The 121,691-nt window shown below is 39.1% G+C and overlaps 5 protein-coding genes across 7 annotated transcripts; 3 read left to right on the top strand and 2 right to left on the bottom strand.

Moving 5' to 3' along the window:
* Positions 1-3,170: 3,170 nt before the first annotated feature.
* vps54 (VPS54 subunit of GARP complex) lies at positions 3,171-32,209 on the top strand. 2 transcript variants are annotated; one of them, XM_044342058.1, is made up of 24 exons: positions 3,171-3,349; positions 6,335-6,509; positions 6,837-7,078; positions 11,467-11,551; positions 12,087-12,121; positions 13,295-13,426; positions 13,891-14,276; positions 15,182-15,308; positions 16,913-16,942; positions 18,197-18,304; positions 18,635-18,690; positions 18,925-19,021; positions 19,118-19,449; positions 19,763-19,892; positions 20,742-20,923; positions 21,023-21,135; positions 22,325-22,388; positions 22,526-22,631; positions 24,090-24,177; positions 24,417-24,538; positions 27,464-27,544; positions 29,021-29,128; positions 29,308-29,402; positions 29,690-32,209. In XM_044342058.1, exons 2-24 carry the CDS (start codon positions 6,365-6,367, stop codon positions 29,793-29,795), a joined length of 2,970 nt encoding a protein of 989 aa, XP_044197993.1. In that variant the 5' UTR covers positions 3,171-3,349; positions 6,335-6,364; the 3' UTR covers positions 29,796-32,209. The 2 variants fall into 2 exon arrangements, with proteins under 2 accessions (XP_044197993.1, XP_044198001.1); XM_044342066.1 differs by lacking the exon at positions 16,913-16,942.
* A 3,143-nt stretch (positions 32,210-35,352) lies between these two features.
* Positions 35,353-63,619, bottom strand: LOC122974160 (UTP--glucose-1-phosphate uridylyltransferase-like). 2 transcript variants are annotated; one of them, XM_044342115.1, is made up of 10 exons: positions 63,401-63,619; positions 57,855-57,982; positions 53,584-53,691; positions 47,916-48,101; positions 47,676-47,809; positions 38,922-39,219; positions 38,644-38,841; positions 37,411-37,653; positions 37,134-37,238; positions 35,353-35,719 (listed from the first exon to the last, which is right to left on the bottom strand). In XM_044342115.1, the coding sequence occupies exons 2-10, from the start codon at positions 57,951-57,953 to the stop codon at positions 35,612-35,614; spliced, it is 1,479 nt and encodes a 492-aa protein (XP_044198050.1). In that variant the 5' UTR covers positions 57,954-57,982; positions 63,401-63,619; the 3' UTR covers positions 35,353-35,611. The 2 variants fall into 2 exon arrangements, with proteins under 2 accessions (XP_044198050.1, XP_044198040.1); XM_044342105.1 differs by lacking the exon at positions 63,401-63,619 and adding an exon at positions 59,011-59,219.
* Positions 41,118-43,337, top strand: LOC122974146 (E3 ubiquitin-protein ligase TRIM21-like). Its single transcript, XM_044342079.1, has one exon. It carries the CDS (start codon positions 41,303-41,305, stop codon positions 43,001-43,003), a length of 1,701 nt encoding a protein of 566 aa, XP_044198014.1. The 5' UTR covers positions 41,118-41,302; the 3' UTR covers positions 43,004-43,337.
* Positions 45,597-47,759, top strand: LOC122974153 (E3 ubiquitin-protein ligase TRIM21-like). Its single transcript, XM_044342092.1, has one exon. It carries the CDS (start codon positions 45,597-45,599, stop codon positions 47,235-47,237), a length of 1,641 nt encoding a protein of 546 aa, XP_044198027.1. The 3' UTR covers positions 47,238-47,759.
* Positions 63,620-67,206: 3,587 nt separating the features above from the next.
* Positions 67,207-80,247, bottom strand: LOC122974127 (malate dehydrogenase, cytoplasmic-like). Its single transcript, XM_044342044.1, has 9 exons — positions 80,116-80,247; positions 78,081-78,179; positions 77,145-77,241; positions 73,864-74,039; positions 71,710-71,832; positions 70,467-70,643; positions 70,223-70,336; positions 67,973-68,062; positions 67,207-67,682 (listed from the first exon to the last, which is right to left on the bottom strand). The coding sequence occupies exons 1-9, from the start codon at positions 80,116-80,118 to the stop codon at positions 67,560-67,562; spliced, it is 1,002 nt and encodes a 333-aa protein (XP_044197979.1). The 5' UTR covers positions 80,119-80,247; the 3' UTR covers positions 67,207-67,559.
* Positions 80,248-121,691: the final 41,444 nt, after the last annotated feature.

The following is a 121,691-nucleotide window of genomic DNA, read 5'->3' as shown; positions in this document are numbered from 1 at the left end:
AGGAATAATCTCTGTCCTGTTAGATGATAGATGTTCTGCCAAAAGTGCTCTTAAAGGAATATTTCTCTCCTGCTCATGTCAGTTTAAAGTTCATTAAAGATCACAGAAGCGCACAGAAAGACTCAGGAAACCCTGGAAAAGCATTATTCATATTGCATTATTGATACAGAGAGGATTGAAATAAAGTAAAATTCATTGAAGACGCCTCCGTCAGCCTTGCAACAAATTCCTTAAAGTAACAGGACATTTTTTTTTAAAGCCACAAAAAATGTCCACCAGTCTTCGACAAATAGTTTGTATAATATTTTACATCCAGGTGATCGCACTGCGGCTCCAATATTTACCGTGTATCCTCTTCTTCTTCTTCTGTAACATTTACACTGTTCTGTATTTATCTTACTGATTTTTTTTTTTTTTTTTACTTTTCGCTGTCAGTGAGGAAAATATGGAAGATAAATGGTGGCGGGACAATGTGTTAATTGTTGCTGAAACAATTTAATTAATTAGTGAATCAACAGAAAGTTAATCAACAACAATTTTGATCATCCAGTTTTCAAACATAAAGAAATAAAAACATTGTCAAGTTCCAGCTTGTCAAATGTAAAGATTGGCTGTTTTTTTTTTTTTCTCTGTTTGATTATAATAAAACATTAAAGGTCTGTAGGCTGTCGGACGGACAAAACAATCAATGTGAAGACATCGTTAAGGGCTCTGGGAAATTTTTCACTATTGTCAAGCATTTTATAAACTAAACGATGAACTTTTGTAGCCTTAATTTTAATTATTTTAACATATGAAGCCCACATCGCAACTTTTACAATATACTGATACATTAAAACACAATTACATAAAAATATCACAAGTCATTAGAAGTATTCTTATTCTGTAACACTTTATAATAATAAATGATAAATGTAGTTATTAGTTATTTTACTGTTTGTTAATGGTTACTAATTGGTTACAAAGTATTATAATCATCAGTTGTAACTTAACAACATCCAGATAATGTTTATAGACGGTTTACAAACCAATTATTAACCATTAACAAACTGTAAGATAACTATTAATTGTCAATATACCATTTATTAATGATGTTTATTATAAAGTGTTACCACTTACTCCAACATACAGTAAATGGTAATGTCTCTTAGTGATTATGGGTCATTTTTAAGAACATTTAAACAACAAATTTATAAAAAACGTACAAACATCCTATAAAAAGGAAACCTCAAAATGATTTCCAATAACTTTCTGACCTTTCCTCTGGCGCCACCATCAGGCCGAACCTTCTACCTAAAATCTAATTGGCAGTTTTCAACGATCACATGCCTGCTCCCCGGAGGATGAACCATATTGATTTTAATGACCTGATGACCTTTCCTGCAGCGCCACACTCAGGGTTCACCGACTCTTATTTAACTTTTTTTGGAGCTGAAGACTCACACTGTGTGTTTGTATCCTACAGGTGTGAATTATTCTGCTGTCAAAGCATTAAAGTTACTCTCAGTATAAGTGACGGTAGACGCATCAGATTAAACCTGCAGGAGTTTTAAATCAATGGAAACTAATGCTGAACTACACTGACTCACTTCATATCGTCTCCAGTTTGTTAATCGTGTATCGTCTTCACAGCTGATCACTGACTGTTTTTGTAATATCTGTAAACAATAAAAACATCCTGCTGATATTTGTGTTGTTGTCTCTGTTTTTTGCTGATTAAGAACTGCAACTCCAGACTCCTGTGTTGTTGTTGTTTTTTTTTAATATGAATCACTTATTTTTTTGTTGAAATTATTAAATATTGTCCTACCAGCATCCTTCAAAGAAAACATTTAGTTCTAGAAAATTATCTTAGTGCACTTACAAGCTTTTCTCTCAATCTTTCAACCATATGTCATGGTCTTCATCAGCAGATGTAGTCAGTGAGTGGATCCTAAAGATTATTTTGACAATTTTGCTCTCATTCCCGCGTTCAACATTAAGTTAATTTTAGTGTCTTAAATCAAGGTTCAAGGTTCATTTTCATTATCATCATATAATACATGAATGAACAGTTGTAGCTACACACAGATATTAAACTATTTTAAATTAGAAAAGAATAAAACAATAAAAATAGAAGAAAGTATAAAAAGTAGCACCAAACAAAGAAATACAAAAGGAAAAAACTTTATTATGTTTACAAGGGACATGTAGTTACATATAAACATATAAGTACATATTTTATTTATTTATTCCAACCTTTAATAGTACCAGTAAACATTAGTAATTTAGATGTAACTGTTGTGTCCTTTGATCAAAAAACCTACTGTTTGCTTTGTTTGCATTTGGATCATATATTAGGCCTTTAAATGTTTATTTATTTACCAAAAACTCATGGCACCTTGATGACAGATTTGTTTATGTTGACCATGAAGTGCAACACCATCAGTCCAGATGAGCTGCTTTGCTGCATGTCATTCATTTCCTGTCAACTCTCTAATATGCCACAAAAAAGGGCAGGTTCACAATTTTTTCAAGTCTTAAAGCAACAGTCAGGTGTCCATATGAGCAGTGAAAGAGGTTTTCCTCGCTGTAATCATTCCTCCTGTTTATACTGGATATTAAAAAGATCCTTCAAATGTGTTTTCAATGGAAGTGATGGAGGACAAAATCCACAGTCCTGTTCAAAAATGCATTTAAAAGTTGATGTGAAGCTTCTATTCAGCTTCAGCAGTCTGAGTTAGTCATATCAAGTGGATATCTGACACATTTACAGTCTTTTTAGCATCAAATTCCCTCTTTGTGTTTCCTCGGACAGTGTTTCCCTGTTGAGCTGCAGGTGGAAGAATAGTAACAAAAAGAGGAACTTTGGCACTAAAAAGACTGTAACATTGAAAGATATCTACTTGATTTGACTCATTTGGATGCTGAAGCTTCATATTAGCTTCAGATAAACTTTTAAATACATTTTTACACAGAAGGAGGACCGTGGACTTGTTAATTTCTATTTCTATTTCTTCTTCTTCTTCTTCTTCTTCTTCTTCTTCTTCTTCTTCTTCTTCTTCTTCTTCTTCTTCTTCTTCTTCTTCTTCTTCTTCTTCTTCTTCTTCTTCTTCTTCTTCTTCTTCTTCTCGTCTACCACTGATGTAAGCGGCAGTTATGGCCGGCAGGTGGCGGCAGAGCTTCGTGTCCACTGACCAGAAAAACGGCCCGAACAAACCGCCGCTGCCCCGCCTCCTCCTGCGGTGCATGATGGTCGGTGTACCGGGTGTATCTGCTGCCGTGGACTCTGTTGTTTTCCTCCCGGTTCCTCCGTTGTTTCTGTGATGGTGAAGAGGAGAAACAACGGCCGCTGTGCTTCAGACGACAGGTACGGAGGCAGCCGAGGCCCCGCTCTCTCTGACCGGCCCGGCGGGTGTAGTTGCGCCGGGCTCCTCTCGCCTGTCAGCGGGTCGGTCTGCGTGTAACCGCCGCTGGACGCAACGGTAGCTTAGCATTAGCTTAGCATTAGCTGTGGCAAAACAGGCCGCGGATATCCAGAGCTTCATCAGCGCTGTCATCCAAAGTAAAACTGGTTATCAGCGTCTTGTGTCACTAGTTAGTGTTGGCTTCAGTGTCAGCTCGGTGGATGTAAATGCTAATAACTGCAGGCAGTGAATGCACCGCAGCTAAGCTAAAGCTAATGCAGCTATCTGACATTTCAATCCAACGATAAGATAACTGTGTGAGGCGAATAATTTAACCCAAAACATAGTCATATTAATATTGAGCTGACATATGCGTGATCCATTTTGACGTTGCACGGGGTGAAACTACTTATTTTGATCTTAAACAGACTGAAAGACAACATTTACTTATCAGCAGCTGCACTAACTTTAAAAGAAGGGTTCACAATTATTCAACTCTGTCTTAAAACAACAGTCAGGAGCCCAAATGAACATTGAGACATGTTTTTCTTGCTGTAATCATTCCTCCTGTTCATATTGATCCCTTCATAATGCACTTATAATGGAAGTGATGACAAAATCCACAGTCCTCCTTCTGTGCAAAAAATGTATTTAAAAGTTTATCTGAAGCTGATATGAAGCTTCAGAAGTGAGTATATGTAGCTGTTAGCTCTGCAATCAATGATTATTTCCATTATCTGTTGATTATTTTCTCGATAATTAGATCAGTTGTTTGGTCTTGAAAGTGTCAGAAAATGTCTTTCAGTGTTACCAAAGTAACCTAAAATATCTTGTTTTGTCCACAGTCCAAATATATTCAGTTTACTGTCATAGCTTGAACTAGAGAAACAACTAATTGATTATCAAAATAATTAGCTATTAATGTACTGTTGATCTACAAATCGTTGCAGCTCTACTTTGATTTGCTTGTTTCGTCCAACAGTGCAGATATTCATCTGAAAGCAGCAAGAAAAAGCAGCAAATTCTCACTAAACCAGAGAGTTTTAAGGTATTTTTGCTTGCAAAATGATCAACTAATTGCTGCAGCTTTAAATTTAAATCAAGTGTGACAGCAGAACAGCTCAACTTTTAGGAAGTAAAACCTGCATCTCAGCCTTTCATTGATGGTTTCCTGTCATATTTTTGTGATGAGTGTATTTAGTATATTATGTGTGCAGAGAAGAGCTCCGATTCACCTGTGAAATGTCACTTTGGGGCTCCAATGTAGGACGAGTCGGGGAACTTTTTTATATGTGTATTTTCTTATAATCCGTCCATGAACCTAACAACACATTTCACACACAACTCTGAGTCCACTGGTCAAACAGCAACCTGTGAATAGTTGTATCATGTCTGCGGCTTTCGTCAAGTCTGAGGAACTGACCCCAATGATGTCATAATGATGTCAGCAGGGTTTTCACAGATGGGACTCGAGACATCTTGTAAATGTATGTAACATTTATCTTCTAAGTGTTTATATTCACTGAGAAAAGAAACAGATGCAAAGATCCAGAAGAACTGAAACATCACTTGTTAAATCCAGTTCTTTATAAGAAGCTCAGCAAGATTTAAGCATCACAAATTAAACTATTCACTAAAGTGTAGAAACCTACATGGACGCAGGGATGTCACTCAGGTTTACTGATGGATTATTTCAGTGCAGTCGCTGCTGTTTTGTTTTTCCTGTAATCCGCCTCACATTTACTGATGAATTATTGTTTTTCATTACGTTAAAATAATAATTTGTTGTCTTGCCAAACTAAATGAATCAGAGGAAGGAAGTGCTTTGTGCGGAAGTATTATTCTAGAAATATTGGACATTTGTTGATGGAGACACAGAATGATAAAGTGCTGGTTATTCTTCATCCGTCTGTTGTCAGCTGATGTGCCCGCAGGCATAAAATAAGTCAAACAGCACCTGTGATAATCCTCTAAACTTCTCTTCAAAAACAGAAAAAAATCGTCCAATTATTTCTATTTTTACTCTCAGAGGTCTCAGAGAGCAGCCGGTCACAGCTGCCAGCTGACGAGTCTGAAGTTTTACACTTTGAGGAAAAAAAGATGTTTTTTAAACCAAAGGAGCTAAAAACAGCAACAACAGCGGCGGCGGTGGCGGTGGTGGTGTTGGTGGTAGTAACAGTGAGGCTGCAGACGTTTCCTGTAATCCTCTCATCAGTGTGATGGGATTATCAACAGAGGGTCCTACAACACTCACAGTCTGAGCAGTCAGATTAGAACTGACAGTCAGCACAAAAACACATCGGCTTCACACGCGGAGCCGCTCAGTACGACGTTCATTTAACACGTCGGTCCGCACAGGAAGCTGATTCTCTGCAAACGTTCTTTAATGCTTATTGAAGAGGAGGAATCAGAGGATATGAGTGTTTGTATCTAAGTTATCGTTCTAAACAAAGCTTTTTTACATTTTGACATTAAAGACTTGAAAGGTTGTTTACATGTAAAAGAAGCAACGCAACTTTATTTGTGTAACAAATCTCTTTAGCAACACAACACATAGTATTGAGGAGTATTTATTTGATTTAATCGTGGAGCTTGTTCAGGTGTTGAGGACGTGTCACAGAGTTTGAACGGCGGTTTGAACTTTGGTATCGGTGCTCTGAACCTGCCGCACATAAAAAACCGTCACAATCTCACAGTTAACTTTCAGTTCTGCAGCTGCAACCTGAAGTTCAAACTCACTCTGAGCAGGTGTCACTTCCTGTACTAAAGATAAAACAAGGAATTGATCTATTAACAAGTCCTGTGTTGGTATTTAAAGCCTGTATGGACTCGGCAAGCGTCAGATTCACTGGGTTGAAACAGCTTCTCACTTGAATTTCCAATGAAAGTACTATATCACAGTAATAATTGATATCTAATGCCTGCTGTGTGTGTGTGTGTGTGTCCAGCTAGCCTCCTGGGAGGCGAGTCCCAATGCCATGGCCTCCAGCCACAGCTCCTCCCCAGTGCCTCGTCCCAGTGGTGGAGGCCGAGGTGGGATCTACCACAAGGAGCGGGAACCCTCCCCCCCTCGCTGCCGGCCTGTTCGCTCCCTGCCTGACGTCTGCCCCAAGGAGCCCACCGGTGGGGAAAAAACTGCTCTTTTATTAACGTCTCAGCCTTCGTAAACGTCACTTTTAAGGCTCAAACACACCGATTGATCTGTTTATTTCTTTTTCCATCAATTTGAAATGTATGAAATGACCGTAAAGTCCAAGGTGACGTCGTCAAACTGCTTCTTTTGTCCCGCAATAGTCCAAAAAAGATATTCAATGATATAAAACTAGAAATTTTGCTTGTTAAATGACTTGAACTGACTTAATTGATTTATAAAAAATTGTTGCAGATTAATTTTCTGTCAATGGATGAATGTGACATCCCTGACTCTCTGTTTTCCACGCCGTCCTGCAGGTGAGGGGCGGGGCCTGTGCGACGGGCCGTCGGTGGTGGCGGAGCACGACAGGTGGACGGTGTACAGCTCGAAGGTCAACCTCCCCGCTGCGTTAAACGACCCGCGCCTCGCCAAACGGGAGTCCGACTTTTTTACCAAAACATGGGGCCTGGACTTCGCAGAGACGGAGGTGATGCCCTCGTTCTACCTCCCCAACATCACCAGGGAACACTTCGGGCCCTACCTGCAGGAGACCGCTCAGGTAACACCCCCGCCGTACCTTATTCACAGCGTCTTTTTTAAAAGGCGGGAGGACGGATTCGCTCAGTGTCAGTGTGGATTAAAATCTTTCTGCTGCTGAAGGAGGAATTTATGTTTCATGTTTACTTTACTTTCAGCTTCACCCGGCTGTGGGTGTGTCGAAAATCCTGTTGTACCTGTAAGTTGATGTGGCAACTTTTAAAATCTCAGCCAACTCATCCACATGTTTTAATGGCCTGATAGAGACGAACAACAACAACAAAAAAAAAACAGATGAAAAGTTGTGATACTTTGCAAGAGTAGATTGTTGTAATATGAGCTACAGGTGAGATTTCTATTCAGCCAACAGTCTTACATGCAAGCAAGATAAATCTGAGGGGTCATAAGTGAACAATACAGCAGAAGATTACTGAAGTTACTCTATAATTTTACATATTAAAGCTATAATATATAATTATTCCACATTAAAATGTCTAAAAACAACTAGACCTGTGTTATATATGTTGTTGAGTTGTGTACTTACATTATCCCAAATGTTTCCAACAAGTTTCAAACTCAGAGAAATCTGTAATTTAATCAAAGTAACGGTTTCATTTGGTCGCCTGTCAATGGCGTCATACCTCCTCTACCAAAGAGTAAACACGTACAAGATACATACGGCGGCGCTGTGTTTGTCCGCTACAATGGCGTCTACCAAAGAGTAACTTACACACATACAAGATAGTACATCGGTGTTGTGGTTGTTCCACACAAACTGTTATAAATTGACTTTTATTCAGTTTTAAGCCACATTTTCATGATAAATTTAGGTGGTTTTTAACTATATCTTTTAGCTGGAAGAAGGATTTTAGTCGTTGTACGTCTGGATCTTAAGTTATCAGAGAAATAAACTGGACAAACGTTAGCAGCAGCTCGGCTAACAGCCCCTCCAGGAAGTCCGGTGGTCACCAAACATCATCGGAGAAATATTGATTTTTTTTTAGATGAAACAGCTTTAATTAGTATTTTAACGATTTTAATCTGCGGGTCCGTTTGTTCTGGAGAGGAGGAGACCTGAATGATGAACACTGGAGTAATCCTATCCCGGTGAAGCTGGTTATTTAACAACGAAGACAACAACTCCCATGATCCCTTGCTACTTCACACTGTCATCACACTCCGTCTTTTGTTATTGTTTTGATTGAGACGCCTAGCAGCTGAAATTACATATTGTGCGTTTAAAGCCCTTAAAACCTTTAGAAAATAACTCTTTGTTTGATTTGAACCACCGAGCAACATTCACAACCTGTGATCCTTTATTTTAATGTGTCACAAGGAAAATAAAAGACGAAAGGTTCACGTTTTTTCAGGCTGATTAAAAATTCTGTAAATTTTGTGGTTTTTGTAGGTTTTTTTGTGGATTTTATAGATTTTGTAGATTTTGTCCTTCATCACTTACATTCAGTTTAAATGCTCGTTAGTAACCGGGTTATCCAGAGAAACCAGGTTATGTGGTGAACCAGTGAACATGTTTACGTGCTCTGTACTATCTGGTGTATTCATGCAGCATATCAGGAACCAGATTTCTCTGCTACTCCCAAATTTATTTTAGTTATTGATTTTTAACTGTATAATGATGGAAGACGCTGCTGATCAGACTGATGTGATCTGTAACCTCATGCAGGAAGAGTTTCATCACAGCCGGTATGTACAGGAGTGCAAACACAGCCACTGCAAACACTTAGGGTCAGTTTATGGTGGATGAGAACTGGTTTGTACAACGTGTCGTCCAACCACATTGGAAATCAAAAATTTGCACAGTTGTTCCAAATGGCTACACTCAAAGATGGAGTGAACAGTCAGAGTGAAATAGAGAGAGGAGAGACATGATATTGGTTAAATACCAGGGATAATGGTGCATATTTTCAGACAGTCTCTCTTGGAAGGTATTCACAGTGTTACACTTGATTGTTCACATGACGAGTGACAGAAATAGTTGTGTCAAGAATGAAAAACTGGTTCTTTTGGATGTTTCATTTGGATGCAAGTATTGTGTTTAGGTCTGAAACTAACATTTATTAGTTGTTTTAGAATAATGGAAAACGATTAGATTTATTTAAATACCTTTTTGTTCAACAAACAATCCAAAACCCAAACAGATGCAGTTTATTTAATGTTTATTTAGGGACACATACTGTACATAGAATGAACTTGTGCTACATTCCAGTTCATTTATTCATTTATCACAAATAAAACCAGCAACTCTTCACATCTGAGAAGCAAACTTTGGCATTTTTACTTGAAAAAATGACGACCGACTAATCAATACAGACACAAAAAAAACGACGCGAGTCTAGTTTTTTAGACCAGTTGAATCCCATTTGAATGGATTTAATATTACTTTTTAACTGGTAAAATACTGGTGAAACCTTTTTTTTTTTTTCCTCGATCAAACCGCTCTTTAGCAACATCTCTCTTGCAGCTGTTTCTTCCTCTCGTGTCATCACTTTCCAGCCTTCTAGTTCTGATATTAAGATGTTTGTTGTGGGTATTTTTAATACTGTAGCGGTTCACCACAGACGGATCTGTTGAGTGGAAACGCTGCACCTACTTCACCCACAGTCGAACATGAAGGAAAAGCCACAAACACCGAAACTGTTTTGTTTTTTTTTCCCTGCTCTACTGAACATTTCAGCGCTGTAACATCCTGACTGCTTCACTGATAAGATCATTAGAAAACAGTCAAATACTCGGCATGAAAATGTTTTTGGGGGATTTTTTCAGACGTATTTTTATCTTGAACTGAGTCACACAGCAGCATCTACATGAAACATTGTTTGTTGTGCTATTTTTACTCTGAATCTGTGACCTTTTGCAAAGTTTTAAAGTATCTTAATGTTAGTTTTTCTCCTCATAATGTCGAGTTTCTTTGTGCCTCATCTGCACTTGAGTAGAATCTTTCATCTGCATATTTTATCAGCTTTCTATTTAGTATTTTTTAAGCAGATTTGTGTTTAGTAGAAAAAGTCCCCTCAACATCCTCAAAAAAAACCCACTTTGATGCTCAGACCGACGTCTTTGTTCCTGTTCGAGTCGTCTAGTTTTCAGAAATGTCACAGATTGAGTGTCGTTTGCTTCTCAGAGCGGCGTTCTCTTCATTTCCTGCTTCAGGTTTCATAATGATGATTTCTTGCTGACGAGGAAATAACAGCCAAGACTGAGGAGCAGCTGTCAGACATTCCTCTGATGCTTCCTTATTCCTGCTGTCCAAAGAGGAACTGGGAACTCTGGAAACAGTGGGGGGGGTTTTTTTTAGCGCCACTCTCAGGCTGATTAGACACATGAATCTTTGGGGAATCTCATGATTTAGATTCAGATTCTTTGTTCTTGATTCAATAAATAGAAAAGGAGGGCGTTGTCTCTCGCTCCAGTTCACTGAACTGTAATATGAAACATAACTGACAGTGAAGCTAACTGGTGATGATGAAGGTCCCAGTCTGACCAGCAGAAATAAGAAAAACGTGAGAGTACGCAGCTTTTTTTTTATTGAAGAAAGTGACCAGCATCCGGTCTTAAAGTCTGTCGTCTTAAATAACAGCTACACTTCAGTGTTTGCAGTAAAAACAGAAGTCTGTGTGTGTTTGATGGAGTAAAAAGGGAAACAAACAGAAGCTTCTCTGCTGAAACACTAAGACCAGGGAAAGACTTCATTACCCAGAATTCACAAAATCCTTCACCTGCATCTCACAAAGTTAATTATTAAGTAAAATTCGCCCATTTATTTGCCTTTTTTGAAGGTGAACTATGAGACTCCTGCCTTTTTTCTTCTGTCAACATGTTATTAATTAACATTATTACATTAAATATTTCCTCTATCCTGCTACAGACAGTAATGTTAGTTATTAAATGTGATTTTTTTTAGTCAAACCTGGCTGATTCTATTGTTCCAGACCTTTGAGCTTCAATGTTTAATCCGGCTGATCAACATCCAGATCGTGATTAATGAGTCATTAATTATATTATTAGGAATGATTGTTATATACAAACAGGAAGTATCCTTTATCATCGCTAATTGTTTTTATTGATCTTTGATACTTTGACTGTGAAACGAGTATTAAATTACTTTCTATGTGATGTTAAAAATGTCTTTAAAAGTCTGAAATGTAACTCAGTGAAGCTGCAGGAAACTTGCTCAGAGAGACAGGATGTGAATTATCTTCTACACTGGTTCCACTGGTTTTTAATGGATCTGCTGGTCGTCTGTGTAACGCTGATAATGGATTATGTGACTCAGTGGAATAAAGTGCTGTTGTGTTATGAGCTGCTGCTGTTGATAGACTTTTAGTTTTAAATCCTGAATCTTTTTCTGTTTTTTTTATTTATTTATTTATTTATTTATTTTATTCTCAGAGGGAAAGAATTCACGAACGCTGCAAGACGATCTGCCCCAACAAAGACGACGTGGACGCCGTCTCCAGTATCACCACCAACCACGGTATGAATTATTAACCAGCTGCTGCTGCTGCTGCTGGGGGACTCTCCCCGCCCGCCTCCAGTCCATTAAACCACCAGTGGAAACACACACGTCACCACAGACGGGCCCACAGATTCTTCTTCTTCTTCTTGTTTTTTGAACGCAAACATAAATTTAAACACCAAATACATGTTAATTTACTTGAAAAACACCTGAAACCTCCAGGAAATTGTTTATTTGTTCCTGGATTTTGATGTAAATAATAAAACAGTAGTTTGACTCTGACAGTTGACACTGTCATACATTTAGGACGCTTGTTTATTTATGTATATTTGTTTTAAATAAAGGAAAATAGAAATAGAAATGCTTCACTCAAGGCTTCAAAAACAGGTTTCATTTATCTGATTTCTGTTTCTTTTACTCACATTCAACACATGTTGGACAGAAATAAAAGTAGAAATATATAAAAATGTGCGACCCATCATCCAACTTAGTCATTTAGAAAGTAAAAGTATTGATGTGTGACTGATTTAGAGCTTTTCTTGTTTCCTTTCAGATAAATCCAGAGCTGAGCTGGAACAAGTCCCGAAGGTAAAAACATTTCCTCCACTTTATTCTCTCGTTTCTGTCGGGGGAGAATGAAAGAAAAAGCTTTAACGCTTGTTATTTTAACCTCTTTAACTCTTTGTTTTTTTTCTCTAAAACTTCCTGTTAGCGTTTTTTTTTTTTTTTTTTTTGTTATGATTGTTTCACGTCTGTTTGCTTCCATTGTTTCCTGCAGGTTTCCAACTAAAATTGATAATAGTCACATACAGGAGCCAAAAATACAATAAATTGTGAAACTTCCTGTTTCATCTGTTTCATCTTCCATTAAAGCCTGATCAGCGTGTTGATGATGGTCGATATAATACCCTGTGTTTGGACTATATTACTGTAATAACCGTACAAACATGCATTCTGCAAGAAAACAACAAGTTTCCTCAAAAAAGTGCATTTTTCAGATCGGAGGTTTTGCTCTTCGGCCATCGATATATTGGTTTCAGTATATATGTAGCAGCAGGATGTGTGTGTGTGGATGAGAACAGCTGCATCATGTGTTGGTATATTCAGCCTTTCTTGGACTTTTATTGTGAAGGAGACTCTGCTTTAGTGTCTCTGTAACTGTGATCTTTATGGTTTCCAGTATGGATCTTTTTTTTAAAGGCACCGTCAGCGTCTACTCAGTGGAAAAGACGAGGAAGACGAGGGTTAAAAATACTGATGAAAACAGACAATTTCTCCTTTTCGTCTTTAATATTAGATACACCAATTAAACCTCTGTGTTTGTTTGTTTGTAGTGTGTACATTTCAGTTTCTCTGTTAAATTTAAAATCGGCCAATCAGATTTTTTCTTTAACTCTTTAAAACATTGATGCCATTAAATCCATTAAATATGTGGCTTTACTGTGTGTTGTCTGTGTGCAGATGAAATAAAGTTTTTGATTTTGCCGTGTAGGTTTAAACATGACTGTTTCCAGCTTCTCTGAGCTGAAAAACAACATAATCAACATTTTTAAGCTACTTATGAAACTAGACACATTACAGAGAGTCAATTCATCCAAAATCAGGTTAATTGATTCGTATTCGTCAGTCGGTTTAGTATCTTAATTGTTACGTCCATGAATTTTGCGTTAATCTTAAAAGATAAAACACAACTCAGATCTATATTTTTCCGTCTCCATGACGACCTCGCGTCACACGGTGTCTCTTGATTTGTGTTTTCAGATCTTCATGAAGCCTGAGTTCGCTCTGGAGGATCCGGCCACATTCAACGCCGTGCTGCCCTGGTCGCACTTCAACAGCGCTGGAGGGAAGAGCAGCAGAGATGTGGCTTCCTCCAAACTGCTGCAGGAGAAGGTGAACGCACACACACACACACACACACACACACACACACACACACACACACACACACACACACACACACACACACACACACACACACACACACAGAAGCTTCACAGCTGAGGCCTTTAGGATGCAGGAAGACTCGGCGGGAGGAACTGAAACCTCTGATCCTGATTGGTGTTTGACGCTGCAGCTTCTAAAATATGAAATTGAAGCTTTCTTTTCTCGTACATGATAATAAACTGAATACCTTTTTGGATTTTGAACTATTGATCAGACAAAACAAGACATTTGACGACATCATCATTTATAAACGAGACCATGATCACAATAACTGATGCCATAAATCGCCCAGTTTTAAGCCTTTCTTCTAAAATTTAAAACACGTCTGGATCTTTCAGGAATTAGCTGCCAGACAAACATTTTATTCATGTGAAGATATTAATCTGTTCTGTGTCTCTGCGTCGCTGCAGCTGAGTCACTACCTGGACGTGGTGGAGGTCAGCATCGCCCGGCAGATCTCGCTGCGCTCCGAGGCGTTTTTTCACGCCATGTCGTCCCAGCACGAGCTGCAGGACCGTCTGCAGGAGACGCAGCGGGCCGTGGCCGTCCTGCGGGGCCGGACCGCCGCCATAGACCGGGTCATGTGTCAGGGGCCTTTACGGGCCCTCCGCACCGCCCTGACGCGCAACAACTGCGTGAAGCTGCACAACAAGCTGAAGCTGATGGCGGCGGTGCACCAGACGCAGCCCACCGTGCAGCTGCTGCTCTCCACCTCAGAGTTCGTCGGAGCGCTGGAGCTCATCGCCACCACCAAGGAGGTGCTGCAGCAGGAGCTGCAGGGGATCCACAGCTTCAGGTGAGGAAGCAGGAAGTCAACTTTTTATTGTTGTCAAAGCAAATACGACTACAGTTTGTTTGTAGAGAATAACAGACTGACAGCTGATGTTCCAGATGTTTGTTTGTTGTGTATTTGATGCATCTTTGCCTCAGCTGAAGCAGCTTTGAGTGAACTTGTTTCCTGTTGCCACACATTTAGTCACTTTGTGTTCAGGCTGAAACAACTTTTATCACCTGATCAAACCACAAAAAGGCCAAATTCATTCACCAGTTCTTCCAGTTCTTTCAAACTGGTGCTGGATATTTGGTGACATAGTGACGTAATATTCTGCTGGTGGCAAAATGGACGTGAAGAGAGAAGCTTTGCTGCTTCTTATTCAGCAGAGCAGAGTCGTAAAAACAGTTCATATGATATCAACGGCTGCAACTAACGATTATTGTCATTATCAATCTGCTGATTATTCTCTTGATTAGTCGCTTTGTCTTTAAAATGTTGGAAACTAGTGAAAACGGCTGATGTTTGTCGTCACGTATGACTCTGCAGCTCTGATGACTTGATGGTTAGTAATGAGTCAATGTCTGCAATTAAAGTTAAAACTGAAGAATCGGCATGAATATGAATCCAAACTGACATAAAAAAGCTGAAAATGTTTCACATTGATGTTGTCAGTTATCCAGAGACGTCTGATTATCATTAAAGATGTTTTGGAGTCATTTTTATCTCACAGTTTATCAGTTGAAGCTCATTTAGTTCAGACAAAAACACATCTAACCACAGACGACATCAAATCATTTAATGTGACCTTTGAAGTCTCAACAGGAAGTGTAGCTGCTGTTTTCAGGATGTCAGAGTGAAATCTCTCAGACTGCAGCTGCACCAGTGAAACACTGCTGACATCTGTCCGTCCTGTTCGTCCCCTTCAGACATCTGGGCTCCCAGCTGTGCGAGCTGGAGAAGCTGATCGATAAGATGATGGTGGAGGACTTCAGCATGTACGCGCGGAGCGACCTGAACCGCAGCCTGAAGGACGAGCCGCAGGTCCTGGAGAAGGTCTGACAAAGCCATGACATTACAAAACTGTGAAAACTGTATTTAACGTTCATTTATTCATCCCTCACATGTCACCTGATGTCCCAAAAACAAAAAAAAACCTCCTCAAACTCCTGATTATTCCAGAAGAGAATTATAAATGTGCAGCTTGTGTTCGGTGTAATAATCCAACTAAACAGGTTTCACTCATTTAATCCACACACAGATGAATTATGAATCATTTCAACATGAATAGATGTAGTACTAAACAATGTTGTACATCTCTTAAGTGTCTTTATTAAATATAAAATCAGACAATTAAATTAGTATTCAAAACACCCCCGTTGTTAACACAATTTTGAACTCGCCCAACCTAACGGAGACTGCTGGGTCTAACTGTTCTCAACGGTTACTGAACGTTTACTGAATCTGTGTTTCTCCATAATGACACAACGAGAACTCCCGCCATGGCCAAAAAATATTTCTTTATATTTGATATCCGAATGAATATCCATTCATCGAATATCCATTTGTCGAAAATCGACAGCGTTTGGGAGTCTCTGAGCAGCGCTGTTCCGGTACGTGAGTCAACCTCTGTGTCGTTGCCTGGGAAACCACTGGTCGCGCGGCTCCGTTAAGGAGTATGTTTGCGTAGCGAGCGGGAAAGAGCGAGGGACAGAGAAGTGACGGTGGATGCGAGCGGAGCAGAGGTAAAGGTTAGTAGTAAGTTGTCAGTCTGGCAGTAAATGTACAGTGCAGACTATGGTGTGCCAGTTAATAAATGCTAAAAAGTCACGTCTGTTGTTTCCCCAAATGCTGGAAAAGTAAAGGAGGTTAGCTCCAAAGTTAGCAACAATGGGTTAGCATAACCTGAAGACACAAAACAGAGAAATACAGAACAGAGAAATGTGTGGCTGCCGAGTTTACTGTGCTCTCTGTCTTGTCTCATTACGGTATTAAAACCAACTAAATGACACTGAGTCTTGTCCAACACGTTATTAATCACAGTGTTTAACTTTATCCATTTTGTCAAACTGCAGTTTTGAGCAGTGAATGTTTCTTCAGTCCTTTATTATGTTCACAGACTGTTTGCAGCTGCGTCACAACGTGTCAATAATGTAACTCTGACGGTAAACAGGCGGCTCGTCGTCCGCTGTGTTGCTTTATTATTTATCGACAGAAAGCTTAAAAGTTGTTTTCACAGGAATGAAATGAAACCAGCAGCTGCCTGAAAGACAGGAAGTTGTTCTGTAATGTAAGAGCGTCGGCTCACTGAGCTTCTGAAAAACTTTTATCTGACTGAAATAAGAAACGTTTCAACCCAACCTGCTCGTCATCATCAGGAAAATGACCTAAATGATGAAGAGCAGCACCATGCCGACATCATCATATGTACAGTTCATATGAGGACTCGATATATAATCAAGATAAAAAGATATTATCAGTATCTGGAAAAAATAGCAAAAAAAAAACATAATAATCACGCAAAATATATCACAAAAATATAATATATTAAAATAATATTTAATTATTTGTTGCAAAAATATAATTCATTGGTTCGTTTTAAGCAGGAAGGAGTTTTCTCTTCACGACACTGATGTGAAACGTTGTGTATTTAATCACAGGTTCACAACCCAAACGCTGCCTCACTGAAGGTGACACACACACACACACACACACACACACACACACACTCACATTAAATCCATGAAATCATGTCCGCTGCTGGAATCGGCTCAGTCGTCCAGATGTGGATCAGTGATAAATTGAATAATCCTTGGTGTTTGTTTTAATGTGCTTGGAGTACCAGACGGGTGGGGTTAACTCATTCAGGATGATCATTTTTCGGTGTCTAAACATTAGAACAAGTTTGTACTGATGTTTTGTGCCGTCTGGTCTCCAAACAGATTAAAAATGTTTGATCGATGCTGATGATTAATCTTTAGGTTCAGGTCGGGAAGCAATTCAGTCTCTAATCATGTAGCGATTTAAATAAATAAAATTATTGTGAGACATAATTCTCTCTAATGAAATCTATAAGTAACGAAAAAAAACAGAGAAACACCTTCCAGTCATGTTGTGCATCAATCACCTGTTTGGATTTAAAGATCGTACAGTTTGTTGTCTAAACCTGGAAGCATTTATCTCTCAATCCACAATAATTAAAAAACAATAAATCTTTTTCTCACTGTTCAGGAGGGTAAATAAATAATCATGGATCCAGATTGTGCAGCTCTGCTTTCAGTTCACTTTTATTCTTGTAGTGAAATCGCAGGTTTGTACAAACAGCAGATAATTCTGTTACTGTTGATTCTTTTAGTCGCTGTGGCGCTAATTAAGGATCATATTAATTATGGATACGTTGCTTCTGATGATGTTAATGTTTAATCTGAACATCTGGAAGAAATCTTAATTTATGTGAAATTAAAACTCATCTCCTGTCGTCATCGTCGTCGTCTGAAACCCTGCAGCCTGTTGAACTCAACTTTCATGAATTTAAAGGACCAGTTTGTAGGATTTAGTGGCATCTAGTGGTGAAGTTACAGATTACAACCAACTGAAACTTCTAAGCATGTAGGAGAACCGACGGTGGCTGTAAAACTGGTGAAAAACACTAAAGTCCTCTAGAGCCAGTGTTTAGTTGTTACTGTAGAAACACGTCAGGCCCCGCTCCCCTCTGTAGATATAAAGGTTCATTCTAAGGTAACGAAAACACAACAATTCTTATTTTCAGGTGATTAAACACTAATTAAAACATATTTAATATAATATTCCATTTCTGCCGAGTCTGCTCCTCTAGATGCCACGAAATTCCACAAACTGCACCTTTAAAATCTGCTCAGATGAGTCGAGGACTCAGTATTTTTCTTTATGTGTGTGTGTGTGTGCGTGCGTGTGTGTGTGTTTAGGAGCGTCTGGCGTCGCTGGTGTTCGGTCTGCTGCGGCAGAGGAAGCTGGACTTTCTGGATATTTACAGCGATGAGATGATCATGGCTGCCAAGGCCATCGTCGCTCAGGTACGACACCTGACTCTCATCATCATCATCATCATCATCATCATCATCATCATCATCATCATCACAACTGTCATAGTCAAATATGTTAGAGCCCTTTTTTTTATCTTATTTTTGCTGTTGAAGTCTTAAATAACGACCGTGATGATCGATGCTCCTGACTGTAAATACATGTTTAGATTTTAGAGTTTCAGGATTTCTGTCGTGACTTTTACATGAAACTCAGACGCTTCTTCAGACCAACATGTTCAGATCATATTGATCTCCATGTCTGAAAGGATCCAAACAGTTTTTTAGTTGTTTAACTTGATGATCATGTTTGTGTGTTTGCAGTGTGTTGCAGAAAGTGTTTTGCACATAGAAGAAATAGACACTGAAGTCGTCACTAAGTGAGTACAGACGTTCATCTTATACAGATGTTCATCTTATACAGATGTTCATCTTATACAACAGCCTGATGAGTTAATAGCTTCATACATAGAGTTCAATAATAATGATTTATGTGCTGCAATTAAGATAATGAAGCCAGTTAATCTGGTGTTTGTCTTTAGTGCCATCCAGTGGTGATGAGAAGTCATGATAAACTGATGACTGACTGTTTTTATGTGATTGTGTGTCTGAAGGCTAGCTGACCAGATGCGTCTGATGACCTTCCCTCAGTGGTTTGAGCTGCTGAAGAGCGTCTTTGACAGTTTCCTTCTCTTCCTGCAGAGGATCAAGGTGAGTCCGTTACAGAAACACTCAAACCAGGAAAAAAAGTCAAAACAGACAATAGTTCAACAGTTTTATGTCCTTTCCCTGCCGTTTGTCCGTCAGGCCACTCTGAACGTGATCAGGAACGTGGTTCTGGAGGTTCTGGACTCGTACCAGAAGAACCGGCTCCTGGAGGAGGCCAGTTCAGAGCCTGCGGGTCAGGAGTCCTCCAACGTCCAGCAGCAGCTGCTGCAGGGGGAGGCCGAGCTGGCCTACCTCACCCACGAGGGTCTGTTCATCAGCGACGCTCTGAGCGAAGCCCAGCAGCAGCAGCAGCAGCAGCAGCAGGCGGCGGTCCAGGATCAGAACTCTGTGACGGGCTCCAGGATCCAACAGGGCCGGGCGGAACCGGACTCTGGGACCAGAGAGTCTGCCAGCAGGGAGCAGAGCTTCATGTATGTTTTCCTTTTCTCCTTTAGATTTATACCACGACAAAAAGACTTCTCATTGTTTAATTCTGTTTATAAGTTTCAAAATAAAACGTTTTGACCAACTTTAGAGTTAAAATGTCAGTTTCAACTTTCCTCTTCAAACACAAGATGGAATTTAATTATTTTATTTATTTAACACATAACATTTTTCATAATTAAGCTTCTTGTAGTTGTGGTGCGTTTGTTTTGTTGCACATGACGACATAATAAAAAAACATGTTTATTATTGTTGAAGTTATTTCCAGTCGTCTGTCTGACGTTGAATGTTTGTGTTCAGGTCCGGTGAGAACATGATGCCGTCTGAGCTGGAACTGAACCGGGTCCTCAACAACATCCAGGAGCTGCTGTACACGGCGTCCGACGTCAGCCACGACCGCTGTGTCAAAGTGCTCACAGCTAGAGCCAAGGTACCGCACGACCTCTGACCTCACAGCAGCTGGAGAGAGAGTTATATCCCTGTTCATGTGTTCACACAGTTACCAGAGTAAATGTTGACTTTAATGTAAGACCTAAAATGTGTTTAAATGTCTGAAATTCTAGAAAAGGAGGTATAAATCTTATTTATAGAGGACTAAAACATTTGCGTGTTTGATACTCGGCTGCAGCAAAGACTGATTATATATAAACATCTTCTTGTTTGTGTAGTTTTTATGTTTTATTTTATATCCCACAGAAGTGACTTTTTTTTTAATTTCTTGTGCTTTAAGTTTAGCTTAAACGTCTACCTCTGTGTCATTAGCTGTAGCATCTTATGCTAGTTAACACACAGTGTATATAAATATATCGATAACAAGCTGATATCGGCTGATTTTATCGGTCAACCACCACTTTGTAACAGATTATTGTGATTACAGACATGATATTGTTTCTTTCTGGAGTTATTTTACAGATTGTTGAAATTAAATGCAGAAAAAAATACTATTTGAAGGACAGAAATTAGTGACACAACTTCCTCTGGATGAGATGAATGAAGATGTTTGTGTTTTTTTAAACCATCTGACAGGTTTTACCCATCAGAATAAACATTGTTATTGAATTTATTATTAATTCTTATCATTAATTCTAAGGACAGGCGTCTCTATAAATATGAGTGACATGATCTGATGTTTTATTTTGTTGAGTCACATCGGTTCACATGAAGGCAAACAAACAGGAAGTTCATTTAGCTTTGCAGAGGTGTGTCAGCTGTTTGAGTCTTAATCAAGGGGAGTCAAACTCTGAATTGACTCGAGTTCGTCTCCGTCTCTCTCCGACAGGACGGCTCTCTGGAGCGTCTGAGCTCGGCGGAGTTCGTGTGTCTCTCGCAGGCGGTGGACGGTTTCATCAAGGACACGGAGGAGCTGTGCGGCAGACGCAGCGTCTCCCTGAGGGGGGCGCTGCAGAGCCAGGCCAACCGCTTCGTCCACCGCTTCCACGAAGAACGCAAAACCAAGCTCAGGTAACCAGCAGCGCTTTAAATAATGAGAGCGTTTGAATGTTTTATGTGCACTTGTCTGATGATGATGATGATGATGTTTGTTGTTCTTCGTCGCTGCAGTCTTCTCCTGGACAACGAGCGCTGGAAGCAGGCGGAGGTTCCTGCTGAGTTTCAGGATCTGGTGAACTCCATCGCTGACGGCAGAATCACGCTACCAGAGCGCAAAACGCCAGGTACCCTTCACACGTCAGCTCCTGTAGCGTCTTAACGGCTCGTCAACAAGAACAGAAAACTCCCAAATATAAATAAATATTCCAGCAGTGACGGCAGAGGAAGACCAACGCTGTTATTAGATGCTTCTCATTTGCTTTATATCACGTCTCCTCGCTGCTCCGATGACCTGACAATAGATCCGGTCTGACGCCTTAAAATCATTGATATCTTTTCCAAGGATCATGGATCAGACTGACACGCCTTTATTGGACGCTGCAGGATAATAACGTGTAATATCGATCCCGAGTTTAGATGTTTATTCGTTGAAAGGAAGGATGTGTGATGATATCGTTCAAAGGAAGAGCTGGCGAAGTTCTTGTTTTGTAGACGTTTATTAGACGTATGTACAAAGATGGTCTGGGCACCGTACCACTGTGGATGCACAGCTTATATAGGGTTACACATCTGTATCTTATCATATGAATAACATGTTTTCCAGGAGCACTACCTCAGTTGGGAGCCGTCCATCAAGTGATTGACAGCTACCTCACAACATATTATGTGTCACAACATGCCCACATCTGGAACAGTTCCAAACTTGACCATGGATCCATTGTTTGTATCTAAAAGGCCACCCCAGAAGGGCTATGCCATATTACCCAAGGTGTCATGCAGACTAGGGAATGTTTCTGTCACACGTCCAACATCCAAAATCAGTGAAGTACATAGGGTCAGATAAAAATCATACTAACATTCGTATTCTGATCCAACATTTAGTTCAAATTATTGGATCTTTGGTCTGATAAAGGAAGGGGATTCTTCTTGTCATTGTCGGCCATTTTCCCATTTTAACCTGCGTCATATATATACTGTAGTATTATAATCAGGGAGAGGAGGCGAGTCTGTTGTCTATCAGCAGTAAAAACATTTCTCTGAAGACGTGTTTCCTAGATTCCTCTCCTCACATCTTCTCCTTGAAGATGAAAGTGAGGAGACATGGAAGACAAATGAAAAGCACTTAATGTCACCAGATGTTTTTACTTCTGTAGAAATGGAAGTAAATAGTTTAAACGCAGCATAAAACGGGCGTCACTGTGGACTGAAACACTCAACATTCATCGATCTTCATGCTGTGATTAGTTACAGGAAACACGAGCTGCAGATTGAGGATTTCAAATGATCATAAACATGTTTCTGTTGTTCCTGCAGGTCCAGACGACAGGAAGCCGACTGAGTTTCTGCTGGTTAACGGGCAGAAATACGCCGTCGTCGGGTAGGTTTAAACGCCGCTGATGAAACACAACAAACTGAAACCTTCACGTTAAATCAATAGAAACTAAACTGCAGCGTAATGATTTCCTCTTGTGTTTGTGAAATGTTGTGAAAGTGGTGTTTTTGTTGTTTCTTCAGCACGGTTCTGCTGCTGATCCGGATCTTTCTGGAATACTGTCAGTGTGTCACCGACATCCCATCCATCGCCACCGACATGCTGACACGTCTGTCGGACCTCCTCAAGGTCAGAACCACCGCACAACGCTCAGACAACATCAACCAATCAGTTTTTACCTTTTTAAAAGTATTTTTTGATTTCTGACTGTAGTTAAGTAGCAGTTAAGTTTTACTAATCATTTAAAAACATGTTGTCCAGTAATTATACTTTGTCTAATCAATAACAAGATGTAACTGATACTTTATTATTGGTTTTGGTCCCCAGTAGTCGTTAGTCTTCTTCTGTCCTCACAAAAACAGCAACAATACAAATAAAAATTAAATTCAAATCATATTAATTAATAAAACAAGACAAATTGAAGATATACAATAAAAACAAAAACAGTCAAGATAGAAACAAAAACAAAGTAGAAATAATCAAAAAGGCTCCAAGATCACAATAAAAGTAACGTCTATAGAGAGCCGAAGTCATGACATCACTTCCTGTCTCATTCAGCGTTTCTTTCTTTGGTCTTTTATGAAAAACTGAAGTTTGTTCCTGGAGATTCGTTCGTCCGTTCGGCTCCACGACAGCAGCTGCTGTCAGACATTTAAACCTTTTGTTATTTTAACAAAGTTAAACAACAGAAAAAACTACAACTCCCATTAAAAGAACTACAAGCGCAGCAGCGTCACTGTAACTTGGTCTCATCATTGTTTCTGTCTGCAGCTGTTAATCTAACCTGCTGTTATTACAGACACGTCTGAACTCGCCGCCGTCCTCCGCTCGCTCATGGCAGTGACACAAACCTCTCGGACTTATGGGAAACGATGTTTTAAAGGCTGCTAAAAACATAAATATTGAATAAACAACAGTATTAGATGGTTTTTCAGAAAACTTCTTTAAGTCTTTATCTAAACATTTGAAGCCACACGACGTACTGGTTAAAGGTTCGGATCCAAGGCTGGATGTTTTTAATTTTTAATAAAGTTATTATTAAGTTATTATTATTAGTTATCATCTATAATGAGGTTTTACTATTTTTGTAACAAAATCCTGAAGTTCTGGTCTGACTTTGGCTCTGAGATTCATCAGTTTTTGTTTTTGTGACTTTCTTAAAGAAAATCTACTTTTGATGTTTAATAGTTTTGATGACATTTGACACTCAGAGTTTAAAGAAAGGACAGAACACCTCGTAGACTATTTATAATTTTGAATCGCCACACGGACGTTTCGGGCCAGACGACCTTCCTCACCGTTCCTCTGGGATTAATTATAGACATCCTGGAAACAACAAAAGGTCCGTCCAATTAGAGACAAACAAACTAAAAGCAAAAACAATTACTGTTCAGTTCATGAGAAGACAAATAAAATAAAATCTCCTCATTCATGTATCAGATTCTTCACATGACAAGACGAGCGTCGCACTAAATGACAAAAAGTTTTGAAATTTCCGGACGGTTTTGCGTGACAGTAACATGTCAGCTCTACGCTGTTTCCTCACATTTAAAGTTTAAAACCTGCTCTTCTCTTGTGTCTCTGCAGCACTTCAACTCTCGGAGCTGCCAGCTGGTTCTGGGAGCCGGAGCTCTGCAGGTCGTCGGCCTCAAGACCATCACCACCAAAAACCTGGGTACGACCAGCTGCACACACCTGCCGCATCTGCTTTTAACCCTTCAGTTAGTCTGAAAAGTTAAAGATCTGATGTTTATAGTCAGAAACTGTAACGTAAAAGTGGTAGCTTCATATGGTTTGATGCTAATATTATTGATCTCCTGCAGCTGTTGACTCTGAGCTGAACTAATATTCAGACTTTGTGTGTTTGTGTGTGTGTGTGTGTGTGTGTGTGTGTGTGTGTGTGTGTGTGTTTAGCATTAGCGTCCCGCTGCCTGCAGCTGGTCGTTCTCTACATTCCCGTCATCAGAGCTCATTTTGAGACCAAACTGCAGCCCAAACAGTTCAGCGTCCTCAGACACTTCGACCACATCACCAAGGTAACCACACAGCGATGAGACGCACGCAGGAGGCTAGAAAACAAACCCAAATGACTTCTGAGAAGATCAATATGTCAAGTTGTTTTTGTTTCTTAAATTGCACAAATCTAAAAAAAAAAAGAGTGAAAAATGTAGAGCTCAGAGTGCAGTTAGCTGTTAGCTTCAGAGATCTGGCCAGAACGCTGAATTTTATGAAGGCGGTGGACTCGTTTTTCAGGAAGATTGTTCACTCTGTCAGTCTGTGTTTGTGTCTATGATCAATACTTTGGTGATCAGTTTGACGTGTGTTCAGAGTTTCAGTGTGCGGCTCGTTGACAGTTGTTCATACTGATGGGTTTGGATGGAAAATGCATCACGTTGTTGTTTATAATTTTTCAGAGGTGATCAGAGTGTGTTTATGATCCTGTTGCTGATCAATAATGCTGATTAAATCCTGTATCGACAGTTTCTTATGAGTGAAGCTTTTCCTGTATTCACCACAGGCCAGTGTCCAGTGTATTTAGAGGGAACAGCAGGATAATGCTAACATACTTTATATGCTAGTGTTATGAGTATAATAACTGCAGCAGTCATATGTCACCTTTTTAAAACGCTAACATTACTTTTTCATTTTTCATGCTAACGTTACTTTATTGTTTTCATGCTAGCGTTACTTTATAGTTTTCATGCTAGCGTTACTTTGTTTCCATGCTAATGTTACTTTATTGTTTTCATGCTAGCGTTACTTTATTGTTTTCATGCTAGCGTTACTTTATTGTTTCCATGCTAATGTTACTTTATTGTTTTCATGCTAGCGTTACTTTATTGTTTCCATGCTAGCGTTACTTTATTGTTCTCATGCTAGCGTTACTTTATTGTTTTCATGCTAACGTTACTTTATTGTTTTCATGCTAGCTTTACTTTATTGTTTCCATGCTAGCGTTACTTTATTGTTGTCATGCTAACGTTACTTTATTGTTGTCATGCTAGTGTTACTTTATTGTTTTCATGCTAACGTTACTTTATTGTTTTCATGCTAGTGTTACTTTATTGTTTCCATGCTAACGTTACTTTATTGTTGTCATGCTAGTGTTACTTTATTGTTTCCATGCTAGCGTTACTTTATTGTTCTCATGCTAGCGTTACTTTATTGTTCTCATGCTAGCGTTACTTTATTGTTTTCATGCTAACGTTACTTTATTGTTTCCATGCTAGCGTTACTTTATTGTTTCCATGCTAACATTACGTTATTGTTGTCATGCTAGCGTTACTTTATTGTTTCCATGCTAGCGTTACTTTATTGTTTTTATGCTAACGTTACTTTATTGTTTTCATGCTAGCTTTACTTTATTGTTTCCATGCTAACGTTACTTTATTGTTGTCATGCTAGTGTTACTTTATTGTTTTCATGCTAACGTTACTTTATTGTTTCCATGCTAGCGTTACTTTATTGTTTCCATGCTAGCGTTACTTTATTGTTCTCATGCTAGTGTTACTTTATTGTTTCCATGCTAACGTTACTTTATTGTTTTCATGCTAGCGTTACTTTATTGTTTCCATGCTAGCGTTACTTTATTGTTCTCATGCTAGTGTTACTTTATTGTTTTCATGCTAACGTTACTTTATTGTTTCCTTGCTAGTGTTACTTTATTGTTTTCATGCTAACGTTACTTTATTGTTTCCTTGCTAGCGTTACTTTATTGTTTCCATGCTAACGTTACTTTATTGTTGTCATGCTAGTGTTACTTTATTGTTTTCATGCTAACGTTACTTTATTGTTTCCATGCTAACGTTACTTTATTGTTTTCATGCTAACGTTACTTTGTTTTCATGCTAGCTTTACTTTATTGTTTCCACGCTAGCGTTACTTTATTGTTTCCATGCTAACGTTACTTTATTGTTGTCATGCTAGTGTTACTTTATTGTTTTCATGCTAACGTTACTTTATTGTTTTCATGCTAGTGTTACTTTATTGTTTTCATGCTAACGTTACTTTATTGTTTTCATGCTAACGTTACTTTATTGTTTTCATGCTAGTGTTACTTTATTGTTTTCATGCTAACGTTACTTTATTGTTTTCATGCTAACGTTACTTTATTGTTTTCATGCTAGTGTTACTTTATTGTTTTCATGCTAACGTTACTTTATTGTTTTCATGCTAACGTTACTTTGTTTTCATGCTAGCTTTACTTTATTGTTTCCACGCTAGCGTTACTTTATTGTTTCCATGCTAACGTTACTTTATTGTTGTCATGCTAGTGTTACTTTATTGTTTTCATGCTAACGTTACTTTATTGTTTTCATGCTAGTGTTACTTTATTGTTTTCATGCTAACGTTACTTTATTGTTTTCATGCTAACGTTACTTTATTGTTTTCATGCTAGTGTTACTTTATTGTTTTCATGCTAACGTTACTTTATTGTTTTCATGCTAACGTTACTTTATTGTTTTCATGCTAGTGTTACTTTATTGTTTTCATGCTAACGTTACTTTATTGTTTTCATGCTAACGTTACTTTATTGTTTTCATGCTAGTGTTACTAGGCTATATGATGGACCTTCTGTGTTTGTAACGTGCTGCTGGTTGATATTTGGGATATTCTCAGTTTAGAAAGAAAGAAAAGTTTTGGAAATGAAGGTTTAGTGTCACATTCACCTCTAAATAGTGTTTTTACTGATTTTCAGCGAGTAGATTTATTTCTAAATGCAGTAAATATCCAGATATAAGCTTTCATAACATTGTGGGAACATGTTTTCTGCCCCCTGCTGCGTGTCATCCTTAACTGTTGTAAAATTTGAAACTAACGTAACATAATTGTACAAATAGAGGCTTTAATACAACTCATCACATTTGAAACATGTTTCTTGCTGACAAATATTCTTTATTTTGTGAAACTTCTGTGAAATGTAGTAATGAGTGTTTCTGGGACTGATTGTTGCTTTGCAGGACTACAATGATCACATAGCAGAGATCTCAGCTAAACTGGTGGCCATCATGGACAGTCTGTTTGAGAAGGTTTTATCAAAGGTGAGATCCACTTTTACTCTGCAGTGTTTCTTCTGATACTTTATGTAAGTCTTTTATTCACTCTGAAAAAATGTTGATCAGGAGAAACTTTTGGGAAATACTCATCTTCAGAAAGAAATTCAATACACCTTTAAACTCACAAATGACATTACATGAGGTAATTTATTAGATGTCACACTACAGTAGAACTCCCCAACACCTGGAAACACACTCTAGGTGGTTATCAGTCATGTTATAGCTCAACATTTTGTGAAATACTTTCTTAAAATTTGCTTTGTTATCCAGAGTGAGACGATATTCAGAAAGAAATTCACTACATATTACATAACACCAGGGTTTCAATCAACACCTGTCGACTGTTTTAAAGACTAAACTCCAGCAGAAAATCTAGTTTTGGTTGATCTCCAGTTGTTGAGGTTCTCTTCTAGCCGCAGTGATGTAGAAACACACTGAGGCTTCCTGTCAACTGTCTCATTGTTGTTCACCAACAAATAGTTCCAGTACGTAACACCCCTTAACATAAACAGTGGTGTAACTCACACAAATCGTCTTGACTTCAGTTCCACACTTAACCAAGCGGGAACCTCCGGGTCTGACAAGTGAAGGCAATGTGGAAGTGACTTAAACCTGCATTCTCTCTAATGGCCAGCAGGAGGCGACTCCACTGACTCCAACAAGATGACTGATTTGTATTGAAGTGTATGAGAAAATGACTTCTCCTTTTGATTTATTACCTCTGTAAATAGTTTCCTAATGAGTTTATGGTCTCAATCACTAGTTTCAAGTCTTCATCAATACAGCATGATGTTCATTTTGTAAATTATGGTCCCATTTAGAGTAAAATAGATGATGAAGTAGGGTATGCTTTAGGGTGTCGCTGCCACGGCGGTGTGTGAGGCGCTGTAGTCGGACCCTGGGGAGCTCCTCCCCTAGCTCCACCCTCTCATCCAAATATGGTCACTTCTCATCACTTCTGGCTCCAAAAAAAACCAAGATGGCGACTGTTAAAATGCGAAACTGGAGGCTTCAGAATGGGAGTCTATGCACTCAACACACAAACATGAAATTGATGTCAACCTTCTCAGAAAAAAATTGAATATTATTATTTCCCAAAATGTTGAACTCTTCCTTTTAAAGAGTAACTTAACACCAAGTTTGAAAGCCTAATTTTACTGAGTTCCTGGTTCTGACCACAGCTGGAACACACCTGCAGCAAGATGAGAACACTGGAGGTCAATAGATATGAGATTTACAGCTTCATTAAACAGGCAGCAGATGGTGTTTTTTGGCTGATTTGAAGAGAAAAACTCACTGAGAGGCTGCAATAGTAGCAACTTATTGTTTACTCACCTGTAAGAACAATAAAACCACAAAGTAAATATGTGAGTATGTGTAGACAGATGTGTTGGTTTGTTCATGTTCATGCTCCAGATGTGTTGAGTCATGTGACGTTGTTGTTGTTGTTGTTTTCTACAGTATGAGGTGAAAGCTCCGATGCCTTCGGCGTGCTTCAGAAACGTCTGTAAGCAGATGGCGAAGATGCACGAAGCCATCAACGAACTTTTACCTGAAGAACAGACGCTGGTGAGACTGAACTGTTTATTTTTTAAGTTTAATTTCATGTTTTTTGCTTCTGGTTGAGCAGCGTCGGCTTAGAAAACGATGCAAAGAAGAAGAGAAAGATGATTAAAACTCTTCGGCAGTGTGAACGGAAATGTGTTGCCGTCTCAGACAGATGTGTTGGATGTTTGTTTTCTGTGCAGATGTTATTTCTGAGGATCAACGCCAGTTTTAAAATGCACCTGAAAAGGCAGCTGGCTCGACTCGGGGTGGTCAACGACGGAGGACCGCAGCACGGGTAACTTCCTGTTTTCTTCTAGAAAGTCTCCGACGTTCAGGCCAACTGTTTTAATAATCAAATAATTGTTTTAGTCATTTTTCAAGCAAAAATACCAACGTTTTTGGATAATTTAATATTCTTTGTGATACAGGAGAGTAAACTGATTATCTTTGGGTTTTGGGCTGTTGGTCGACTAATCAATTAATCTAGAAAATAATCTACAGATTGATCAGTAATGAGCTACGTCAGCAGCTGTGTTTCATTTTATTTGCATTTTTGAACGTGTGAAACATGCGTTGCTGCAGGTTGGTGGTGGTGGACGTGGCGTTCTACACGGAGAACATCCAGGCGCTGAAGAGCCTCGAGCGGCTCGACCTCAACATGGCCGAGATCTGGGAGCAGAAGAGGTGATGGAGGACGGCGTCGGGACGTCCAGGACCGACCGAACGACCGACCCGGCGACGGGTGGCCGAACTCGGGGGCCGGCGGCGGCGGCGGCGGCGGGGGCCGGCTGAGGGTGGAGGAGGCCCGGAGGGACCAATAAAAAAAAAAAAAAAAAAAACCAACAAAACCTACGAGAGGGAAGAAGAGCAGCGACATGCTGGGGGGGCTTCCTGAACAGCTCCACCTTAAAAGACAAGTAACACACAGAGCCTCCTTAAAAACTGCCGCCACCTCGTCTCACTGTGTGCAATTCAACAGGAACACTAGTAAATTATTAGACAGTTTTAGAGGGAGCTGCAGGGTGTAGATAATGTTTAAGAAATGGTGGGGTAATTTATTTTTCTGTCGTCTTGGAAGCATTCTATACCGTGGCGGACTTTTTCTCCGGCCGGCGGCCACGATGGAGCCGAAGGGACGAGATTTTTTTTTATCATCAACGCACACGGCAGCCGACTTTTTCTGTCTCTGATTTCGTGGATCTGAGCGACAAAGCTGTGGAAGATTCAGGGTCGAAGCTTCTTCGCTCTGAAAGAATCAACCCCGAAGTTCCTTCTTGGTGTTTTCCGAACTTTTCCCCCCCGAAACCTCGTTGATCAGCAGGTTTCGGTTGCGTCCGCTGTGGTGAAGGTTAACGTACTAAAAACGTCACAAGGGATTCTTAAATTTTTTTATACTCGACACAAGATTATTTTCCCAGACTTCCTGGGAATCCAGACTGTTTGAGACCTTACTGGAAACGTGTCATTGAAGAGTTAATTTCCTGAACATTTTTAAATATCCAGACTGTGAAAGCGTCACAACTCTCAGCTACATCGTCGTTACCAAAGTGAAACACTTTCTAATGCGAGGAATTAAACTCTTCAATCGCACCTTTTTTGTTGTTTTTCTTAAACAGTCCAATCATGCATCCAGTTTTCTTCTGTCGTCATGGTGATCCAGTGGCAAAGGAGAAGTAGATTTTTTTTTTATATATATATATAAATGTAGTTATTTGATGAGTGCAGGACATGAAGCATGAAGCTGTTAACTGGACCTTTATCCCCCTTCTTCTTGTTTTTAATTTAATCTGCATGAACAGAAGCTTTTTGTTTCCTCAGAGGCTGAAACGACAGAACGGAACAGAAAATCAGATTTATTTTTTAATTTCTTAATTGGATCTTCTTGCCTTTTTTTTTTTTTTTTTTTTAAATGAGGGCTGCAGAAAGTGAAATTTTTACTTGGATTCAGACTCTTCTGGTTTGTTCAAAGTAAAAAAATCCTCCTTCAGACAGGAAGTGATAAAACTCACATAAAGCAGACGAGCTCAGACGTGAGGCAGAAGTCGTCGCTCCTTAACAGCTACTAAAGTCCATTTGTTTGTGTTCAGGCAGTTATTGGGTCTCAGCTGATTTACATCACATGACTAAACTAAACCAACCAAGGTGCTGTCGCTTTAAACGTTCAGATGTCAATCACGTTCTGCTAATTCCTTTCAAATCAATCAGCGTAGAAAACACAATAAGCATATTTAAACATGCTTATTTAAACAAAAGTTATAATTGTCTCAAGTATTATTGGACTGTTTTTTTGGGGCTGCAACTAATGATTATTATATATAAAGCTCTTAAAAAGCCTCCGTACACTACCTGCTCAGCACCAAACAACAGACACAGTTAGCTGTAGACTAGCTGGTGAACATAGTGGAGCATTTAGCAGCTAAAGAGCCAGATATTTCCCTCAGGAGTTCAGAAACAGCTAAAAGAGAGTGACTATTGGACTTACATTCACCAGGTGGACAGAAACTCCACATGGATGATAATGTTGCTGCTGGATGTGGAAATAAAGCGACGGTTTGCTAACAAGTTCAACATATCAACTTTTAAAAAGCTGCTGATACGTCAGAGTTGAGTCACTGCAGGTTTAAACATCAGATTTTCTGTTCCTGAGTGAAGTTCAGCAGCTCTGAGCTCCGACTAAACGAAACATCTGTCCAGCTGCGGTCACATCACCTCGTTCTCTGCCAGTATATCATCAACACTACGGGCTGTGACGTCATGTACGGAAGCATTTTAACGCCAAAACTACAAGATTAAATCAGAACAGATACTTTCTTCCTCTCTTATTGCATTAATCAGCTGAAGATCTTTATACAACATGGACATCAATCAAATGGTGACTGCAATCTTTGTTCTAGTGTTTAATGCTCTTTTTTGGTGGGGGGATGTGTTTTGATTATTTACAGCTTCTCCTTTTCTTTTCTGCAATGCATTGTGGGCTAAAAGTGCATCAACAGCACACTAAGAAAATCATAATATGTTTGATTTTATGTTATTTTGTCACATTTCTTGTGTAAATGCAGTACAGACTTAAAACAAGCTTAGAATTAAACATATATTGTGGGATTGGGACACGTCCCTGATGACATCACTACTCCTCCATGTTTGGTTTGGAGTTGAGGGGTCATGTGACGTTCAGCAGCTCCAACATTTACCTGCTGGACGAGCTTTCATGTTCTGATTAGACATGAACGCACAGATTTCAGTCAGACTTTTAAGTCAGTTTGAGGAGAATTAAAACACAAAACTTCTGTAAAACATCATAAATACACAATTATATCTTTATTAAATACGGAAGATTAGAGCGGCTGTGGGAGCAATCATTTTATTTTATCGCGGGGAATTTGTTTTATTTAGATCATTTTTCCATCATCACGAGAAAACAGTTTGTTACTAAGATAACAAGATAATTAACTTGTGATTTCGAGATAATAGACAAAATAAAATGATTGCAACTACAGCCATCCTTAGCTTCCGTAGCTTAGTGACAAAATAGCCCAAATAAATCTTGTATTTACAGTCAAAAACACTGTTTAAAGGGGATGTTCGGCATTTTGGGAAATACACTTAGCTAAGCTTAGCCGGTTAGCTAAGCTAACCGGCTGCTGGCTGTAGCTTCATATTTACCGCACACACACACACACACACACACACACACGAGAGTGGTATCGATCTTCTCGTCAAACTCTCGGCAAGAAAGCAAATATGTTTATTTCCCAAAATGTCGAACTTCACCTTGTAAGTAAATCGGACTATAGAGATGTGATGTGACCGCGGCCGCCAGCCTGTACGAGACTCATCATCACTGTCTGCTTCAGAAGTGCCTACTTTTGATCGACTGTCAGAGACGACACATCTGAGCTCTCCACTACAGTGTGCCTACCATACCACTGTGTGTGTGCGTGCGTGTGCGTGCGTGCGTGTGTGCGTGTGTGTGAATGAGTCGACCCTCCAGCTCTGTTGAGTTCAGACGAGTCGGGCTGCTGCATGTCTGAGAATCCAAACTGTCTTGATCCTTCAAACCTGATGTGAATAAAACAGGATGATGGTGCGACTTGTTTATCGGTCTTTTTATTCTCAGCTTTCATCACCGGCGCTCAGATGATACCCGAGTGTCAATATCCAAACCAAAACAACACTTTATTCATTCATATATCCCTCAAACTAAGATATCAAAGTTTTATTTTTGTGTCTGGTCATTTACATGAACCCCCCATCCCTCATGGAGTTAAACCTTTATTTTGTTTAATATCAGATAATTAACTTGCAATTTTGAGATAATAGATGATATAAGCTTCTGTAGTTTAGGGACTAATCAGCCGAAACAAATATTGTTTTTACAGTCAGAAACACTGTTTAAAGGGGAAGTATGCTGGAGACAGAGGATGGTTAGCTTAGCTTAGCTTAGCTTAGCTTAGCATAAAGACTGGAAACAGCTAGTGTGGAACCAAAGAGTTATCAAATATGAAAACCAGTAAAAGATGATGGACAAGTCAAAACACATCAAAAAATATTAGTTAAGGAAATAATTAAAATGGAGTAAAAACTTTCTTTTTCTTTACCATTTAAAAAAAAAAAAAAAAATTCCAATCATTTGAAAATTAAAACTTTTACTTGTTTGTTTTTCTTTCACTAGCTTTTCTTTCAACTCCATAGTTTCCTTTTGTTGGATTTTTATATCTGTTCTCTATTTTTTTTTTCTCCATTCAACTCTGTAAACTTTCCGTACGTCTGCATGAAAGATGCGCAGCGAATATGGAAACGTTGGGAAATAGAAGAAGTGTTTTTTGTTTTTTTACCTTTTGATCTGAGGTTCAAATAAGTGTAAAGCTTAATTTTTCTGTTTTACACTCCAGTATTTTTTTTCGTCGTATTTTTAAGATGGAAAGAATCCCGCGGTAACGACCTGCAAGCGTTACGATTACAGAGTCGATCATGTGACTATTAAAAGCGCGTAAAATCCATTAAATCTTTGTTTAATTACACTGAACGATGATGTTTGGTCGACGTGAGGCGTCCATGTTTGTTTGCACTTCGTTATTATTAATTCTGAGTACAAAGTCGGATATATCGGAGCTTTTAGAAAGATTGCTTAGTCGTAATTATGACTCAGATGTTGACTGTTATTTACAGTCGGAAACTCGTAGTTACGATAACTGAAATATGACATGAACGCAGCGTATAATAAAGCAACTGGAAGCTTTGACAAAAACATCACAGTCACTGAGTCGGAAAAAACATTTCTAAAGGTAAATTCTGCACTTTTTCTGGAAGTTATTCTGAAACATTTTTACAGACAAAACAACAGTAGATTCTTTTAGGTGTTTAACAAGCTTGATTAATGAGAGCTGTTGATAGAAAAGGTCTAATGTGAGCATGTTTACTGTAGATAATGTACATTATAAAATTTATTTTAATTTAAATCAGAAACTATTTGATTAAACAAAGTCTGACCAAACATTTTGTGCCAACTTTAAGTATCTGACAATGTTTGATACGTTTCAGTTGGATTAACTGACCTCATAAACATCACAACTGTTTGATCACAGGGAAAGTTTTTATAATCTAAAATGTTGTCAGGTTTATTGATCGGCGTCACTATGAAACTGAGTGACGGACTCTTACTTAGAGCTGCAAATGACCCTGAGAGAGAAATCATGTTCAAATAAAGTCGGATACGTTTTAAATTTGACATAAAAATTTGAAGCGATCACATTAAACTTTAAATTTAGGTTTGGAGTAAAACATTTAAACCTATTTTTAATCCAAAATATGAATAGGAATTATCAAAAGTTTATAATTTCAAACATTTAAATACAAAATTGTCTCAGTAGTCGACTCCTGAAACCACGAATTGTTGCTGTGAGCAGGAAATGACTCGTTATAAATATATATATATAAATATAAATATCAGCACTTGTATTCTGTATATTTAAATAGTTTCATTGTTGTCCCACAGAAATCCTCTTTTCATCATATTTCCTTATTCATCAGTATTTTTCATGAAATTATTTGCTTGGAAATACTGATAAAACAGCTAAAACTGATACCAAAACAACACTTCCTTTGTGTATTTCACAACAAATGTGTTTGAATGTGACAGTGTGATGCTTTTCAATGAGAAATAACCACAAGATCTCAGATAGTAAAACTAAATGCAGTCGTGTGAACATCTGCCTAAAACCAAAAAACATCACACGACGCTCAGGTGACTCATGTTGCACGTTTATTGACCTCAGATAAAGACAAGCAGCCGGCTCAGACTGTCTGCAGTTAACAGCGAGTTTATTCCTGAAAAGCTTCATGATGAGCTGCGTCACACGAAAAACAAAAAGCGATTCTTTGTCTCAGTAACAGTCCTGCCGTTCATCGTCGACGAGAGGAGAAAAAAAACCAAATCTCTCTTTTAAAGTCTCTTCTAGGGTGCAAAATGGCTTCGAGCGAGAGCGTCTTGTTTCCCAGAAGGCCTCAGTGGTCGAGGATACGCAGGTTTCCTGAAACGATCTTGTTCTCCAGCATCGCTCCGGCGGGAATATCGATCCGGTCGCCGTGATTCGCTATGATGATGACGGTTCCCTGGAGACACAACAGAGTAAATATCAACTCAGACAGTTTACAGATGAGAAGAAAAACTAGAATGAAAAGTTTTACAATTAATATTTACAGCAACAATTACAAAAACAGTAATGTAAAAATACTCCATTACAGGTAAAATTACTACAGTAAAACATAAGTATTATGAGCTTGATGTAGTTAAAGTATTGCAGTAAAAGTACATAAGTATTATGAGCTTGATGTAGTTAAAGTATTGCAGTAAAAGTAGTGGTTTGGTCCCTCTGACTGATATATTATTATATATGACATCATTAGATTATTAATAGTGAAGCATCAGTGTTAGAGCAGCATGTTACTGTTGTAGCTGCTGGAGGTGGAGCTAGTTTACACTACTTTATATACAGTTAGCTAGTTTAGTCCAGTGGTTCCCAACCTAGGGGTCGGGCCCCTCCAAAGGGTCAGCAGATAAATCTGAGGGGTGGTGAGATGATTAATGGGAGAGGAAAGAAGAAAAAACAAAGTTCTGATACACAAATCTGTTTTCAGTTTTTGGACTTTTTCTCTAATCTTTGATTTTTGCTGAAATATTGGATCATTTGAACATTTATTGAAATGAAAGCATGTGAGAAGTTTCGAGGGAAAAATCACTATTTGGTGGAGCTGTTAACAACTCATAGACATGTGAAATGTGACCCCGACTACACACTGCTTTTTGTAAGACGTCAAAAGCCAAAAAGGTTGGAAACCACTGGTTTCATCTTTAACAATGTGTTGTATTTTAAAAGCTTGTTATATTATCCATTGTGTCAAATCTTCATCTGAAAAGTAACTAAAGCTGTCAAATAAATGTAGTGGAGTAGAAAGTACAATATTTTTAAAAAACTTTGTTAGATGCAGACAGAGACGGAGGGATCCTGAACAAAGTTGTGAGCAGATTTGATGCAAATCTCTCTTCAATAATATCTGAGATAATGTTAAAATCTTCCATGTGTGTGAAGGAACGTGCAGGAGGAACATTCTTGAAGACTGTAGATAACCTGGTGTTGGTGTAACAGATACGCTGCACAATTTTACATTGTATAACAGCGATTTAGGAAGTTTTAGGGCTGAATACAACTTAACTTTACCTACAACTTTAAAACCACCAATTCTCAAATAAACTGAATGATTTCATTGATGAGCTTTAAGCCCAAATTCTGTAGCTGTGATGTAAAATGTGTCATCTGCTGTTTGGATATAAGCAGACAAACATGTAATTATTTCTTTTATGGTAAAGATCTCCTGCACCTTCTCAACTTAAAGCTACAGAAGCAAACTGCATTCACCAAAGAAAAAAAAATGGAGGCTTTATGTCGTAATTATGACGTATCATCTCATAATTATGAGAAAAGCTTAAACGATACATTTCTAACAACAACAACAACATGTTTCTTACCTTCAGAGAGACGTTCTTTCCGAAGGTGACGTCTCCCGACACGGTGAGGTGATCGAGCTCCAACATATCGGGGATGTTTTCAAACCGAGCCAGAAACTGCTGAACCTGCAGGGCCGAAAAAAACACAGAAACACTTTCAAACTAAACGATTTCAGCTCCACTCAGACGTCAAAGCTTCTCTATTCAGATAAAAACACAACGACTGTAAAATAAGCTGATCAATAAGTAGGATGTGAGGTTAATGAAGGGACAGGACGGCGTCCGTGGCGGCGCTGACCTTGGTGAAGGAGCTGCCCAGCTTGACGTGCGGCGTGGTGGGGAACTCTCTCTCCTTGCTCATGGTGAGCGAGCCGTTGTCCAGGCTGTACAGGTTGGACATCACCAGCAGCAGGTCGGACGACGTCTTCACCGGCAGGAAGCGGCTGCGGGGGACGTTCACGCCCAGGGCGTTGTCGAAGCTCTTGATGGCGGCGCCCACGGCCGTCTCCAGCTGGATGACGTTCAGGCCGCCTTCCAACGTCTGGAGAGACATTCAGGGGATTCAGTTAGAGCAGGAAACCGCAGCATCCAAAACGTCTCCTGTGTTTACTGTTAATCGTATTTTATTTAGTTTTTATCTTCTTTTAAAAACTTTCTAGACTCATTTTTTCATTAAACTTTTCTTAACTGATGTTTTGCTTTTCTGTACATGATATTTCTGTTTCATAGCTGCAACAATTAGTCCGTTAGTTGCCAATTATAACATCTTTAGCCACTATTTTAATCATCTATTAATCATTTGGAGTCATTTTTAAGAGAAAAATGACTCCAAATTCTCTGATTCCAGCTTCTCAAATATGAATATTTTCTGGTTTCTTTAGTCCTTTATGACAGTAAACTGAATATATTTGTGTATAAAACAAGACATTTTCATCTTGGACTTTGGAAACAACTAATCAAACAACTAATCGATTAATACTAATGGAAATAATCGTTAGTTTCAACCTGATTTTTTAAACAATTCTTTACTTTCTATCTAATGCCTCATATTAGGGTTGAATAATATGGATAAAATCTTACATTATATATACATTTAAATTTCAGTAAAATCAGTAAATAACAAGTTTTATTCACAAAAATGTTCCCAAAGAGTAAAAAGAAGAATTTCAAACCGCAGAGCTTCAGTAAATAAAAACATATTTATAATATATACTTAATAAATACTGAAAAAATTGCTTGTTTTGTCTGATTAACAGTTTAAAATGTTAAAATGTTAAATTCACTTTCATAAACGTCAAAGAAAAGCAACGAATCTTCACATTTGAGAAGCTGGAAACCAAATATTTGGCATCTTTGCTTAAAAAAAAGTTATTCAATAATCAAAATAGTTCTTTCAATTAGTTTCCTCTCGATCATTTCTATTAATCTATTAATAATCTATTAATCTATTAATCGATCAATCGCTGCAGCTCTAACCAGCATCTTTTACTGGAAGCCGACTGGACTAACGGGGGGTTTGTTTGTTCGTCACCTTCGGGTTGACGATGATCTCCAGGTCCATGGCGTTCTTCTCGTGCAGCCTCTTGATGGCGGGCAGAGAGATCCACAGGTTGTTGGTGTTGAAGATCTTGAACTTGGTGACGGACTTGAACTCGTCTACGTGAGCTTTGGGTACCTGAGCGATCTCCAGCAGCCTCAGGTGATTGTCGTACTGGATCAGAGTCCCGCCCTGCAGGGAAGACGACACGCTTGAGAGGGGAAAAGATCTCAACAGATGAACGAGCGAATAACGTAATAAATCATTCGGACCTTGACGTCAGCTCTGGTCTTGTCGGTGACCTCCATGATGAACTCGCAGCGTTTGTCGGCCGGTTGGCTCATCAGGTGGCGGAGGATGAAGAGGTCGACGGTGGCGCCCAGGTTGTCGATGTTGGACACGAAGATGTACTCTTTCCCCTCTGCGATGAGTTTGTCCAGCAGCCCGGAGTTGTAGAAACTGGTGTAGATGTCGCCGTGACCCGGCGGGTACCAGGCCTCCACGCTGTCCCCGTTCACCCGCATGGTTTTGGCGATCGGCAGCAGGGACTCCTTGTTGATCCTCGGATATCTGACGGGGAGAAAAAAAAACAGTCACTGATCTCTGTGAGGATGAATCCGATGTTCCACAAGACAAATTCAGACATTATGAGCCTTTTTTTTTTGAAGATCTGAGGCTGCAGAATCAGTAACATCTTAAATCACGTCTTAAAACTTCTCTTTTATTCGTTTTAGCCTAAAGTTTTATGTTTCCAGCTCTGGTATTTTAATGGTATTTTGGCTGTTTTATTCTACTTTATTCTCTGTAGTTTTATTTGCTGGGTTTCTTTAATTGTGGTGCTTATTTGTTTTGTTTTTCCTTTATAAAGCACTTTATTCTCACTATACAGCACAATGTATGTTTCTATAGTTACGCTGACGATACACAACTCTACATCTCCGCTGAAATGATGCTGCAGCTCCGTTACTACCCATCTTCTGGCAATAAATAAATGATGAGCGATAATTTCTTAAAGTTAAATGAGGACAAAACTGAAATCCAACCAGTCGGCCCCAAAACAAAAAGAGAGAAATGCTGTTTAATAATCGAAAGGCCTTTACACACAGTTTTCACACAGCGAATAAAAGCATCAACCAATCACGAAGCGTAATCTGCACAGACAGCTGTTTCTGGCGACGGCCCACATGGGATGTTGAGTATCCTGCTGTGTGTGTTTTGAACTTATTGACCGTATCCATATTGATTGATCGGCTCCAGGTCTGTCTGTGAGCACTGCAGGCAGACAGGTAGGTTCACTCACTACGGTGGGCGGAGAAATAAAGCCGATGTATCGATACATTGATGCATCATCACCATGTATTTATAAATACAAACACTGTGGATTTCTTCCCGTGGAGCCGACATGCAAACTGTTTTGGTCATCACTGGAGGATGATGTCAACATCCTCCAGTGATGATGATGATCTTGTCCTTCTTCTCCTCACTCAACAAAAGAAGAGGAGAGCGTTATGTCCGTTCAGTCCACACTGGTCTCATGTCCACAGAAGCAGCCGCTGGACAAACTGCTTTCACCAGACTGACTGACAGCAGAACGAAAAATGTAAATCAGAAGGAGGAAACAAAACCTCCCAATCAGAGCTGCAGTAAGAGGAGGAGCAACACTGGAAAGACAAGAGAGCTGCAACGTCACTCTGCAGAAATGAAACTGAAAGTTTGTCAGAGTGACAGCAGAGCTGCAGTCGAGTCTCTCCACTTCTGTCCAAATAAAAATTAAACTGAGTTCATCAAGTCTTTCTCAACAACACAGCAGAGTCTCTGCCAAACACTGGTGAGTACAACTGATCATATTTAATGTTTCAACAACCAGCTTTAACACAGCAGACAGGAAGTTCCACTCTTTTCATTTCATACTGACACTTGTGAAATTAGTGACAATATAACTAAAGATGTTTTTACACAGATTCAGTGAAACAACTTTAATTGTTTTTTAAACAGTCTCTCTGTGTCAGTTCTCAGGACTTTTGTAACTTGTAACTGAATCTCTGTGGTTTGGAGTTCAGCTTCACTCCAACCTTCCTGGTCTTATTACTATTTACTGATCACTTCCTACAGACACACTGCATTCTATTTCCTGTAGCTGTTTCACATTAAAAGCTTTCTACCAACAAGCAGCAGCTTTTATTGTGAAGCAGTTGGAGGAAATTAAAGGTGTTTGTCACCAAGTTAGCAGAGCTTTGTTAGCAGTGCTATTCTTCAATAACAGTTGGTCTACACAACAAGATATGGACATATTCTGTGTAATGTTGTCAGTGGTTCATTTTAAAGATTGTATGGAAGAATAGTACAAGAAGAAACAGCCACAATGAGCTGTTAGATAAAGAGCTGCAGATGACAGTCTCTTACTGTGTTTGTGTAAACCAGCTCACATAAAACACGTCATCAAAGTAAACAACAACTTTAAACTCACCATGCAGCCTTGTGGATAACTGTTTGAGCTGCCAGCACGACTTCAATGATCACGGTTGCTCACGACTCCGTTCACGTGTTCCCATCCCGATCAATAACAGAAATATAATTCAATATTACTTTACCTAATATCACATGTTATACTCAATACAACAATAATTATCCTTATTTGGTTTTTAACAAAGAAATGAAATTTAATTTAAAACAAAATATGTCTTTTGTTTTTCACACTCAGTGTGTAGATATGTCTGCTGCCAGCTGTCTGCTATCTGAAGATCAGTTTCTGTGCTCCATCTGTCTGGATGTGTTCACTGATCCAGTCACCACACCATGTGGACACAACTTCTGCAAAAACTGCATCACTGAACACTGGAACAGTAATGACCAGTACCTGTGTCCGATGTGTAAAAAGGTTTTCTACACAAGACCTGAGCTTCACGTCAACACATTGTTCTCTGAGGTTGTTTCTCAGTTCAGACAGGAAGCTCAACAGAAAGCCAGCAGCAGCAGCTCAGAGCAACAAGCTGCCAAACCAGGAGAAGTTCCCTGTGACGTCTGTACTGGAACCAAACTGAAGGCCCTGAAGTCCTGTCTGGTGTGTCTGACCTCCTACTGTGAGACTCACCTGGAGCCTCATCTGACAATGTCAGGTCTGAAAAGACATCAGTTGATGGACCCTGTGGAGAACCTGGAAGACAGGATGTGTATGAAGCACGATAAACCTCTGGAGCTGTTCTGTAAGACCGACCAGACATGTGTCTGCATGCTCTGCTCTGTTTTAGACCACAAGACACATGAGTTTGTTCCTCTGAAAGAAGAATATGGAGGAAAGAAGGCAGAGCTGGGGAAGACAGAGGCTGAAATTCAGCAGATGATCCAGAAGAGACGACTGAAGATTCAAGAGATCAAACGGTCAGTCAACTTCAGCAAAGGAAATGCAGACAGAGAGAAAGCAGAAGGTGTTCAGGTCTTCACTGCTCTGAAGGAGTCTGTTGAGAGAAGCCTGAATGAGCTCATTGAGACGATTGAAGAGAAGCAAAGAACGACAGAGAAACAGGCTGAAGACTTCATCAAAGAGCTGGAACAGGAAATCTCTGAGCTGATGAAGAGAAGCTCTGAGGTGAAGCAGCTCTCATGCTCTGAAGACCACCTCCACCTCCTCCAAAACTTCCCATCCCTGAAAGCTGCTCCACCCACCAAAGACTGGACAGAGGTCAGCGTCCGTCCACCATCATATGAGGGGACTGTGGTGAGAGCTGTGACTCAGCTGGAGGAGACTCTCAGTAAAGAGATGAGGAAGCTGGTTGAGGCTGAGCTGAAGAGGGTCCAGCAGTATGCAGTGGATGTGACTCTTGATCCTGATACAGCACATCCTAAACTCATCCTGTCTGATGATGAGAAACAAGTAAACTATGGTGACGTGATGAAGAATCTCCCAGACAACCCAGAGAGATTTTCTTCTTGTGTTAGTGTTTTAGGAAAGCAGAGTTTCTCTTCAGGCAGATTTTACTTTGAGGTTCAGGTTGAAGGGAAGACTGCCTGGGATTTAGGAGTGGCCAGAGAGTCCATCAACAGGAAGGGAAAAATCACTCTGAGACCTCAGAATGGTTTCTGGACAATACGGTTGAGAAATGGAGATGAATACGAAGCATGTGCTGGTCCTGGAGTGCGTCTCTCTCTGAAGTCTCAGCCTCAGAAGGTGGGGGTGTTTGTGGATTATGAGGAGGGTCTGGTCTCCTTTTATGACGTAGATGCTGCAGCTCTTATCTACTTCTTTACTGGCTGCTCCTTCACTGAGAAACTCTACCCATACTTCTGTCCCTGTATTAATGATGGTGGTAAAAACTCCGCCCCTCTGATCATCTGTCCTGTCAATCAAATTGAGTAGAGTAATCACCTGTTTTATGTCATAAATGTGTCTTTGTTTTTGAAGAGAGTAAATATACAAACACATTCTTGTTTATTATGAGAAAAACACAAACTAGGATTTCTATCTAAAATTAAATCTCTATTTAAACATCTGATCAAATCCGGGATTTTATCGTTCTAGTGTTGAGTTTTGTCAATAAACCGAAAACTAAACCCTACATCATGAAATAGTTAGCTATTAGCTTAGCTTACTAACATTTCTAATATAAATTATCCAATTAAATCAAGTGGATATCTTTCACCGTTACAGTCTTTTTAGTGCCAAAGTCCCTCTTTTTGTTACTATACTTCCACCCGCAGCTCAACAGGGAAACACTGTCCGAGGAAACACAAAGAGGGAATTTGATGCTAAAAAGACTGTAAATGTGTCAGATATCCACTTGATATGACTAACTCAGACTGCTGAAGCTGAATATAAGCTTCACATCTACTTTTTAATGACTGTGTGGACACAATGTGGATTTTGGCCTCCATCACTTCCATTGAAAGCACATTTGAAGGATCTTTTAATATCCAGTATGAACAGAAGGAATGATTACAGCGAGGAAAACCTCTTTCACTGCTCATATGGACACTTGACTGTTGTTTTAAGACATGCTTGAAAAATTGTGAACCGTCTTTTAAGTTACACCCCTCACCATTAACATTTAGGAATCCAATCAGAATTTATATACTTTGAGTTATTATTTACCTGAAATCCTTTAAAAATCTGCTCCTACTTTTAAAACTCTTTTACAAACTGTTGATTAAACTTGACTTTTGATTGCCTGAAAATATTGTTTTCCTCCATATCCTAGAGACACTGTGTTTACATCTTTTCAATTAAAAAATCACTAAAATATGTTATTTGTCAAAAGGTGCCCAAACTTTTGCATACAGCTGTATATACCTATACACTACAGGATCCTTCTCACTGAAATATTTGCATGTTCACTTATATAGTCTAAGGTATTGTAATATATATTGTATGTAGATTATTTTATATAAATAATTGAACTAATTTAATTTCTTATTTCAGTCTCATTTATTTAATTAAAATAGGACTTCATCTATTTTCTTGTAACTTGAATTTTCCTCCCAATACACAAATAAAGTTTTATCTAATAAAAGGCTTCTGTTACTGCAATAAAAGTTTCTTAAACAGGGAAGATCATTATCACTGTTTGTAGAAGTTAAAAAAATGTGTTTTTCAAATAACTTTTGATTTAACATCAATGTTGACCAGACGACATTTGTTGGACTCAGTTCAAGATAAAGAGAAAAAGAAGTTAATAGTTACATGAAAACTGTGCAGAGTTCAGTGTTTGATTTTTGATCACCTTGTGTAAAACCTCAAACTTTCAACCCACATAATTAAGCTAAGCAACAACTTTTCACATGTCTTACTCCTCCCACCTGTCAGGTACAGTCTCACCTTTGCTCCATGATATTTCACAATAATCCTGTAAATCAGAAGGTGGAAACAAAACCTCACAGTCAGAGCTGCAGTAAGAGGAGGAGCAACACTGGAAAGATAAGACAGCTGCAACGTCACTCTGCAGAAATGAAACTGAAAGTTTATCAGGGCGACAGCAGAGCTGCAGTCGAGTCTCTCCACTTCTGTCCAAATAAAAATTAAACTGAGTTCATCAAGTCTTTCTCAACAACACAGCAGAGTCTCTGCCAAACACTGGTGAGTACAACTGATCATATTTAATGTTTCAACAACCAGCTTTAACACAGCAGACATGAAGTTCCACTCTTTTCATTTCATACTGACACTTGTGAAATTAGTGACAATATAAATAAAGATGTTTTTACACAGATTCAGTGAAACAACTTTAATTGTTTTTTAAACAGTCTCTCTGTGTCAGTTCTCAGGACTTTTGTAACTTGTAACTGAATCTCTGTGGTTTGGAGTTCAGCTTCACTCCAACCTTCCTGGTCTTATTACTATTTACTGATCACTTCCTACAGACACACTGCATTCTATTTCCTGTAGCTGTTTCACATTAAAAGCTTTCTACCAACAAGCAGCAGCTTTTATTGTGAAGCAGTTGGAGGAAATTAAAGGTGTTTGTCACCAAGTTAGCAGAGCTTTGTTAGCAGTGCTATTCTTCAATAACAGTTGGTCTACACAACAAGATATGGACATATTCTGTGTTATGTTGTCAGTGGTTCATTTTAAAGATTGTATGGAAGAATAGTACAAGCAGAAACAGCCACAATGAGCTGTTAGATAAAGAGCTGCAGATGACAGTCTCTTACTGTGTTTGTGTAAACCAGCTCACATAAAACACGTCATCAAAGTAAACAACAACTTTAAACTCACCATGCAGCCTTGTGGATAACTGTTTGAGCTGCCAGCACGACTTCAATGATCACGGTTGCTCACGACTCCGTTCACGTGTTCCCATCCCGATCAATAACAGAAATATAATTCAATATTACTTTACTTAATATCACGTTATACTTAATACAACAATAATTATCCTTATTTATTTTTGAACAAATAATTGAAATTGAATTCAAAACAAATTGTTTCTTTTGTTTTTCACACTCAGTGTGTAGATATGTCTGCTGCCAGCTGTCTGCGATCTGAAGATCAGTTTCTGTGCTCCATCTGTCTGGATGTGTTCACTGATCCAGTCACCACACCATGTGGACACAACTTCTGCAAAAACTGCATCAATGAACACTGGAACAGTAATGACCAGTACCTGTGTCCCATGTGTAAAGAGATTTTCAACATAAGACCTGACCTGAAGGTCAACACATTGCTCACTGAGGTTGTTTCTCAGTTCAGACAGGAAGCTCAACAGAAAGCCAGCAGCAGCAGCTCAGAGCAACAAGCTGCCAAACCAGGAGAAGTTCCCTGTGACGTCTGTACTGGAACCAAACTGAAGGCCCTGAAGTCCTGTCTGGTGTGTCTGACCTCCTACTGTGAGACTCACCTGGAGCCTCATCTGACAATGTCAGGTCTGAAAAGACATCAGCTGATGGACCCTGTGGAGAACCTGGAAGACAGGATGTGTATGAAGCACGATAAACCTCTGGAGCTGTTCTGTAAGACCGACCAGACATGTGTCTGCATGCTCTGCTCTGTTTTAGACCACAAGACACATGATGTTGTTCCTCTGAAAGAAGAATATGAAGGAAAGAAGGCAGAGCTGGGGAAGACAGAGGCTGAAATTCAGCAGATGATCCAGAAGAGACGACTGAAGATTCAAGAGATCAAACACTCAGTTGATCTCAGTAAGGAAGATGCAAACAGAGAGAAAGCAGAAGGTGTTCAGGTCTTCACCACTCTGATGAAGTCTGTTGAGAGAAGCCTGAATGAGCTCATTGAGACGATTGAAGAGAAGCAAAGAACGACAGAGAAACAGGCCAAAGACTTCATCAAAGAGCTGGAACAGGAAATCTCTGATCTGATGAAGAGAAGCTCTGAGGTGAAACAGCTCTCATGCTCTGAAGACCACCTCCACCTCCTCCAAAACTTCCCGTCCCTGAAAGCTGCTCCACCCACCAAAGACTGGACAGAGGTCAGTGTCCATCCATCATATGAGGGGACTGTGGTGAGAGCTGTGACTCAGCTGGAGGAGACGCTCAGTAAAGAGATGAAGAAGCTGGTTGAGGTCGAGCTGGAGAGGGTCCAGCAGTATGCAGTGGATGTGACTCTTGATCCTGATACAGCATATCCTAAACTCATCCTGTCTGATGATGGAAAACAAGTAAATCATGGTGATGTGAAGAAGGATCTCCCAAACAACCCAGAGAGATTTATGTGTTGTGCTAATGTTTTAGGAAAGCAGAGTTTCTCTTCAGGCAGATTTTACTTTGAGGTTCAGGTTAAAGAGAAGACTAAATGGGATTTAGGAGTGGCCAGAGAGTCAATCAACAGGAAGGGAAAAATCACACTGCAGCCTCAGGATGGTTATTGGACTATATGGTTGAGAAATGCAAATGAGTACAAAGCTCTTGCTGGCCCTCCAGTCAATCTCTCTCTGAAGTCTCAGCCTCAGAAGGTGGGGGTGTTTGTGGATTATGAGGAGGGTCTGGTCTCCTTTTATGACGTAGATGCTGCAGCTCTTATCTACTCCTTTACTGGCTGCTCCTTCACTGAGAAACTCTACACATTCTTCAGTCCCTGTATTAATGATGGTGGTAAAAACTCCGCCCCTCTGATCATCTGTCCTGTCAATCAAACTGAGTAGAGAAATCACCTGTTTTATGTCATAAATGTGTCTTTGTTTTTGAAGAGAGTAAATAAACAAACACATTCTTGTTTATTATGAGAAAAACACAAACTAGGATTTCTATCTAAAATTAAATCTCTATTTAAACATCTGATCAAATCCGGGATTTTATCGTTCTAGTGTTGAGTTTTGTCAATAAACCGAAAACTAAACCCTACATCATGAAATAGTTAGCTATTAGCTTAGCTTGCTAACATTTTAGTGCCTTTTTAGTCCCTCTTTTTGTTACTATACTTCCACTGCGGCTCAACAGGGAAACACTGTCCGAGGAAACACAAAGAGGGAATTTGATGCTAAAAAGATTTTCGGGTCAGTGGTTACGGTCCAGGAAATGAATGTAAGTCTATTTAATGTCCCCAAAAGTGACCATTGTGTGTGTATGTGTGTGTGTTGTACCTGCTCTGGTTGAAGGTGTGGATATGGACGCGATGGTGTTTGTACTTCTGTAGGATCTTCTTTGTTTCTTCGGCAGTGTTGAAGGAGTTCATGAGAACGAGCGGCACGTCGGCGTTGAAGGCTTTGTTCAGGTGCTGACAACGATGACGACACAGAAAGAGAAGAAGAAGAAGAAAAAAGGTTCAACATGATCCTCAGCGGTTAAAAGCTTGTTGCTGTGATGTTTCCATGCGTCTTTACCTCTATCTGCTGGACGGTCAGGTCCAGGAAGGTGTTCTCGTTGCGGACGCTGATCAGACTCTTGGGGCCCTTGCAGCCCATACTGGTTCCCAGTCCGCCGTTCAGCTTTACCACAGCGAGCTTATTGAGGCTGGCGGCGATGTCGTCAGGGAGACCTTTCAACTTGATCTTCTCATAGGACTGAATCTGACCAGACAGAGCAGAGCGAGAACACAAGGTTAAAGAGACACAAGGCGTCAAATGTACTCAACAAACTCTCTTAACTGTACAAAACAAAAGTCTCTAGTAACAAACTCTCTTAACTGTACAAAACAAAAGTCTCTGGTAACAAACTCTCATAACTGTACAAAACAAAAGTCTCTGGTAACAAACTCTCATAACTGTACAAAACAAAAGTCTCTGGTAACAAACTCTCTTAACTGTACAAAACAAAAGTCTCTAGTAACAAATCTCTTAACTGTACAAAACAAAAGTCTCTAGTAACAAATCTCTTAACTGTACAAAACAAAAGTCTCTAGTAACAAACTCTCATAACTGTACAAAACAAAAGTCTCTGGTAACAAACTCTCATAACTGTACAAAACAAAAGTCTCTGGTAACAAACTCTCTTAACTGTACAAAACAAAAGTCTCTAGTAACAAATCTCTTAACTGTACAAAACAAAAGTCTCTAGTAACAAATCTCTTAACTGTACAAAACAAAAGTCTCTGGTAACAAACTCTCATAACTGTACAAAACAAAAGTCTCTGGTAACAAACTCTCTTAACTGTACAAAACAAAAGTCTCTAGTAACAAACTCTCTTAACTGTACAAAACAAAAGTCTCTAGTAACAAACTCTCATAACTGTACAAAACAAAAGTCTCTAGTAACAAACTCTCATAACTGTACAAAACAAAAGTCTCTAGTAACAAACTCTCTTAACTGTACAAAACAAAAGTCTCTGGTAACAAACTCTCATAACTGTACAAAACAAAAGTCTCTGGTAACAAACTCTCATAACTGTACAAAACAAAAGTCTCTGGTAACAAACTCTCTTAACTGTACAAAACAAAAGTCTCTAGTAACAAATCTCTTAACTGTACAAAACAAAAGTCTCTGGTAACAAATCTCTTAACTGTACAAAACAAAAGTCTCTGGTAACAAACTCTCATAACTGTACAAAACAAAAGTCTCTGGTAACAAACTCTCTTAACTGTACAAAACAAAAGTCTCTAGTAACAAACTCTCTTAACTGTACAAAACAAAAGTCTCTAGTAACAAACTCTCATAACTGTACAAAACAAAAGTCTCTAGTAACAAACTCTCATAACTGTACAAAACAAAAGTCTCTAGTAACAAACTCTCTTAACTGTACAAAACAAAAGTCTCTGGTAACAAACTCTGGTAACAAACTCTCTTAACTGTACAAAACAAAAGTCTCTAGTAATAAACTCTCTTAACTGTACAAAACAAAAGTCTCTGGTAACAAACTCTCATAACTGTACAAAACAAAAGTCTCTAGTAACAAACTCTCTTAACTGTACAAAACAAAAGTCTCTAGTAACAAACTCTCTTAACTGTACAAAACAAAAGTCTCTAGTAACAAATCTCTCTTAACTGTACAAAACAAAAGTCTCTAGTAACAAATCTCTTAACTGTACAAAACAAAAGTCTCTAGTAACAAATCTCTTAACTGTACAAAACAAAAGTCTCTGGTAACAAACTCTCTTAACTGTACAAAACAAAAGTCTCTGGTAACAAACTCTCATAACTGTACAAAACAAAAGTCTCTGGTAACAAACTCTCTTAACTGTACAAAACAAAAGTCTCTGGTAACAAACTCTCATAACTGTACAAAACAAAAGTCTCTAGTAACAAACTCTCTTAACTGTACAAAACAAAAGTCTCTAGTAACAAACTCTCTTAACTGTACAAAACAAAAGTCTCTAGTAACAAATCTCTTAACTGTACAAAACAAAAGTCTCTGGTAACAAACTCTCTTAACTGTACAAAACAAAAGTCTCTAGTAATAAACTCTCTTAACTGTACAAAACAAAAGTCTCTGGTAACAAACTCTCATAACTGTACAAAACAAAAGTCTCTGGTAACAAACTCTCTTAACTGTACAAAACAAAAGTCTCTGGTAACAAACTCTCATAACTGTACAAAACAAAAGTCTCTGGTAACAAACTCTCTTAACTGTACAAAATAAAAGTCTCTGGTAACAAACTCTCATAACTGTACAAAATAAAAGTCTCTGGTAACAAACTCTCATAACTGTACAAAACAAAAGTCTCTAGTCTGGCAGGTTTGATGGGAAACGTGCAGATCAATAACTGATAAACTGAGCTCTTTAATTTCATAATTTGTGAAATCACACAGATTGTTGCATTAAAAATATTGTTGAGGGATGTCAAAGGGAACACAAGTAGCAGCTTCCTCGGGAGACACAAAACACATTTTTCAAAATAAAACACCCGGAAACACAAACTGAAGCTGAACATGGTTGAAGTTCCCCGTTAATCATTAATAATCACCGGTTTGTTTTTATTTTTTTTAACAAAACTTTTAAAGATCAGATGTGAAAACCACGTTAAGTGTAAATGGAGAGTTTGTGAGTTCACTAGAGGAGCAGTTTAGAAACAGGCGACGCTTTGACCTTTAAAACCTCAGCAGCAGCACATGACAGCGGTCTGACACACAGAAAGGACACATGTATTTATGGACACTGTGTGTGTGTGTGTGTGTGTGTGTGTGTAATGATGTAATCTACACTTTACCACAGCGGTAATTCAACTCTGTAGTGTTTGTGTAACGCTGTAGATAAAACACACCACTAATCCTCCTCTTTACAACTCATGTGACGTCTTCAAAGATCAAATCACACTAAAAAATTATTTCCTCTATTAAAGCCGAACGTCATCGAGCTGCACAGACTGTTCCGGTTTTATTTGTCAAGGTGTTGAAATGTGTCTCTGTCACTTTTATCATCACTAAAATACAGTTTGGGTGGATGAAAGTTTTGTTTATGATGTTAAAAGCAGTGAAAATTGCATTTAAAATCTAACAACATTGTCTTTTTTGTTGCTTTAATGTTAATATTCGGTCTTTACTTCTTTAATCAACATGTTATTTCTGTAACATCATCACAAACAACATCTTTAAGTATTTGTTTGTTTGCTTGTTTAGTTTGTATATTTCTGTTTGTTATGATATGTGTCTGTTATTTAATTTTGATTCTTTTCTTTTTATTTTACACTTTCTCATATTTGCATTTTGTTAAAACTTTAAAACAAATAAATAATTGTTCAAAAAAAATTCCCAATTTCCAATCAATTCTTAATGAAAACTTCTATGTGATAGGAGCTGAAGACATAAAATCAATTAATTAATAACTATCTGCCTGGTTAGAAATCGTTGGGGTTTCTGTAAATTAATAAAATAGTAGAAGTAACACTGATGCTTTTACACACTCGAGCCTTCTGTTTTTAGTGATATGAAATAATTTTATATTTAACATTTTAGAAGAATATTAATATTTGGTGAACCTACAAACCCGCCTGATATCATCAACCTACCGACTTCTGTCGGCCTCGACTCCACTGACACGTATGACCCGTCGGGTTCGTTACATCAGACGGTAAACAGACGGTTCAGCGGCCGCGACACAAACCGTCAATAATCAGACTGAGTCAACTGGGGCAGCAGCAGGTCAAAGGTCGAAGTTCACTGACATAACGTAAACATGGAAGATGTTTCCTGTTAAAAGTCGTATATATACGTTTAATTACAGCAAGTGTTAATTATGATGATTACTGTGACTGTTTGAGCAGTTTGTTCACTGCGAAGGTGAAAAGTAATTAAAAATATGTCAAATTATCTGTTAGATGTTCCTGTTTACACTGTTCAGTATTTACAGACAAACTATCACTGGATTACTGAAGAAAACTTAAAAACATGATGATTCTCAAGTTCTGTCTATTTTAGGGCTGCAACTATCAATTATTTTATTATCGATTGATCATTTTGTCTGTAAAAATAGTGAAAAATGCCGATGAAAGCATCACAATATGTCCAAGGTGACATTCAAACTGTTTGTCTAAAATTCAAAGATTTATTATCATAACAGACAAACATAAAACAAACTACAAGATTTAATCAGCAAATTGCTTGAAAAGTGACTCAAATATTAATCGATTATGTAAATAGTTGCAATTTTTAAGATTTTTTAAAATCTACTGTGTATGTTTTTTTATATTCCTTGTTACGGTGTATTTATTGTTGTCATTTTATCAATTATACATGATCCTTCTGATCATATCTGCTGCTGCTATTTTAGCAAAGACGCCTGATTAAACTTTTTAAATAATGATACACTCAACGAGCACTTTATTAGGAACATCTGTACAATCAAATATATATAAATAAATTCTACTTTTTCAGTTTTTGTTGACATTGTCAGTTGAAAAGTGTTCCTAATGCATCCCAGTAAAAAAACCACCACCAACCAGTACGACCTCAATAATAAACAGGAAGTAGAATTATCACCTTCCTGACAACGTCAACAAAAACTGAAAATGCAGAAGCTTCATAAAAATAGAATTTATGGCAGCGCTGTGTGTGTAAATACTCTGAAAATTAGGTAATTATAATACTGTTATACAGCTTCTTGTTTGCTGCTGCTGGAACAAGTCACGTGTGTGTGTGTGCGTGTGTGTGTGTGTGTGTGTGTGCGTTGCACAAGATCTTTCTGGATATTCGGTTTCAGATTCTTTGATCAGCCTTCGTAACGACATCCTGCGAGTTCAGACACACATCAACGTTAAGGTCATTATTTACAGCAGCTGTGTGTGTGTGTGTGTGTGTGTGTGTGTGTGTGTGTGTGTGTGTGTGTGTGTGTGTGTGAGAGAGGTTTCAGCGTGATGGGAAGACGAACGTGTGTTCAAGAGAGACAAAATGTCACCGTCTGCCAAGACCTCGCCGCCGTGAAACTAGACTTTCGAATGCTGCGGCGGTCAGACTATTCTTAGTCCTTAACCTTCACTCCGCCGGAATATTCTGGGAACATTGAGGGAATGGACTGTGTGTGTGTGTGTGTGTGTGTGTGTGTGTGTGTGTGTGTGTGTGTGTGTGTGAAATGTCATCATGCTTTTAGCCTGAGCGTTCTCTGTACACGGATCCGGTTTCGTTAGCTTGTTCCTGAAGCACAGCGTTGGTTTCCATTCTGTAGTAGCTGAATCGTTTAAAGGAGCAGTCCAACATTTTCAATCAGACGGATATCAGTTTTATCTCCAGTGTAGAAGCACTTTAGTCCAACTTAGGTACTTATACTTGAGTATTTCCATTATCTGCTGTTTTATTCTTCCACTCCACCACATACTAGAGGGAAATATTGTACTTTTGTATGTAAAATCTATCTATCTATCTATAGCTGTAGATAAACGTAGTGGAGTAAAAAACAGGTCTTATATTATTCTATATATATATATTATTCTGTATGTGACTGTTCAATCTATTTTGCAGGGAAAAGAAGGGTTTCTATGTGTGAACTGACCCGAAGCTTGAAAAGAGACATCTAGGTTTTTTATCACTGACCTTGGGATGTTGCATCACAGAGGATTTGCAACATGAAACCATGAGCTCTAGTAAACAGGCGTGCTGGTGTGACCGGTCGGTTCAGGTGCTTACCGAGCCCTCCGGAGGCCGGTGGATCTTGGCCCAGTCGATCGAAGGACCTTTGACCTTCAGGAATCTGTTGAAGAGCTTCTTGAAGCCGTCGAAATCTTTTCTGGTCGCCTGAAGAAACGAAAAAACCGAATATTAACTTCTGCTCTCAGTTAAAAAAAATAAATAAATAATCACAACAAACAGCAAATAACTGCAGGTTTGGAACATTTAACCTGCATTAACTGATGTTTTTGTCCACTAGTTTTCAGTAGAAACATGTAGTGAACACAACACTGACACATCATCACCTTGTTAGCAAACAGTTGCTTATTTCCACATCCAGCAGTTACGGAGCAACATTATCATTCATCTGGAGTCGTGTTTCTGTCCACCTGGTGAATATGAGTCCAATATTCACTCTTTTAACTTCTGTTTTTACTCTCTACCAACTCCTGAGGGAAATATCTGGCTCTTTAGCTGCTAAATGCTCCACTATGTTCACCAGCTAGTCTACAGCTAACTGTGTCTGTTTGTTTGGTGCTGAGCAGGTAGTGTACAGCGGCTTTTTACGGCTTTTTATCTGAAAGCGACGCTATGAGAGACGCTGAGAGTGAACCAGAACAGTAAAGTTGCAGCCGGACAGATAAACAATGAGCTGAAACTGACTATAAAGCTCCGTAAAGCCGAGAGGAGCTGCTGAGTCTCTGATTTTAAAGGGTTAAAAGGATTTTCTGATGTTCGTGTGTCATGATAATTAATTAATTTCCCATTTCTACCACAGTAAGAAACTTTAAAGATCTGGTATTATGGCCTTTTTTGACTCATTCTTCATGAATACTGAGTCTTTTTTAAACATATCTGTGACATTTTATTCACCAAAAGTTGTTTAGATTTCTCTAAATCCATCTTTCTTCCCCCTGTGAAGCTATTTACATAAAATCTGCATTATTAATGAGCCACCTACTCCAATTGGCTGGAGGTGTGGCCCCCACCTTCACCCCCCCAGCCAATCAGAATACTACCTAATGAATAATGCAAATTCCCTGACGCTGCATATTTACCTGCAGTAATGTCTGCAGCTGGAGATGTAAGATAGTTTATGAACCAGAGTCTGATCCTGAAAAAGGAATTTTTCAAACGTAGCCGGAGGTCGTTAGCTTATCTTTAGCACAGATATGTTATACTCCTTTAGCTGAGGAACAGAGAGAAACTGTTTTAAAACAAAACAGTAGAAAATCACGCGACCACTCGCTGATAACGGAGGGAACATTCAAAAATGAATTTCAGACATTAATCAGACGTAAATTTCTATCCTCTGGAAGGCTGTAAAGACTTTTTAACTGCTGAACAACCAGCAACACTTCCAGTGTGTGATGCAAACTGCGACTACAGAAGTTATGTAAACACTCAGCGTAGCGTTCGGCGGCGGCGGCGGGCTCACGCTAAAAAAACTTCCTGCAAGTTTAGTTTGACTTTCTAATGTGACGTAGTAACGAGTTCCTCCTCAACACAGCTCACTCTGCAGCTGCATGTTTCAAAATTTCTTAAAAAGACAGAGGAGATAGAATAATTTTACAGAACAGGAAGCTCCAGCCCTTAAAAATACAACATCAGCATCAACAGCAGAGGGAGAAACTGCTCGTCTGTCTAGTTAAAAGATATTTTCACAGCTTTACTGTGATCACCTGATGCAGCTGGACTCTGTTTTTACAATCTTTAGTTTGTCTTTCACATATTCACAGTCAGTCACTGATTTAGTGCTTGTGTTTCTTAACGTGTGTGTGTGTGTGTGTTTTAACCTCGCTGGACCTCGAGGTTGTTCACCTCAAGTTCAACCAGCAGGTCAAAACTCTCCAAACAGAGTCACAGTTTTATACACAGTTAACTCTTCATGGAGCAGTCACTGTGGACTGAACTGTGGATAACATTTCACTGCTTTGACACATTTAGAGTTCATTTTTCACGTCTACATACTGTTTTAGAAAGTACACAAATTTACTGTAACTTTAAACAGGGATTTTCACTACATCCTGATACATCTACACCTAAAAATCCCAAATCTTAACGAGGAATTCTTTTCCTCGAGGAAATGGAGAGTTTATGACCATCAGCCACATGATCACATGACTCTTCTAGACACAACGTGTGTTTGGTTCTGCAGATGGATCAGCCATAAAAAAGGTGTTTTACAAGAAGGGATGAGAAACTGTGTCCAGATGTGTCTGTACATATATTTTTTTTGAAGTACTTTATTGATCCTCTGCATTTGATCCATCCTGAGCAGCCTGAAGGACCACCTCCAGTTCTTTACACAGGTATAGATTCAACGGTACGCCTGTACCAACTGTTTGTTAACGCAAATATCTGATCAGCCAATCACGTGGCAGCAATTCAATGCATTTAGGTATGTAGACATGGTCAAGACAATCTGTTGAAGTTCAAACATCAGAGTGGGGAAGAAAGGTGACTTTGAACGTGATGGGGTTGTTGGTTCCAGGGAAACTGCTGATCTACGTTGACTTTCACGCACAACCGGTTTACAGAGAAACCATCCAGTGAGCGGCGGTTCTCTGGGTGAAAACGCCTTGTTGATGGCAGAGGTCAGAGGAGAATGACCAGAAACGCAACAGTAACTCAAATAACCGCACTCGTTACAACCGAGGTGTGCAGAGGAGCATCTCTGAATGTGCAACACGTCAAACCTCGAAGCAGAAGATCACACCAGGTGTCACTTCTGTCAGCTGAGAACAGGAAACTGAGGCTAAAGTCGCTACCAAGGCGACAACATTGGTTGGGTAACGTAACCATGGCGTAACTCAAGGTTTTAATGGTTTTAAGCCTGTTTTTTTCTAGTGAAAATTAGCATTTGCACTATCACACCGTAAATGCACCATGCTAACCAAGCTAGCAGCTAACACTACGGTCAGCGCTACCCTCTCGTCCAAATATGGTCACTTCTGGCTCCAAAAATCCAAGATGGCGACGGTCAAAATGCAAACTCGAGGTGTCAAAACGGGAGTCCACAAACCAGTGGGTGACGTCACGGCAGCTACGTCCGTTATTTTTAGAAAGTCAACGGTGTAAAAAACGTCATCAGTATCGGCCAAAATGAACATTTTCTGCCGATTATGAGAGACCGATTTGTTGCCTTCTCCTCCGCTGCCTGACTGTGCTTCCCTCCACGGACTGTTTCACCCTGACGGTCCCGATGCTTCCTCCGCAGGCTACACTTCACTCAGCTGCCCGTCAGACTCGCTGCTTCTTCTAGCGGAGGCTAGCTGGCTGTGCTTCCCTCCGGTCATGCTGCTGCTAACGCTCCGCTAGCCTCTCAGCTAACGTTAGCCCCGGCACTCCATGTGGATCCAACCGGAGCATCGAGCCCCGGTTTGTTATTCAGGTTAAATTGAGAAGAAGCAGCTGGTCTGACGGGCAGCTGAGTGAAGTGCAGCCTGCGGAGGAAACAGTCCGTGGAGGAGCTGCTGCACAGACAGGAAACACCTCGGCTGACAGGATGTGTCACTCTGTTGGGGAAAAAAAACTTCTTCTTTTTGGTTTATAACGGCGGTTGGCAACCAGCGTATTATGTGCATTACCGCCACCTTCTGCTCCGGACTGTGGACCAGAGATTAAATCCTCCACATTAATCCTGTCTGTCTGATAAACTCAATGAAAACTCTGCTGCTGCTCCCACTCGACAGGTTCATTAAAGTTTTAATGCTGAGCTCCTGAACTCCAGTCTTCCTGAGTTCTTCCTTCATATATTGTCTTTCTTGATCATACTTAGTACAATCTATGCTTGCATGCATAATAGTCTCCTCAGCCAGCTGGAAAAAAAAAAACGTGCATATATCAGCATCGACAATCGGCCACAATGAGTTGGAAATATCGGCATATCGGATATTGTGCATCCCTGACTGTGGGGAATATAATGAAAACATGATACGTCTCAATCACGTATGATCCACCTGTCTCGAGTTGTTGTGAGATCAACAAGTGAAATCTGAGCTGCGGTCGTTCAACCTCCGTTAAAACGACACGAACATCAAAGAGCAGAGCATCACACTCACTACACCGCTCAAACACGCTCGTTAGATGTTGTTTCATCAAGTTACACTCTGATAATTCAATTAAACTTAAATAAACTCGTAGTCGTAGGATTAATGTTAAATCTTTTCTTTTTTCCTACAGAAACATGTAGCTTTATACCAAGTCTGTTAAACACTGTTAAAACCATAATTCACCAGGAGGGAAACACAGCTGGGATTCATCAGAGCTGTGGTTTTTTTTCCCACCTCTGCCTCGGTCTTGTCGGCCGTGGCGATGAGCGCCTCCAGCTCGCGGTGCATCGAGTCTTCATGCTGCTGAAAGAGTTTCTCCTGGAACTCCGCCATCGCTTCGCCGGTCAGGTCACTGGTCAGGTCTACGAAACACACACACACACACACACACACACACACACACACACACACACACACACACACACACACACACACAAAAAGATTTTAAATTGAAGAATGAAGAGTGACGTTCACTTTCCCCTCAAGAAACTGAACTCAAAAGACGTATTTTCCAGTATTTTACAGACTGTTTACATCAAATGTCTTTGTTGGCTTGTTATAATAATACATACAAGGTGAAAACAAATCTATGGTATCTATGGTTTCAACCCTCACAGACATACATGTCCGCAGAAAAAACGCTGGATATTTGTCATTTTGTTAAATATAAACATAATAAATATCACTGCAAAATATCAGCAAAAGCACAAAAAAACCCAAACCGGTCGAAGAAAAGTGTCTCGTTTTTTAAAAATGTACAACTTTAAAAAACAACAAGTCCCAGATATCAGAGGAAATATCTCTCATCTGACCTTTTTACTTCACCATTGTACATTTTTTGAAATTTACAAATAAATCATGGTCGAAATACTCTGAAAAATAAATCTACTCCCAACATAACATAAAAGATGTTTTACAGAGTTTTTTTTTTTTACACATTCTCACGTCAATAAATTCACTTCTTTAACTGAAATGCTGACACATATTTTTAAGAGTTTCCAAAGTTCAGGTTACAAGAAAAACCTGAATTTAAGCTTAAATGTACAAACACTGAAGTTACGGTTCAACTTTTCACTAAATCATGATATAAAAAGCAACATTCAGTGACACAAACATGTTGTTACAGAGTTTGTTTGTATATCTAACAGGAAGCTGCTCGTTATGTGTCACAACTGGAGTTAACTGACAACTTTTATACATGATTTTATATATATGTGTGTTAGGATGAATTTAACATGATAAACTAAAAGCATGTTGGACTTTAACCTCTTAAATACAGTGTAAGAAAAGTCAACAACAGACAATCAGTGCAAATCAGAAAATTACTTATTAACATTTGGACAAATAGACAAAATGTTTTAAAAAAACTTCTACTAGAAGAGAAACTTACCAGCTACAGTTAGAGACATTTTAGCAGAAATGTTAAACAAAGCGATAATGATAAAGAGGAGGAGAGGAAGCAGCTGGCAGGTGTTGGTTAACGGGCGCGTGTGTCGGCTCACTGTGAGTCCATGTGTGTGTTAGAAAGTGAAAAATGGTCCCAAAGACAAAAACAAAGAAAAAAAAAAGAAAAAGTCGGCAGCTGTCAGAGAACAACAGACGTCTTCCTCATCCTCAGCTCGGAGGAAGATCACAGATCTGCTGCTCCGACTCTACAGCTGAACACAAGGCCTGCCCACAACCCAACACACACACACCAATCATACAGCGAGGGAGTGTGTGTGTGTGTGTGTGTGTGTGTGTGTGGTGACTGTCCTGCCCACTCGAGGGCCCGACCTGCACGTCACACAACTCTGATCTCTATTTAAAGTTTGTCCTGTAGAGAAAACGACAGTTAGAGCTGAAACGATGAGCCGATTTATCAATTAGTTGACAGAAAATTAATTAAGATCAATTAATGTGATGGTTTTATTGTGTAAGTTGTTACAGCTTCTCAAATGTGATGATTTGCTGCTTTTTTTCTCTGTTTTAAACTGTTGTAAAATGATATTTTGTTGATCAAACAAAACCAAAAACAGTTTTTATGAGTAAAATCACTGGTTGCAGCTTCCTAAATGTGATTATTGATCTGGTTTTCATGCTCCTCTATGATAGTAAACTGATTATCTTTGGGTTTTGGACTCTTGTTTAAGGATGATACAGTTTAATAGTCCAAATACACACAAAGGCCATTTCATCCATGTATAAAGCAACTAAAATCTTCCTGGTTTGTTCTTTGGACTCTAGAAAATTGCGTTTTTTTACTGTTTTTTGATGTTATATAAACAAAACAATTAAGAGAAATAATCAGCAGATTATGAACATAATCATTACTTTCAGACCGAGTCTTTAAACTGACATCAGATTCATAATCTTCTTAAACTCTCTAATTTCACTTGTACATTTCAGAAGTCTGTATTTATGTGTTTCCAACTTGTAATTGCTTTTTATTAATGTGAAAATAACGTTTAACTGTGAGTCTGTTTTTGCTTTAACTGTACATGTTTATTCTTGTACACACGTCTCTCGTGAACAAGCTACATGTTTAAATAAAATATTATATATTATTATTATATATTATGTATTTTATTTGTTTAGACAACATTTAACATTTAAGAACTTTGGCTTTTTAAATGCAAAAAGAGGTAAAAACATATTATTTTTTTTATCAAAGTCACTACTGAACTCAGCTATCATACTCTCACCAGTATCACCAGTATCACCAGTAAAGAGAAATATGAACTGTATCTCTCATTTAAAAAGCTTCTTGGAAGACGCACATAAGTTTAAAGATTATCAAGCTCTAGTTTACAGTAAAGGAAGTTTTGAACGTCACTAATAAACGTATAAAGTTGCTGCGCTCTGGTAGCCGTCATAGAAAATGACTGAAGTTTATTTACTATAATTTGACAATAACTTTGTTATTTGCATTTGAATATTTGTTTCACATCTTAAACTTTGAGCTGCAAGAAAATCAGAAAGCTGTTAAAGTAACGTGGCGTTTGTGCAGTTTTGTCAGCAGCTTCTCAGAAATGTCCATCCACCCTTTTTATAGAGTTTTCGCCTATTTGGCATACCCACATGGAAAAGCTTATAACAGAAGAACTGTAAGGCCATGATGCATGTATTAGGCTTCATTTGAAAGGTAACATCTTCTAGTTTCTAGACATGTGTTTGTTTAGCATGTGGCTAAAATACAAACAAAACTACATCAGTTCAAATAAGGCTCAAAAAAGTGTTTTTGGTCCTCGTCGATCATGAGTCATATTTGAATAACAATAACTATGCAGAACACCATAAACCTTCTACATCTTGTCAACCTGTATAAACTTCCAGACCTCTAGGCCTAACCTTATGGGAGCTAGGGAGTTTTTAGTTTGTGGTGTCCCTGAACCTCTCCAGTCATCTCCAAATGGCCAAATTGTGCCAACTGCTTTGACTCATTACTGCGTGATGCTACCACTAACAACTGGCTAAAGTGGGTCGCTGGCGATCCAGTGGATGTTAAGATCTTCCCAGAAATAGCTCAGAAAAGTGTTTTTTTACATGTAGTCTTAGTTGAATTTCTATCTTTTGTCAGATGCAGGAGATTTGTCTTAAAAGAGCAGTGTGTAAGATTTAGTGGCACCTAGCGGGACGGACTCGGCAGAAATAGAATATAATAATAATAAGGATGTTTTAATTAGTGTATAATCACCTGAAAACCTCAGAACGAGCCATTTATGTCTACATAGAGAGCAGGTCCTCGTCCACGGAGCCTGACCATGGAGCTGGATACTGGACTAAAAATGGCGCCCATTTAGTCCTAAAAGAAACGCTCGGCAGGCGCATGCGCCAAAAAAGTTTCAAGCTTCCAGCCCATTGAATATGTGCAGTAGTGTTTCCCCCGCTGGCCCCGCCCACGAATTCCCGCTTGGACCACAGACTTTACATTGTGAAGACGTCACTGATTTTTAAATCGCTTTTTTCAGCTCCAGGAAAGTTTTACAAAGATAAAACCTCCATAAATCAAAAGTTCATGATAGAAAGAGTCATAATTGTCAACAGTTTTACAGACGTCTCAGTGGTGGTCTACGGGGAAATGCTTTCTGGGCCACAGGGGGATTTTTTGCTGCAATACCGCTGGTGACCACTGGGCGGCGGCGCCCTATCCAGCTCTTATTATACATCCATGAGCCTGTCATGTTGCACCGCCATGTTTCTACAGTAGCCCAGAACGGACAAACCAAACACTAGCTCTAGAGAGCCTTTCACGAGTTTCACAGCCACCGTAGATTCTCCTACATGGTTGGAAGGGGAGGAAGAGGAGGAAGAGGAGGGTATTCAGTTGGTTGCAATCTGCTACCTCACCACTAGATGTCACCGAATCCGACACACTGCTCCTTTAAAATTATTTGCTGTACTTTAAAATTGTATCATTTTGTCATCTTTATGTTTACAATCAGTGAGTGTTTGGTGAATCTGTGTAATTTATGTGTTTTGGTGCTTTAAATGATTGTGTGACAACTTCCTCAGTGAGACTATAATGGTGACCTTTACTTTGACCTTGTGTGAAAAGGTCAAGGCAGTATTTAGTCTGAGGCTTTTAAAACATATTTTCAGTTGTCTGTGTGTGATCTGGGAAACCTCGAGGGGCCTTCAGGGACCAGTGGTTCAGCAGGAAAATATGGAATAGTATTTATTTTATGCTTATCAATCTTGTTTACTAATCCAAATTCACACAAACACCACTTTAATGTATTTCTAAAGCAACTAAAATCTTCTTGGTTTGTTTCCTACGTCTTAATAATGCTTTTATATTGATTTTACATCTTTAGCTCATTGTTATTTTCTATTTACATACCGCTGTGTCTTTTCATATTGTCTTGTGAATCTTTTTTTATCTTAATGCCTTTTTGTATCATAAAACTCTTTGATTTGCTTTGTTGTTGAGAGGTGCTGCACTAATAAACTAGCGTTATCTTATATCTAGGGCTGCAACTAACAATTATTTTCATTACTGATTAATCTGTTGATTATTTTTACTTGATTAGCCGATTAATCGTTTAGTTGTTTGGTCTATAAAACGTCAATCTCTGACCCAAAGCCCAAGGGGACGTCCTCAAATGTCCATAACCCAAAGATATTCAGTTCACTGTCATAGAGGACTAAAGAAACCAGGAAATATTCACATTTAAGAAGCTGGAATCAGAGAATTTGGTCATTTTTTTCTTAAAAAAAAATTACTCATCAAAATAGTTGATTAATTTAATAGTTGGCAACTAATCGCCTAATCATTGCAGCTCTATTTATACCTCTCAGTATGTTTTGTTTCCCTGTTTCAGCTTTGTTCTTATTTTGTGTTGTAAAGCACTTTGTACCCTTGTTTAGAAGGGAAATAACAATATATAAAATTAATTTGCTTATTTATTAATAGAATAAATGCAATTGTACATGTCAATATTCATCTCTTGGAGAGGTTTCTATATTTTCATTGCACATATCGATATATTTAGAAGCACAGCTGGAAATTGTATTTTGGGATTTGTATGTATCTGTGTGTGAAGTCACTGGTGACAGTTTACTGTAGGAGCCACTCACCAACACACACACACACACACACACACACACACACACACACACACACTTATAAACACAGATTTATACACACACAGGGCGGAAGCAGCTTCATGCCAGCAGCTCAGACGTCTTTTAATGCTTTTGAATTTTCATTCAAATCCCACCCCAAAAAGCTGCAAACAACACTCTGCTTTCACGAACTTTTTGGTGCACAAACAGCCACAGCTCTGCATGTTACCCACCTGAACAACACTGTCAAAAGTACCGGAAGAGCTTCAGAAACAAACCGGGGACAACACGGAAAAACCTCAGAGCCGCACAGACTAACGTTACCGGGGGGACTCAGTTTTGGGGGGACAAAGTGGAGTTAAAAGCGTTTAGAGCCGCTGTGGTGTCATCCTCCTGCTGTTAGCTCCGGTAGCTGACAGCCAGCCTAGCTTGCTGCAGCGCGGACACACCGCCTTTCTACAGCGTAGTGACGTAACGGCTAACTGTTTTAAATGAGAGCGGTGATTGGTCTAGAAAGCCTGTCAATCAGACGGAGCTGCCCTCATGTCCCGCCCCCTTCAGGATCATCTCACCTGTAGACTCAAACAAGCTATTCTATTTTTAATACAACGTAAACAACTCGTATTACTCGTGTTTTTATAACTTTAAATGCATTTTATTCACATTTCATCGCCTTTTACACCATTTTCATTCAGTTTTATTTATATTTAATTTATTTTAGTTTATATTGCAGACAAATTTGACTTCATTCTCAGTTATTTTTATAGTAAATGCAGCTGTTTTTTCTTAAATTCTTAGTTTTGCAACTTCATTGTCCTTCTCATTAAAAGTTGGGGAACGTAACTAAGTACATTTACTCTAGTCTGTACTGAAGTACAATTTTAAGATACTTGTACTTCAGTATTTCTATTTTTTGCTACTTTTTTACTTTTACTCCACACCATCAGATTGACATTTTCATTATCAACTAATCTGTTGATTATTTTCTTGATCAACTGATTCGTTGTTTCGTCTATAAAATGTCAAAAAAAAAATGGTGAAAAATCTCAGTCACTGTTTCCCAAAACTCAAGATGATCCTTGAATGTTTTGTTAATCCAAAAATATTCAGTTTACTGTCAGAGAGGATTAAAGAAACCAGAACATTCAGAGAATTTGGACATTTTTTCCTTGAAAATGACTCAAAACAATTAATCAGTTGTCAAAACAGTTGGCGAATTATTCAATAGTTGGCGATTAATCAAATTAATCGTTGCAGCTCAAGAAATTTCCTACTTTTTACTACATTTATTTCACAGCTATAGTTACGAGCTGCTTTTCAGATCAATATTTTATATGTAAAACATGTGATCAGTTTATAGAAGATGGATTTTCATAGCTGAGATTACACAACAGTGTAAGTTCTTCCAGCTTTACCTTGAAAACATTAAAACACGTCAATGAATCTGTATTATATGTATATGTATTATTTATTATATGTATGTATATGTATTATATATTCCAATAATATATATTTGATAAATGTAACACTGTAACACTAAATGAGGCCATTTTGCTTGATTAATACTTTTACCTTTGATACATTAAGTACATTTTGACACCAAAACTTATAATTCAAAATTTTTCAGGACTTTTACTTGTAAAGGAGATTTTTTTCATTATGTTAATGCTACTTTTACTTAAATAAAATGTCTCAGTGCTTCTTCCACAGCTGGTTATTACTCTGCAGGCCAAATGAACCTTTTACATCAAAGGAGAACAACGTATATTGAAAAATATATACATAGATATCGGTACTAAAACTAGATTTTAAGACAGAGACCCTCAATTTATTTATTTCATTTTATATTTATTTAGCATTTCCATCTGTGGTTCCTGGATGGAGGCCAGCAGAGATGTGGAAGTTGCTTATAAGACAACTGGTTCTAACACAGGACCGACCATAGCTGGTATTATAGTTTGGTGGTGCAAATTCACAGTTAATATTATGGAGGATATAGTCACCTGTTATAGTCACTTCTCCAAATATGGGGAGATAAACATAAGAGTTTAGAAATGTAGCTTCTTATAAAGCTCCTGAAATTATGAATAAATAACTGGATGAATGAATGAGGATCAATTAGGTGACCATTCATGTTCAGTTCAGGTCTTTGCTGCCCCCTTGTGGTTCAAATGATTCACTGGAGGACATGATGGAAATCACATAATATACAGTACATGTAGATAGAATAAAGCCTGATAGAAATCAGTCTTTATTAGTTTTCTGATGGGTTTCTATGATGATTATGATTAATTTGACACTGGTGATCCAGATTTCTCTGTTGATATAACAGACCTGAATGATGAAATACTGTCACCTGCTGTTTTATCCCAGAATCAAAAAGTTTTTGGCGATTTACTTCAATCTCTAAATGCTCTGTAATATCTTTTGTTTATTCTGCTTTATTCCATTTTATCTCATGTTTATCTTCTATTTTATTTTACATTTTACAATCCTTTCTGTCTTTTTTTTATATTGCCTTGTGTTCGTTTTGTTTAATCTTATCTTTTTTTGCCACTGAGGATATTAAATGTTTACGTAACTTATTGTTTTGGACACTGTTGAAGGAGTTGAAGGAGTGCTCTGTCTTATCACTGGTGGCTGGAGCGTCATCTGGGGAACTCTGATGGTTCAGGTCTCCTCCTCAGGGTGTGGGAGCAGTTTGGTGAAAGATAAAGACCATGATGTATCAGCTCCCTCCTATAAGGGTCTGGGGGGGTTGACCCAAAGCTGGACCGGCATCAGTTAAAATAAACACTAGTTATGATAAAATAATGTATAAATATATATAGAAAAAACAGTAGTAATGGCAAAAAAGTTAAAATTCATGCTAGTAATTACAAAAGGAAACAATAATCCTGTTGACCCGCTCTGGAGCTCCCTGATGCCCGACTTGATTGTTAGCATTATTATTATTATTATTATTATTGTTGTTGTTGTTATTATTATCACAGCTGAAGACTTTTCTGTTTGCCTTTTACCAAATTTGAGGGTTAATATTTTACACTGCACTGTAACTTTTATTTTCTTGCTTTATGTCTTATTCCCTTTTAGCTTCCTTTTATTTCCAAATTTAACACTTTTTACTTGTTTTTGTACGTCTTTTTACTTGTGTTGCTTTCATATTCTGTTTATGTAAAGCATTTTGAATTGCCTTGTTGTTGAAATGTGCTACAGAAAATAAACTTGCCTTGCCTATTATCATTAGTAGTGGTCTAGTAGTAGCATCGGTGGTCCTACAATAGTAGGATTAGTATAAATATACATTTATTTAGGTTTTTTTTTGCTTTCCCTTATCCACCCTACAAATTTTATTTGTGTTCATCCCAGATTGACTGTGTGGAACAGATACACACACACACACATATATACACATGCGCACATACACTAACATCATGTCAACACATTACGCAACAACTAACGTCACCTTGTTCTATTGTTCCCTGACAAAATGTTTAATCGTCTTCTATCCTTTGTTTTTGTCTTCCTCTTGGTGTTCTGTCAGTGTTTTGTCTTTAGTCTTGCAATAATAATAATAATAATAATAATAATAATAATAATAATAATAATAAAAATAAAATAATTACATAATAACATAACACTTAATAAAAACATGCTTTTGTCTTGCAATAATAATAAAAATAATGATAATAAAAAAGAATAAGTTTACGGAGTTTTCCGACGGAAATTTTAGAAACTGGAAAATGTAGAGCTGAGAAATCTGTCAGTTTTTTACATTTACAGATCAACAAAAAGTTTGTATTTTACTGAAATAAATGAAATCATTTTTACGTTTACTCACCTATTTGCCCTTTTTGTCATATCTACTGTATATTCTTTCACATTTCACATTATAACACTGAATGAAAACATGCAATTCATACTGTATCACATCAAGTTTTTGACTGTAATTTTCACTGTAGAAAAGCACATCTGTGATGACTATTTGACCAGCAGACTTTAATGAGACTAAATAATAATAAAAATCAAAGAGACTTGGTTTTGGTCTGTCATTTTTGTCGTTGTTTTATTGGTGATATCATGTTCCGTTACAGTTTCTGGACAGCTAGTGCGTGTTATCGTCTACCGACAGAGACATTCTCTCAGGAGGCCAGGTTGTGATCATTAAACAGGTTTTCTAAAAAAACCTGAAGAGGTGGCCTGATGACACACACACACTCACACACATACACACACACACAATCACACCGAGAGACACACACACACACACAGAGGAGGTAACACAGACGCCAGTTGGGACGGTTACAAGAGTGGAGGGCTTCGCCTTCACAGCCGCGAGCAGCCGGTCTTCGGGGGATCTAAGTGCTGCTGTTGGCCAGTAGGGGGCACCAGTCACTGGGACAGGAAGTCCAGGGCGGTGTCTCGCTCCTCCACCAGCTCGGCCGCTGTGGCGTCCATCTTGGCCCGAGAGAAGTCGTTGATGGGGAGTCCGTCAACCATTTTCCAGGTCTTGTTCTGAAGGGGGGGGGACGACAGAGAGAGAGGTTATATCTGAAAATGCTTCAAATACGCTCGTCACGTTCTCTCTTCAAATTATAAACACGAAAAAAATCCTCTTTCCTCTCTGAGATCTTCCATTAACATGAGCAAAAAGGATTTTAGATTATTTTACAGTATAAAATCACAGTAAAACCGTAAACAACAAATACATCCATCCATCAGTTGCCTGTCTTTTCAAAGTACAGCGTTATAAAACATGCAGGTTGTTCTTCACTCTGTTCTGGCTGCTGATTGGATGGACTCACCTTGATCTGAATAGGGAAGGAGTAGATGAGGTCCTCTGGGATGCCGTAGGTGTTTCCGGCAGCGTAAACACCCATAGAGATGAACTCGCCCTGTTGACAGGAAGCATAAAAAGACGTCAACGTGTATAAAAAAAAAAACAAAAAACACAACAACACAAAAAAACCTTAAACATCTCCACTAATACATACCGTATTTTCTCTAATAGTGGCCTTTATTTACCTCAACTGCAGAGGGTACCAGGCTTATATTAGAGAGAGGCCTTTATTCCTAATTCCCTCTATTTGATAAGTATATTTGCTCATATTTTAGTACAAAGCCTCCCTGTTTTCTGATCTGCTTCCGTTTGCTCTGTTAATTTTTTGTTACACAAACATTTCAATATAACTTGTGTGAAGTATGACTGGTCAAGTAAAGGAGGGGAAATATGCCCAGTGTCAGTTAAAAACTAAACAAATCTGAGGTACCGTTACGCTGGATATAAACATTAATAGCCAGTTAACAGCACAGTCAAATATCAAATATCAATCAGCTGTCTCTCTAATGTTAGCTCCAAGCTAACTTTCTTCTTCCCACCTCCAGCTAGCCGTGCTCTCCTCTTGTCAGCTAACAGCAGCTCACACTGCTGTTTTTTCCAGTATCTGAGCCTTTTCGGGTCAGTGTCAAAATGTCTTGCAGCTTTCGCTCCTTAATTTTCCTCCACATATTGCAAAACTCTCTTTAAATTTGACGTCAAACTTCCGTCTGGTTGGTGCCATGTTCGCCCTCTACAGTGTTGTGGCATTGGTGGAAAATTTAGTTACTGACACTTTCACAGGTCCTATATGCTACTTCAATTATAGCTACCGCCATCTTGTGGCACTTGTACATTACTACAAACCACAGTCACATTGTAACAGACATGAAGAGGAGGGGGGCAGACGTTTCTTTTCATTTGATAACGTTAAAAGTAAAGTTAGGCTTTGCTGTCGGTTTCTCAACTCATTTTAAAAAAAGATGAGAGAAAAAGAGAGAGAGGGAGCTAGAGAGTGAATGAAGAGATGGAGCTGGTAAGAAAGCAGTGAATCAGATTAATAAAAAAACAATATCTAATTGTTTCACAGCAGTTACTTTCTAGAGCACAAATAAACACACCCACACCCCCCCGCACACCGCTGCACAACCCTGCAGAGGTGCGCAGCGACACGTGATTTGGTCTGAATACGACCTCAATCCATCCTTGTTTTTTCCCTCCCCGGCCTTTATTTGTTCGTGTCGACCACACCCCCGACCGTTATTAGAGAAAATATGATACATAAATATGAGATGGCGTGGAGCAATATTGTAAGAGTTTGAGTTTATGTGTAAGTGCTGAATGATGTTAAATTGAACACCTGAGTTGAAGCTGAATGATCAGAACGTGTTAAAAGGAGTTGAAGCGGTAGTGATGAAAGAAGGTTGAAGTATCTGTTCAAGTTTAAAAACTGAAAGCTGATATCAGTTGAAGCGTCATACGAAGTGAAAACAGAGAAAGGAGTTGAAGTGTCAGCAGACGTGTTGCAGTTGAAGAGTCAGTGTGAAAACACTGAATTAATTGCAGATTTAGGCATCACTAAATTAAAACCAGTTGAACCACACACAGAGATGAGCTGTCACTAAATATTTACACAGCAGGTGTGACTGTTGCCTGACTGACAAAGCTAACGTTGGCTAATATTTGAGCCTTTTAGATTGAAGAGTAAAAGGTAATATGAAATATGGTCGACATGTCTGACCCGACACTTTACATCTCACAGAAAAAACACACTAAACCTCAAAGTACAAAACATTATGCCAATTATGTCAGACTATATTATCAAATAACTCTGATTAGCTTAGCATCACTCATTATAAAACACATATTTCTCCATGTATGCAGATGGAAATAAAACACCTACATTCACTAAGGACTGGCAGCTAACTTTATTTTATCTTTTGGCTCCTAAAATTTATTATTTTTGGAAGTTATGTTACAGTTTGAGATGCTACAGTCACTTCTTCTTGTTTTACACATAACTTACATGTTTACTGAGACATTTCTAAAGTTTTAATGATGTGACCTAGCTAGTGGTTGCTAAGAAGTCAGGAAGGATTTTATGCACAAACTCAGTGATGCATTTATGAACAGCTGCTGCAACTCAGTCCTGGAGATCATTGTTTAAATTTCAAGACTTTTCCAGGTGTTTTTTTCAATTTTTTTCTCCATCTTTTAAAGCCTCTCTGTCCATACTGACCTCCTTGGTGCCGAACCAGATGTCCCTCATGTGGTCGCAGATGGCCTTGGCGGCAGACATGGCACTGGACAGCTTCCTGGCCTTGATGACGGCGGCGCCGCGCAGCTGCACGGTCTGCAGGAGGAAGACGAAGAGGTTTGAAAAGAACCTCAAGGAAAACAAGCAGAGAGATCTAGACAGCATAAATGATCCATTAGCTTAAAAACAAAAAACCCAGATCAGACGAAAAGCGGGCGGCGCTCACCGAGATGAACTCTCCTCTGAGCCAGGCGTCGTCCTTGATGCAGTCGTAGGCGCCCACCTCGCTGCCGCTGAGGTTGACCTTGGCGTGGTGGACGTCGGGGTACTGGGTGGAGGAGTGGTTCCCCCAGATGATGACGTTCTTCACTTTGTCGGAGGACACACCGCAGCGCATCGCCACCTGCAGGAGAGAGACGGAGACGACAGCAGAGTCATTAAGTACTTATTCTAATTATGTGTAAAATAAACAGTTACTGGAATGATGCAACAATCAAATCTCTATGTAATAATTATAATGCAGATAAAAACATAAGTCCTTTCTAATGACTCATTCAGGTCCTACAGATTTTTACAGAAAATTGAAAACAGAATCACATTTTTTCCATATTTATGCTTCTAAAAAGTGTTTAAAATGCTTAAAAATCTGTTTTTTTGCTTTTTGTTTTTAATTTAAGTCTTCAGTAAATTCTCAGATACAGACACTCAGTCTCAAGGTCTGACATCAGTTCTTATATTTTCATCTCTTAACATAAAAATAACATGTTGGTGTTGTTTCTAAAACAGAGACGGAGCCACTGGGGCAACATTTCTGTAACTCTTTCAACACAACATAATTACACGCTGTCAGATTAAGTTAAAAGCCGCCGTAGCGGCCAAACAAGTAACAGAGAGAGAAATAAACAGTTTGTTCTGCCTCTTTTAAAATAACTACTACATTTCTTATAACAATCTTCATCTCTTATACAAGAAAATAAAATTAAACCAGAGAGACGTCTCATGTGAGATCAGAATGTAAAAACTATTTTCCCCTCACAATGCGACCGCAATAAAAACGGTTAAAAACCCTTTTAACAACCACAGTAATAACATGAGCAGCTCTCATTCTCTTTAGATTTTACATTTTCATAACATCTGCATGGATGAATAAATGAATATCCAGCAAAACTCTTTACATACATACAGTGAGTTTATAGGAAAATATTAAAATATGCAGCAGAATTCTCTCTGTGTTAATGTGGAATGATGAAACTGATGCAAACATGTTTTATGGAAGACATGTTCAATAAGGTTTTAAGTCAAAATGTGTTTAAAAATCCATCAGTGATGCAGCCTGTGAAGGAATAAAAAGCTTCTTCCTTTCTATTGCAGCTCTGTCATTATGTAAATTAATGTCACCGACGATATGTCTGATTGACAAAAAGCCTTCACTTGTTCACATGAATAGAGGAACAAACGAGTGTGTGTACCTGGGAGCAGGCTCGGTTGTGGTCCAGTCGGGTCAGGCAGGAGAAGTTCTCTTTGGGGATGGATGGAGCGGACTTGGAGGCGATCAGACAGTTGGTGTTCGCCGGGTTTCCGACAACCAGAACCTGACGGGACGAAAAAAACCAAAAACACCTTCATCAGACTCACAAGTGTCTCTGCTTCATCAACCAAGTCACACAGGTCGAAACATTAATGATAAAACTGAACACACTGACCAGGCTCTTTATTAGGAATACCTGTGCAACCCAATACAACAGCTCTTATACAATATTAAGAACACTTTCCAGTATAAACCACCATCACCACCCAGTATGACCTCAATAATAACCATAAAGTAGAATTATCACCTTTCTGTCAACAGAAACTGTAAATGTATAAGCGTCATAAAAGGAGAATTCATGGCAGAGCTGTTGTTTTAGTATTATTAGTCTCTTTTCTTCATTTGTTTTCACATAAACTCAAGAAAAAAAAAAAGACTTTTCACTGCTGAAATCTGACGTTTTGAAGCCTGAAGGATCATTTTATCGGCTGTTCAGCTTTTTTTGGTGAAATCCATGTTGAAACAAAAAGATTTTTAACCTTCAACTGAAGGTTTTATTTTCTCTGTGCTGAGGGAATTATCATGGGAAAGCAAAGAAAATGCAACAAGATAAAAGTGAAAATGTGTTTTACTAATCTGAAGTCTGTTAAACTTTCAGCAATAAAAACAACATTGATGCATTTTGAGATGTTTTCTACAGTGTTGATTCAAGAAAGCCGAGAACTAGTGAAACAGGCACATAAATACAGTTAATCTGCAGATAAAACGTCCTCGCTGCTGCTGCTGCTCTTCTTCTTCTTTTCACTGATGAAGGACGAACTGATGTTTTAAGGATTCGTCGGCTTCCACAGACAAGACAGAAGATTCATGTCTGTTGTGTTTTCTTTATTTCTTCTTGATGTTTAAATTCTCTACTATTGTAATTCCACCTTCACTTGTCTCAAACGGTCCAAAATGCTGCTGCAACGCTGTTCACCAGCAGGACGACTCACATCTCTACTATTTTAACATCTTTGCACTGGTTGCTCATCTGTTTAGGATTCATTTTAAGGTTCTTGTTATTACATATAGAGCCCTGTATGGATCTTATCCATCCCTACGTCACCAGTAGGTCACTCAGGTTCATCCAACCAGGACCTGCTGGATGTCCCTCGCTCGCCGCTGAACACTAACTCTCTTCCTGTATAAATACGGTCAGCAGTCTCTGTAAAAGCTTTTAAATAACTATTGAAGACTCGTCTTTTTAAATTGGCTTTTGTGTCTTCTTGAGTCGTCTGATTGGTGTGATGTGTAATTTGTTCATGTGTTTCTACTTGTTTTTACTCTATGTATGTTTTTATGGTCTTATTTTTAATTTAATATAATTTATTATTTGATCCATTTCAAACACGATCTGTGTTGTTTTTCATCACCAGATGGTGATAAAAGATAAACTGAGTGAGTAAAAAGTTTAATTTTGACTGTTTTATCAGTAAATTTCAGATCAAGTGTTTATTTCTAAATGTATTTTTCTTCAAATGTGCATTAAAATCTGTTTTCATGACTTTAAAGACGTCACAGGGTCCAACATGAGTCTCTGCATGTGAGGTTTTGATCTTCGGCCTCTGTTGTAGAGACTGAACCTGTTCCGTCACGCTGACGTCGGGTCTCATGGAGGGACTTTGGGTCATTAGGGGTCATTAGGGGCCCCTCCTGCTGCTGCTAGACCTGCACGGTACAGTACACACACACAGGGAGGAACTTTGATCCCTTTAGCTGCCGTACTTTTCCATATTTGAGCTTTACAGAGACGTGAAGCTGCTGTGAGACTTTAACGTGACAGCGGTGAAACTTTCTGCTTTGTTGCAGGAAAATAAAGTTTTGTTAGGAGGAGCTGCGTCAGCACTTTCATTTCCTGGTGTTGACAGACTGCAGCAGTCAGCTAAAGAATGTCTTTCCACCCACCAAACGTCCAACAAAAACAACTCAGAGTCCTGGAGAACGATCCCAAAAACACAGCGAGTCCCTGAATTTAAACCTGTTCTGATCAGATTTTGAGCCTGTCAATAGATAAATAAAATCAATAAATGAGTTAAATTAAAGACTGAAGAGTCACCTTGACGGTCTTCTTGGCGTACTTGTCCAGGGCGGCTCCCTGCGTCTTGAAGATGGCCACGTTGGCCTTCAGCAGGTCCTTCCTCTCCATGCCCTCCTTCCTGGGCATGGAGCCCACCAAGATGGCGGCGTCGATGTCCTTGAAGCCGACCTCCACCTTGTCAGTGGGGATGACCTCTGCGGGGGGAAGGGGGGGGGGTTATTTACTTTATATCATCAGAGATGTTAACTCACAGCGTTAATGTTAAAAGTTAGAAAACAAACAAATCAACAACAACATGAAGTCACATTTAGAGCTGCAGCGATTAGTCGATCATTTAATCATCGTTTTAATCATTTTTGACACAAATATGCTGATAAAATTCACAACTTTTAGCTTCTCGTGTGTGATGAGTTTTAGACTGTTTGGACAAGATGAGACGTTTAAAGACGCTGGGAAATTATAAACAGACAAAACAACTAATCAATTAATCAAGAAAATTATCTGTAGATTAATCAATAGTGAAAATAATCGTTAGTTGCAGCTCTGATCATATATAGCAGAACATTAAGGCTGCAACTAACAATTATGTTCATTAGTGATTAATCTGTTAATTATCAATTAATTGATTAGTTGTTTGGTCGTTTAAGATATTCAGTTTACTGTCACAGACTAAAGAAAACAGAAAATATTCATATTTAAGAAGATATCAGAGAATTTAGATGTTTTTTTTCTTTAAAAAAATGACTCCAATCGATTAATTGATTATCAAAATAGTCTGAGATTAATTTCATAGCTTGCAAAGTGCTTAGTTTGTTCAGATTTAGAGTCTTATTAATTCTTTGAACTGATATTTACTGATTTATATAAAACTTCACTGATTTTAAACTTTGTTTTATTTTGTCAAAGTTCTTGTGAAGCTGAAAATGAAAAACATGTTTATATATTATAGATAATGAAGAAAAGAAACGATCATTTGTATTGATTATTTGTCGCAGCAGATTTTAACTCTTCAGTCTCGTTAGTGGTTTTTTATACGGAAGGTGAAGTCTGTCAATCTTTAAACTGTACAAAGAAAAATCTTATTATTAGTTTAATAATCATTTACTCTGATTCACCAGCAGCCTTTTGAACTGGAGGATATCTTATCTGCTCTCTTCTAAAGGAACATATTGATAAGCTGATAAGTTGCACTGATTTCTTTAAACAACAGCGTTTGTGCACCTCGACCCTCCGTACATGTTTACAGGACTTCCTGTTTTTTCCACTTTTCAGCTGGTCTTTTTTAAATTCTTTCCTCAACCATCAGCTCTTAACTTCAGAATATATATTACAATATATATATATATATATTTCTATTTTATTAAGGCTGCAACTGACGATTATTTTTAATATCGACTGATGTTATTTTCTGGATTAATCGATTAGTTGTTCGGTTTATAAAACGTCACAAAGCAAAAGACGTCGTCCTCAAATTGTCTCGACCAACATTTCACAACTCAAAGATCTTCAGTTTATTATAATAAAGCAGAAAATATTCACAATTAAGAAGCTGGAATCAGAGAAACTGGACATTTTTTAAAGAACAATTATATCAAAATAGTTGGCAACCAGCCAGTTAATCGATTTATTTTATATTATTTATGATTATTGAACTCTTGTGATAGTTTTTTGATTGATTGCACAACAACACGAAGGTAAATTTCTTCTGATTGACATTTTTCCACCTGACATATCAGGTTGTTTCAGAACAAAGCGAGTTTGTCTTCCAGATAAAAAGCTGCTGACGACGACGATGGTGATGATGATGATGATGATGACATGATAAGATGCGTTTGTTGTCTGCTGGTTACAAGTAAACTCGGCTGCTGCTATCAGTCTGGACTTCAGTCAGGGTTCATTGTTGTCCCGCCACACCGCTCTGATTGGCTACTACGAGGCCTCAATAACCAGCCAATCAGAAGCCTTGTTTCAGACCCTCCTTCCTTCCTCCTCCTCCTCCTCCTCCTCCTCCTCCTCCTCCTCCTCCTCCTCCTCCTCCTCCTCCTCCTCACAGCAGCAGCAGCAGCAGCAGCAGCAGCAGCAGAGAGGAGGTTACGAAGGACAATAACACACAAACAGCGTGGGTGTTGGTGCTGCTGGAATGTTCTCCAGATGGGACGAAGCTGCACCAACGTTTCAGCTCATCTGAGTCTCTGAAGGCTGATTACAAGTCAAATAAAGACAAAGAAAAGCATCTGGAGCAGCTGCAACCATTAAATGATCGACAGATAATTAATCAGCAGCTAATTTGATGATTAATTGATCGTTTTGGGTCATTTTCTAAGAAAAAAAAGGCTAAAATCTCTGATTCCAGCTTCTTAAATGTGAATATTTTCTGGTTTCTTGTTGTTTAACTGAATATTTTTTGGGTTCATCAACATGTTAATCAATAATGAAAATAATAGTTAGTATTCAGATCATCATGAGACTCTTAGAATTAAAAGGCTCACTTCACCCAAATAACCAAACACACGTTTTCTCACTTTACTGGTATCAGGTTGTGCAGATGACGTATCTGTCTCTAGACTTTCTGCCTCCACCTCAAAACAATGAAAATTAACAGAATTTACTGAAAAACGTATGTTTCAAAAAATCCAAAAGAAACATATTTTTACATGTGGAACATCCACACGACACACTGATCCACTGAACAAAGGCTGGAAAACCTGACATAGTTTATCATTTTGCACATTTTATGTTTGTTTACATTTTTTCTTGTATATCAGTTTCTCATTGACAGTTGTCTTTATTTCCCAGAGTTCCCCACTTCTAAATAGTCCATGACTATAAAAAGTTGCAGACATGTTTAGTTTTTTTAACCCTGATGAGAATATTGAGTATTTAAGTCTGAAAATCTTAATATTGGAATTAAAAAGCTTAAATATAAAGTCATGTTACTCTTCTGTTCTGAGAATATTTCCTCAGTTTCCAAACGACGAACAGATTCACGGATGTGTTTCCTGTTTTGACGGATTCGCAGGTTCATGTTTGTTCAGCTTTAACTGGGTTATTATTCTCTGAAGTTTCATCTCCATGTTTCAATCCGTCATCACACGACAAACTGGAGCGTTGCTCTAATTACAGTCTGATCTGATCAATATTTATTGATGACCCACATCAGAGACATGACATCACTTCCTTCCTTTGGGACTGAGTGGAAACTTCTTTGAACAGAAACTTTAAGTGATTCACACACACACACACACACACACACACACACACACACACACACACACAGAGCGGCGGCGGCGGCGGCTCACCCCTCAGCAGCGGGAGGGCGCAGTCCTGCAGCTCCATGACGACGCCGTCCAGCACCGGCAGCATGGGGGGGATGTCCAGCAGGACCAAGATGATTGGCTAAAAAAAAACGAGATCAAAACAAATCATTTACAGGAAGTGCTTTAATAAAACAGTCCATACAAGGACCTTTCAATGACTTTCAAGGTCATTCAAACTCATTTAACTCAGTAAAAGTCTGTAAAATTAACAAACGTCACATTTTAAAGTCTTCTAAACCTCCAACACGGTGATCAATCGTCTCCACATCTGTCTTATAAAACTCTTTGACTTTATATCAAATCTTCATGAACGCATCACATTAGCTACATTCTTTTAATTCAATATCTTTGACTGATGATGAAGCAGAACTTTTCCGCATATTTAACACTATGCTACAAGTTAAAAACGTTTCCAGGATTTATATGAATGTCAGGAAAGCTGCTAGAAATGTTTAAACTTTATCTAATTGTGCGAGACGAGGGAGTGAAAACGGACAGAAGTGGAGAAAGAAACAAAATAAAAAGAAGAAATGTAACTCTGTAAAAAAATCTGTGGTTTCTATTCTCACTGTGCTGCATCTTTATAAACTATGATAAGCTGGTCAGGGATCAGGTCTGGATCTGCTTCTTTTCAAGGTTGCTCAAGTCTCAGAATCAAGTTTCTTGTAGTTTGAAACATTCAAGCTGTAAACTATTATCCTGACCAGTCAAATTAATGCAAAAAAAACCTGAAAAAGTGCAGAATTCAGCTTGACTTTACTACTTAGACTGAGTTTCTCTCTACATGAGCAGCTCTGATTGACTTCCAGCATCTCCGTCATGTATTATTCATGGTGCCTCCGTTATATAACAGCCCTGCGCAGCCATCTGCTTCGGGGGGGGGGGGGGGCGGCTGCAGGTTATGTAAGCAGAACTCACCTGGTCCTTCCCGAACACATCTCCCTTAGCGATGCTGTACAGCAGGGAGTAGGCGATCTGACCAGCGGCGCCGGTCACCACAACACGGATTGGTTCAGCCTGGATGAGGAGGGGGGGGGGGGGGAGAGAGAAAGCTGTGATTCAAACACTTCAATGACCTAGATAAATAACGGCGGGAGGAAACGAAGCGGCAGTAACCAGCATTGTTGGGTCTGGACTGGTCGGATCAAGGACACACATTGTGAAGCTCATCGTTAACAGACGGGAGTCCTCGTGTTGAGGCTCCGTCGCTTCGTTAGAGGACTCACCAGCAGCAGAACCTCCTTCATACAGACCAGGTTACACCTGACATCTGACAAACTACAATAAAATCCACCAATTCATCAAGCAGCAGATAAACTTTAACTAACATTCAGCTTTAATTATTGCTATTAAGAAGATCTACCTTCCATATAAACCAAGCTATTAAGTTTAACTTTACTTTATAAATACTTTATTCATCCTAAAGTGGAACTAAAATGCCACAAAATACAAAAACAAAGAAGAAAAAAAGTCAAAAGTAATGACTGTAATTAAACATCTCACATATAAGATATCAAAAAAACATTATGAATACAACAGATGTGATGACTAATGCAACAAAAGTCCAACAAAAATAAATGAAAAACAGCAGATCTGTGTGTATTAAACTGAGATTTATTTATAAGGGTTAGAATTAGCTGAATAAAGCTTTTTATATTTTATAAACTGTTTCGCAAACAAGAAAGCGTTGAGTCGGCAGATTTATGATCAGGGTTTCAAACTGAGGAAGCTCCTGTCATGACCGGTTATCCTGCTTTTATTAAACAACTAAGATTATAGTTGTATAGTTATATATAGTTATTTAAACATTATGGAACTTTTTTCCCTGAAATGTCTGATTGAATATGTTTATATTTATGGGAATGTTTAGTCCTGTTTTTACTTCTATACAGGGAATAAATTTAGCTCCAACTAGCAGCCAAATGCTGGTAAAATATCTAAGCGGCTGATAGATTTGCTTCACTCAACAGCCAAAAATAGAGACGCACTGATACCAATACTAATATCAGATATCGGTCTGATATGGAACCAAATAGCTGGATCAGGTATCAATGATGATGAGCCAATCTGGTATCAGATACCATCATTTTAATAAATAAACATTCAATAAATGTATGTATTTATTTGTTACATTTTGTTTTTACAAAGTTAGGAAAGTTATGTTTAAGTCATTACACATTAAAGAAAGATAACAGTCTCTTCCATACAGTGAGGCATAGAGCTTATTTATTAATACGGGTATTGATCGATATCCAAAGCCCAGGTATTGATATCAGGACTGAAAAAAGTCAGATTGGTGCATCTTCAGCCAAAAAAAAACCCACTGGTAATCTATCGAGTAGCTGATAAAAGTTTAACATTCACTCGTCAGGACAAAAAATAATAAATTTGCAGCCTGTTTTTATGTAATTATCTTATAATATTTCCATTTTATATTCTTTATGTGCATTTTTGTCATTTTATAAATCTGATTTGTATGTGCTGAGATTGTTTACTTGAATGTTTGTTGATAAAAAAAAAAAAAAAAATTAAAAAAAGAAAAAAAATGGGCCGATGCCGCTGACGTCACGCCACAGTCTGCTCTGATTAAAATGGAGGCAGATGAATGAACGTACAGAGGATCAAAAAAGTGTCAAACAGCGGAAACAAACGTGCACTTTCTGACGCAAAAGCTGCTCTTATATCTGCAGGTTTTCGTCTCCGGTCTGCGCCACAAACCGCGTTTGTCAGCTTTGCCCTTGACCCCATAAATCTAAGCTTCACGAATAAAACCCGTAAAAGAAGAACTTTAAAATCACATTGACTGAATCTAAAATGAAATAATGAACGCTGCCGCCCTGTTTTCAATGTCAAAATGCATCGTTTAGCATGCCGGCTCGCCTTTTAAAAGAAGACGACTGCTAGGTTTCGTTTTATCTGCAGCGGATAAAGAGCAGCTTGTGGTCCATCTTACCATTTTGTCCAGCGGTTGGAGGTGTTTCGGGTCGATGCAGCCTGTTCTCCCTGCTCTCAGACGGACTAGACGGAGCGGAGGGGTCACCTCTACCCTTGTACTGCAACGTCAGGCGGCTCGTCCCGCACTCACTGCGGGAATTGTAGTTTTTTTATGCTTTTATGACCCAGCATACTCGTGATAGAAAACACAATTTCCCATAATGCACCGTTCTGCTGAAAACCGCGCCCACCCGCTCCGCATATAGCCGAAGATTTTCTGAAAAGACTGTTTTTAACTGAGCTGCAGGAATCTTTATTTTGGCGACATCTGGTGGACGACAGCGGGACTACACTGCTGGTTCTGCCGAGACGCACTGCCGTGTGTGTGTGTGTGTGTGTGTGTGTGTGTGTGTGTGTGTGTGGTGGAAGTGGTACTCAGATCCTTTACTTTAGTAAAAGTATAGCAATGTAAAAATACTCCATTAAAGGTAAACGTCCTGCATCAAAAATCCTACTTTAGTAAAAGTACATAAGTATTATCAGCTTGATATAGTTAAAGTATGAAAGTAAAAGTACTTGTTTCATCTATCTGACTAATATATTATTATATATAACATCATTAGATTATTAATACTCAGTGGAGGGGAGTACATTTACTCAAGTACTGTATTTAAGTACAATTTTGAGGTACTTGTACTTTACTTGAGTATTTCCATGTGATGCTACTTTATACTTCCACTCCACTACATTTCAGAGGGAAATATTGTACTTTCTACTCCACTACATTTATTTAACAGCTTTAGTTACTTTTCAGATGAAGATTTGACACAATGGATAATATAACAAACTTTTAAAATACAACACATTGTTAAAGATGAAACCAGTGGTTTCCAACTTTTTTTGGCTTTTGACGTCTTACAAAAAGCAGTGTGTAGTCGGGGTCACATTTCACATATCTATGAGTTGTTAACAGCTCCACCAAATAGTGATTTTTCCCTCTAAACTTCTCACATTTCAATAAATGTTCAAATGATCCAATATTTCACCAAAAATCTAAATCAAAAGATATAATTAACAATACAAAACTGCCAGACTATTTAAAACAACAATATAACAGATACGGAGTTACAGAAACTGTTGGAATGTCCTAAAACCACCTAGAACTCCTGTAAGGAACCCTAGAACACCTCAAGAAACAAAGAACCTCTGGAGAATCTGATTAACACCAAAAACGTCCACAGGCAGAGCAATGGAAACACCTCAAGACCCCAAACCACCCTAAGAAAACTCTGAGGCTTCTTCAAGTACCCTTGGACCCTCCTCAGGAACTACAGGAGATCTCTCAAGGACCCTTGGAATCCCTTAAAGAACTCCTGGGATCTACTGCAGACTCTGAACTATCTGTGGAACCTCCTGAAGAACCACCATATACCCCTTTAGGAGCCATTCATGACTGTTCAAAAATCTGTGTGTTGCCTCAACAATGTGTCTAACATTTACTGGAACTGGTTTTAGGATGCTCTATAGCACAGAGTTTGCTCTCCTGAGGGTGATTAATGATTTGTTCTTGTCTTTAGATTCAGGAAATTACAGTATTTTAATTCTTTTAGATCTTTCGGCTGCCTTCAACACAGTAGACTAATCTGTCCTCTTTAACCGCCTTAGGCATGTTGTTGGCTTTCATGGATTGGCCTTTCAGTGGTTTGCCGTCTACCTCCAAGACCGATCAGCCTCTTTTAGAATTGACAATGTGTCCTCCTCCCCTGCACTCATCTCCTGTGGAGTACCACAAGGCTCCATATTAGGCTCTATTTTATGTTCTCTGTATATGCTTCCTTTGGGGTCTATTTTCAGAACATATAATATATCCTACCATTGTTACGCCGACAACACCCACGTGTACCTCCCGCTGAAAACATGTGATCCATACCGTGTTAACTCCCTCCTAAATTCCATTGAGGATGTAAAATTCAATGCCCTTGGGCCTCTGTCATTGAATGTAAAGTACCATGCAAGAAATCTTGGTGTTATTTTTGATTCTGGTTTAAAATTTGACAAAACTCAGTTGTCAGCACTGGCTTCTTCCATCTTAGATCACTTGCAAAATTAAAAATCATTGCTGTCCATTAAAGATTTGGAGACCATATTTTGTGCTTTTATTTCCTCTCGCTTCAACTACTGCAATTCTCTCTATGTAGGAATCAGTCAGTCAGCACTATCTCACCTGCAGCTGGTTCAAAATGAAGCAGCGAGACTCCTCACTGGTACCAAGAAGAGAGACCATATCTCCCCTGTTCTGGCCTCTCTTTACTGGTTACCAGTGGCAGTGGATGGCACTGGATGGACTGACACCAGGTTACATCTCTGAGCTGCTCATTCCCTATTCCACCTCCAGACCCCTCAGATCTGCTGACCAATCACTGCTCTCCAATCCACGCACCCAGTTAAAAACTAAAGGTGATCAAGCATTCTCAGTTGTTGGCCCTAAATTGTGGACTAGTTTGCCACTGACAATTAGATCTTCCCCTTCTATTAATATCTTTGAAACCCGTCTAAAGACCCATCTCTTCTCTTTAGCCTCTTAATTATCTTCATGAAGTCATGCCTGACCAATTTCTGGCCTTTATTGGTTTGTATTTGTTTGTTGTTTGTGTAATGCTGTTTGTGTTGTAATTTTACCTGATTTTCTGTCTTATCTGTGACTGTGCTGTTATTTTTGAGCCTGTGTTTTTGTTTGATTGTAACCATCAATCTAATTAATCTTAATCTCTCTGTAAAGCACTTTAGTCAATGTCTGTTGTTTTTCAAAGTGCTCTATAAATAAATTGACCATCCTTCAACTCCTTCACTTTGTCTCTGTTTCAGTTTTGGTTGTTTGACAATCAATATTATGAGTCATTGTATTTTGATTGTATGTGTGTGTGTTGCATTGTGTTGGCAGTAAAAACATGTTTTGATTTGCAAGAGTTTATTAAGAATCCAAGTGTTATTAGATCTGTGCTGCTGAGACGTCTGTTATGACCCAGATACAATGGATGTGAATGGAATTTAATTTATGATGTTAAAAATATTGAAAACTACAGCAACACATCTCTCTGGAAACAACATCCTGATTACTCTGGGTAATTCTGGTGAAAGGCAAAAGATCACTTGAGGTCATGTTCACTCCACAGACGACAAGAGGAAGTCACTTGGCTCAGTTACCAGCTCGTTAAGTTACCAATCAGCCTGTTACCTGCGGCCCTGCAGGAAGTAAGTCTGAGCCGAGCCGAGCTGTCTGATCTGCTGACATTTATAGAGTCTGACATCACCGGCGTCACGAACAACAGCGGGGAGGTCAGGGGTCAAATATGATTTTTGATTTTAAAAAACAACTAAAAACAATTGATAAACAATTTGTATGCCTACACTCCAAATAATATATAAACTCCTATCCAATCATGACAAAAGTGTCAATTCCAAAGGAAAAATGGACAGTAGACCTAAACATCCCAGATTGTAACTAAAGCTGCAACGATTAGTCGACAGATTGATTAGTTGATCAAAACTTAATTTGATAAGCGATTGATTTTCTAGTCATTCATTTAAAAGAATAAATGATTTGATTGATTAAAGCAGCATTTGCTGGTTGCAGCTTCTCAAATTTGTTGATTTTAGCTTTTATGTGTCACACAAACCATATCGAAAAATGTATTTTCCATGACCTGCAACTCCAATTAAAACAGTATAAAGTTCTCCATAGAGTTCACCCATCAAAACTAACAAACGTACCACATGGGTTTCAAAAATAACAGCACAAGTCCACATTTCCCAAACTCTAATGCTAACTACTTTCATACTTTCTGGCTTTGCACCCCAGTTCAAGCGTTTTGATCGGAGGTCATAAACAAGCTATCCAGACACCTGTTTCACCAAATTTGCAACATGGAATCTGCGACTTGCAACATGAGACCATTTCTTGTTGCATTTCTTCTCTTGAGGGCCTCTGCAAAGGCAACTTACATTTTGGACATACTAATGTAAATTTTAAATTTCAAATTCTTCTTAAATTTTAAATTTGTCTCTCGTATTACGCTATTTTCTTGGCAAACGCAATTTCATGTCATCATATGTAGTACTGTAGTGAAAAGTATAAATGTAATTGTGGTGAGATGACAGTAAAGGTCTGTGTATCTCTGTAATTTTGACACATTTTACAAATTCAAAGGAGCACCATATTTGCTACACATGCATGAGTATGTAAGAAGATTGTAGGAATCATTTGTGAAATGGACCCCAGGATCCCCCTCTGCTCATCCATCCCTCCTCTGTTTGATCTTTCTTCACTTCAAATCACACAACACCGCCACAATTTATTCTAATAGCCAAATAGTCCATTTAACAGTGAAACAGATCAGAGTTGAACCAGGTTGACTGGTCAATATCTGACATAATACCCTTTGTAGCCAAAAGTATGTTGACACTTGTTCTTCTGGTCTAAAGCTGTTTTTTTTCTCTAGTTTGGGTCCCTTAGTTCCAATGAGGGGAAACCTTGATGCTACAGCATAGAACAGAATATTTCAGACCTCAGTATTGTCTCAACTTAGTGTCAAAAGCTTATGTTTGGATCTTTCCTGTTTCAACATGACGACGCCTCCGAGCATAAAGCCAGGCCCTTAAAGAAGTAGTTTTTCCAGTTTTTGTATGAACTTGACTGGCCTGCACAGCCCTGACCTCAACCCCATCCAACACCTTTGGGATGAAATGTGAGCCAGACCTTATCACCCAACATCAGTGTTTGGACCTCACTAATGTTCTTGTGGCTGAAACATTAGGTGGAAAACCTGAAACAAGAGGAGTGCAGGCTGTTACAGCAGCACAATAGTGTCCGTGGTCTTTGAATGACATGTTGAACTATCACATGTGGCTGCAATGTTCAAGTGTCCACAAACTTCTGGCAACTGACTGTATGTTGTTCTGTTGCTGCCTGAAATAAAAGAGCTCAGGATAAAGGTGGAGGAGGAGGATGTGAAGGATGTTCTTTCATAAGGAGTAGAGAAGGGGATCAGATTCAGCCAGGTGAGGTTTCTCATGACAGTCAGAGTCGAGCGCATCCGGCAGCTCATCAAGGACACTGGCAGCCATGTTGGATCGCTGTGCTGTTTGCTGGGTTCCGTTTCTGTAAAGCTGCCCGGAGCTAAAACAGGCTGCAGGTCTGTTTTGCTGGCAGCAAGGCAGGAGCTGACCGTGGTGCTGATAATCTGTAGCAGTACAGCCGAGTCAAGGCAACGGCAAAAACGTGGGCCAGTGCAGGAAGCCCAGAAAATTCAACCTTCAAAGTAAAAGTGGAAACCTTGCTACAGACCTAAAATGTGGAGATTCTCAGGTGAACATAACAGGATTTAATATGTCAAATATATTATCTCTGTCAGTTTATTGTGTTTACCATAAGTATAATTTGATATGTCATGGTTTTATTCATATTTGCAGCCTAACTTTTATATATATCTTTGGAATAAATAAAGCTTTATCTAATCTTATCTTTAAAAAGGAAGTTACACAAAGTTACCTTCAATGGTCAGGTGGTCAGTATGTCAATGTCTTAGGAGGGCTCATGAAAAGGGATCTTTGTATATTTTCTCTCATGTATTATTGATGAGTTTTTCTTTTTTTTCTTTCTCTTCAACTACAAGAATATTTTTAAACATTAAAATAAGTGTAAAAGAGTAAAACTAACCCGCTAGAAGGCCTGGGTCCCAGAAACCAACCAGTAATCCTACACCATGTAAACATGGTGAAATATTAAAGATATTAAACCTATTTAGACAAAGGGTTTTTAGATTAGGTAGAAATACATGATCAACCTTAGGACCTTTAGCATTTCAGTCTTAATAGGTTTTAAAGGTATATATTTACAACAAAAGTTTCAATTATCAAACTTCCACAAGGTAATTACCACTTCAACAAACCATAGTCTGTAGGGGCCCCCTGAGGGTCTGGGGTCCCTGCGCAATTGGCCAGTCCAGCTTTGTTTAAATAGCAGTAATCTCATAGAGCTGCTACTAGAAGTTACATTAAAAAGAATATATTCATGCTCTGCATATTAGTCTTCACTGTGTCTTTATAAAGGCCCATTTCCACCAGGAGCAGAAAAGAAAAACAAAACAGAGGAAAAGTTTAGGAATGACCCATTAAAGTACCCATTAAATGTTAAAATCAAAACTATTACTGAGCCATTTGGACTTTCTAAGTGATAATTACAATGGAAGAAAATTGAATTGTATTTTGTTTATGAATCACATCTTGCTCTGGAACTGTGCATTGATATGAGCGGAACAAATAAATAAATGAAATGAAATAATTTTAAGACAGAAAGTCATGACCTGATTTGATTATTGTAATCATTTTGCTCTTTGCACACCTAACTGATCTCAACCCAACCGGTCGAGGCAGATGTCTGCCCACTTAGAGTCCGGTTCTACTCGAGGTTTCTCTCCATTAAAGGGGAATTTTTCCTAACATGTGTTGCCAGGTGCTGCTCATGGAGGAATGTTGGGTCTCTGTAAATTAAAGAGTACGGAGACTTGCCCTGAGGTAACTTCTGTTGTGATTTGGCGCTATATATATGTAAAATAAATAAATAGAAAATTGACACTGTAATATTTCACTTAATATTTGATCATATTTGAATATTTATGTTGATGTACCTGTTTGTCATCTGTAATTTTATGTATCTGGCTGCTATCTATCTATCTATCTATCTATCTATCTATCTCATAAGTCATAAGTGATTAACCATGAGTATTTTCGTTTTTTTTCATTCCTTAGGCTACATCTAATTTATTTATTTCCTTTCCAGGGGAAAAAGGGCTTCCATGCCATTAAAAGGTTGTAGTTAACCTCTGCGGTTTGTATTTGAACTCGACCTATTTAGTGTTCAGGACTTTTCTTTTTCAGACTCTAACCGGACGTCGTGTTGTTAACTTTAACGAGCTTGACGGCAGCTCTGACTGTACCTGACCCAAAGCTGGCAGGAGGAGACGACTGTCACTGAATTAATGACGACGGGCTCAGAAAAACACGCAAGCGGACAAGTTGAAGGTGGTGTCGAGTTTCCGGCGGCCATTTTCACACCTGGAATCTAACGGGCGCGAAAACACACAGGGCCGTTTCCCGGCAAAGTGACCCCTCTGTTCCGCACTGCGGCGCGAATAAATGTCGATGAGATACACCTGACTAACCTGGCTGGGTGGGGAAGGGGGGGAGGGAGCGGAGTTTACCTGCCTAACGGTCAAGTTTAGCCCCCTCAGAATCTGATTTAGACTATATGCTGCGTTCAAGGACGCACGGTCACCTCCATCCCCTCGGTGGTCAAACTTAACGGCTGCTTTCAACTTACCTGCGAGGAAACCGCCCTCACCACCAGATACATGGAAGTCAGCAGCGTCAACATGGTCCCGCCGGTAGTTTCGGTGTCGTTCACTGATAACTGACGTCCTCTGAAGCAGAAATGGCGACCCGGAGAAAGAAAGACAGACAGACAGATAGAGAGAGAGAGAGAGAGAGAGAGAGAGAGAGAGAGGCAGAGAGGGGGAGACAGGTAGACACCCACTGCAAGAAAGAGAGACAGACAGGTGCGACAGGAACCCGCCGCGGAGCCAGAAGCGACCTTAACCGCTCTGCAGTGCGACTTTCACGGCTTCTTGTGCCACGGTTGCCCGGGACTAATTCACACCTCCACCTCCTACCTATAGGCTACACACACACACACATTAACACACACACACACACACACTGCTGCAGTTAGTCTAGTCCCTTAATGAGATTTTGGGGACGGAAATAGCCGCTGACTGGACTGCTAAAGCCTTTCATGTTCATGTGTGTTCACAGACTGTATATTAATTGTAGGTAATGATCATGATCACGTAATACTGCAATAAAGGAATTTGGTGGGGGGGGGGGGGGGGGGGGGGGGGGGGGGTGAGCATGTGACGTCAGAGAATGACGTATGGCTGCTCTAATCCAACATGTTTATTTGAGGGTCAGATGAGGACGGTGCAGACTGCTGCAGAGTCAGTATTGGTATTGAGGAGGATGTTAGTTGGTGTTGGTGCAGCTTATTACCTACTATACACATACCAGTGGAGGACTGTAACTAAGTAGGCTACGTACTCAAGTACAATATTGAGGTATTTGTACTTTACTTGAGTATTTCCATGTGATGCTACTTTATACTTCCACTCCACTACATTTCAGAGGGAAATATTGTACTTTCTACTCCACTACATTTATTTGACAGCTTTAGTTACTTTTCAGATGAAGATTTGACACAATGGATAATATAACAAGCTTTTAAAATACAACATATTTTTAAAGATGAAACCAGTGGTTTCCAACCTTTTTGGCTTTTGACGTCTTACAAAAAGCAGTGTGTAGTCGGGGTCACATTTCACATGTCTATGAGTTGTTAACAGCATTAGAGAAAAAGTCCAAAAACTGAAAACAGATTTGTGTATCAGAACTTTGTTTCTTCTTCTTTCCTCTCCCATTAATCATCTCACCACCCCTCAGATTTATCTGCTGACCCTTTGGAGGGGCCTGACCCCTAGGTTGGGAACCACTGGACTAAACTAGCTAACTGTATATAAAGTAGTTGAAACTAGCTCCACTTCCAGCAGTTACAACAGTAACATGCTGCTCTAACACTGATGCTTCAGTATTAATAATCTAATGATGTCATTTATAATAATATATCAGTAAGAGGGACCAAACCACTACTTTTACTGCAATACTTTAACTACATCAAGCTCATAATACTTATGTACTTTTACTGCAATACTTTAACTACATTTGGACGCTTAATCTCATAATAGCAGTCAAACATTTGAACACACTTTCTCATTCAAACTAATCGTCAGGGCGTATTTTATGTTTGCTTTTTCCTGTGAAAGCCTGCTTTTGGCCCTTATCAAGAAGAACATTTAACAATTAATAATAATTTCACTATAAATAAGATGACCTGGCTGCTGTCAGTCAGTTGATGACCTTTCACCTGCTTCAGGTGAAGATGATGACAGACACTCAGCGGTGATGTTTAGATGGTGAGTGTAATTTTTTTTTAAATTCACTCATCAGCTAACGACAGAGTTGTGCTGCTACAAGGGAAAAAAGTATGAGCAGGTTTTGACGGGCATCTTGTTTCTGTATGTCTTTGTTTCTTTTGTCATTGGCGAATTGCATTTCTGTCTCCCATTTTAGAGAATTCATAATTTTACTTTCAAGTAGCATTAACGCTAGCTGGTGGCTAATTTAGTTCCTCCCACTTGATGGCGCCCACTATTTACCAAGCGGCAACCTCCAGGGCTGAAAAATGAAGCCAATGCAGAAGTGCCAGTTCCTCAAATGGCCACTTGAGGCTCCAAAAGTGAGTCAATCCCCATAGACCCCCATGTTAAAATGCCCAACTTTACAGCAGAAATTAACATATTTACAGCCTGGTAAAAAAAACTTAGTCTCTATAGTTAATTTCACTTTTCAAGACAACTGTACAGGGGGTGAATTTTTTATTCACTCGTTTAAATGTTATTCAGCCATAAAGTTATGCATAATTCAGGACGCGGCCACTTTGAGTGACAGGTCGCTAGTCGCTAGGTGGCTTGTTTCAGCAACCAGGCTTCATTCAGCCGCCTCAGCTCCAGTTCTTTACCCATTTTGGATTAGCCGGGAGTTAGACAGAGTCAGGCACCACCAAGATGGCGACGGCCAGAGCCGCCCACTTTGAGCTTCAAAACCACTCTTCAGAAAGCAGTGAGGGACATCACGGTGACAATGTCCATATTTTTTACAGTCTATGCTATTTACTGGCGTTAACCTGTTTAGACGCAGGTAACTGTGTAGTTTCATTTTAACTAACTTGTATATATCTGTGCAATTTAAACATTTTATACATTTTCTGCCTTGTGCAAAGCGGATAGTCACACAAAAAGTTAAAAAAAATTGAATGTAAACATAAATACATTAGTTCAATATTGATTACTTTATTTATGTAATTATAGCACTAGAAATAAATACTGGTAATTAAAGACAGATTCTGGATCAGCACTATGGAGCAAACCGGTGGATATCTGGAGAAGGTACGAAATGTCACTGTGTGTGTGTGTTCTGTTTTTGAAAGCAAATTGTTTCATATGCCATTTAGTCAAACATTATAAACTGAGTCCTTCAGACAAGAATATATGAAGCCTTGAGCTAATCCTGCCATTCATTTACCCTCACAATAGCAAAACCTCACAGTTTATGATCTATACTGTGGCCATTATGGTTCTTAGCTCCCAGTGTGCCTCGTCCAGACACCAGTAAGATCTGCTGTAAATGATGTTGGTGTTTTAAATCTTGTTCTGTGCCCCTTTTTAACTTTAAGCACCTGCCCCTCTTAAAGGTCTCTGCACGGCTCTGTTCTGAGGTCAAATACAAGTTACTGGGGTCATATCAGAGTCAGACAGGTTAGTCATGTCCAGGTCTCTTAAGTCATATACAAGTCTCTGAGGTCATGTCCAAGTCTTTGATGCCATGTTCTTGTCATTAAGATTATGTCTGAGTAACTAACATCATGTCAAAAGTTGCTAAGGTCATGTAGAGGTCACTGAGGTCATGTGGAGGTCATATCCAAGTCAGTGAAGCCAAAACAAGTCACTACACTTCAAGTCAAGTTCATGTCTGAGTTATAACATTAGTGAGTCACTGGATCGTGTCCTAGTGAAGCTTCACTTCTGAATCCCTAAGGTTGTGGTAATACACATCCAATATACATCATGTCCTAGTCACTGATGATTCACTAGGGTCCTTTATGAATCTCTGATGTCCGAGTCCTACAAACGCCTCTGATGTCAGAGTCAGTCGGGTTATATCTGAGTCAATGAAGTGAAACACAAGTAACTAAGGTCATGTCCAAGTCTCTGAGGTCAAATACAAGACAGTGAGGTCATGTCTGAGGCAGTCAGGTTATATCTGAGTCACTGAGGTCAAAAGTAGAGTTTTTATTAGAGTAGCTGCAACTGCTCTCTGTTAGCTAAGTAACGTAATTCATTGCTTTTATAAAATAAATTTTATAAATAAAACAAAACAAGTAACTTAAAGCATCAGAGAAGTGCAGTCACGGTGTAAAAGTATATCTATCGCAGCTCTTTTACTTTAAACTTTCTACAATTTTTAACACTAATGCAGGTTCCAGTAAATGAATGTGCTCATACTAACAGTAGCTGTGTATATAGACAGTGTTTACATTGTAGACTGATCCATGGTTGTGTGTTTATTTTGTCATTACTGGCCAGCATAGTAATGACCTGAGTCCCGGAGGATATGAAAATACTGGCAGGATGTTGGATGGGGGGACCCGCTGCCCTCAGGACCATTCTGTCAAATCTACATGGATGAGTGAGACGCGGCGCCGAAAGTCTCAAAGCTTATACAGTCAGATGTGTCGGGTCCATGGAGGCTCCGGGGTCAAATCTGCTGGTCGTTAGGTCCAGAAACTTACCTGTAACTCCACCTGTGGAGACTGGAAACTGCAAAATAATTTCACTTCTTCAGCCATATTTGACCAGAGTTTGCCCCGCGGCGTTGTGGTTATAACCAGTTGCTCGAGATCCTGTTTCATCTCAAAATAAAAACTCAGGCATGCAGGTGTTATCAGGAAAAGAAACTAACATGAGTTATAAGTCCAAAAATAACATATGAAGTTAAAAATGAGGAGAAGAAGCCGTAAAGTCTCCAGGTAATTACTTTAAAAATCACCCAAAATGTAAGTTTACTTGTTTTTCAGGTATCATCGACTGAGACCTTTTTGTAATCTGTATTTTTATTATTATTTATTTCTTTATTCTTACAAATTTTTACTCAGACAGAAGTATATTTTCAAGTTACTGAAAGTCTTTAACATTTTCTGAAAACCAAGAAAATATAGAGCCTAAAGAAGTAAAAGAGGACAAATAAGAGTAATATAAAACATATGAATTTAACCCTAACCCTTCTTTACTGATGTAAAACCAAACAAATATATACGATCTTATTAAAATTACTTAAAATATGTATGAATTCTTGTATAACTCTGTTAGTAAAGCAGTTTAATTGTCCAAATGCTGACTGCTGACAAACCTGGTTGTGTCTTTCCTGCATCCTGCCAGCAGATGTCGCTACATACATGAAGAATTGATTTTAGTGACGTGAACTGAAGCTGTTCGATGCCAAAGGTTTACAAAGAAGACGTGGTTCAGGTTTCAAGTTGATTCCCACAGCTGATGTAGAAGGTTTTAGTTTTACACTTAAACAACACTCATAGAAACATCCTGATTATCAACAGAAAGACCATAACACACCTTTGAATAACTCTAATTATTTAATTTCTGTGAAATCCAGTGTACACACAAACACACACACACACACACACACACACACACACGCACACACACACACACACACACAAGTAAAATAAGAAACTGTGGGTTGATAATGTTAAAGTTGTACTCTTTAATTTTTTGTGTCCGTAAGCTATTATGAAATATGATAACATTTTAAGAATTTACAAGCAGTATATAAACATTATAACATGTTTTCATTGAGTTTTCATTATTTTTTACAGCAATATATATCAATACCATGAAAACCACAGAGCACTTAAGTCCAACATCAAACACAAGAAACAAATTTACACTAATTAAAATAATTAGTTATCAGCAGATATAAGGACATTTCTTCGTGTAACATGTCAGCAATTATAACTTCTTCTATGAAAACATATTTAATATTATTACAACTGTTTTACTATATTGTCATTCATTCATGTTGCTAACAACTACAATACACTGTGTTATAAACTGTTTATTAAAAGTTTATGAATGCTGAATAGGGGGATTTAAAGTTAAGTGTTACTGACAATACTTTCAAATCAAAAGACAAATCTTTGGAGATGAGACAAAAAAAATCATTTTATGTTTCTGTGGTTAGTTTCTGGGTTTATTTTGTAATAATTTTTTGCATCAGTGCAGTTTCTTATGAGCTGTATAATAAGTACATGTGAGCATGAAAGAAAATCAATCTTTCCTCTGGTCAATCAAGTGTTGAGCTAACATGCAGCATGTTGGCATCTCCACTATGTTTTTAACAATGTTTAATTTTTGTTGAGACTCTCAGGTGTTGGTGACTTCTTCTCAGGCTTGTATAAGTTGTCTTGTCCTTGAAAATTCAAGATTCCTTTTTCTTGTCATTCAGCAAAAACATCAGTGATGTAAAGCAGGATGAAATTACGGGCATGGTACCGTTGAAAACACAGATAAAAAAACAGTATATAAAAAAAGAGAGCTCTGTAAATAAATATATATAAAAAGCTGAATAAATAAATAATTTCTGCATATTGCACAGGTGTGAGGTGTAAGGAATGTAGACTTAAACAAACTCAGATCTGCGTTTAAACTGAACAAATTGCCAACTGACATTTAAGTCAACAAGATTCACTCATATTACAGCAGCTGGAATAAAAATATAATGATGATTTATGATGTGACAACGCTGTGGTTAAAGTCTGGTTTGGGATAAAATGATCTCTTTGTTAAGGTTAGAGAAACATGTGGTGTAGGTTAAAGTTACTACTCCCTTAAAGTTAGACCACTTTCATCGTCATGGCAACAATATTAACCACAGGGTTAAGGTTAGGGAAACAGCGGTCTCCTGTGTGGTAAAGTATACTGTTGGGTTAAAGCCTCCATCCAGCCTCCTCCTCTGAATGAGTATATATACAGTATATATGTCATCTGAACTGCAACGATGCTCCGGGTCACAATTACCACGGCCGCTAGATGGCATCTGTCACTCCAACTATCTATAGGTTGTTTCTGGGCGACTGACATTACAAACTGTTGTGTAGTTTTTCTTGGAGGGACAGTCCTCCTTAAAAAAAAAGGGGTTACTGTGTTGTATTGTGAGGTGTTTCTGATATTTTGTCCACCCTTTGTAGATCAAAGTAGAGCACTAGAGGAGGAACCTTGATTAAAAAACGAGCGTAGAAGTCTGTGAACATCACGGTTTGGTTTGATTTCTCCAACATGTGTGGTCTCAGCTGGGAATCGAACCTGTAAACCTGCCAAGTGTCCAGCTGTCTAACTTCTCTGTACATTGATGATTTGGTTAAGCGTTATGTAAACAGGCCTGTGAGTGAAAAACAATGCCAGTGATGACAGAACTGAGGTAGAAGGGGAAGTGCGACATGCGTAGCTCTCTGACCCTGACCGGGGCGGCCTGTCCCTGCTTGAGTCGATGAGGCCCGCCGGCGATTCCTCTGACCGCGAGCTGAATTTTGACATTCCTTCACGCAGCCATCACTGCTGCAGACAATGCATGATTAGGCAGCCCTGAGTGATTTGCACAGCAGGTCCTAACCTGCCAAATAACAGCCAGTCAGTCAGTCAGTCGGTCAATTAGGGTAAGCATCTTAGACTGTGAAAATCAAACACACACATACACACACAGCCTAATTTGGAGTTGTAATTACAGTTGGAGACAGAAATCCTCCCACTGAACATAATAGTTATGTAGTAAAATAATAATAAAGCCAAAGAACCAGTTTTTCATGTTACTGTCATGTTGTAGCAGTCAAGCTGTGAGTGAGTGATTTGAAACTATTTCGCTGCATTAAAAAAAAGTATTAAAACATCCATAACAACTTCTTAAACCACATTTCCAGCTATTTCTGCTTCTCCACTGTCCATTTGTCAAGTCAATATGCAGAAAAAAAGACGTTTTCTCAAAATATGGCTACACATGGCTTCTGTTTCAATCCTCAAGTATGATTGTCAAGCTTGTGAGCAAAAACATGCCATTTTTTTGGCTTCCTGTTTTCTATATGACCTGGCACTGCATGAAGAGGCTAAGTGTTATACTATAACACAACACACTGGAAGGCAAAAGTGTTTATAGTTGTTTGAAACGGCGACACTCGAAGGTGGAGTGAAAAGCTGTCCATCATAGAGAGGTGGGAGACGCCATATTTTGATTTTTATACTGTTATAATGTCCAAACCATGAGGTGAATGTATGTAGAAATGCTCTGTTACCTCTACTTCCTCCTCGTGATGACATCAGATTAATTAATCAACAAGAACAGAAGAGGAAATATCATCTTTGGATATATTCTTTGAATCAAAACAACTAGCTAGCTGTCAACTGCTAACTGCTAGCTGCCACCGTTTCCAACCTTCCAAAGGAGAAACTGCACTGAGGAAGCTAACAGAAGAGTTATCTTGTGAAGACGAGAGGAGAAATTAAGGGGTCCTCGTTGGTGGTATTCTCTCTCTCTCTCTCTCTCTCTCTCTCTGAACTGGTGAGATGGTGGCGCGACCAACGTTTGCGTCGGCCTCTCCTACTTCTAAGTATGCAGTGTTTTTGTCCTTGTCTACGTCTACGTCTGTGTCATCGTGTGGAGCGTGAGGGAAATATATCTATGATCATCAGTTTCTTTTGGACATTCATAACAAAGACTTTTGCTACGAGAAATAGTGTCTGGTCTGCTACCATGGCCTCGACTGGAGCTGCACTGGAGAGGAAACATCGGAAGCGGTGCGACAGAATGTGGAAGCGCGAGTGCAAGCTAGGCTAACTGCTAACCCATACAAACCACCAGTTCCAACAATCATACTGCTTAAAGTTCTCTGGACAGCAAAATGAATTATTTCACTCTCACATCTGTGCTGGTCACTTGTTGACAAGCAGGAGCTGTTTACATCCAACTGAGACGTACTTTTCTCTCTAAATGCACTTTAACCAAACCCCCAGGAACAGCACCAGGCTGTGAAGCCAATTTGACATAGTGGCCAAACCGTAATTATAACATCACCTGATGCTATTGGGACCAAAAAGACTTTTTCACATAGACTTACATTGTGAAAGAGACGTCCGTAAATCAGCGAATACATTTTTTTGAGCATCACAACGCCCGCAAAATGACTCGATAATCACATTTTGAAAGCCTAAAAGAGCCGCACGATTGAATTGTTTTATCCTCATTCAAGTTAGCCGGAGGGCTAAACCGGAAGTAGCCGTCTCGGCCAGCGAACGCCACTAGTGCGCTCGCTCTATGGGCCCAATGATCCCAGAAGATCTGGGTAATTTTATACGCGGATGTCGAACTTTTTTGGCTTCATGCGCTACTGAGCAACTTTCATAGGAATAAACAGGGCCCTGCCTCCGACGCTGTATCCAGTTCTCTTTATACATCCATGACTTTAACGCACTGTGCTGCTAACTGCTCGTTCTTTTTCTCTTGGGATTTATATGTTTTTATCATTTTTTAAAGGGAAAGTATATCTTTATCCTTTCTGTTGTTGTTACACTGCTGGGGGGAACAGCATTTCGGTTTTTTGCGTGCAAATACACAAGAAAATGACAATAAACTAAATCTTGAATCTTTAACCTTGAGATTGTTTGCACATGCCCACAAACGGCCGTCTGTGCTCTAGCATGTTGACCACTTGCATATTTCAGATCTGATCTCCAACATGTATAAATGTATTTAAGAAGTTTCCATTTTGGGTAAAGAAGCAGAAAAAGAAGTGAAATCCTGCTACTATAGTGGAAATGTGCAGAATATGTCCTCTTTAAACAAACAGTTTTGGTCCTGAGCAAACACAAATCTACAGTAGATACAGACCAGTTTCAGCTGCATGAGAAGTTAACATTTGGATGCTGACTTCTGTGGTTACAGGTGTATTCAGACTGAACACACCTGTAATAGACACATTTTCAGCATATTTATGATGTTGTATCAGTTATAAATGTTGATGAGTAGTGATTGAAGAAAACACGTTTTGTTTGATGTCTCTCTCTGTGAGCTGCCAATACTTTGATATGTGGTACTTCTGCTTCTACTTTCACTCACTCGAGGTTTAACTTGACTTCAAGGACAAAAAGAAATTCTGATCTGTGTTAATCCATGAAGCACACAGAACCTCAGCTGTGTGTGACACACACATGAAAGCTCATCACATGCATCACTCAGCTACATGTTGGAAATATTAATCATCGGCTGGTATTAATGAGAGCCTCTTTCCACTTCAGGCCTCTCTCCAGGTTTGACAGCTGACGCGTAAACAAAGCACCGCGGCGTGGAGCTGACATGTCAGGTTAGCTGCGCGGCGGCGACGTAGGCATGGCCGAGCCTGTTTACCACATCTCTCATTACTCTGTATTGTCTGTCCTCCCGGCCCTCCGCTTTAGCTGTCACTCACCGACAAACGCCCGAGGAAGGGGATGACTGCGGCACTCACCTGCCCACGCCGTCAAATAACTCCCACACACATACCTGACACATGCTTGTACAATACACACACAAACATGTAGAGTAGTTTATGATCACTTCCTGCTCTGGCGGGAGTTTTTTTTCTAATGACGGTTAAGTGGTTTAGAAACAGTTTACACAGGAAAACATGATGATCAAACAGGCTTTGCAGGCTGTGCAGTTTCCTGATGTTCCAAATCACAATTATTTTTTGCAAATCACGTTGTTTGGCAATTAAAGAAAAAAATCTGAAAAATAATCAGCTGCAGTGTTGTTTCTCCCGCTGTCACATGACCCTTTATAAAGGCATTATAAGCATTAATTGATGGCTTAATTAATGGCTGATTACCCATTCACTAATGCTTTATAAATTATTCATAAGCTACCAATAAGCATAATTTTGGGTTGCCAGGTTGTGAAAAATGTTTACTGTAACAAATTATTTAGGAAGACAACTTTCAGACAAGTCATTGTTATTAATAAAGGGTTATTGTTTCACATTTTCTGAGTCATCAGGTCTGTTATAAATGTTAATAAATTGCTAATAAATTGATTTTTTTTTCCTTTTCAGAAGGTGAGTGTTTGGACGTTGGAGGTATCTTCCTAAAGACAGACAAAGCAAATGTTATGGTGATATAGAAAGGAGGGATTTTTTACAACCTGGCAACCCAAAATTATAATTTTTAAATGGCTTGCAAGTGATTTATCAAGCTTTTGCAAATTTATTAACCATTAATTAATGCTTATAAAGCCTTTATGAAAGGGTTTTATCACCACTGACTCAATACGTATTTAGATACATTTTCCAAATACAATAAAAAAAAATACAGATACATTTGTAAAGACACAATATTACACTGATAAAGTGCATTCATATGATTCAATTCAGCTACAATTACCATTTTTTTTTAAATAACATGAGTGTATAAATCAGTTATTTGCTCTTTTTTAAATTTTAAAATACTGAATCAGATGTGCTTCAGACAATGATGTCCTCCTCTTCTAGTAAACAGTGATAAAGTGGATAAAAAGGATGAATCTTTTTCATGTAAACGTTGCTGAATGGAGCGTAGCGTCTTGTATCAGCTGACTGGTCTCAGCTGTTTTCAATATGCTTCATAATCAGTGACTCATCCACAGCTGTGTGGCTGGTTAACAACCAATCATATTCATGCAGGTGAACAACACGGACGCTGTCATGGTTCACTCAGCTGATTTGTGTTCTTGCCAACGCAGACAGTTTACTGCTGCAGCTCGTCAACCACCCCAACCTCTCACCTGGTATCTCATATTGTTGATTTGAACTAAAACGTAATGTTCATATATATTTTCTGGGGGATTAGATCTCTGAGCAGAATGTTCAAACAGCAGTGACTTTTCCACCAAATGTAACTGTATAAACATTCACTATAAATGGTCTTTCCTTGTGTCTCTGGTTCTTACAAAATGTAGTTAAAGTATTGCAGTAAAAGTAGTGGTTTGGTCCCTCTGACTGATATATTATTATATATGACATCATTAGATTATTAATAGTGAAGCATCAGTGTTAGAGCAGCATGTTACTGTTGTAGCTGCTGGAGGTGGAGCTAGTTTACACTACTTTATATACAGTTAGCTAGTTTAGTTTATATGTGTGAGAGAGAATTATTTGGAAAGATCAGGTTTTGGCAGGTTTTTGATTTTTCATGTAGAATTTGAGACAGATCTGTAGGTGTGAATTGATAAAGTGGAATCAGTTTTCAGATACATTTCGGTTAATCTTTGCTCCCCAGAGGTTTTCAGAAGTTACTTTTATTACTTCTATTAACTGATATTTGCCATGTCAATATGTTCAGACAATTTAGAATTAATTTTCATTTGACATTTGCAATTATAGAAAAAAAAAAACAGTAAAAAGAAAGACAACAATGTCCCCTAAAAATCAGTAACTGGCAGCAAATGCTAGCCACAGCATTTGGAAATCCTGGAATTCAGTTTTAGCCTTTTATCACGGCCTACTTCAAACTAGTGAGAAGAGAACAGGAAACATAAAAAATACAGAATCTCTTCTGTGAAATAACCAAACTTTTCAAGGAAGAAATTTTAATGTTCATTTTGGGCCCCGTTGGACCCCAAAAAGTTGTTTGCAAAAATAAGTTTAATAATAATTTATCAAAAGGCAGCAGCCTGCTAGACTTTAAGAGTAAAGTTTACTTACCAGCATTAAGATGGATGATGATTTCTCACCACATCACACTCATAGAGACGTGTCAACACACTGCATACACTGGCATGGCTTTTCCACTAGGTGGGGCTACAGCCAGGTAGCTCTGTGTATTTTGGCGCAGTACATATAGCTAGCTGCTGGTGGCTAGTGGCTAAGCTAACGGTTTCTAAAAGTTTAAGAAAGTATCTTTTGGTGGCCACTTGGCAGCTGCTTTCACTTTACATTTATCACCACAGTACCACAACGATCCGTGTACGTTTTTCCTGCCTTCAGGGGATAAATGTTATCTAATAAGGAAGCAGCAATTGGGCGGAAAATCACCCAATCTGGCAGCATTTCTCAGGCGTAAACTTTTCCACCCCAGATCCAGTTATTTTCGGCGTGTGGTGTCAACCAATCAGGGGCCACCAGGAAAAGCTGAAACACATCACACACAAAAAGTTTGCCCTTCGGCACACAGACAAAGATTGTAGGCAGCGTTTTTTCATTAGTCATCGCACCTTTTGTAATTGTGAATGATTTATGTGAGAATAAAAATAGAAATTTATACAAACACACGACACAACAATAACAAACGATTTTTCATTAAAATATGTATTTGACAATTGGATTTGTAGGATGGGCAGCACCCCAGCACCCTTAACGTACCGCCTGCCTCTGTGCATACATGTAATTTGTTAGTGATAATATTTCCCACGAGTCTGCGTTGGCAGTAATTACAGCCCTCTATGAAGCTGTCTTTCAGCAGCTCAGGTTGTCAGGACGGAGGAGGAATGTGGGGAATGCAGTTTTCTGACTGCTGAGCTGGATATGAGCTCCAGCTTTCATCGCTCCTCTGCTGAACTTATAAGGACAAACAAGTCCATTCGGTAGTCCGAGCCAACTGTGACCATTTTCGGCTCGGCTGGCGTCAGCGCCGAAGCTTGTTGGTTGTTTGTTATGTCTTGCGAACCAACAATGTGGGGATTATGAATATTTCAGGAGCTTGAAGCGCCACAACAACAACACAGACAGTGGAGAGGAAACGCGATTGCATCGGAGCGACGGTTTCCTTCGGTGGCGTGGCCGGTGCTGGTGTGTTTTGTGGAAACAAGGGGCATTGTGGGAGCTTCTCCTGACCTGAAGTTGAACCCGGTGTCGGTGATCTCACCTGCAATGGCTGGTTATCTCCTCCCCCTTGCGTGACTCAGATAGCAGAGGCAGGGGAGGGACTGGCGGCCCGGTGTCTCCACGTCTTCCTCTTCGCCCCTATGAACCCAACACCCGTCCGCCATTTTGGTGCCTCTCCGGGCAAGTCATGCTGCACCTGCGGTATCCTGACCTGGAGGCGGTTGGCTTTGTTCATCTGCTCCACGAGGCCGCTCTGCAGGCCGCATCAGTCGATCCGTATCTCAGCGAGGGCGACATGCACGCGGTCACATTCCAGCAGGGATTTGCGGAGTGGATAGGGGAAACTCATCTAAACCAAGGATTAAAACTCCTCGCCTGTTCAGATGCTCTGATAACAAAGCTGGCGACTTCCCTTCGCTGTCGTTTTGTGTTTCATGGGAACAACTGTCAAAACGGCTGACGGCAACACGGGCTGCCAGCCGATTGCAGAAACACATTAGTCACTTACAGTTTGGTATCGGAAACCTCCCGACAAAAGAAAAATCATCTATCAGCTCCTCAGTAGAGCTGGAAACCCGTCACTCGGCTCTGAAACCTTGTCAGAGCGCCAAAACTCGGCAACCCTTTGGGATAATTAAGACTGGTCACGCCCCACAACCCCCCCCCCCCCCCCCCCCACCCACCCACCCTTCATTCACCGTACCCTCTCATCCCCCCCTCCCCACGCTCCCTGGCAACAGTATCCACTTCGTCGCTGCTTCTTCCACTTCTCCTGCCAATCACACTTACTCCACCATCTGCCTGGAATGGCACTGATAGAAAACGCCCTAAAGTGCTGGTACGAGGCCAGAGCCAGCTGTCTATACGCTGATTAATGGTTAATGGTGAAGATGGAGGAGTGAAAGTGTCGAGTCGTCCTCTCTCTCTCTCTCTCTCTGGAGGCCGGTGTCCTCTCCTCGGTGTCTGACATAAAGGCTGTTTGGCCTTAGATGAACAGAACAATGTGAGGAATTCTCAGTCTGTCACCTCAGATCACATCGCTGTGTCAGTCTGGTTCAGAGCTGCAGTTCACTTGAATCTTAAATTAAAAAAAAACAAAAAAAACCTGTGTTGTTGCTTCTGCACAAATCTTTCATAAATGGTCCCTACATGGGACGTTTATTTCTCAGGCCTTTATCTTTACAATATAATCACTACATGGATACCTTGATCAATCCAGTCCAACCTTAGCTTTTAGCATTATTCAAAGAAAACTCGTGTTGTGTTGATGTAGTTGCAAATTGTTTCTACAAATTTACTGTGAAATGAAACAAGACAAACATAATCATAACTGCAGCAGAATCACAGTTGGTTGATATGGTTGAAATTAATATTACTATATTAATCAGCCTGTTTTGCCAATGTTGATATATATCACGATAAAATATACGCAAGAAATCACATACACAAACCTGATTGGTGTTCAGAGCAACTGACTGTGTTGCTTTACAACATATATTATAAAAACAACAACTTAAAGCTGCACAAATTGATATTTTTGTTCGAAAAATGGATCAAATGATAAACTCTGCAGATCCCCCTCAGTTTGACAGAGTGTTTTACCGTCTTTCAGCTCGTTGTTTTGGTTGTAAGGCAGCTGAGCACCAAACAGCAGACAAAGTTAGAGACTAGCTGGTGAAGAAAGTGGAACAAATGTTTATTAGTTTGAATGAGTTTATTAGGTCATAATATGTCAGTTTTGAATTTTTGTTCTGCTGCCCCAAAGTTCCCAAAAAATCAATATAACAATACCACAATGTACATTTGCTCCATCATAAGTAAAAGTTTACTTAAACCTGCATTAACAGTTATTTTGTCCACTAGTTTCAGTAGAAACAAGTAGTGAACACAACTCTGACACATCATCAGCTTTTAAGTTGATATGTTGAACTTGTTAGCAAACAGTTGCTTATTTCCACATCCAGCAGTTACAGAGCAACATTATCATTCATTTGGAGTCGTGTTTCTGTCCACCTGGTGAATGTAAGTCCAATATTCACTCTCTTTTAACTTCTGTTTTTGCTCTCTACCAACTCCTGAGGGAAATATCTGGCTCTTTAGCTGCTAAATGCTCCACTATGTTCACCAGCTAGTCTACAGCTAACTGTGTCTGTTTGGTGCTGAGCAGGTTTTCTCTGAAAACGAGGCTATGAGAGCACTGAGAGTGAACTAAAACAGTAAAGTTGCAGCCGGACGGATAAACAATGAGCTGAAACTCACTATAAAGCTCCGTAAAGCTGAGAGGAGCTGCAGAGTCACTGAAAATCCTCCGTAGGTTCATCACTACGAGCCACAACCAACACATTGCACACTGACTAATACATTGTTATTATGAAAAATATTGATTATAGCTGTTTTCAGTAATGGAACATAAGTATTACCAGCAAAATACACTTAAATTATCAAATGTAAAAGTGTATTGTATTATTTTAAATTACTTTATTATTGGATTATACTATATTTTTACATATAAGCTACATATTATTTATTGTCTCTGGTTGATTTTACATACTGTTGGGTTGTTTCATTTACTGTATTTCATATCCTCATTTTACGGTAAAATTTCTAAATGTTAATCTGCAAAAAGGATTTTAAAAAAAAGGATTTTAAAATGGAAATAATCAAGTACCTCAACACTGTACTCAAGTGCAGTCTGTGAGTCGATGTATTGACTGGCAGACCCAGTTTTACAACTAATTGCATTTTTCTGACATTTTCAGCAGATCAAAGAGAAACAGCAGACGACCTTCAGCAGTTCATCAGCGTTTGACACGATACACCTGGATGATTTAAACTGTGTAACTTCATGTTCAACAGTACTTTACAACAACAAGCTGAAAATGTGTCTTCCTGTTGGGATCTAACATGAACAGAGACAATCAGATGATTTTGGTGCCAATTTAAGAGTGTAGAGAACTCAGCGGTTGGAAATGATTACTCAGTCCAAAGGAAACATAAACCGTCTCAGTTTACGCCGTAAAATACTCACTTTTGTACCGCCTATTATTTGTCCTCTGTCACCTTAGCCCTGGCTAATCCTGCCCCCGCCCCTGTCCTGTCTTCATGTCAGATTTTTGCATGACTGCCTCGCTCACCTTTCTTCTCCCCTATGGATGAACTTTTCAACCCTTCAACTCTGCCCTCATCCTCGGGGACAGGAGGCCGAGCGCTGAAGGGTGCTTCACGTCTTGTCTGTATGCGTGTGACCTTTTAAAGTCTGTTGTCTCGCATACGTACCGACACGCCCTACGCCGTCATGTCACCTCTTGCCCGGCTGCGAGTCCTGCGGCCATGTTGGATATATCTAGACGCGAGGAGGACCAGGCAGCCTGACGAGGCGACCGACAGATGCGTCCTCTTCCTAACGCCGTCGACGAGTCTGCACCCAGAGAAGAAGCAGATTTCAGAAGAGTTCAACCATCTGTCAACTAAAAATACACATTCCAGGCACGTGCACCGACACAACATCTGTCATCCTGTGGACACTTTGATCCACTAAACTTTGGGAATCTGGGAAGGTAGCGTCCTCATCGCCTTTCTACCACAGGAAGAGGAGCCAAGCCCCCTAATAATCACAATGAAATTAAATTTAGTCTGTTTCAAAGAGCTTCCTTTATGCTATGATTTGGTGATTTGTAACTCAAAACACACCTTGGCATAAAACTTGGCTGACTTGGACTGAAAGGTTGAAGGTTTTTAGACCTAAAACTGCAGTTTCAACAACTACGAGATTCAGTGCTGCTGAAACAATGGTTATAAACCAACTTTAGCATAGTTTAAACCAATAACAGCCTGATAATAAAGACATTTTGGTCATGTTAATTGTCCTTTTTGGACACCAATCAGAACTGACTGATGTATCCGTCAACGTCATTTTCAGTTGACAAGGATGCAGTAGCAGTTTCTAGGAGCGGTTAAGTGTTAACTTATTCACACTTTTTTGTCACCATTTGTGTCCATTTACTCACAAGCCATAATGTCTCAGGCTCTGGCACAGAAGGATGACGTTCTGACTCTAAATCCTGCCAACCGAGCTCTGACTGATTTGTTGGTTTTCCAACCAAACCGCCATCGATGAGAAACAACAACAGGCCTCTAAATCACTGAAAAATCTGGAGATGTGTGATTCTGAGGTCTAGAGCCAGGCTGCCTGACATATAAACTTATTTTGACTTGCAAATCACCAAGTTATTACAAAGTTAGCTTAAACATAAAGCCATTCAAGAGATAAATAAATGTTGAGTAAAAGCTTCGTCTGGGACAGGTCACCTTCTCCAAAAGGACAACAATCAATCATTAATAGAGCTTTCCATGATTGAGTAATGGCTTTGGTTAACTGCATGTGTCAAAACCCTTTTCTCTGATGCCTTTAAGTGGTGATAATCTATCTTTATAACTCCACTGGATGAGCTGTCAGTGTGTAATGTGTTGGTTGTGGCTCGTAGTGATGAACCTACAGAGAGTTATCAGAGACTCTGCAGCTCCTCTCGGCTTTACGGAGCTTTATAGTGAGTTTCAGCTCATTGTTTATCTGTCCGGCTGCAACTTTACTGTTCTGGTTTCTGGTTTTGGTCTGCAGCAGGCAGCTGTTTACAGAGAAAAAGCTCTAAAAAGCCACACTACCTGCATTCGACACTTATTTCCCTGTTGATCTCAGGAGTTACTTTGGTGAATACATGTTACTTATAATACATATATTAACATAATAAAGTCATTTTCAGGGCATCGTTAGAATGGAACAAACTGCTTCATACAATTAGAGAATTAACCAACATCTCCACCTTCAAGAAATACACAAGAATTAACTTGACCACATGACTGAACATACTTAAAGCAACTTGGATTAATTTAGATTCGTCTACTGTGTCTAGTATGATGATATTTATGTTAGCATCACCTTTGGTTAGTGTTTAATAATATACTCTTATATGTATCCTGCTTTTATGATGTATTTTGAGGGTGTGGATCCCAGGAAGACTAGCGGCCAAAGTGGTGGAAGCTAATGAAGATTCAAATAAATAAACAAATAACTGATGATCTAAGCTTCAAAAATAAAATCCAACATCAGGTGCTCCTGTTTGCATCGACACTCGTCTGACAGCTGACGTTTTCAAATGTCACTTTTCTCTTTGAGCACCAATAAATTGTATTGGGGTATCGGCAGAAATCTCAGAGAGAAATATATCAAAGCTGGACAAATAAAACCAAAACTATCTGCATGCTCACTACTACTGGGACAGTGGTTCCCAACCTCAAGGGGTTGCTGGATTAATGTAAGGGGTTGTGAGATGATTTGGCTGGATAGGACAACAGAAAAAAACATATTTCTGACACACAAAATGTTTTTTTTTTTGCCTCTGCACTGGGAGTATGTGATAAAATTGGTCTTATTTAAATTGGGTTACCTGACTGTTCTCATTCCCAGGTCGTCAGATACCGACGCCTTGTCACGCCCCCTCGGCGTCTGACACTGGTGCATAAAGCATCCTTTAGTGTCTGTATGAGACACACCAGGCTTTCAACTTCCTCCAGTGTAAACCTGTCTGCATCATTATTAGATGTGTTTTTCAACATGCAGCATCACAGCAGCACCAACCACTACAAATCACTGTTAACAAATAATGTGTTATGATGTGACAGCGCTGCCGTTAAGGTCTGGTTATGTTTAGGGACAAAAACCACTTGGTTTTTAGGTTTATGGAAAGATCATAGTTTGGGTTAAAATTATCACTTGAAACATGGTTGGAAGCGGGAAGCAAATAGTCTCCTGCAGCAAAGTCCAACTTTTTGCCATCTATTTATCTAGAAATCCACCAAATAAGGACATTTGTCACCTTATATAGACGCCATTGATCTTTGTGGGGTCTATTTCTGACATTGTGGTAATTCTATAGAAGTCTGTTGAACTACCCAGTCTGTTAGAAAGTTACGCCGAGGGACAAAGCGGTGGTTTTGATGAGTTGGGAGTGAGAACGGGCTGGGCTGTTTTATTCTTCTTTGTGTGTTCTTTAACAACAGTCAAAAGGTTGTTTCTGATGTTTTTTCACCCTTAAAAAGAAGAAGAACATTCATTCCTTTTCTAGTGTAAAAATGTTCAGATTTAGAGCCTGAGTGCAATATTAAAAATCGCTTATCAGCAGCTAGTTTTTGACACTTGTGTTCGGGTCAAACTGCGGTTGCTTTCACTTGACATGTCACATGAAGTCTGCTGGATTGTGACGGTGTGTGTCGTTGGCGAGGCCTGGCGCCGCTCTGTCCGCCCGACGCCACGTCGCCTCCTCAGGCTCCTCGCTCCTTTATGTCGCTTTTATTTCGCTTTTCTTCTCTCGTAAGAAATGAGCCAAAGCCCCTCGAGGGCCTAAAACACAGCAGAGAGAGAGAGAGAGAGAGCGAGAGTAAAGGACTGACGAAGAAGAAATAAGAGATAATAAGAGAGAGAGAAAGAGAGATAGAGAAGAGAGAGAATGAGGTGTAATTTAAAACTTGGAATTAGTGTGACGCAAATTGGGGTTAGATGTCAGGAGAGCTACAACATGGCCGCCAGCGAGAGCGTTTATAGTCCTACTGTTTACAGAGATTTCCTGTCAGCTCTTTTTGTACAAACTGTGTTACATAAAGACATGCAACAGGAGACAGGTACACACACAGAGGGAGTATTATGAGGAAGTGTGTGTGTGTGACAGTGCAGAATCCAATATGTACCTTTTAAATGAGTTTATGTACATTTTAAACAGAGTAAAAGTTAAATTTATAAGCAATCTTTAGTTTAGTGCATTAAAGCATTGACCATTAGAAGATCCCTTCATAATGACCTTACAATGGAAGTGATGGGGGACAAAATCCACAGTCCTCCTTCTGTGTAAAAATGTATTTAAAAGTTTATCTGAAGCTAATATGAAGCTTCAGCGTCCAAATGAGTCAAATCAAGTAGATATCTTTCAACGTTACAGTCTTTTTAGTGCCAAAGTCCCTCTTTTTGTTACTATACTTCCACCTGCAGCTCAACAGGGAAACACTGTCCGAGGAAACACAAAGAGGGAATTTGATGCTAAAAAGACTGTAAATGTGTCAGATATCCACTTGATATGACTAACTCAGACTGATGAAGCTGAATAGAAGCTTCACATCAACTTTTAAATGACTGTGTGGACACACTGTGGATTTTGGCCTCCATCACTTCCATTGAAAGCACATTTGAAGGATCTTTGAATATCCAGTATGAACAGGAGGAATGATTACAGTGAGGAAAACCTCTTTCACTGTTCATATGGACACCTGACTGTTGTGAACTCTTTCTTTAAGGCAGGGGTTTGCACAAAACAATCATACACGATGGAAGGTAAAAATCTTTATACCTGGTCAGAGAGAGGGGCGAGACACAATGAATCATAGCAGTAGTTGGTTAGTGCTGGGAAGTTCAAGTGTTATGTTGTCTCGGTTTATCCGGGTCTGGACCAAACGGCAACCACCACGACTTGAGGCTGAAGTACCTTAAAGTGCCACCGACGGCCGCTAGATGCTCCAACTGACTCCCATTCAAAATACTCTCAACAAATACTAAGTAAATACTCAATCTCTAAATTCAGACCCTCTAATAAGTGTCCTGGTGGTCATTTTGGAAATTATTGCTCCGTTAATAAGATTTGAAGACTCTTAGTAGCTTTGACGTCTGCTCTGTGGGCGTTGATTGACAGCTGTGATTGACAGTTGAACCTCTAAATTTATCAAACTTTTCGACTACTTTGAGTATTTGTTGCTGTGCATCTTTCAGGCCACCAGAGTGCAGGACACGCTAACAGGATGTTCGGGTAATATGCTTCATTATGGTCCCAAAATATTAGACTAGGCTACATAAAGTTCATAACTGATCAATAAGACTTTTACTTTACTTATTGTAATAATTATGTTGATGCAATGACTGCTACGGGTTATTTTTTACCATAAATAAACGAAAATCTACTAAATTCTATGTATGTTGTTTCATGACAGTAGAAGAAATGAGAAATGATATGACAGTAAAAGTATTTAAATCAAAATACAGGCGATAACAGGCACTAAAAGTGGTCTAATTATTCATCAAACTGCAGTAACGAGTCTCAGCAGGAACAGTATCCACAGGCTAACTGAGTCTATGTGACTCATGAAGGAACCTGACGAAGCCTTGCTGCCGGTCTCTTCAGGATTCTTCGACTTTGACTCTGGCAGCTGGTCAGTATGTAAAGGAAGAGCTGAGTTGATTCAGATCGAGTCGGGACGAATACGTCTATGGTAAGTCCAGAGGGACAAATATGTGTCAGTTCGGTTGAAGCAAGCGGCGACCTCCGGGGCTGAAAAATGAAGCCAAAAACTGCAGTTCCTTGAACGGCAACTTGAGGCTCCAAAAGCGAGTCAATCCCCATAGACCCCCATGTTAAAATGTCCAACTTTACAGCAGAAATAAACATGTTTACAGCCTGGTACAAACAACGGTTTTGGTCTCTGTAGCTAATTTCCTCTTTCATGACAACTGTACGGAGGTGAATTTTTTTATAACTCACCCGTTTAAGTTTTATTAAGCCGTAAAGTTCTGCATAATGAAGGACATGGCTGCTTTGAGTGACAGGTCCGCCAGCCACTAGGTGGCTTGTTTCAGCCATTCGGCCCCGCCTCCTTGCCGATATTTGATTGCCTGGGAGTTAAGCAGCATCACGCACTGCCAAGATGGCGACGGCCGGAGCGGCTCGCTTTGAGCTTCAAAACCGCTCTTCAGAAACCAACGAGTGACGTCACGGCAACGACGTCCATATTGTTATACGGTCTATGGGTTGAAGTAGACTGATTGTTGTTCAGACCGCATGTCAGGTTGGTCAAAGTGGCTCAACTTCTGCCACAAAGCTCAAGTAAAAACACACTTTATACACCAAATATATCTTCCATCTTATCCAACTAATCCCGGAAATGTGACTGTAAACTGAGGAAATTGTCACAAAATAAAAAACAAATTTCCAATCATGTGAGATAAAAACTTTAGTGAATCCAGAAGCATTTACTTTTTATGAAACCTGCAGCAACCTTCCAAGTTTTGTTGAACGTCATCGAAATACACACTGTAACACATACATGCAGTACTCACGCACTCGTATACACACTCACACACAGCCCATGTATCTGTATATATATATATATATATATATATATATATCCTCCGCCTGCACAATCTGACAGAACAGGTTACGAGGAAGAAATTAACCCCGTTTAATGGAGGCCAGATGGATGGATGAAAAGAAGAGAAGAAGAAAGGAGGGAGGCGGAGGCATGTATGATCTCACTGCTCATCCTAATGAATACATAAAGGCTTCTTTCGGAGCCCTCGGTGTCCCAGCAGAGCCGGGGCATTATGGCGGCGGCGGCGGCGGTGCGTCTTTGTTCTTCCCTGCAGACGGGCGACAGTGAAAGCAATCTGTCCTGTAGCGGGTCTGCATCCAGCAGCCGAGCCCTGATAAGGAGACCCCCTGGCCTCCCCGCTAGTGTCTGGTCCAGCGGGCTAAGCTTCGCCTTTTCTAATCCCCTTCAGAGGAGGAAAAAAAAAGTGCTTTGATTATTTGCTGACCAATAAAGCCCAAACTGCGAGCGGAGGTGGCGTTGGGTTCGGGGGGGGGGTTGCGGAGAAAGGTGGAGGCCTTGATTGACGCGTTTATTGGACAGCGTTTATCAATTTTGCTGATCTGCGCGGCCGCTTTAATATCAAGTGCGTGTGCTTTTTTTGTTCAGCTGTTTTTTCATTCATTCATTTTTCTTTCTTTTCTTTTATCGGCGTAAAAACAACTACTTAGAGGAACGGAGGCACTCTTGAAAGGAGCTAATCTGGCCGTGTGGAGAGGCTCGGTTCAAAGGGCTACAAGGTGCCACTCAGGCTGCGGCGCTGTAGAAGCTACAAGCCAGGACGGCAGGTACGCTGTCCGGTCCAAATCTCAACCACAAAGGCCTAATTATAGCAAACACAACCCCCCCGCCCCCCACCCTCTCCCCCCTCCAGCCCCACAAACCTCCCGCGCAAACCCTCGACAATGCAAATGAACCTCATAGGTTTGGGCGAGATAGCACCCGGCTTTAAGCTATGCAAAAATATTCACAATTCCAAGCTGGAGAATGAAGAGAAAAATAATAAGATATGAAAAGTAGGAGAAAAAATTATTATTTTTCGCTTTGCTGGCTGTATATTTAGGCTGTCTGGAGTGTGCTGGGGATTTGTTACCGTCTATCACCTTTTCCTCCCCTCCTCTCTCCCTCCTCTCCCTCCCCTTCTCTGCATCATCTTCCTCTAATTAAAGTGTTTGTTGTCACCCTCAGATCCGGGGTGTGAAATCAAGTTAGCAGTTTATGTAAGAGCCGTGGTGAAAATCAAACACTTTGTTCATCAGAAAGACAGGGACTTCAATCACTCCGAGCTGGGATATATGTTCCCATTGTTGACTTTGCTATCTGCATGCTAAGCCAATTTTCTACTTAAGTCTCCCAGCTTTTAAAAAATGTTATTTGGTTCCCTATGTGGTCTTAATTCTTACCCCTCGCTGATAAGCACAGCCGCAGCAGGCCGGGAAAATATAGGCCCAATTATAGAGGACTTTAAATTCCAAATCATTCTTGGGAGAATGGAAAAAATTATTTTTAATGAAAAAGTAAAGGAGGAGATGTATTTTGAGGTCCGACGGTCCATTTCACAAGCCCCCCTCCCCGCCTTTTAGCTCTACCCCCTCTTCTTCCTACGGGGACTCGTCCAGCTGTGTTTAATACTTTTACTAAAAGAGCGGACGGGTGCACAGGGAGGGAAAATGAAAAATTACAATCATTGATTCTCCCCAAAGAGTCATCTGATTTCTGCAAATATTGAAGTGCTTACAGCAATTAAATAAACTGGATATACACAGTGTGACAGTAAGTCAACGGCAGCAAGTCAAATGTTGTTTGGTGTGTGATGTAGCTGCTAGCGGCCACGCAGGAGGACATTAGCTCTGAACAGATTTATTGTGAAGTTTAAGCAGAAATAAATAGACATAATTTGTATTTTCGATCCCAACACATCTGACTGAATTTGAGTTTAGTTAGCATGTGCTTGTTAGCTAGCTAATGCCTGCTCACGGTCTTGTTGTTGACATAATTAGCGCATTTGCTAACGGATATAGCTAGTGCTATAATCATGGCTAACACTGGCTCAGTTGGAGAAGGGTTCAACTTTTTCTGCCTCAAAAGTATAAAAGCAAACAGGCCGACTTTTACAGTTAATTTAACGTCTTTCTGCTAACACCTGTGTAAACATATACTACCTTATTTCAGTAACTATTGTTGTTGTTTATGTTTATGATCAAACTTTCTTACTTATTGTTTATTTTCATTTGATCTTAAAGCACTTTGGGCTGCATAGTTGCATGAAAGGTGCTAAAACAAATAAAGTTATTATTATTATTATTATTATTATTATTATTATTATCATTATTATTATTATCACCAATTAGAAACCCAAGAAAGCCACACAAGTATGAAATGTTCAACTTCAGACTGTAAATGTTAGCTTATCAAACAGGCTATTAAATGCTATAAAAGCTTAAATATGGTTTAAGATTTGCAATTTGATTGGCTGCACGAAAACAATGTCTCTATCTATGTTGCACTATAACATGAAGGTCTCTGGAAATCTGGCTACAGTTTTAAAGGGATCAAATTCTACTTTTTGTGTATGTAGAAACGCTGCCTGCAAGTCAAAATCCAGGTCTTCAACCTGCTCTAAACGCTTCGTTTGCAGCGTTTTTTTTCTACCTTGCTGAACAGCTGATGTCAGCTCGTCACACGTGTCCATAAACAGCCGCCGGTTGTTGCTCAGGCTTTTCTATGTGTCGTTTGCATCGTCCACTCTCATATTTCAGATCTGATTTTGGCTCGAACATCAACTTTATTCGAAAGGTTGACATTTTGAGTAAAGAACGAGTAAAAGAAGTGAAATCCTACTACTATAGGGAGCCAGTAGAAGATAAATAAGGAGTTTTTAACTGTAAATCATGCAAAGATTTTCCAGTAGAGCCCCAAAATATAAATATAGACCTGGAAATATGCAGAATATGTTCCCTTTAATGAGTTTAAGAACCATGATGTCAATTGGTGACCATTTTCTAAAGCTTACCTAAAAAGTTTGTGAATGGGCTCTTTCTTCCTTTCAGGCATGATTTCATTTCTTGCTGCTCTGACAATCAACTTCCTCTTCTCCAACTTTGATAAATCTGAGTCTAACAATACCTACTGCACAACATAACAGTAATGCAGTTCTGATTTCCTTGACCCGGGATAACACGCACACTGCACATTATTTTCACACAGCGAGTTCTCCGCTGTTCTGACATGATGGTGCGAGCTGCGGTTGCTAGGAGATTTGTGATGAAACTCCAAAGCCTCTATTGATATCAGTCAGCAGTGTTATTGTCCAGCTGGGTGGAAGCCCGGCCAGGTGTTGCATCCTGTGAAGATAAATAAGCCGGCGTGGCGTGGAGAAGACCTCGGCCAGTCCGGAGACTCAAACCCCCGGCCGGCTGCAGCTGCTGCCCAGACACAGAGCATGGTTTTGAGGGGGAGGTGGGGGGGGGGACAGGTGTGGCCTGATGTGGGCCTGCTGAGGTGCACCGGTGACAGCGACCTGGCAGAGATCTAACCCCGCCTTGCCACCTGCCCCCCCCAACTCCATCACCGCTAACCCCCACCTCCCTCAGGGGGAAACAGGATCTGGTCCAGGGGGATAACAGAAGAGGAAGAGAATCCAATTCCTTATCCAGCCTGGCAACTGACTTAATTCCATTTTTGGCAGCCAGCGATCAGACTGCTGCTGCTCCACCGCCTGCAGCCTCGCTGAGCTGAGGAAAATATATAAATGTCTGGAAAGAAGGAAGGAAGGAAGGAAGGATGTATGGAATAAAGAAAGAAATGTGAAAAGGTTGGAATTTCTCTCGCAGGAGGTTTTTGGCAAAGTTGTTTAACAAGTTGTAAAATCAAGAGAAAGTGGAAAAACAAAGAGAAAAGTATAGAAGAAAAATGGGGAAGGAAAGAAAAACATTAAATATGGACATGATATGATAATGTGGAAGTTAAGAAGGAAGGAAAAAAGTAGGGAAAACTCAAGGTCTACTTACTAGCTTTTTGTGGAGCTTGTGGAGCTTTCAAACGCTGGATGCAGCAACTCCTAAAAAAGTTAGTAAGTGGACCTTGAGTTCAAATTTTTTCAAGAATAAACTTTTGCAGTGGACAGAATTGCATGAACGTTGTATCAGAGGAGGGAAGATGGAAGGAAACAGAGAAAGTTGCACCAGTTTATGCATCATAACTGGATTTTATTGCATATTAACTGCATATTGTGTTCACTCGTTTGTCTTGCTTGTATTTGTATGTTTGTATTGTTTGTGTTTATTGTTGTAACAATGTTTATGCTGCTCTCTCGGAAAAGGGATTTTAATCTCAATGAGACTTTTACCTGGTTGAATAAAGGATATTTATACTTTATATAAAGAAGATAAAATGGTAAGTGAATTAAAAAAGAAAGAAGAAAGTATAGATAAAAGAAAGGAAAACCTTGTAATACTCATTAAAGTTGCACAGTCTTGCATTCAGGCTCAGGTTCTCTCGGTTTGGCTTCACCTGGATGCTGCTCAACGTCGTCCTGATCATATTTCTTCATATACGTTATCAGTCTATCTATAAGTTTGTCATCTTGTTTTTCCATTCTGTAATTCCTCTGTGACTCTTCCTGAAGTTTCTTCCATTTTCCCTGTTAAAATTTGCGATTTATATTATTGGGCTATATATAGAAAGTACCACTTTATATAAAGATTTTTATAAGCAGTAACTAATAGATTTATTAATGGTTAAGAAATAATTTACTAATGCTTTATAGATCAGTTATAATCCATTAATAAGGACAATTTTTAGTTTGCCGGGTTGATGCTGTTTGTCTTTTCAGCTCTTTAATTCATCAGAAAGGCTCTAAAAAACATCTGAAAACAGGCTGCATTAATAATTACAGATTACTGACTAACACTGATGTTTACATATTAATGACTTTTTAAAAGTCATAACTGCAGACATTTATTTATTATTATTATTATTTAAATTTAAGGATAACCGTCTTTGAGATGCACCATCTCGTTTTCAAGGGTCGTCTGACAAAAATAACATGAAAATTAACAGACAATTAAACCAACAAATAAATAATTAAATACATTAATGATATAATAATATTTAATAATATAATTATAAAACGAATTAAATAACAGAAAACAATTGATGTGACAACAAAAACACACACAAGCAAACGGATTTTATTAATGACTCAACAACTATGGATATTTTCATAAACTGCAACTCAAAAGTTGTCCTTATCAATGACTTAAAACTGATCTATAAAGCATCAGAAAACAATTGATCACCCATTAAAAATCTATATCAGTTAAAACTTATGTCGACTTACTGGAAAGCTTTACTGGAAGTTTTGTGGGTAGAAGTGGAACAGAACGATGGAAAGATGCAGGGATGAAACAAAAATGGAAAGAAAGAATCAAAAATGAAAGTTAGGAAGGAAGAAAGAGGAAGAAGAGAAGGATGGAAAGAAGGAGACACCTCCTATCATCTCTCCCATGTCACCCTCCCTCCCCTTCCCCCCCCACACACACATCAGTGGGAACAGCAACAGTTCCAGTCCATTCGCCCTGTAAGAGTCCACCGCTGAGCCGACCAGATTGAAAAGGAGGAGCCGAGTCCGCGGAGCATGAAAGAGGATAGAAGAAGAAGACAACAGAAGAAGAGAGAATAAGAAGAAAAGGGTGGATGGAGGAGGGGGAGATACAAGAAACAAGAGAGGAGGGTCAGTGTTCAAACGACTCCCCCCCTCCCCATCACTTAGGAGACATTTGAAGGGGGGGGGGGGGGTCAAATTATTAACACTCCTACGGCCACTTTAAAGATAACAAAAGAGAAGGCGGGAGGGGGGGGGGGGGGGGGACACTGACGTTTCACCCCGCCGGTCACTCTCTACTTTAATTAGTCACTAAATTAACCCACCCCCAACACACCCACACCCACCCCCAACACACCCACCCACCCACACACACACACACACACACACACACACATTTTCTATATTTTTCTTATTGTCAAGAAATCTCAGTAGGTTATGTTATGATCATTTCTTGATAGGTAAAGCTCTCGGTCCGATGGTCCACTGTGTGGTTGACCCAGACTCCCCCCATCTCTATGTTTTGTTTGGCCAGACCTCTCGACTCCCATAGTTTAGGTTAAATCCTTTAGTAATTATTTAATTAATATTCTTTGCAAATAAAAACTACTTGCTGTACTGTTGAACCGTCTGGTGTTCTTACTCTATGTTGCTGGTCACAGAGTTAAGCCAAATGTTTTTTCTTAGTTGTGGCCATAACACATACATACACAATACTTATTAGTAGTCCAGATCGCATACGGAAGTGGACCACTTCAGGCAATGATGCGGCACTGCTGGCCTTCTTCTGGTCCGGACAAAATGGATGTGAGCCTGAAATGGCCCATATGTAAAATGGCAAATATGGCCCAAATATCCCAAATTAAAGATGTGGTACTCTCAGGTTTGTGTATTCTGGATGTGGGCCAGTTCTGGTTTAGAGCGGACCGCCCAAGTGCCATCATTCCATGCGGTATGTGAGCCGGATGAAAGTGCCGAAAGTGTCCGGTGTGGGCCACAGCAATGTTGCTATCTGGCAGATCAGTTCATTGTTGGTTTAGATCTAAAGCCTGATATATCTTATTCCTCTGTGCTGTAGACCTCTGTTGTTGTCCCAAAACTATTAAAAACACATCAGTGAGCCACACCGCTGCACTGGGGGACATGTTCCTTCATTATGAAGAGTTTAGTCATGTTAGTTTGTTCAGAAACGGCTCCAAAGACTAATAACAGCGTCACATTTTCAGTCCCAAGAGAGTAGTTCTGTGTAAAGCAAACACCACTGAGCATGTGCAGGAACACGGTTCTGTTTACAGCTTTGCTAGCTTGTTGTGCTACATATCACAACCTCTTTGTTCTACACTGTAAATTTATCAAAGAAGTACAGTACAAAGTTACACAGAACTACTCTCCGGAGACTGAAAATGTAATGCTGTTATTAGTCTTTGGAGCCGTTTCTAAACAAACTAATGTGACCAAACTTTTCATAATGAAGGAACAAGTCACCAAGTGCAGCGGTGTGGCTTATAGACATGGTTTTAATAGTTTTTGGACAACAACACAGGTCTACAGCACAGAGGTATAAGATATATTGACAATAAACCTAAACTGATGTTCAATATTGACGATCATGTCTGTTGATAGTGTTCGTTTACCTTCCCTGCTGTCACCATGAGCTCATGAAGGAATATTATGGTTATGAGCATCATAAGTCAACAATTTAACTGGATCTGATACTTTATGAATAATGATGAACAGGTAAAAAGAGGCTTTGTTGATGTTTCAGAAGAAATATAATGTTTCCATAACATCTGCCATGTTATTGTAGATTGAAAAGGGAAGCAAAGACGATCGATAGTTGATGGATTTGTGTGTTCATCCAATCAGGTGAAGGAAGAGTGACTTTGAGAAAACTTTCCATTGTACCATCCTCTTCATGGTCACAATGAAAGACACAAAAATTGTGAAGAGAGACAGAGAGAGAGAGAGAGAGTAAATGCTTGTTCTCTCTCTCTCTTTCTCTAAGCATTAACATTCCCCCATTGTGAGGTCCAGATGTTGTCGCACTTTTCCAAATTGATTCCATTTAACTGAGATCTCATCTAGATTGGCTCTCAGAACTTAATTCTTTGTTTTATAATTTGCTCTTAATCGCCTTCCCTCTCTGCTAATGATAAGGCTACATCTCTGCTTAGACTAAAGCCCCTCATTGTGAGCCCCTAAAGCTCTTAAATAAATAAGATTAGTGCATATCCCGTGTTACATTTGTGAATAAGACGAGTGATATCAGATCTGCTGGCGATCCGCATTATCCAAATCATCCCAGTCTGCTCTTCATCCATCCATCCTATCACATCGTGCCATTAACAAACTGACAAACTGAAAGTGTGTTGCCAATATTTTCACTCCTGCAAAACTAGTCTAACAACAATCAGTTTCCTGTTTCATTACCTGGTCGACAAAACAGAAATCGTGTAATTAATTTGCTGTTTTGCATGCCAACACCCCCTCAGTGATATTTGTTTTCAACCAGATGATGATGCTTTCAAGTCAAGTGGATATCCGTCACATTTACAGTCTTTCCCCTCTTTGTGTTTCCTCCGACAGTGTTTCCCTGTTGAGCTGCGGTGGAAGTATAGTAACAAAAAGAGGAACTTTGGCACTAAAAAGACTGTAACGTTGAAAGATATCTACTCGATTTGACTCCTTTGGACGCTGAAGCTTCATATTAGCTTCAGATGGATTTCTGAATACATTTTTGCACTAAATGACTGTGTGGACACACTGGGCTTTGGCCTCCATCACTTACATTGAAAGTACATTTGAAGGGGATCTTTTAATAACCAGTATGAACAGGAGGAATGGATTGGTTTCATTGGTTTCTTTTGCCTGTTTGCATGTCGTATACCAGTGTTATTGTACAACAGAGGTAATTCATAATTTAAAAAGTAGCTTCCATGGTTTTCAACATTGTTAAAAACATCAGCATTCGCCACAACTCACTGACTTCACTCAGAGCTTTCAGAAAACGTCCAATTACGAAGCAAAGACTGTAAAAAATATGGACGTAGTCACCTGGATATCACCCCAATGGTTTGCGAACTGCCGTTTTGAAGCCTCAAGTGTAGCAATTTGACCATCGCCATCTTGGATTTCGTTGTTGCCATGTTTGATTTTTTGATGCATTTACAATCTATGGTTGACAGTGATAATGCTAATGCTAATGCTAATTTTCACTAGCGAAAAACAGGCCTAAAACCGTTAAAACAAAATGTACTCACCGGAAAAACTGATCATCCGACTCATTGACTATACGCAGTGGTTACGTTACGTCAGCAACGTTGTCGCCGTGGTAGCGACTTGTCAATCATAACGTAGCCACACCCTAAAGAATACACTGCTTTATTGACTACTTTACTCTAAATGGGACCATCATTTACTAAATGAACATCATGCTGTATTGAAGAAGACTTTAAACTAACGATTGAGACCATAAACTCATTAAGAAACAGTTTACTGAGGTAATAAATCAAGAGAGAAGTAGGGTCATTTTCTCATAGAATTCCATACTTCTTTTTACAGCCAGTGGAGTCGCCCCCTGATGGCCGTTAGATAGAATGCAGGTTTTTGGCACTTCCGCATTGGCCTCATTTTTCAACCTTGGAGGTTGCTGCTTGTTACGAAGAGATGAATAACACTTGTTCCATGCAGAGTCCATTTGCAACACATTTGGACGCAGGAAACATGGACCAACAGTTTCTTATTATATAACTTTGTGTTAATGTCCATTGCAGGTGACCACAGCTGAAGTGAAAGGAGGGAATCACAGGGCTTTTTCACAATCTTGTTTGGAAGAAGAAAAAGTCAGAAGCTGATCATGGTGATATGTTGTTTAGTGTGTCTTTCCTCTATTTGTTGTACTTGCTCCACTTCCCAACAGTCACCATACTCACAGGACTGCAAACTGGACAAAGAGAATAAGTTGATTGTCTGATACTATTGATGTGACCTCTGTCTCTGTTAAAGACATTCTTTGAGATTTAAGGTGATTTCAGCTGTTTTTTGACCTAAAAATCTCACTTAGTGCAGCTGTAAAAAAAAAAAAACGACCTCCTCTTTAAAATGTCAGTGTTTATTTACGCTCGGCTAACTTTAATCCCGGGTTTCTTGTGTTGCACCGGCCTGTCAGTCAAAGCGGTGACAGCAGCACCGAAGGGCACCTCAAAGAGCCGGCGGCCGAACACATGCAGCGACTCGTTACTGAAGGAATAAAGTCGACCACAAACAAATACTGAAGACCCTCCCTGGGTGAAGCTCAATTAGCAAAACACACCTTCAGAGTGATCGGATAACGACGTGGACATTTGTGACCGAGAGGTCATTCAATCTGTATGTGTCATTTAAAAGGTGAGGTCAACATAGACGCTGTGACCGGAAATGTAACGATGCAGAGCTCCTTCAATGATTTTGATTTAGTTTTTTGATAAGAATGTACATTAGTTTTAGTCAAATTTTAGTCGTTTGATTTTTGTGGATTGTATCAATCAATCAATCAATCAATCAATCAAACTTTATTTGTGTAAGACCTTTCATACAAGTTAGTACAATTTAAAGTGCTTGACAGATGACTGACAAGCCAATAGACAGAACAAATATATAGAACAATTTGACACTAATGCACATGAGAAAAACTAAAATTTTAAAGGTATTATAATAATAATAAAGAGTGAAATAAAAACTAGATTTAAAAAACTAGATACAATAAACAAAAAAAGACAAATACAATTGATAAAGGAAAATAAATGAATAAATACAATAAAATAACCCTAACTCTAATAAAATAAAGTAAATAATGTCAATAAATCATTCATAATCACAAGCCAAGCTAAAGACTTAAGTCTTAAATCTAATGTCAGATAACATTTGACATTCTGACAGACAGAACGTTACTGAATGAAGGTGCTACTTAATTAACGATAAAGCAACAAGTCAAACAGCTTAATCAACTTCTGAACAAGAGATATGATTGGCTGCTGGAGGAGACTGTCGTACTACTCAGGAGCATTATTATTTAGTTTTTATTTGTTGATGATAAATGTGAAACATCTCATAATAGTTCTCATTTTCAGAGTTTACTTTTTATTTAGTTTGTTTCGTTTGCATTGTGATAAAAAAGATCATCAATATTTTTCATCATATTTTTCTATGATGATATTAACACGATCTCCAATGGTATAAATAGTGATAAAAATCAATAGTCACACATGAAAACATTCCTCTTGTCAGTGGTTTATTTGTGTAACAGTTTTTTATTCTGTGAGAAACTCGACTGTTAAACCAACACAAGTTAAAGCTGCCCTGTGGAGTTTTCTTGTAAACAAACAAAAGTTATGTGTACATTCAGTGTTTTTCACCTGAACTTATTCTGTGTGTCCCTGAGGCCTCATGAAGATGTTTTCCTTCCTCATAACATATTTGTAAAACCAATTTTTAGACTATTTTAAATCATGCATTGTTTACATCCATGTTTTCTCACTTTCAGTCTCCTTCTTTACTGCTTTATGGTGCATTCCTGCATCTGTTGGCGTGTTACGTCCACCAACTGTTGGAATAATGGTCAGTGGAATCATGTGATGTGATGGCAGGATGTGGATGGCATCATCCACCTCCATTGTGCATGTGTGTCCTCATGCACTTGCATGATACAAACAATACTGGACCCCACTTGTAACGACATTACTCCATAAAACTACTAGTGATCAAGAAAACCACCTTTAACATGCTAAGTATTTTATTATGTTATTATCTCACTGAGCTGCATCGTTTTACTTTGAAGTTACAAAACATTTAGTAGAAATCAACCTTTTCTGCTGTCATTTAATGCTGCATATTTTATAACATTTGCAGCTGTTTATGCCTTCATTAAATATGCAATAGTAGACTTAAGAGTCCAGCTGCAAGTCCTAAATTTGGTGGTCTTGTTCTCGTCTCAGCACAGATGTTATGTACCCCATTCACACAGTGGCCATTTTCCTCTGACAGGGTGGGAAGCTGTCAAGTAAAGCCTGTGCGTGAATGGCGAGCTTGTTATGCGCAGAACTCCATTCAAAAATGTTTAGCTTTAATATTGCTGTTCTTTTCTGAAAGCAGGCTGCTCACATAAAACATGATAAAACCCTGACAGTTTGACTGACAGACTGACTGAACGTGACAG

This window comes from Thunnus albacares, chromosome 3 (genome assembly GCF_914725855.1).
Source record: "Thunnus albacares chromosome 3, fThuAlb1.1, whole genome shotgun sequence".
Classification (NCBI taxonomy): Eukaryota; Metazoa; Chordata; class Actinopteri; order Scombriformes; family Scombridae; genus Thunnus; species Thunnus albacares.
This window is presented reverse-complemented; position numbering and strand designations above follow the sequence as displayed.

Excerpts from the sequence above, each read along its gene's own strand:
- LOC122974153 (XM_044342092.1), top strand. The coding sequence starts at position 45,597 with ATGTCTGCTGCCAGCTGTCTGCGATCTGAAGATCAGTTTCTGTGCTCC.
- LOC122974127 (XM_044342044.1), bottom strand. Across the intron at positions 71,833-73,863 it reads ACGCCAAGAAGACCGTCAAG|GTTCTGGTTGTCGGAAACCC; the intron begins GTGACTCTTCAG and ends TCGTCCCGTCAG. Across the intron at positions 70,644-71,709 it reads ACAACCGAGCCTGCTCCCAG|GTGGCGATGCGCTGCGGTGT; the intron begins GTACACACACTC and ends TCTCTCCTGCAG.
- LOC122974146 (XM_044342079.1), top strand. The coding sequence starts at position 41,303 with ATGAAATTTAATTTAAAACAAAATATGTCTTTTGTTTTTCACACTCAG.
- LOC122974160 (XM_044342105.1), bottom strand. Across the intron at positions 48,102-53,583 it reads ACCGGCCTCCGGAGGGCTCG|ATTCAGTCCTATGAGAAGAT; the intron begins GTAAGCACCTGA and ends CTGTCTGGTCAG. Across the intron at positions 35,720-37,133 it reads GAAAGAACGTCTCTCTGAAG|GGAACCGTCATCATCATAGC; the intron begins GTAAGAAACATG and ends TTGTGTCTCCAG.
- vps54 (XM_044342058.1), top strand. The coding sequence starts at position 6,365 with ATGGCCTCCAGCCACAGCTCCTCCCCAGTGCCTCGTCCCAGTGGTGGA. Across the intron at positions 19,022-19,117 it reads TCTTCCTGCAGAGGATCAAG|GCCACTCTGAACGTGATCAG; the intron begins GTGAGTCCGTTA and ends TTTGTCCGTCAG. Across the intron at positions 21,136-22,324 it reads ACCAGAGCGCAAAACGCCAG|GTCCAGACGACAGGAAGCCG; the intron begins GTACCCTTCACA and ends TTGTTCCTGCAG.